Consider the following 121,896-nt stretch of genomic DNA (forward strand, 5'->3'; position numbering starts at 1 on the left):
TTGCATGTATTGTCTATATATTATATTTGATTTTGTGTTAGTGTATGTATTGTGTCTATATATTGTATATGATTTTGTATTATTGTGTCTATATTGTATATGATTTTGTCTTAGTGTATGTATTGTGTCTATATATTGTATATGTGCGTATAAGTACATTTTGAACTTTGTTGAAACCTGGATGCATAGTTATTGCTAACATCATAAATATAGAGATCGATATGGCCCAAAAATCAGGACACACTAGGTTATTTAAAAAAATTACACTGAAAATAACACATTTGAAATATTTTATATTTTAAAGTTAATATTTTATCTATTGTCATTATTAATATCAACCTTTCTTCTTTTTCCTTTCTTTCTTTCTTTGCAGGTGACATTTTATTACTACTCGAGGACGAGCGAGATCAATCAGATTTTTTTTTTAAGCTGGTTAAAGAAGGAAGCTGTAAACTTTACAAATAAAAAAACGGCCCCTAATTTTATTTCAAACGTCAATTCGTGCGTGCGTGAATGTGAATATGAATAAGTTTGAACATTTGTTAAATAAAAACAATTAAATAACCCCGATGTAATTTGTTAAAATAAATCTAGTAACCTTACGCACCGTGACTCTTTTATGCCCTAAAGACGTGGAATCCCATCGCTGTATAATATCCACGGCTCTTACTCTCGCATCTACACAACGATGTCAAACTTAATCTGTCGATTTTTTATGCTAACTTGAGTTGCAAATCGCTTTTGAATTCACGTAACCCTCGACCGCGTACGCACGAGTACACGAGGCACCCCCCCCCCCCATATATCCGTCTACTGTTCCTCTGACTTCATTTCGTCATTGGGGCTGCTGTTTAATCACTCCACAACATTATCTGCCGAGCGATGCAGGGAATTTGTTCCGCGGTTGTTTTTTCGGGCCGATTTCTATCGCATCCTCGCCGCACACATCACCTTCGTCTATCTACTTGCTTTGTGATAACTTTGGTGACCTCATTTGCATTCTTGCAAGTCCAGACTCTATGCCGGTCTCCTGCGGTTCTCAGCCGGTTGCACTAAATAAACGCTCAATGTGTTACCCCATCACGCGTGTGACTGTGTGTGCATATATACAGGGTGTCCCATACGTCTGGAATCATAGGAAATATAATACAAAGAAGGCAATAAAGACGCCTTTATTCACAAAACGTGTGAAATAAGTCCACCGATAGACAACTTTTCGAGGGTCCACTGCGTGGTTTTTCTCGCATGGGTCCCGTTTCCCGAAACTTTGCCACAAGTTTGCTAACACTGCAGCGCTGTGTTATTGTGTCACGGTCTGGATGCAGCCTGTTACATTTAACAGCGGCCTCCCTCTTGTCTCAGATTTCCTACGAGTGGAATGATCTGGACTCGTTCTTCCTTATCACTCAGATACATCTTGGGCCTGCAGAAACAAACAAATATGAATTCTTTATTTTTCCCTATGATTCCAGACCTATGGGCCCACCCTGTATAAACAATATGTAGTTGTAGTTTATAGCAGGGGGTCGGCAAAAAAAATAACAAGAATATGATTTTTTTTCGAAATCGATAACAACAACAACAACATCAAAAAACCCCTCGATATTTCAAGGATCGCAAATGCCCTCTGTGGTGAACACGAAACGGTGGTGGGGGGGGGGGGGTCCCTTGCTAAATAAACGTCGTCGCGAAGCAGCAGTTGTCAAAGAGCTCACACCGCATGCGGCTTCGGAGCCGCAGTTTTGCCGACGCCTGCTCTGTGCCGTCTAGAGTGGTGGTGGTGCTCAGTGCCGGATGAAGCGAAGTGCGGGGCCTGTAGCATATGGTATAAAGGGGCCCTAAATAATTTAAAAAACGTAAATATAAAAAAAATACTAGCGTAGTAAAGTAATTGTATTCTTTCATGTGCTATAAAGCCAGATAGTACGACAAATCGCTAACCCTAAACACTCAGTCGTTCATAAAAGTTGAAGGCAGTATAGTACTATAGTAATAGAGCAAGTGCAGAATTACTGGAACGGAATTGATAGCTGGAAAGCATTTAGCGGGGGGGGCCTTGAAAGTGCGGGGCCCGTAGCAGATGTAGCTACTTTTGCCACCAGGATAATCTGGCCCTGGTGGTGCTGGTGGTGGTGGTGAGCGCACTGCACTCCGAACCCGCAGACCCGAGTTCGATTTTCGTCTCAGCGCCACCATCAGTGACGTTATTGTCTTGAACCGGTTCCGGGCCTCCCCGACAGATCATCTCAGCCAGGACAATCACTTGCACCAACAGCCCCTATTGCTATATGCAGGGTGTCCATCCAGTCTCTTTCTATTTTATTGAACTAATGATATATACACAAAGAAACGTTATGGACACCCTGTATGTAATGGGGCCTTTATTATACGATTTCATTATACAATTAATCGGTAGCGGGCTTACCCCTGACTTTATATCGGCTTTAGCGTCACACTCCACCGGAGGCGAATTACTCGGTTCACTTACGATGTGTAAGGGCGGCGCTTCTACTCCATAGCACGTGCACAGATAGGCCAGAAGAGAGACGGAGTGGATACGAGTTGGAGACTGCACTCGATTCCACCACGGTTGCCTGTTGAGAAGAACAAACAAATGTGCGTGTTCTAATGACACGTTTAAAAATTCACACGTAAATAGTTCGCAAATATTTCGATTTAAAGCTTTCGTGACTGCAGGGATTCATCTTCTTGGTTCTTTCGATAAAGTCACGTAGAAGGGAAATAATAAAATAAAAAAAATACAACATAATAAAATGCTATTCTCACGACGTTTCGGCCACAACGCAAGCAGCCGTCCTCAGGTGAAGAACAGGTCTGTCGGAAAGACAGCGTCTGAATGTATTTTATTATGTTTTATTTTTATTATTGTATTATTTCCCTTCTACGTGACTTTACCGAAAGAACCAAGAAAATGAGTTCGCAAATAGTTGTCCTTTTTCTCAATCGTTGTTGACAAATGTTTGTTGTTGTTGTTGGACTGTGCTTGTGCACCACTGCCAACGCAGCAGCAGCTGGAACAACGCCAAGCTAATTTGTCTAATATAATAATCATAATTTCCAGCCCTTTGGCAATCCACTGCTGAATGAATGCGGTTCCGTTGGGGGCGCTTATAAGTAGAGTACAACAACGGATTTGGCTGCTTAATGTGGCATTGTGCTGGCGGTAGTGGTGGTGGTGGTAGGCCACTGATGTTAGCCGTGAGCGGGAAATCAAACTCCGAGCGTGCATGGTCAGAGGGTGTAGCGCGCTAACCACTGCGCCACCGCTCGGCATCGCAACTCACCTGCGTATTGCGTCGCGGAGCAATCGTGCTCGATTGTTGTCCCACGCTTTTGATATTCACACCGGCGCCGTGGAGCGAGTGCAAGCGACGAGAGTCCCGGACTCACGGCAAGTGCGATACGCTCCTGTTTCTGAAACGAAACGCTCCAGTGAAATGGGTGACAGACCTTGAGTCGCAACACACAGGGGGGTTTGCGGAGTTAGATCGCGTAAATATATAAATGTGTCGTTAAACCCGCCACCACCCGACACAGCCAATTAGTGAGGTTTTTGACGTAAACAGAACGTGGCCAATTCGTCACTAGTACATCACACCGGTTGTGTGTTGGAGAGCCAAGCCACAACATTTACAATCTGAGCACGACGTTTCGCCAGTAATTGCAACTAGCTTCATCAGGCGACAGCCAGATATGCGCAGAAGTCCACATGTTTCGTTCCTTACATTTTTAACAAATTGGCACGTTCTGTTTACGTGACAACCCTTACTAGTTCGCTGTGTCGAGTGGTGACGGGTTTTAACGACACATTTATATACTTACGCGATCTAACCCAAAAAGCTCTCTGGCGGATTATTATAGATATATAAGAAGCACTCCCGAGGTGGTTTGCGCGTCTTATAATGTGGAGAAGACGGCGTTACGCATGCGTGGCTGCGTTGGTAAGTTATTTTTTTATTTTTTTACAAACTTCTGGCCATATTGTTGAGCGTTCTCAAACGACGAGGCGACGGCGTGTGTCATAGGTCCTCGCGATCAGCACTTGTCCCAAAAGTACGTTAAGGCTATACGGGGGATCTTTGTCTTTGGTTTGTTCGCGTGTGGCTGTACGCGTCCTTATATGTGAATTGCAAGCGTCAGTGCAGTGGTTTGGAGCATTACGCTACGAACCCGGCGACCCGAGTTAGATTCATGCACACAGCCAAAATCAGTGAAGATTATCTGAACCGGTCGTGGGTATCCCCTAGGTCGACTCAGCCTCACATGAGCACCCGGTGCTGGATGTAAACATTGGCGCTGGTTACACAAAAAAGGCTGCCGGGTCTACTAGCTCTGGTCACCCATCCCGTCGTGAGCCGTGCCGGCCTTCATATTTGCTCGCTAGCCGCACTCGCCCCAACATTCTAGTGAGGCTCTACGGGGGGTCTTTGCCTTTGCATACACGTGTGTTTTTCGTGCAGTTCGTTTGTTATTCATAGAATCGCTTGTCTGTGCCCAGGTATACATTACATCACCGCCCGCATGTATGCAGAATACGAAGCACGTGCATTGTAGCGTAGGAGTTATGCCAAATCAGAGTCCCAGTACGTACAGTATTCTTATTATATATTTATAAATGATCTTCAGAAAAGAATTATTATAATAATCTGCGATCACAAGCACTTATCAAAGATATGTCGACAGTTGAACCTTGGTACAACGCTCTTCGAGTGTATTTAATTGTTTTCTATTAGATATATATTAGTTACATTTAAATTGAACATTCCTTTTACGCGTAGTATCTTATACGATCAGAATATTTATTTATACTGGAGGAATCCGATGAACTATAAAGCTCTTTATCACACCGGTGCAACAGCCCCCCCCCCTACTCCCGACATGCCCCGCCCCCACCCGCGGCGGGAACCAATGAGAAGAAGCGGTGGGCGGCGCGTGCGTGGGGCTTCAGCCAATGAGGACGCTGGGAGATCAAAACCGACACACCGCAGACGATTGAAATCAGAATATGTATTGATAGTGGAGAAATCCTATAAGCTGTAAAGCTCTTTTTTCACAGATGTCCAGTAGGGGGCGGCTCAGAACGTCACAACAACAACAACAAACAATGCAACAGCACCATGTTTCATTTGGTCTATCCCGACCCTTCATTGACTTTGCAAGATATAACGCGACACTAATGTTGGTCCACGGCCCAGCATTAGTGTCGCGTTATATCTACAGCGGATACTGGGCCTCTCCTAGGTCGACTCGGCCTTAAATGCGTACCTGGTGCAGTGTGTGTGTAAAACATCAGCACTGGGGAGACAAAGGCGGCCGGGTGCGGTGACGGTCAACCCACCCTCTCGTCCACCGTGCCGGTCTCCCCCGGTGTTCCCCAACAGCCCTTGGACCCAACAGTCTTTTAAAGCCAGTTTACAGGAGATGTTCTTAGGTTTTTTCGGTAAAGTCACGTAGGTAAAAAATTTAAATTAATAAACCCAAAAACGTTGATTATGAAAAATAAAATAATTTTTAATTTACTTTTATTAATTTTCCATTTCTACCTACGTGACTTTGCCGAAAAACCCTAAGAATATGAATCCTTGCAGTCACGAAAGCTTCAAATCTAGAATTTACGGGAGATCTTTGCCTTCGAGCCACGTGCAGGTGTGTGCCGTGAATGCGATACGCGGATACTTGTGCGATGTGCCGTTTGCTCTGCCTTGTCTGTCCGTCCGTATGCGTGTGCGTAGAGGGGAGCGGTGGCGGTTATCTGAACCGGTCCTGGGACTCCCTTTGGTCTACTCAGCCTTAAGTAAGTACCTGGTGCGGTGTGTCAACATCGCCGCTGGGGAGACAGAGGCAGTCGGGCGTGATGCTGGTCACCCACCCCCTCGTGTGCCGTGCCGGCCTTCGTAGGTGCTCGCTAACAGCACTTGCCCCAACAGTCTGTTAAGGCTACACGGGGAATCCTCGTATCTTGTGTCGGTCGCTTATGACCTCTCTAGTAAATTGGGGTACAACTTCACTGAACTGCGCGTGTCCGCAGAACGCGGGTAAGACAATCACGAAGGAGTGCTGGCGACTCGTCGTCGTCTGTGTCTGTGCGCCACCCACCCCCTCGCGTGCCACGTCCGCCTTCACAGGTGCTGCTATTAGCTCACAGCACTTGCCCCAGCAGTCTGTTGGGGCAAGTGTTGTACGGTGGTGGGGCGGGCGGGGCGGGAGTTGGGGGGGGGGGTGGATCTTTGTCTTTGCTCGCAAATTGAGTCAGAGCACCTGGTTTCAGGGAAGATTGCTGCTTTAGCGATGCCATCGTCTCGTCTTATCGCAGTGCTCCGGGCGAGGAAGGATGGTCTGGTTTGGTCTGAACTCAAATTGAAATGTGGGGGAGGGGTGGGATGGGGTGGTGGTGGGGGGGTTAAAATAAAATGCTAAACAGAGTCGAGCAAAGCTCGCCGCTAAGGTATAAATGACGACGTGTCGTGACTACCACCCTGTCCAGGATGGCTCGAAAAAAATAGTCTGCGTACCTCTTGGGTCTGCAGTTACCTGTGGGCAGCGCAATTAACGGGGTGGCCCAACACGTCGGGACGCGTGGGGTTTGTTCGAGCAATAGCCCGGTTCGCGTGAAAGGTGCGACGACGGATATCGAAACGACGCATTGTATCGAAGCGGTTTAACCAAGGGAAGTAGTTGGTTGGAGGAGGCGGGGGCTGAAAGGCGACGGATAACGAGGAAGGACGGACGATGGTGCTGTCAGCGACGTGAGTGTGCGAGTTGAGGCGACGCAAATGATGGTTGTGGTGTCTCTAAAGTGACGACGTATTTGCGAAACGACGTGTAAAGGGGAGAAGCGTGGATATTACTGTATATGCATTTTAAACAAATCAGATAATTGATGAATGGTCAAAGATGACACCTATAATCTTTTAAAACGTCCTATTGTTATACATTGAAAACAAAAGAGTCCATGCATGCGTGATGTTAATTGGAGTCATTTTGAACGTTTGTTAAAATAAATGAAATAACCATACGCACTGTGTGTAAATATATATAATTACCCGATGTGACTGATTGGGCAACTCTGTGTGTGTACACATATATATACAGTACATTGAAACCTACCCATCTTAAGAAAATAACTTTTTTTTTCGATTCCTTTCGAAAGGGGGGCGGGATAGTCTCGGAGTTCAGGTGGAGTTCTAGGGGGCAGGGAATTCCAGAAACGAGAACCCGGGAGGGAAAGACACCCTCGTGAGTCAGGTGTGATCTCGTGGATTCGTGACGATGCGTTTTGTGGCCTCTCATCTCGAAGGCAGGCCACCGATGATGTGCACACACCTTCATGAAGTGTACTCCCTTGAGGCTAAGTCGACCTCGGGGGGATGCCCTGGACCGGTTCAGATATTCGCCACTCTCAGTGGTCGTGAACGGGAATCTAACTCGGGTGGCAGGGTTCGTAGCGAAGTGCGCCAACTACCCCCGCCACCGCTCCCCACGCACAAAGACAAAGATCCCTCGTGTAGCCTTAACAGACTGTAGGGGCAAGTGCTGTTAGCGAGCGCCTGTGAAGGCCGGAACGGCACACGAGGTGAGTGGCCAGCACCACGCCCGGCCGCCTTTGTCTCCCTAGTGGCAATGTTTTTTTTTAACACATCGCACTCGGCACTAATTTTAAGCTGTTCCGACCTATGGGACGGCCAGGACCGATTCAGATAATCGTCATGGAGACACGCATGGATACACACTAAACACATACACGCAGACACATACATACAAAAAGACAAAGATCCCCCGTATAGCCTCAATAGACTGTTGGGGCAAGTGCTGTAAGCGAGCACCTATAAAGGCCAGAACGGTACACGAGGGGGTGGGTGGCCAGCACCACGCCCGACCGCCTTGCAAAGCGGCAACGAGACGCACACACTCACACACATTAATATTTTACGCAAAACACCCACGTCAATTGAAAATATACGCATCCATAACCTATCACATACGCACACGTGCACGCGTTTAGCACGCAAATACACAAACACACACACGCGAATAGAAAAAATAAAAACATCCACCTGTAATCACAACGGACTGTGAAGATTATTTGGAGCAAAGTGCTTGGTTTTAGTTCATCAGCACGGCGCACTTTTCGCCGAAAGCCCCATCAGGTGTCGACGCTTGCACACCACCGCAGCTGCTCATTTGGGTCCGAGTCGACCTAGGGGAGGGGGCCCGCGAGACGGGTTCAGACACCCAACAATCGGGCGGTCTGGGTGCGCGGCGCTGGTCGCTCACCACTGCGCCACCGCTCACCCCACGCCGTGCATCTGCGGACTTTCACGAGTCTTCGGAGAATGCCACGGCCGTATGAGCATGCGTTTGTCAATCCACTGCTGGATGAATGCTTCCCAATTCCGTGGCAGTCACGTGGGTTGTTTGACCATACTTCACCACGCCCGTCATTGCGGAGTTTCCCCGAATGAGGGCCGGTTCAGATTATTATAATCACTCGCCCCTGATGATGTTAGCCGCACGCGAGGAGCGGTGGCGCAGTGGTTAGCGCACTATGCTTTGAACCCGACGACCCAAGTGTGTGTGTGGGTGTCTGTCGTTGTGTGGTGTACAATGTAGCTGAGTTAACGTGTGCATGTTAACGTACAGTACTGTATATATAGGCCTATGTGTTTATGTAATGTATAGTGTTGTGCATGTGTGTGGTGTATGTAGCACGCGTGCGTTATACAGCGGGTGTGGTGCTGGTAAAACCTCGTGTGCCGTGCCGGCCTTCACAGGTGCTACTCGCTAACAGCACTTGCCCCAATAGTCTGTTACAGGCTATACGGGGGACCTTTGTCGTTTTTGTGTACACAACAAAGATGTGGTGTACATGGGGAGCGGTAGTGTCGTGGTTAGCGCGCTGCGCTACGAACCCGGTCTACCTGAGTTCGATTCCCGCTCACGGCCAACATCAGTGGTGACGATTATCTGAACTGGTCATAGGCATCTCCTGAGTCGACTCAGCCTCGAAATGAGTAGCTGGTGCGGTGTGTAAACATCGCCACTGGAGATACAAAGACGGCCGAGCGTAGAGTTGGCCACCCACCCGCTCGTGTGCCGTGTCAGTCTTCATAGTTGCCTGCTAACATCACTTGCCCCAACAGTCCGTTCAAGGCTATACGGATGATATTAGATTTGAAGCTTTCGTGACTGCAATGATTCATATTCTCAGGTTTTTTCGGTAAAGTCACGTAGGTAAAAACATTAAAATTAATGAAAGTAAAATAAAACAAAACAAAATAAAATTCACGACGTTTCGGAGGCAACACAAGTCTCCGTCATCAGGTGGGACCGTCACAGCCGAATTAGCTGCATCAAGTGAAGCAATGATTCAAGATGTAATCCCTTATAAGCAAGTTGAAGGGAGGTGGAGGGGGGGGGAGAGCTTATCAGGCTGTGGTAGCCAATGAATGGAAACGTATCGGGAGGGAGGAGGAGCGGTGATCAAAGACTGCACGCAGTGCTCAACACAATGAATGGAGACGTGTCGGGACGGAGGGCGTGCAGTCTTTGATCGCCGCTCGCCCTCCGTCCCGACACGTCTCCATTCATTGTGTTGAGCACTGCGTGCAGTCTTTGATCACCGCTCCTCCTCCCTCCCGATACGTTTCCATTCATTGGCTACCACAGCCTGATAAGCTCTCCCCCCCCCTCCACCTCCCTTCAACTTGCTTATAAGGGATTACATCTTGAATCATTGCTTCACTTGATGCAGCTAATTCGGCTGTGACGGTCCCACCTGATGACGGAGACTTGTGTTGCCTCCGAAACGTCGTGAATTTTATTTTGTTTTGTTTTATTTTACTTTCATTAATTTTAATGTTTTTACCTACGTGACTTTACCGAAAAAACCTGAGAATACGGATGATATTATTATTATTTTTTTACGTTTACATTTTAGTGCGTGTGACTTCAAGCCACACGTTTGCTGTGCACGTGTTAAGTGCGAGATGAGTCGTGCATACCTCTGTGTCAGATGTTACAGATTGTGCGTTGCACAAATACACCACGGACTCTCGGCTTCACACTTGAGGGGGGGGGTGGTGGTGACGGTGCCTTTGCAAATGCGGCACCTAAACTATGTAACTCTCTTTGCCCCGTGCAAGTCCCCCTGACTTGCCAGACGGTTACAAATCTCCGAATCTCAACTAAAAACGTCTCCGTTTAAAAAATGGCTTTTTTCTCGTTAGTTATTTTCTAACGTCTTTCTCGCTTCTTTACGAGATTGTTGTCGACTATTTTCCGCCTAGCCATGCATATCGCTCTGAGAACGAATTGTCTAAGTACTCTTAGGTTTTTCGGTAAAGTCACGTAGGTAAATTTATTTTTAAAATTTATAAAAGTAAAATTTAAAAAAAAGCTATTTACTTGATACAGCAATCGTGCTGTGACGGTTCCACCTGAAGACGGAAGCTTGTGTTGCCTCCGAAACGTCGTGATTTTTTATTTTACTTTTATTAATTTTATTAATTTTAATTACATTTTTCACCTACGTGACTTTACCGAAAAAACCTAAGAGTATGAATCCTTGCAGTCACGAAAGCTTCAAATCTAGAATTGTCTAAGGACGCTTTATAATTTAAACTTATTATTATTAGTGCGTACGTAGTATGCCAGTGTGGTCTACGCTATACCTGTGATGTGTATACGTATTGTGTTAATGTGCTCTATTCTATATACCTGTGATGTGTATACGTATTGTGTGAATGTGCTCTACGCTATACCTGTGATGTGTATACGTATTGTGTGAATGTGGACTACTATACACCTGTGATGTGGATACGTATTGTGTGAATGTGCTCTACTCTACACCTGTCATGTGTATACGTATTGTGTGAATGTGGTCTACTATACACCTGTGATGTACGTACGTATTGTGTGAATGTGCTCTACTCTACACCTGTGATGTGTATACGTATTGTGTGAATGTGCTCTACTATACACCTGTGATGTGTGTACGTATTGTGTGAATGTGCTCTACTCTACACCTGTGATGTGTATACGTATTGTGTGAATGTGCTCTACTCTACACCTGTGATGTGTATACGTATTGTGTGAATGTGCTCTACTATACACCTGTGATGTGTGTACGTATTGTGTGAATGTGCTCTACTCTACACCTGTGATGTGTATACGTATTGTGTGAATGTGAACAACTATAATTCTGTGATGTGTATACGTATTGTGTGAATGTGGACTACTATACACCTGTGATGTGTGTACGTATTGTGTGAATGTGGACTGCTATACACCTGTGATGTGTGTACGTATTGTGTCAGTGTGGACTACTATACACCTGTGATGTGTATACGTGTTGTGTGAATGTGGACTGCTCTACACCTGTGATGTGTGTACGTATTGTGTGAATGTGAACTACGATACACCTGTGATGTACGTACGTATTGTGTGAATGTGGTCTACTCTGTACCTGTGATGTGTATACGTATTGTGTGTGTGGTCTACTATACACCTGTGATGTGTATACGTATTGTGTGAATGTGGTCTACTCTATACCTGTGATGTGTATACGTATTGTGTGAATGTGCTCTACTCTACACCTGTGATGTGAATACGTGTTGTGTGAATGTGCTCTACTCTACACCTGTGATGTGTATACGTGTTGTGTGAATGTGGACTACTATACACCTGTGATGTGTATACGTATTGTGTGAATGTGGACTACTATACACCTGTGATGTGTATACGTATTGTGTGAATGTGGACTACTATACACCTGTGATGTGTATACGTGTTGTGTGAATGTGCTCTACTCTACACCTGTGATGTGTATACGTGTTGTCAATGTGCTCTACTCTGTACCTGTGATGTGTGTACGTGTTGTGTGTGTGGTCTACTCTATACACCTGTGATGTGTACACGTATTGTGTGAATGTGGTCTACTCTACACATGTGATGTGTATACGTATTTTGTGTGTGGTCTACTCTACACATGTGATGTGTATACGTGTTGTCAATGTGCTCTACTCTGTACCTGTGATGTGTACACGCCAGGCGATACACAGCGTGCACTGTTACTCCCCACGTATTTCGCTGCGGGCCAAAACCAATTTGAAACGAATCAGATTAAGCGAGAATTGCAATTACTGGGGGCCGAGTTCGGGTAACCTCGCCATCTGCGTGTTCGCTTTCTCGCAGCTCTGAGCGTTCCCGAGTGAGATGTGTTTATGGTCTCACGGCGCTTTTGCCGCAGCGTCGGCTAGCGTGACACCGTCAACTCCGGGATTAGGTCGCATTAATTTCTGTCGTGTTAAATGTTAACAACCCATAGCAGAGTGATGATGATGATGTATCTTTTTTTTCGGATATTTGCGTGTGCTGCATGCGCGTTTTCCGTTGGTCTATGCCATTTGAAACTGATTCGCAAACATATAATCACAACTACGTTCTTGCGTCTGTGCATGTAAATAAAGCAATATTTGGTATTATGCATAAATCATAATTAGCAAGCAGCATTCGTTTAAGCAGCCGAACTCTGGAGTGGTTACGACAAACAATCTTTATTCTATACAGGAGGAGGAATCCGATGAGCTATGAAGCGCCTTTTCACAGATGTCCAGTGGACTTTCTGGGTCTCTTCAGCTGGTAGAATGGGACTTGTTAAACAAATGCTGCTGAAATGCCACGTGTCATTGTCTCAGCTCGCTCCAGCGCACGATGAGTAGTACATGAATAATAATTATTATAAATGAGCATTCACCTGCTTATACGAACGATGTCGTGAATGCACTGCGGTGTCTATTACCCACGGACTCAATTGGTATATCAGTTCAGATGCTTAGGAGAAATGGCCCAAGTTATTTAAATACACACTGCTCTGTTCATATTCTACCGTAAGTTGCTGTTTTACTGGCGATGCTACTGCCGTGTTTGTGTCTGAAGCCCTATTCTCACCGTGGCTAGCACACCTGGAACCTTGCACTTAGCTTTGCTGTCATACGCGACAATAGAATTAAACAATGGTTATTTTATTTCTTCAACTTGTTGCATATCCATTGCGGTAACAAATCAACGATTACACACCAATTCGATGCACGTATTACTAGCGTGAGAAATAATGCTAATTCATTAATTCGTTGTACATCATTGCTTGCCTCCTGTGTTAACATCCCGCTTTGGCGAGATGTCAACCCCCTCGCCTGCTATACAGGAGGTCGTGGGTTCGATACAGTTTGCATGTCTCTCCCCGTGGTCGCGTGGATTGTTCTTCGGGTCCTCCGGTATTTTTCCACTCCACGTTTAGAATCGTGCGTGCCGAGGATTTGTACATTTCCACGTGAACAGCTACTTCGTTGAGCCATCATTTGTGATAGGTCAGATCGTTTCTGAGAAAAATAACTTCATAGCTCAGTGGGCCTTATCTGGTAAAAAATGTAAAATGTTTTTAGTTTTTTGTTTTGGCATTATACACACATTTAATTTCGTGATGCTGCTGCTGCGGCGACATTAGCGGTGGTGCACAAGCACACAACAACAACAACAAATCGCAACGCATTCGTCAATAACAACAACAGCAACACCGCATGACGGGCCCTTAAAATGGAAACAACTATAACAGGCGATGTTTCCGGGCAACCACCCTTCTGCATGGCGCGTAAATAGTGTGTAGGACTATTATTGTGATGGTTGGAGTATTCTTTCTCGAGCAGTCCCGTCACTCGATTGTAAGGAGGGTCCTGAAAAAGTGTTCTCAGTCGGGACGAGGGCGATGTTTGTTTACTATAATGGTGCACAATTGTGATTGTGTATTTTTGTGATTGGGTACAACTGGTATTGTGTATAATCGGGATGGTGCATAATTGTGATCGCGCATAATCGGGATCATGTATAATTGGTCTTGTGTATCATTGTGCTTTAGCATCATTTGGATTGTGTACAACTGAGATTGTGTATACTTGGGATTGGATACTATCGGGACTGTGTACAATAGTAATTATGTATTATTGCGATCATGCGTAATACCATTGAGTATTTCCGCGCGGGCTTAAAGCCGCCCGGACCGAGAGGCTCACGTGAACGAGACGTCACAAGCCCGCGGACAGCGCACGGATTAGGCCGTTGAAGTGGCTTCGGCTGAGTTCAAAATCCCCACATAATCGCTTGCGACCGAGGCTGCTAAGCGCTCGTAAATATTCCCCAGCGCGCACGCGCGAGAAGCTGCCACGTGGCTCGTTTGCAGAGGATCTGCGGTTCGAATCCCAGCGGTCGCCCCGGTTATTGTCAACTGCGGATGCGCTCGCCGGGGACGGTGCTACGCCGCTCCCGCTGCCTTCTTCGCAGTGGAAGTGAAAGATCCCGTGGCGAATCTCGCAAGAGTAGGCTAATGTGTGCCCGGCGTCACGAATTAATCGATTGGGAAGATACTTACAGCAATCATCTCCCCCCCCCCCACCCACCCAATGTATTGCTATAGAGACCACAGAACTTGGGCAAGTGTTGAAAACGCCGGCTCTGAATGCCTTCCTGAGTTGTGAGACTGACAATAACGACGCTACATAAAATATATATCATACTTCTGCGTTGGTCATTCTTTGGGTTCACCTTCGGTGCACTATCCTTCTGTAGGAATATATTTCGAGTGCCAGTATCTAATCTCTCGGTATTTTTTATAGGCTACAATAATGCAGGATTATTATGGTTATGCGAAGCTTATAGTCTAGTGGTAGTGCCTTACGCCGGTGATCCCTACTCCAAGAACATCGTTCGGAAAAATGTATCACCTGAGAAGATAAGCCCTACTTACCGTGGTCAACTCTTAGTAGCATTAAAAGTTTGGACTTAAAACTTTCGTGACTGCAGGAATTCATATTCTTGGTTCTTTCGGTATAGTCACGTAAAAATAAAATAAAAAATAAATTAAATTTAAAATTAATTAAAAATAAAAGCAAAAAACTCAGACGTTTCGATCGCAACACAAGCGGTCTTCATCAGCCGGCTAAAATAAAATAAATAAATGTATTTATTTTCGATCTCAACACAAGCGGTCTCATTTGCCTGATGAAACGTCTGAGTTTTTTTTTTCGTAATTATTTTTTTATTTTATTTTATTTTTATTTTCTATTTACGTGACTTTACCGAAAGAACCACGAGCATTAAAAGTATTATTCTGTACTCCAGCAAAGCGCCTATACAACACAGAGCTGGCCATTGTGAACTTGCCACATGTACAGCCAAAGGCAACGCTCAACACATTCGTTATTAACACTGTGGCCTTAAATGAAAAAAAATATATAATCGGCGACGTATCAGAGATCTAACCTTCGTCAGAGTAGATAAATAACAATTTCTATAGACACATTCCTAAATCACTATTGTTTTTTAACAGATCTCTGCACGCGGGGGTGGGAGTCAGATCGCGCGTATTACTCGCGCGCGCGTGTATCCTGTGTTGCCTTTTCATTTCGACGATTGTTTGATTTTGGATTCTAAATCCGAAGCGAGCGTTCTTGCTTGTGTGCTATTTGCCGATACTACGTGCGGGGTAGGGGGGTGGCGGGGAGGACGGGGGGATAGCATCGAAGCTTGTAATTCAAGACGGGCAAATGGAAAACACGGGTCCGTGATACGAACCCTTTTAATTTTATTTTATTTTTCCAGGTAAAGGCCCACTGGGCTCTGCAGCTCATTTGTTCAGACGTGACCTGTCCATCACGAATGATGAGTACCTTATCATCGTGTGTTAATGTGTAGCAGCCAAAAACTCCACTCCAGTACAGTATTTGCATTTTGCCAGGTATGGCCAGCTGAGATATATGGCACTTTTTTCAGAAGCGACCTGGTCACAAATGATATCTCAACCAAGTGGGCTCATTATCACGTGGAAGTGTATTACAGCAGCCAAAATACTCGATGTTGTTTCTGAATTTGGGGGGGGGGGACCGTAGGACCCGGGAGAACAATCCGCACGGTCACGGGTAAAGAGAGATATGGGAACCCCTAAATTACAGCAGCTGTCTGGGTCGGGATCGAACCCACAACCTCCTGTATACCAGGCGAGGTAATTAACATCTCACCACCGTGGTGGCGCCCCACGTCTCCGGTAACAATTCGCGAACAACATTTTCGACTTGAGCTAAGGCGTGCTGTCTATGTCATCGTCATCATCATCATCATCAAAGACAAAAACTCCACCGTATAGCCTTAACAAACTGTTATTGGGGCAAGTGCTGTTAGCGAGTAGCACTTACGAAGGCCGGCACGGCAAACAAGGGGGTGGGTGACCAGCACCACGCCTGGCCGCCTTTGTCTCCCTGGTGGCGATGTTTACACACCGCACCAAATACTCACTTAAGGCTGAGTCGACCTAGGGGAGGCCCAGGACCGATTCAGATAATCGTCATTGGTGATGATCGTGAGTGGGAATCGAACTCGGGCCGCCAGGTTCATAGCGCTGCGCGCTAACCACTACAATAGCGCTCCCCACATGATCACCATCATCATCGCCACCACCACCAACAACACCATCATCAACATCCGTATTCAATCGACCGTTCGATGAAGGGCCTCCCCATACTTAAAAAAAACCCCCACCAAATTCGTGGCATTTCTCCAAGCCAAAATTACACGGTTGGGATTACACAAATTTAATATTTGAATGGCAATCTAATTATGCCGTTGTACACGCGTGCGCTTAGCAGAACAACGCCTGGCTAGAAGCGCTAAGAACCCCGAGGGATCATCGTTGAATTTCCAGCCACTGCTCACCGTCGAACAAAGACGGTGATGCGCTTCTGCGGTCGTCTGGAACGCTCTTCCTTACGATATTAGGACGCAATTGAAGCCGTGCATTTTTAAATCAAGAACGAAAACTAATTTCTTCACTGCTGCTTTTTGTTTTTAGTTTGTCGACCTTCCCCGTGCGCCTCCGATTAGCAAGGTTGGCTACGTACGGTGCGAAAGAAGTTCACCATACATACAGTACCGAGTGATATCTGAACGGTGAACCGTAATAAAGCCACAGGGGAAATCTGTATCCACTGCCGGACGAAGGCGTCACCTTGCCACGCTTTACCAGGGCGGCCGGGGTTTTACTCGGGGGTTTATTGCGGGGTGAGATGGGACGGCGGGAGTGATTGTGCAAGACCTGTCCCGATATTCCAATTATAACTCTCCGCTGACGTTAGCCATGAGCCGGATTCGAACTCAGGCGACCCGGTTCATAGCTCACAAGAGGGTTACACTTTTTTTTCTTATGACCACTCTGTGTAATTAAAAAAACAACAAATACACGCAAACTAATGCTACGCCATTGCCTATCCTGGCGTCATGACGATCACAAGACCACCCCCGTACGTAGTGGTTATAGCAGCTCGTGCCGCTCTGTGTTCTACAAAGACAAAGGTCCCCCGTGTAGCCTATACAAGGTTGTCGGGGCAAGGGATGCCCATGAGCAACTCTTGTTGTTGGCACGGTGGTGCTGAGCCCGTGTGTCCCCGATGCTGATTTTACGGCGGAGTCAACCTTGGAGAGGCACACACGCGGTCCAGATTTCAGCCACTGATGTTAGTCGCGGCTGGGGATCGAACTCGGTGCGCCAGGTTCGTGGCTCGGTCCCCTAACCGCGAAGCCACCGCTCCAACGCACACAAAGACACAGATGGCTGACATAGCTGACTGACTACCCCTAAGCAGTTGCGGCAAGTGCTGTCAGCGTGCAGGGCACAGTCCAGATAGAGCCGCTGGTATCAAGGAGCACGAGTGAAGGTTGGCACAGCGCACGAGGGCGACGGGGGAGGGGGACCACGTGGCCAGAACCACGCCCGGCCGTCTTTGTTTCCCCCTCCCCGGTGGCGATGTGAACACAACCGCACGAGTCACTCGCTTCACCACCGGGCCGACATGCAGTGAGGCCCCAGGTTCACAAATAGTCGCCACCTATATCGATCGCGAGCGGGAAATCGATCTCGTGGCCGCCGGGTTTTATAGCGCAAGCGAAAGCCAACCACGACACGCGTCGCTTCGCCGGTGCTAAAGCAAAGCAGCAAAACAAAAAAACACCCCAACAACAAAGGACACGCACGCTCGAATGGAGTGCGTGTCTCTTCGCAGCCTATGGGCTATTTAACCCGATGGCATCTAATTACCGGCATTGTAAAGAGCGACGTTGGACCGAGCGGAGTAAATATGCCTCGACGCACGCACGCGCACGCACGCGCACGCACACGCGCACGCACGCGCGCGCACGCACACGCACGCACGCGCACGCACACACACGCGCACGCATGCGCGCGCACGCACGCACACGCACGCACGCGCGCTGTAGCTGATGGCTTGCGAGCGCGTGTGGCCTCTCGCACCGCGGACTCATCTCTCGCTCTGTCTCTCTCTGTCTCTCTGTCTGTACCTTGTTGCGCATCTCGTTCTGTAATTGCGAGCGAGCGAATACCGGCCCGCGCTGGCGTTCCTTCCCCTGGCAAGCATCGTTCGTTCATCTGCGTATTCCGATGTAAATACACCTGCCCGATGCATTCAAACTAAAGCGCAAGCATTACATCTGACACAGTGTCGTCGAAGCGCGCGCCCCCCCCCCAACAGCGCGGGGCCCGGGGCAATCGCCCCGATTCTCCGTGCACCCTAGGGACGGCTCTGCCTACCGTGCTAGCGGTGGCACTGACGATGCATGAATATTCACCATCATTATTATCATCATCGTCGTCGAACATGGATGATGATGATGATGAACGTATAATGATGAAGCATGTATAGTTATTATCATAATTATCAGCCACGCCCATTTCCACTCATCGATACAAGTCTCCCCTCCGACCCCCTCCAAGTGTCCACGACCTCTCACGATCCTGCGATCTAAAACAATAAAAATCTACCCAGCATCTTGCGCACGAACTTGATGCCATCTACATTCACGGATTAGACCTAAATTCTTATCGCCCTCAATGGATGATGCGCGCACGCACGCATGCGTCGTTGTTTTACGCGCGTATTCATCGGTTATTTACGAATCAATTTCTACCTTCTACGCCTGGAGGTGCATTCGTCGAGCAGTGGATAGATCATGGCTAGCGATTGTACGTCCTGTGCACACGACTGCCGCCGTGGATTCTCGTCTTTCCCTGCAGGCACCGGACGTCGCTGCATTCGCCACGGGATATGACGACGACAAAACCCATCGATAATTATCGATAGATATCGGGAAAGGGCGATCCGCGGACCTTGCATCGAATGTGACGTGGAGGCGGTGAATCGTTGCGACAAGTTGTCACAATGATCGCGAAGGTGTGGTCGTCATGAACAGCTCGTGAACATTGCGTACTCAAGCGTGGGGGTGTTGCGTGTGCTTCGGACTGAGTAGAGGAGACAGAGTGAGAGAGAGAGGAGGAGAAGGAGGCAGATCGAATGGATTCGAGGACATTAGTAAGTTAGAGAGAGAGAACATCGTCTTCGTTATCATCACATTGACTTTCGATTTAAAGCTTTCGTGACTGCAGGGATTCATCTTCTTGGTTCTGTCGGTAAAGTCACGTAGAAGGGAAGTAATTCAATAATAAAAATAAAACATAATAAAATAATTCTCACTTATTATGTTTTATTTGTATTATTTTATTACTTCCCTTCTACGTGACTTTACCGAAAGAACCAAGAAGATCACATTGACTGTTAATTTAAAAAAAAAAGTTCAGTCGGCTTGGGCATGGCAGGAGATTAGTAAGTTGGAGAAAAAGCATCATCGTCGTCATCGTCACATTGACTGTTAATTTTTAAAAAAGTGCAGTGAGCTCGCGCAAAGCGATGAGATGGGTTCGCGTGGAGCAGAGATCGCTTCCCTTGGCAAGCATCGTCCGTTCAGCTGCGGCTTCCAATGTAAATACACCTGCCCTGACGACAGGTAGGGTCGTCCATATGGGGGGGGGGTGTGGGGCCCCCGGCAACTCACACTGTGTGCCCCCCCCCCCCGTGAGAGATGGCGACGACTTGGGGGCGGTGGGGGGGCGGGAGCAGGGAGGTCTTTATCCAACAGTGGATAGTTCATGGCTGATCACGATGATCACGATGATGACGATGGTGATGATGGTGGTGGTCTATAGAATTGTTTACGGCTTGTGTGGTTGTGTACGCAGCTGCCACCGAGCTCGCCACTGACCGCTAGGCACGCAGCGCCGGGTTTGATTCGTGGTATTTACTTGTTGAGAAAATTATAGCATCGCACATAGAACGGACGTTAAACACCCCGAGACAACAATAGCCCAATTTTTTTTTTGTGGGTGATGGTGCAAGAGCACACGTAACAATTTAGAAAATTGACCACAAACCAAATTGCTAAATAAATAGCACACCCTCGTCTCTCGACATAACTACCAGGTGTGGTTTTGAATTCGGGTCTCTTTGTAATATAAGTTTCATAAATATCGCCTGGCTTCTCAATTGGTGAAATTTAGCAATGGAATAATAAACGATCATTACAGGGATTATTTGTCATGTGCGTGCTTTGAACGAGAGAGAGAGAGAGGGCAGAAAGATAACAAGATCAGGGAATACAAGGTCGTTAGTTTACAATAAAGTATTTCACCCTCCAGAATAGTATTTGGCCTACTCTTCCACGCTGACCAGACGTCTCGAAAAACGTCACAGTACCCACACTTTACCCCACCGTACGCGGCCCAAAGGTCAGGACGCAACGGGTTATTACAATTATTTGAACAAATTGTCAATGGCTATTTAGTTCATTTCAACAAAGTTTAAACTCACTTCCATGAACATCAATGCACGACGCATGAATTATCTTTTAAAATGAACTTGGGACTTTGTTTTAGTATTATTACAGGTGTCATCTTTAAACACATTCATCAACTTCGTTTTGTCTCAATTCAGTCAACTTTCTTTCCACCTCTTTTTTTAAACGTCACCTGAAAAGGATGACGTTATAGAACATCGACAATAGGTACAATATTAACCTGAAGAATCAATTATTAAAATGTTTTAATGCCAGTGTTAAAATAAGTTCAGTAACACGACGCGTTCTGACTTCTGTGCCACCACGGCGAACACGGCTCGCTCTACAGAGGCAGCGATAGGTGGTGGAGTTGGGAGTGCATGGACTTTAAGAACCCGCTGAGATCGAACCGGCGGACCTGTGGATTGCAAGTCAAGTCCAGCGGTGCTAACCATTACAACCATTACAACATCACTTATGCATGAGTGCGCAATTAAATATAATAGCGTGCTTTTACAGTAACAGAGCCCCAGAGGCTTCAAAGTACCATGATAGGCACCTCCACCCACCCACCCAGCCCCCAGTATTCCACAATCCACATCCCTGCTGTTTCGGCACCCTCTTTTGTATGAGCCCCCCAATCTCCCCCAAGGAAAACGACCTCTTTTGTCTCCCGCCAGCCCCGTAACACCGCCACCTCCCGTAACACCTCTAAGGAGACCCCCCCCCCACCACCGAACAGCGTGAAGAGCCGACGCATTTGGCACCGAACCACTCCTCGGCGCGTCTCATTCATTATTGACCGGCCTCGTTTAAGAATCTTACGTGACGACAATGTCCGCGTGAAGTGCTTCTGTTTGTCAAGCGCGTGCCCCTCTGCGCGCCGGCTGCAGGACCGCAGTCGGTGTGGCTTTCCAGAGCCTTTGAACGACGCGTGATCATGTGTAGAAAAAGGAGTGCTTTGCTATCCTCTCTCTCTCTGTGTGTACCTCGCCCAGCAAACCCCCCCCCCCCCCCAAGGGTACACACAACAAGCGATTGTTGTACGCAACAATAACCTTTTATTACCTTTGCTTAAACATTTAGTGGTCAGAGAATCGATATGCGTTGCTGTCCACGGAGCGTACTAATTAAGACGAAATGTGTTGTCTGTTTGGGGGCGAAATGTTTAACAAAAAAAATGTTTTTTTCTTTCCATGTGTGTGATCATTAGCAATTTCATTTTCACGCATCGGTAACAAAACAAAAGGCATCTCTTGTAAACTCCTGCTGCGTGGGTAGTGGTGCGAAGGCCAAATCAACAAACGTGTCGTCAACAATACTGGAACCTTACAAGGAAAACAATGTAACAGGTGACGTTTCTGGCAATGACCCGTCTTCTGTTGTGTCTTGCATTGTTTTTGTGGCTTTATTTTGTTGATTTTGAGGACGGTTTGGTCTGGCCACGTTTGTTTGTTGTAGTACAGAGTTGGCCTGATAACTTTAATCTACATTGTCTGAATGGTGTTATTGTTTGACTTGCATCCCACTGGGATTTTTGCACACAGCGTTGAAATGCGGTGCTTTTTCTGGAAGACTTTTCTGTTTTTTTCCAGGATATTTTCTGCTGCGCGTAGTCACTTTAAGATGTTTCTTGTTCATGTTTTTGTTTCGTTGCGGTTGCACCCGAGTCAAGAGCCGCATGGCTCACAGGGTTATTCCTAATAAATGAAACTAAAAACTGAAACTAAAGTCGGGCCATTGCCCAAAACGTCACCCGTTATATAATTATATTTTTACTTTAAGGCAGTGTTATTGACTAATGTGTTGGAGTTTAGTTTTTTTAACCTACACATATAAATGAACGACTGAGTGACTGATCTACATTCTAATGATGTTCTAGAACGTCTGGGACACTTTAATTCGCCACAACTAGTGGATGGACTATGTACACAGTAACGAGAAAAATAACAATAGTCTACAAAGTTTAGTTTAAATTATTTTGCCTTCCAAATAAACCCACAGCTCTCATTAATGGGTTTCTCCAAACATGCAAATATCGCAGGATGCTTCTTTAACAGTCTTGAGACCCAGTAAGGCTTTTTCCTGTTTAAAACATTGGTATTATCACGTTTGACTTTAAATATAAATTCGTTTACTTCGTAATATTTTTGCTTATTGAAGTGGTTTGTGTGGTATTCAATTTCTACTATTTGGCAACTATTCATATGCATACCTATTTAAAAATATATAAACTGATAATCAGGAGAAACCCTTTAATTCTCATCAGGCCCAATGGTGTTAACAAGTGCACTCTTCCAATCCTTATATTGTCCACTCTATTCCTCCGGCCTTAGTTTTAATTATCCCAAATTAAACATTGTAACTTCCTTACTGGTGTTTTTAACACATTGCCACCGTACTAACGCCACTCCAATTACATCCAAATGAGTAACGTTAACCTACAATAGAGGCTAGGAGAGCCCGACACCTCGCCCTCGCCCCTTGCCTGGACGTCCGCCCCAGAAATCTGACACGAGCCAGGCAGCGAATCTAGGCAAGGACCTGCATCTGTTGGCCTCTGTTGGCATTTTAAACACTGAAGGCGCCCTTCATTCCCTCGCCTCCATAGGCCGGCTCAACCACCTCAATGTAAAACTAATGGACGTTGTCCTAGGTCAGTGTTCTTCACTCGTTTTCCGAGTGAGGGCCGCCACACACATTTGAAACCATTGGGGTTTTGACAGCACTACGATTGTCTGTCGTGGGGCCCCACTAAAGGCCACCTGGGTCCGCCAGTGACCCGCGGGCCTGGCAATGAAGAACGCTGGGCCACGTCAACATTGAGCCGCACGAAAACTGGCCGGGTTTTCCATCATCGCCAGCATGGTCAGCTACAAAATCGTCCGCTACCTGTGCCACAGCAGTACTCTCTGCCCTACTGTTCACCCTCTGCTTTTCCTCCGTTGAACGAGACCTCGAAATGGGGTTTAATGTCATTGTCGAGGTCTGTTGGCCACGACGAGAGGGCTTCAGCAGAGAGTTCGTCTCGGGGTTTTTTGCAGTTTCTCCATTAAACGAGCACATGCTACAATGGTTTACTGGACGGTCCACAATGTTGGTTGCGTGGCCACAATCGTACTACTGTGGCTTGTCTTTAAATGCCCCTCCATGTGTCCCTGTGTGTCTACGGATGTACTGTAAGGTACATAGTATGGGCTGCATGGCCACAATCGTACTACTTTGGCTTGTCTTTTAATGTCATAATGTCCCTTCGTGTATTCATGTGTGTCTACGGGTTTACTATACGGTACATAGTTTGTGTGACCTGGCGATAAACTCGCTCCTGTTGCCTGTGTCTGTAATTGTGAACAGAATGACGCGGGCACGCTGAAACGGAACACATGAAGCCAATGTTGTAAGCATCATATCGCAAGAACGTTCCACTATTTAACAGCAGCATGAAGGGTTAAAGGCACTGCCCTGCAATCGCTCTGCCCACGCCACCGCTGGCGGAAGGGCCTCTAGTAGAATGGTGGAGATCAAGAGGACACCTCCCGAGATCATTGATGGGTCTACTCTTCCACGCTGGTCACACGCCACACATTCATATGCTAGCATGTAGAGAGGCGTGAGTTGTTGGCGAGCACCTATTAAATGGCGTGCACGCCCGCAGGTGCTTGGTTGCAAAAGAACCGAATGAACTGCAGCTGCTGCTTAATTGTATTTTTGTTTTAAATGCAATGTTGTGTTAACCTGATCGAACAATTGGTTGTCGAAAAAAAACGAGAGAAAAAAGGTCACGACCCCGACTGGACACTGACCATTACGCCTTTAATGGCGACAGGTATGTGGTGTGACCCTCCCAACCTCCAACCCAGACTCCTGACCACACCCTAAACGACACCACCACCACGGCACCACACCAACGCATACATCAAACACATAACCCCAACGGCGCCACGGTGGCTAGGAGATGTTAACTACCTCGCCTGGTGTGCAGGAGGTCGTGGGTTCGATCCCGACAACATGACGATGGCTGCTGTATATATGGAGTTTGCGTGTCTCTTTCTCATCATCATCATCACGGTGGCTAGGAGATGTTAACTACCTCGCCTGGTGTGCAGGAGGTCGTGGGTTCGATCCCGACAACATGACGATGGCTGCTGTATATTTGGAGTTTGCGTGTCTCTCTTGCTCATCATCATTACGGTGGCGAGATGTTGACAACCTCGCCTGGTGTGCAAGAGGTTGTCGGTTTGATCCCGACCCTTAACGCCTGCTGTATATTTGGAGTTTGCGTCTCTCTCTCTGCCCGTGGTCGCCGTGGCTTTTACTCCGGGTCCTCCAGTTTTTTTATCTCCACATTTCGAAACAAAACGCGTTTAGAGATATTTGGCTGCTATGAATTTCCACGCGACAAGCCACTTCGTTGAGCTATCATTTGTGGCCAGGACGCTTCTGAGAAAGAGCTGTGGAACGCATCAGACCTTACCTGGTAAAATAAAAATAAAAGCTTTATATACACTCCAATACCCACAACCCCAACACACCCCTTACATGCACCCTCAACCCACCTCCAACTCTTCATCTACAAAACAGATCCATAGCCTTTACCACCAACAAAAGACAAAGATCCCCCGTATCGCCTTAACAGACTGTTGGGGCAAGTGCTTTTAGCGAGCGCCTATGAAGGCCGGAACGGCACACGAGGGGGTGTGTGGCCAGCACCACGCCCGGTCGTCTGTCTAATTTGCGTCCGAGTCGACCTAGGGGAAGCCCACGGCCGGTTGAGATAATCATCCGTCACTGGCGTTTGCCGTGAGCGAGAATCGAACTCGGGTCACCGGGTTCGTAGCGCAACGCGCTCACCGCGACACGGCGACTCCCTACGACAAACGCAACCCAGATCACGACTCGTGCAACACGCGCAACTTTGCACCTTATCTTTTTCTGGCAGTTCACGAAAGCAACTCTTTCTGCAGTTCATGCACAAACACACGCGTGTGTACACATCGCCAGCTCACGCACTCACACACACGTGTACACCCACCAACGCACACACAGACACACGTGCACACGAAGCGAAATGAGGAACGCCTGTGTTGTAATCTCGGAGACTCTGAATGTGCCCGTCACTCAAGCACGCACTTACTAACCAACCCACTCACTCGTTAACCTCAACAACCCACTCACTAACCCAATCACTCATGGGCCCACTTACCCACTCACTAACCCACGCACTCACTAGCCCAATGACTCAACCACTCACGCGTATGCGCACGGACTCACTAACCCGATGCGCATGCACACACACGCACGTGCGCACATATGCATTCACTCACTGGGCGCTCCCATAACTGTGACACGCAAATGCACTCACTCACCCACTGACTCGCTCGCAAATGCACTCACTAACTCACTCAATCACGGACACACGCGCATATGCGCTCGCACACTCGCTCACCCAACCACCCACTTGCACACTCGCTCACCCACCTAATCGCACACTCGCTCACCAACCCACCCACCACTCGAAGACTCGCTCACTCACCCACTCGCACACTCGCTCACCCACCCACTCACTCGCTCACCCACCCACCACTCGAAGACTCGCTCACCCACCCACTCGCACCGTCGTTCACCCACTCACCCATACACTCGCTCACCCACCCACTCACACTCGCTCAAAAACCCACACAGTTGTACACTTGCTCACCCACGCACTCGCACGCTCGCTCACCCACCCACTCACTCTCACACTCGTTCACCCACCCACCCACTTGTTCACCCACCCACACACTCGCTCATCCACACACTCACACACTCGCTCGCTCACCCACCCACCCACTCGCACACTCGCTCACCCACCCACTCACTCGCTCACCCACCCACCACTCGAAGACTCGCTCACCCACCCACCCACTCGCACACTGGCTCACTCGCTCACCCACCCACCCACTCGCTCACCCACCCACCCACCCACTCGCTCACCCACCCACCCACCCACTCGCTCACCCACCCACCCACTCGCACACTCGCTCACCCACCCACTCACTCGCTCACCCACCCACCCACCCACTCACCCACCCACCCACCCACCCACTCACCCACCCACCCACCCACCCACTCACTCACCCACCCACCCACTCACCCACCCACCCACTCGCACACTCGCTCACCCACCCACTCACTCGCTCACCCACCCACCACTCAAAGACTCGCTCACCCACCCACCCACTCGCACACTCGCTCACCCACCCACCCACCCGCTCACCCACCCACCCACCCACTCACCCACCCACCCACTCGCACACTCGCTCACCCACCCACTCACTCGCTCACCCACCCACCACTCAAAGACTCGCTCACCCACCCACCCACTCGCACACTCACTCACCCACCCACTCGCTCACCCACCCACCCACTCGCACACTCGCTCACCCACCCACTCACTCGCTCACCCACCCACCACTCGAAGACTCGCTCACCCACCCACTCGCTCACTCGCTCATCCACCCACCCACTCGCTCACCCACCCACCCACTCGCTCACCCACCCACCCACTCGCTCACCCACCCACCCACCCACTCACCCACCCACCCACCCACTCGCACACTCGCTCGCCCACCCATTCACTCGCTCACCCACCCACCCACTCGCACACTCGCTCACCCACCCACTCACTCGCTCACCCACCCACTCACTCGCTCACCCACCCACCACTCGAAGACTCGCTCACCCACCCACCCACTCGCACACTCGCTCACCCACCCACCCACCCACCCACTCGCTCACCCACTCACTCACGCACACATTGGTTGTAACCCGGTCGGCCTCGTGGTAAATTGAGCGAATTCCGCCCCGGAGCGACTGGCGAAACACACACGCACACACGCGCACACACGCGCACGCACACACGCGCGCACACACACACACATATATACACACACACATATATATACACACACACACGCACACATATATGCATACACGAACACACATATGCACGCACACACACACGCACACACACACGCACACATATATGAACACATTTTCAGACACACACACGCACGCACACACATATGTGCACACATATACACGTGCCCACATATATGCACACATATACATACAAAGACGAACAGATATATACACATATATAAACACGTGTATACGCACACCCAATCATGCACAGACACATGCGACATATAAAAGCAAAAATCCCCCGTATAGTCTTAGCAAACTGTTCGGGACAAGTGCTGTTATCGAGCACCTATGAAGGCCGGCACGGTACACGAAGTGGTGGGTGGCCAGCACCACGCCCGACCGCCTTTGTCTCCCCAGCGGTGATGTTTACACACTACACCAGGTACTCATTTGAGGCTGAGTCGACCTAGGGAATGCCCAGGACCGGTTCAGATAATCGCCCCTGGTGTTGGTGGCCGTGAGCGGGAATCGAATTCGGCTCGCCAGGTCCGTAGCGCAGCGCACTGACCGCTCCACCACCGCTCCCCAAGGCACACAAAGATAAAGATCCCCCGTATAGCCTTGACAGACTGTAGGGGCAAGTGCTGTTAGCGAGCACCTATGAAGGCCGGCACGGCATACGAGGGGGTGGGTGGCCAACACCACGCCCGGCCGCCTTTGTCTCCCTAGCGGCGATGTTTACACATCGCACTAGGTACTCATTTTAGGCTGAGTCGACCTAGGGGAGGCCCGGGACCGGTTCAGATAATCGTCACTGGTGTTGGCCGTGAGCTGGAATCGAACTCGGGGCGCCGGGTTCATAGCGCAGCGCGCTAACCGCTATACCACCGCTCCCCAAGGCACACACACACACATAGACACACACACACACACGTGCGTTGCTCACGTACACACACACACACAACAACAACAAAAAAAGAAGACATCTCTGGCTTTGCTTCACACCGACCCGATCTCGCCTAGCCCCGGGCCACTCAAGGTCGGGTGTCTATTTCTCAAACAACAAAAAAAAACAGAGAGAGAGAAAATCTTTCCATTGCTCCGTCTGCACGGCGTGCCCATCACACGCGACACAAATCAGACAAAGGCGCTCATTTTAGATTTGTCAGTAACGCCGCGCACGCTGCATGCTGCTGCGGTCAAAGCAGCATGGCACAGTTAATTAAAAAGAGAAGCGGCAGTGAGTATGATGCACATCTGTGGTTCGTAAAGGTGCAGGCCTGGAAAACATCTACCTGATCACATTGGCGGAAGGCCAACCCCAGGATAGAATAATAATAATGTATAATAATTTAGGTATTCACCCACGAAGTCGAGCAACTTTTTTTTGCAGGAGTTATCCTGCGACATTGGCTTTTTTTAATTTCTAAGACGTTTTCGGCCAATTTACTACTGTAATGAGCCAAGAATGTATGTGTGTCCCGCGCGTGACGTCACTCCACGTCGGCCAGCCCCCCTCATTGATAATCATGAGCAGGTGACGTCACTCCACATCGAACAGCCCCCCACATTAATAATCATGAAGAGGTGACGTCTTCCAAATGGACACCCCCCAGCCATTAATATTAATTAGCGGGTGACGTCACTCCACATGGGGGGGGGGGCGAGGCGCCTCCCCCCCCCTCCTCAGCGTCAACTCACAACCCTCACTACAAAGGCAGAACCCTCACGTCACGCGATCTCCGTAACGCTGTTGAGACATCGAAGTAAAAAGGACGTCACGATGAACAAGGGATTATAACCTTTAAATGAAATAGGTCTGTGTCACCGCGGCCTTACAAATTGCACACGAATTGATGCAGTGAATATCACGTCGCGCTCAGCTTGTCGCTTGCAAGTTTCAGATTTACTGCAAAGCACCCGTCCTTGGACGGGCGAACGGCGAATTCATAATAATGAGCGTTTCATACTTTGAGTGGGATGATACGGGAGCACCTGGAGCAACCGCACGCGCGCGAGCGGGCAACACTCTATCCCCGTACAGATGGACACCGATGGAGATAAGTCTACTTGCTGTACACCTGCATTCTCCTGGCGAGCCAGAACAACGTCTGCGCGACGATCCACTAACCCCGAGCTGCTATCTCCACAGTGCTGTATTTGCAGGCCACGTGGGTGTTTGACTTCTACCACGATGGGCAGACGTCTTTGAAGAGGGCCCACATTTCACCCGACCGCATCCCGATCTGCCAATCGACTAACTGAGGTGCACCTGTGAATAGTCAATACTCTTGTGGGGAGCGTGATCTCTGAAAGCGGTCGTGGGCTCACAACACTTTACCAATCCGTAATGACCAGTGTGGTGAAGTATGGTCAAACACTCCCACTCCCCACCCCCCCCACCGTGTCGGCCTTCATAGGTGCTCGCTGACAGCACTTGTCCCTACAGTCCGTTCGGACTACACGTGGGAACTTTATCTTTGCTACCATTGGTGACCGGGCTGCAACAATTTAATGCTTTCGCAGTGGTGCACAAGGACAAACAACAACAACAACAAAAACACATTCGTAAATAACGCTGCGGCCTTAAAAGGTGAAACATACAACCGGCGACGTTTCGGGCAATGTCCCTTGTTCATAGTACCATTTGATAACTCGGATTACCTAATCACGAGAATTGATCATTTAAGCGGTTCCGACTCTGTATCTAACATAGCCATTTAGGGTGCCACGGTGTTGAAATGTTAACTACCTCGTCGGATATACAGGAGGTCGTGGGTTCGACCCCGACCCTGGATTTTTCTCCAGCTCCTCCGTGGTTTTCCCTCCAAATTTCCAATCACGCGTTGAGCATATTCGTCTGCTTTTAAATGTCCACGTAATGATAAGCCACTTCGTTGAGCTATCATTTGTGACCGCCAGGTCCGCTTCTGGAAAATAGCGATATATAAGCGCAGCGGGGTTTAGGGGCCGTCCATAAATGACGTCACGCAAATTTTGGACGATTTTTGACCCCCCCCCCCTCGTCACACGGCGTCACAAAAGTCAGACCCCCCCTCAAACAGACGATATTTTCATTTTGCAAATAAAACATGCCTCAAATCGCTTTAAACAATTGTCATTGTGGAGTGCGTATTTAATGTGGCGCTGCACTCTGATGTTGTAGGAGTGTTGTTATAACAATTAGTGTTGTTATAACAATTATAAATTTATTTAAAGTTGCGCATTTTGATGTGACGTCACATTTCTCAAACCCACCCCTTACCCCCTCATCACACATCGTCACAAATGTCTGACCCCCCCCCCTTAGGTGCGTGACGCCATTTATGGACGGCCCCTTACTTGGTAAAATAAAAAATTAAAATGTGTTTAGATTTATTATGAACACACTGCGCCAATCAGACATCCGCCGCGGTTAATTGAAAATGAGACTTAAATTCTCACCCTGGTTAAATAAAACTTCGCAATTTTTTTTCGATTTAAAGCTTTCGTGACTACAGGGATTCATCTTCTTGGTTCTTTCGGTAAAGTCACGTAGAAGGGAAATAATAAAATAATAACAAGTATAACCCGTAAAAACAAAGTTTTTCACTATAAATCCTTTATATGCGTTGCGGCTAGAGTCCTTTCGTCCTCTAGCGTGAGATGGCTGCCACCCATGGGTCAGATGATTGCATGGCAGCATTAAGCAATTGGTAATAAAATATATCCTAAAAAGTGTAAAATTTTGGAAAAAAATGTTCACGAACATTCATTGTCACGCACAACGAGTCTGTGTGGAAAATGTCAGCTCGATTGGATCACGGGAAGTGGGTTAAAAAACGATCGAAAGATTTGCACGGTCCTAAGCAAGCAAGCAAGTGAACTTAATAGTAAGGATTTAAAAATAAAACATAATAAAATAAGTGAGAATTACTTTATTACGTTTTATTTGTATTATTTTATTATTTCCCTTCTACGTGACTTTACCGAAAGAACCAAGAAGAAAAAAAACGTTACAAGTTGAGTGCAACGTGCGAGTGAGGTTCCTTGTGGCGACTCGCTCCACTGTTGCCACAACTCAGCATCGTAGGGAACATTTCCGTCCAGCAGTGGATAGATCATCGAGGATAATAACGATGAACTGTCACTGGCCACGTTTTAATACAGTGCGTATTACAGAACATACTTGCGTTAGAAGCCGCACATATTTTTTTATTTGGAAGTCTAATTTGTGGACATTTCATTATCCCCTGGATCAATTTCATATGAACCGATTGTTTGTCCGTAATGCTTCGCGTGTACTGCATCCGTGAACCCGGTAACCCGAATTGTATTCCAGGCTACAAATTATATTCATTCATTCATTCATAAGTCTAACACAATTTAGAACGCACACAATTTAGAACGCACACAAATTGAACTTAACGGGGACCTTCAGGCGCGCGAGAGAATACGGAGAGAGAGAGAGAGTCAGGTCTAAAGATTCAGACAGAAAAGCGACATCAATGGTGATGTGCGGGCCAGTGAGAGAGGAGGATGAGGAGGGAGTAGATTCTGCGTGAGTCTATGGGTCTATGTGTGAGTTTATGAGTTTTTCTCTGTGTGCGAGTCTATGGGTCTCTGTATGAGTCTGTGGGTCTCCGTGTGAGTCTTTGAGTTTTTCTCTGTGTGCGAGTCTATGGGTCTCTGTTTGAGTATTTGGGTCTCTATGTGAGTCTATGGGTCTCTGTGTGAGTCTTTGGTCTCTGTCTGAGTCTATGGGTTTTTCTCTGTGTGAGTCTATGGGTCTCTGGGTGAGTATTTGGGTCTCTGTCTGAGTCTATGAGTTTTTATCTGTGTGTGAGTCTATGTGTCTCTGTGCGAGTCTATGGGTCTCTGTGTGAGTCTTTGGTCTCTGTCTGAGTCACAGGGTCTGTGTGTGAGTCCATGGGTCTCTGCGTGAGTCAGTGAGTCTCTGTGTAAGTCACTGGGTTTCTCTGTGATTCACTGGGTCTCTATGTGATTCACTGGGTCTCTGTGCGATTCAGTGGCTCTATGTGTGAGTCTCTGGGTCAGTCTGTGAGTCTATGAGACTCTGTGTGAGTCTATGAGTTTCTCTCTGTGCGTGAGTTCGTGGGTCTCTGTGTGAGTCTATGGGTCTGTGTGGGTCACTGTGTCTCTGTGTGAGTCTATGGGTCTCTGTGTGAGTCTATGAGTTTCTCTCTGTGCGTGAGTTCGTGGGTCTCTCTGTGAGTCTATGGGTCTGTGTGGGTCACTGTGTCTCTGTGTGCGTCAATGGGTCTTTGTGTGAGTCTATGGGTAGCTGGTATGAGTCCATCGGGTTCTTTGTGTGTGTGAGTCTGTGGGTCCAGGTGTGAGTCTATGCGCGTTCACCTATGGAGGGAGTGAATTCCAGACGACGGGAACTGCGACAGAGTAGCGACGTTTGCCGGGTCTGGTCCGAATCAGGACGACATGCCGTGACAAGGAGGAGAAGTAGGCCAAGGCCACTTTGAGGTTGATGGGAGGTTGCGAGTTGGAACTCTTACACCAGAGGCGCGTGATGGCTCAGCCGCTCCAGGTGAAGTATGGTCAAACAACCCTCATCGAAAAAACAAGGACGACTTAAAAAAAACCCCCACACACACACACATACGCACACCTGTTTGAATTATGTATACAGTATTTTTTGAGTCATTACATTTATTTAACCAGGTGAGCGCCAATGTTCCATTCACGAGTCGGGCTGTAATTATCCTATGAACAAATAGCAATAATTAACTTTCTAATTAAGTTGAAACAAGATTGACAGCGTTGGTTCCACACCATGACGCATTGCACTCCGTGATGTATTCTCGTGCCATATTATGCAGATGACGACGGTGATGATGTCAGATGATCTTTAACGTCAATATCACAGCAGCCTCAGCGCTGTGCGCATATCCCATTCAGTCATAATACTATATCTCCTTTCTATGTGCTCTGAAGAAGTGCCATTGCCTAGAACGTCGGATTTGTATATATGTATATGTACATACCATACTTGAGGCAGATACAAATGTCCCCCGTATAGCCTTAACGGAGTGTTAGGTCAAGTGCTATTAGCGAGCACCTGAGGGGGTGCATGGTCAAGACCACGCCCGGCCGCCTTTGTCTCCCCAGTGCTGATCTTTACACACCGCAGCAGATACTCAGTTAAGACTAAATCGACCGAGGGGAGATCTATGACCGGTTCAGATAATCGTCGCTGGTGTTGACCGAGAACGGGAATCGAACCCGGTTTTCCGAGTTTGCCGGGTTCGTAACGCAGCGCGCGAAGCGATGTACTACTGCTCCCCATCTCACACACACACACGTGTGCACACATGAATGCAAAATAATTTGCAGATTCTTATTTATATCTTATATATAAGTAAATATATTTTGCTTTTCACGTATTTGTACTGTGCATATATCTAGTATATTGTATGTATACTGAACTTCTTTAGCCCCGTACGTAGCCAACCATGATAATCAAGTGCTAATGTTGTAATGTATAATACATCATATCATAATAATATAATGTATTGTAGAACATATCACACATGTGCTCAATTATAATTACAATTACATTATTACGTGCAATTAATCACAACTGCCGTATGACCGTAATTCATTACGAATGGCATCAATACAATTGTAATTGGCTCCAGTTCTGCAACGTATTATATCTTCACAGTAATACAGCATTAAAATCATGATGGTATATACTGACGATCAGCGATTCATTTCTCACTCGACATTATTCCCGAACGTAACTCGGCCGGCTTGGAGTAAGACAATTATCGAACGTAAGGTACTTATACCACAAGACCTTGTACAAGGTACGCCTAACCATAACACAGTGTTGGTGTACGGTGCTTTTCTGCGATATTTTGCTGTCTTTTCTTGGATTTTCTGTTTGCACATAGTCACTTTAAGATGTTTTCTTGTTCATGTTTTTGTTTTTTTGTTTGTTGCGGTTGCACCCGATTCAAGAGCCGAATGGCTCACAGGGCTATACCTAATAAATGAAACTTGAACTAATATTCTATTATCGTACCCTATATATTGTTATAATTGTACAACGAGATTTAAGGAGAAAATAAAGGCGACATGGATGTGGTTGGGTGGCCAAAGTAACGTCGCTTTAACAGAATCCACAACTTGTTGCGGTTTAAATTAATAACACGAAGCCTTCTGCAATTTTGGCAGAGATTCTAAAATTATATAGACAATAATATAATTTAGACAATATATACAATTATATGGGGTGAGTGACAATATTGTAATTGTGAGTTGTGTCTGTCCATCCCCGGGAAACTGTGTGTTCTACAGATTGTTAACTGGATGTATGTTTATAAATTCGTGTGCGAAATAGTTCACACACACACATTCATAGCACGCACACACACGGATACAAAGATAGCCTGTAACAGATTGTTGGGGCAAGTGCTGTTGGTGAGCACCTATTAGGGTCGCCACGGCACACGAGACGGTGTGTGGCCATCGCCATGTTCGGCCGCCTTTGTCTCCCTAGTGGCGATGTTTACACACCGCACCGGGTGCTCATTTGAGGCCGAGTCGACCTAGGGAAGGCCCTGGACCGGTTAAGATAATCGTCACTGATGTCAGTGGCCGTGAAAAGGAATCGAACTCGGGTCGCCGGGTTCGTAGCGCAGCACGGCGCTGACTTCTACACTACCGCTCCCCACACGTACACACAAATACAAAGATCCCGCGTATAGCCTTCATAAGACTGTTGGGGCAAGTGCTGTTAGCGAGCACCTAAGAAGGCCGGCACGGCACACGAGGGGGTGGGTGTCCAGCACCACGCCCGTCCGCATTTGTCTCCCTAGTGGCGATGTTTACACACCGCACCAGGTACTAATTTGAGGCTGAGTCGACCTCCACCCGTACACACACGCACACACACATACACACATACACACGTACACACACGCACACACACGTACACACACACACGCGTGGCCCGCGCCTGTAATTGGGTTAAACGCGTGTTTTGTCGCGGCTCGCTAAATCCCTTAATCAGCACCCCACAACCACAAAAAAAACCCACGTGGCGCAGCGGCTCTTTGGAGTGCGCGATAATTATAATAACACACAAGTCGGTGACCCTCCATTTTCAGATCATCATCAACCTACTTGCTGTGCTGATGCCCCCCCAACTTAGCCCCCCTCCCTCCAACTTCGCCCCCCCCCCTCCAACACCCTCCGCAATAGGCGACGTTTCAGGCAATGATCCTTCTTTATAGCACTAAATAGAGAGGCGAGAGAGTCAAGAGTGGACAGAAGTCGGAGTCTCCAACTCTGTTCATGTGGCCTCCAAGTCACGTGCTATGCCTAAGCAGACAGCCAGCCACGCGGCCCCTACGTCTGCAGCTACAAGACCACTGCAACTCCTTATTCCTTGTGGGGATTACGTCTACAATTTAATCTCCGCAAGTGAATACAGACTGCATTCATACGTCGTCCAAACCAGTGGTTCTTAACCATTTACTTCGGCCCTCCACCCCCTTTGCTTATATCGTTAAAGCATGCGTCGTGCTAATACACACAGAGGTTTGATGAAACAAAGTCATTGGACCTACGTGCCCATAACTTAATTTTTTTTTCGATTATTAACCTTCTAAGACAATCTGGGCACGTCTCGCACACACCAGAAAGGGCATCTCGCACCCCCGGGGAATGCAGCGTGCACCCCAGGTTAACCGCTGGTCTAAGCGACGCCCCATCTCAACAAGTTGATATTAATAATTCTCGTAGCAATCAATCAACGTGTTATTGGATACACGGAAAGTCCCGTTTAGCGAGTTGGGCAGCGAGTTTGCGAGGGAGATCCGTGATTCATCGGCACAGAACCGGAACAACAACAACAGCAACATCAAAGAGATAGATACATCAGGACTCACATATTTCCTCGCCCTTGCAATGCGATGAATACGATGTGGATTTGCTATAGCGTATGAATGGCACCGCGTCTAAAAAAAAACAAGTGGGTAGATGTTGTGTACGTGCAAAGACAGAGAAAAGGTGGTCAGTCGTTGGCAGAGGAGAATTGAAAGGCGCTCAAGCCCTGGTGTTGAACGGGGGGCACGGAGTTCACAGGGCTGATGAATGAGGTGGAGCGAGTTCCAGACTCCCGGTAAATGCGAGAAAAATGAACGACCTCGCAACTAAACGAAAGTCGATTTATATGAAGAAGAAAAAAACGGGGAAAACTCTAGACCGGTTTTGACTTCGTTGGGTTTCATCAGCAGGGAGTGGACGTTTTTAACTGAAACCCAATAGGTGCCCTGATGCAATGGCCAGTGGTATAATTGCGTAGTAACAATAATAAAGATAACCGTATTCTCTGGAATGCTTGCCACTTTGTTAAAGGAAGACACGTCGTAGACTTGTGTTCGATGTCAACAAAGATATGCAAATCAGATATTACAGAGTTTAAAACGTAGTAGGATTTCTCTACCAATATTATCCATAATAGGTATTTTTTATAGTTAGATCGCGAAAATATAAATGTGTCGTTAAACCCACCACCACCCTACACAGCCAATTAGTAAGGTGTGTCACGTAAACGAAACGTGCCAATTAGTGACGAGTTCAGAGAGTAAACCCACAAAGTTTCGCCAGTGATTACAACCAGCATCATCAGGCGACAGCCCGAGCTATGGCGAAATCCTCCTCCTAATTCAGTCTTAAATAGAGGGGGTAAATATGATGTCGTCACTTGTGAGCCGATCAATCGTAACGTCGTACTCGAATTGTAAATGTTGTGGGTTTACTCTCCTGACAACCCCTTACTAATTGGTTGTAGCGGGTTTAACGACAAAATTTATATTTACCCGTTCTCTAACCCAGGTCACACACACACAACTACTGGATCATCAAGACGCTTCGTGAAGTTTCGCTTAACATTTCAAGGGGGAAAGCGGTATGCGCCTTATACACCGGTGAATACAATACCCAGATTGACACGTAGCGTCTTGAATACCCCAGCATTTCAAAACTCGGACATTTTGCCGATAGAACCGACGAAGACTTGAACAGAGAGTTGGGGGCAAGTGCTGTGAGAGGACACCTAGAGAGGACGGCGTAGCACTCACGAGGGAGTGGGTGGCCAGCACCACGCCCGGCCGCCTTTGTCTCCCCAAATGCTGATGTTTGCACAGCAGAGAGGCACGGGACTGGTTCAGATAATTCATCGCTGTTATTGGTCGTGAGCAGCGAATGGAACTCGGGTCGCCGAGTTGGTTGTGCAGTGCGCTAACCCTACACACTACCGCTCCCCAGAGCCTACAAAGGCTAAGTCGACACACACACAGCACCACGCCCGACCGCCTTTGTCTCCCCAGTCGCACCAGGTCCTGATTTGAGGCTGAGTCCACCTAGGGGAGGCCCATCACCGGTTTAGATATTCGCCAGGTTCGTAGCGCAGCGCGCTAACCGCCACACTACCGCTCCCCTACCGTTGACCTACACACACGCACACCCACGTCTTGCATCAGCGTGGAGGCTATTGACATTTTAATAAGTTTGAGATAAGTTGCTAGGGCGGTTTTGAATGAGCAGCGGGAGGATAAATTACTCATTATACCCATCGGCCTGCGGGCGTCATACATTTGCGTCTACCTATAGCGGTCAGTGGGTGATATAGCCGCCGAACCGGTTAGCTGAGAAGAGTCGAAGGTTCGATTCACCCCACGGGCAAGAATGGACTATTTGGCTACTGGAGTTTGTCGAATTACAGCGCATCAATCAATCAATTTGGAGCACTGCAACTGACAGAGGCGTAGAGACACTGCCTGCAAATAAATACTTTACCGCAGTCGTCATAACAAACACTGCCTGTTATACAGGGGGTGGGGGTTTGGGTAATAACTCGTCGTGGCTTAGCAGAATGTGCATGTGCATTGTCAATCCATTGCTCGGTAAGGAACCCCCCCGCACCACGCCTGGTCAAGCGAAGTGTGTGGGTTTGGTGATGGCTGGGGACACAGACAGACGTGGGAGCGTAGAAGTACAGTCCAACTAATTAATATTAATTTTTTTGTTGGCTGAAACTGCCCCTCTGCTTGGGTTTAAGCAGTAAAAAAAAAGTCTGGTCCGGTTTCAAGCTCTCGGGGCCTCATCAGCGGAGTCCGGCTTGCTGAACAAATGCTGATGATTTCGCAAGGATGTTGTTACTGGAGAGAGAGCTCGTAGACCCGACCATCAACAAAGGGGAAGATTTAAAAAAACACACTCATTCTGGTCTCTCGTAGAATGCAGACGATTGCCCCCAGCGTTGACTAATCTTTGGTTTTAATCAATCAGTCAGTCGTTAGTTTGCGTGCCAACATCGCCCTCAATGATGGAGGCAATCGGTGAACACTGCAGCAGCACGGGGGAACGGTACAGAAGGCACGGAGCAACAGGAGCGAATACCCACCAGGACACCTCGTGGTGTCCTGGTTGATGTGTGGGGAGCGGGTGGGGGGGGATAAACTCCCGTCTCATTACTCTTTGGTTCTTTACAGGTGAAAATTTCCCCGGTGGACATTCATGTAAATCGATGTTGAGTAAAAAGGTTAAATATTTAATTACCGATAAGAGAATAGGTTTTACCATTTTTGGCAATACAACAGTTGTGTTAAGAAGTTAAAACACCAAACTGAAAATGTTTTTCATGTTTGCATTAACCATACATGTTTGTGGTGAACATGTAAACAAAACACATGCTCTGGTAGTATATGATGCATTGCCTTTGAAACTGAACAACTTAACATTTTAACATCTTAACACAACTGTTTTATTTGCCAGAAAGGGTAAACCCTATTACTGGTAGGAACCACCTGGTTCCACCAGCCCACAGCGGATTATTGTGTCCGTCCGTCCGTCGTACATCCAAAAATGGGGGGTGGGGCTGGGTGGAGAGGGGAGGGTGGGGAGGGGCTGGGTGGGGAGGGTGGGGAGGGGCTGGGTGGGAGGGGGGGGTAGGGATGGGCTGGGTGGGAGGGGTGGGGCTGGGTGGGGAGGGGCTGGTCACCCCGTGGTGCCCTTATAAAACTCAACGTTTAACCTACTCACGCCGGCTTGTGCCCGCCCTCGCAGTCGGCCATATTTGGGGAATACACCACGCCGCCGTTGACCCTGGCCATTGACTGAGCAACCCAACGTTCCTACCAGCTCCCTCCGCAGAAGGAATGTGTTCTTATATTTAGATACTGGCAAGGGAGGACCCACGATTCAATTCCCGGCAGCGCAGCAATCGTCTCTGGACGATCAGCCTCGAGACTGGCCATCGCGAAAAATACAAAATGAAGCTACGTCAACATTCCAACTTTAAACAGATGCAGGTTTCAATTTGGGCGATGAAATGTAAACAAAGCGAGGATATAAGGCGCGTCTAATGATCGTCGTTGTGTACAAATGAAATGCGGGGAAAAACCAATGAGTGGACAATCAGCATTGGCTCAACTCAAGCAATCGTCTGTGTCGAGGCAATGCTGATGAAATAATATGCACTTTCTGACGGCCGTCTTCCTTAGGGGATGTGTAAAAATGTGTTTTTGTACGTGGAGTGTGTGAGCAATTGCTTGCGTATATGTGTGTGGGTATCACGTGTGTACATGTGCAGTATGTGTGTATGTGTACGTGTGAAGTGAAGTTAGCCACTCGCTAACAGCGCTTGTGAGTTCCTCGCTAACAACACTTGCTCCAAGAGTCTGTTGAGGCCATAGGGGGATCTTTGTCTTTGTATTGCCTTCGATTAACACGGTTGGCTACGTACGGTGCGAAAGAAGTTCAACATATTGAACATGTAATGGGGAGCGGTGGTGCAGTGGTTAGCGCGCTGCCCTAAGAACCCAGGGGTCAGAGTTCGATCCGCGCTCACCGCTAACATCAGTGAAGATGATCTGAACCGGTCCTGGGCCTCCCCTAGGTCGACTGAACCTCAAATAAGTACCTGGCGCGGAGTGTAAACAACATCGGCACTGAGGAGACCAAGGCGGTCGGGCGTGGTGATGGCCATCCACCCCCTCGTGTGCCGTGCCGGCTTTCATAGGTGCTACTCGCTAACAGCACGTGACCCAAATATCTCGGTAAAGCTATACGGGTTTTTTTTGTCTTTGTATTTGTCATGTATGAAGACGGTATGGTATATGCATGTGGGGGAGCGGTGGTGCAGTGGCTAGCGCACTGCGAAACGAGTGACATCCAAACCGATTGGTAGGCTCTCTCTGAGGTCGACTCAGCCTTAAGTCTGCACCGGATGCTGCGTGCAAAACATCAGCACGAGGGAGACATCGGCGGCCGGACGAGGTTGTGTCCACAACATCTCCGACGATAATAGCTGCTCCCTAACAGCACTTGCACCAACAGTTCGTATGATCACACGGAGATGTGGATAACAATACTGGCCCCAACAGTCTAAACAGACCCAGCAGTCGAAATTATATATTATATATATTCCAATGTAACTGTGTTAATCTATGCGTTTGCACATGTACTTAATGTGTGTGTGTAGGTATGTTGCACGTGGCCTGTGTGTGTGTATGTGTGTGTACACAGTGTTGTGGGTGGTGGCGCAGTGGTTAGCGCACTGCGCTACGAACCCGGCGACCCGAATTCGATTCCCGCTCACGGCCAACACCAGGGATTATTATTTGAACGCGTCCTGGGCCTCCCCTAGGTCAACTCAGCCTTAACACGAGTACCTGGTGTGGTGGTGACCACCCACCCTGTCGTGTGCTGTGCCCTCGCTCCCAGCACTTGCCCCAAAAGTATGTTAAGCCTACACGGGGGATCTTTGTCTTTGCATTCAGAGTGGGGAGCCCAGCTGGTGCATCCATCAGTCATCTTAGGCAGTTAAACCATCACACCTGGATCGTTCCCGTGATCTCCTGTCAGCGAGCCTTCACGTGTCATCAAAGTGCAACCAAGCCAGCCACCAGCTGTGTGGCGATATCACAGCCACTTGATGTCGAATGGGCCACTCTTGTGTGGTGTGTGCGTTTGTAGTAGTGTATAATGTATCCAACGTCATTTATAGGTGAGCATAATATGTTCAGCCCACGGGCCACGCGTTGTTTGCCAAGTACGAAGGCTGTAAAATGTGATCGTTCTGAAAGTTACCGCTGCCTGCGCGATTATTTACACCCGGGGAGAAGGTGGCGGGGGGGGAGACGCATCGATAACGTACAGAGCAGATCTTTCGATTTGTGTGGGACACGTTGGGGGTGGACAACAAACAGCACACTTAAAACACGCCACGTGAAACACACGCTCAACAAAAATACATTAGCTTCTTGGTTCTTTCGGTAAAGTCACGTAGAAGGGAAATAATAAAATAATAAAAATAAAACATAATAAAATAATTCTCACGACGTTTCGGAGGCAACACAAACTTTACCGAAAGAACCAAGACGATGAATCCCTGCAGTCACGAAAGCTTTAAATCGAAAGATACATTAATTGATTGACTCAGTTTAAAACGTAGGAGGGCTTTCGCCACTCATAGTATCCATAATAGTGGGGGTGGGGGTGGTTGTGAGATCGCGTAAATATAAATGTGGCTGTCACCTGATGATGCTGGTTGTAATTACTGGCGAAACGTCGTACTCGAATTGTAAATGCTGTGGGTGTGCTGTACTGGTTACGATTTGGCGTGTTTTGTGTACGTGACAAACCTTATTGGTTGGCTGTGTCGGTCGGTGGTGGGTTTAACGACACATTTATAGTTACGCGATCGAACTCTACAATATTACGAATCGATGTACTGTTATAATGACTGCTACCGTTGTATGTACGTGTGTATGTTAAACTTCTGTACCAATCGGAGGTGCGGGGGAAGGATAACAAACTAAACACACACAAACAGTTCTACAGAAATGAGTTTGTAAATCTAGATGACGATTTAAAAGTGCATAGCTCCAGTGGCTTCCTAACATCTGAAGGTAGAGCGCTCCAGATCACGGCCCAGGGCGGTGGAGTCAAGGATGCATGTACTGTACGGTGAACTTCTTTCGCACCCTACGTAGACAACCGTGCTAATCGGAGGTGCAGTCGCATTGCAAATCTTCTTGGTTCTTTCGGTAAAGTCACGTAGAAGGGAAGTAATAAAATAATAAAAATAAAACATAATAAAATAATAAAATATTTCTCACGACGTGAGAATCATTCTTCACCTGAGGACGGCTGCTTGCGTTGTGGCCGAAACGTCGTGAGAATTATTTTCTTATTTTATTATGCTTTATTTTTATTATTTCATTACTTCCCTTCTACGTGACTTTACCGAAAGAACCAAGAAGATGAATCCTGCAGTCACGAAAGCTTTAAATCGAAGCATTGCAAAGGTTCGCGAGCTGCACTGTGAACCCGGCCACCTGACTTCGAGTCCGATTCACGGCAAGCGAGCCCGTACCTGGACCATGGGCACGAGGCCTTCATGAACCATGGGACCGAGGCCTTCATGAACCATGGGACCGAGGCCTTCATGAACCATGGGCACGAGGCCTTCATGAACCATGGGACCGAGGCCTTCATGAACCATGGGAACGAGGCCTTCATGAACCATGGGACCGAGGCCTTCATGAACCATGGGCACGAGGCCTTCATGAACCATGGGACCGAGGCCTTCATGAACCATGGGAACGAGGCCTTCATGAACCATGGGACCGAGGCCTTCATGAACCATGGGACCGAGGCCTTCATGAACCATGGGACCGAGGTCTTCATGAACCATGGGAACGAGGCCTTCATGAACCATGGGACCGAGGCCTTCATGAACCATGGGACCGAGGCCTTCATGAACCATGGGACCGAGGCCTTCATGAACCATGGGAACGAGGCCTTCATGAACCATGGGACCGAGGCCTTCATGAACCATGGGACCGAGGCCTTCATGAACCATGGGACCGAGGCCTTCATGAACCATGGGCACGAGGCCTTCATGAACCATGGGAACGAGGCCTTCATGAACCATGGGACCGAGGCCTTCATGAACCATGGGGACGAGGCCTTCATGAACCATGGGAACGAGGCCTTCATGAACCATGGGAACGAGGCCTTCATGAACCATGGGACCGAGGCCTTCATGAACCATGGGAACGAGGCCTTCATGAACCATGGGACCGAGGCCTTCATGAACCATGGGACCGAGGCCTTCATGAACCATGGGACCGAGGCCTTCATGAACCATGGGGACGAGGCCTTCATGAACCATGGGGACGAGGCCTTCATGAACCATGGGAACGAGGCCTTCATGAACCATGGGAACGAGGCCTTCATGAACCATGGGGACGAGGCCTTCATGAACCATGGGACCGAGGCCTTCATGAACCATGGGAACGAGGCCTTCATGAACCATGGGAACGAGGCCTTCATGAACCATGGGAACGAGGCCTTCATGAACCATGGGAACGAGGCCTTCATGAACCATGGGACCGAGGCCTTCATGAACCATGGGAACGAGGCCTTCATGAACCATGGGACCGAGGCCTTCATGAACCATGGGGACGAGGCCTTCATGAACCATGGGACCGAGGCCTTCATGAACCATGGGAACGAGGCCTTCATGAACCATGGGAACGAGGCCTTCATGAACCATGGGAACGAGGCCTTCATGAACCATGGGAACGAGGCCTTCATGAACCATGGGACCGAGGCCTTCATGAACCATGGGTACGAGGCCTTCATGAACCATGGGAACGAGGCCTTCATGAACCATGGGACCGAGGCCTTCATGAACCATGGGAACGAGGCCTTCATGAACCATGGGAACGAGGCCTTCATGAACCATGGGAACGAGGCCTTCATGAACCATGGGACCGAGGCCTTCATGAACCATGGGACCGAGGCCTTCATCATCCAGCAATGGATTGACCACGCCCGAAGACCATTAACATCCCACACCATCACTTATAATTCGTGAACGTATTATATTCGATGTAAACAACCAAAAGAGACATCCTACGATACGTTAGACAAACTCGATTTATTCCAGATTTGAAGCTTTCGTGACTGCAAGGATTCATATTCTTAGGTTATTTCGGTAAAGTCACGTAGGTAAAAAATAAAAATTAATAAAAGTAAAATAAAAAATAAAAATAAAATAAAAATCACGACGTTTCGGAGGCAACACAAGCTTCCGTCTTCAGGTGGAACCGTCGTGATTTTTATTTTTATTTTATTTTAATTTTTTATTTTACTTTTATTAATTTAAATTTTATTTTTTTACCTACGTGACTTTACCGAAAGAACCTAAGAATATGAAACTCGATTTAATTTCTCTCTCTTTTGTACTGCGCTCAGAAGCCATTTGTCGGGGGGGTGGGGTCTGCCACGCCTTATAAAAGCATAAATAAGAATATTAATAATGAACAGCGAAATCCCTGACAGTCCCGACTGTGTCGACGCTTGCCCCTCTACAGGAATTGCCCTTCGTCCGGGCTTGCCTCCCATAAACTTCCCCCCCCCCCCGCTGCCCCCCTCCCCTCCCACATAACCCATCGTCCAGCCCCAAACGACGCTCGACTAAGACCGCGCCTCCCATTCCTCGTTTCCTTGCCCCGAGGTGAGTGAGCCAATGATTGTGCCCTGGTGCCACCACCTGGCAATTGTTTATTGGACTGTAAAAAAAAACAACACGATTGATATGTGTGTCGTCGTCGTCCCCCCTCTGGCTGAACACACCTGCACGCTCCAACTGAGAGACAGAGAAAAAGTTTTGTGTGAGTCTCTTTGTCTGGCTCTTTCTCTATTTCTCTCTCACTCAGACCTCTCTCTCTCTCGCTACTCGAGCTGCGCACGCAGAGATGAACGAGCGGTGAGTCGGCGCCAATGATTTCCCAAGCTTTGCGGTCCTCTGTATATATGAAACACAAAGGCAACGCTAAAGTAGATGAGAGAAGGCTGGCGGTACCATGAATAGATTATATTCAACAAACATTAATCAAAGATTACTGATTGGAACTCAATATCGATTGATCCCGCATTCATACGTACAAAGATCCCCCGTATAGCCTTAACAGAACCGTTGGAGCAGGTGCTGTTAGCGAGCACGGCACACAAGCAGGTGTGTGATCGGCACCACGCCCGGCCGCCTTTGCCTTCCTAGTTGCAATGTTTACACACCACACCAAGTGTTCATTTGAGGTTGAGTCGACCTAGGGGAGGCCCAGGACCGGTTCAGACACTCGGCAGCGATGTTGGCCGTGAGCGGGAATCGAACTCGGGTGGCCGCTTATTGCTGCACTGCCGCTCCCACACACAGAGAGAGAGAGAGACACACGGACAGAGACAGAGAGAGACATACGCACACACAGCAACCGCGACACGACAACACGGACGCAGCACGAGCCACGACAGACACGTTAGAGACGCGACGACTACAGACAGAGCGAGAGCGAGCGACAAAGCACGGCAGTCACCCCACGTCAGCGCCCAGAGGGACCTTGGGGGCGCTTTCAAAGTGGGCTCGGTGCCGCTGTTGATTTGTTAACACTGAAGACGGGCCATTGTGGGCGACGATCTCGGCATGGTTATGAATTAAGGGCGGCGATATTAAACGAGTGGCCCCTGGGCAGCTCTGGTGGTTAGCTGTAACCGGGAGGAGTGGCCGGAGAGCGAGAGAGAGCGAGAGAGCGATCGGGGTAGACGCATGCAGTTATTTATATTGAGCGTTTTGCAAAGCGGATTGCACGCATCGACACGGCTTAGAGGTGGATATTCTCGTGACGTTATTCGACACACACAGAGAGAGGGGGGGGGCAGGGACGGCGTCATGATCCGCATTTAAAATAAAACAATAATGAGTTAGTTTAACACGTCGTCGTTGCAGTAGTAGTAAGTTTCCGCGACCAATGTTAACCGTAATAAATGTGTTTTTTTGGGGGGGTTAGATCGCGTGATTATAAATGTGTAAGCTTTGTCATGAACGCCCCAGCTGGTCTTCGTAACCGATAGGCTCACGGTGACGACGCCACCGTTACTCGATGTAAGGGCGAAACAGGAGGACTTCTTTACAATTCTGGAGATTCGCCCGATGAGGCAGGTTCGTTCATCGCCAGCGAAACGTCGTACTCAAATTTTGATTGTTGTGGGTTTGCTCTCCAACACGCCGGTGTGCTGAAGTAGTCACGAATTTGGCGTGTTTTGTTTACGCGACAAATCCTTACTAATTGGCTGTGTCGGGTGGTGGCGGGTTTAACGACACATTTGTATTTACGAGTTACTCGCGAATTACTGAAACTGGAAGATGAGGAAAACCAAATCGCAACATCGCGCCCGCCTGGCAAGTCTGGTCGGAGCGAGGGGAACGGTCCAATCAGCCCCACTGCCAGTCTTTAACCGATAAAACTGAGTACCACTTTGTGAGGAAGCCGTTGTCCAGTCGATGTACTCGCCCACGGCGAGAGGAGCGCGCGAAGTCCACCTCCGGCTGAGTCGGGGATGTACACGGAAGGTGATGGCCGCTTTATTTCAGCAGGATTTATTTTTGTACCGTGGCACGCATTAAACTCGACGCGTAGATTTCGATTTAAAGCTTTCGTGACTGCAGGGATTCATCTTCTTGGTTCTTTCGGTAAAGTCACGTAGAAGGGAAATAATAAAATAATACAAATAAAACATAATTAAATAATTCTCACGACGTTTCGGCCACAACGCAAGCAGCCGTCCTCAGGGGAAGAACAGGTCTGTCGGACGCTGTCTTTCCGACAGACCTGTTCTTCACCTGAGGACGGCTGCTTGCGTTGTGGCCGAAACGTCCTGAGAATTATTTTATTATGTTTTATTTTTATTATTTCCCTTCTACGTGACTTTACCGAAAGAACCAAGAAGATCGACGCGTAGATTTTCGTGGCCAGCATTACGACGCGTAATTCACATTTCGGTTAGGGCCACGTGCTGAGAATTGTCATTATTATTATTATTTAATCAATGTCCACGTGAAGCACTGGCTAGGTTGGTGGTAGACGGTTATTGCCACCAAACATTTGGCCGCATCGTGACGTGCGCTTAACCGCCCCAAACAATTATGCAGTATCATGAATGTGTATACCCACTTAGATTTTTTATATATATATTAAAAAACCAGTGGGCTTTTAAGTAAAAACAAAAAACATTCCGGATTGTTTATGCTATCCCAGGTTAGAATGCACCCTGCCTTTTACACAGCCAATTACCTGGTGCCTGGGCGGTAGGGCTCGTTCTGTCTCTGGGGTCAAGAGATTGTGACAGGAGTCAGGAGGTTATAGGTCCGACTGACGCCAGCGAGTGTTGTGAAAACAAAGACACGTCCTATTATTATTATTACTACGACTACTACTGACGCTGCCGCCGCTGCTGAGGCCAGTATTCTCTTCAGGAATTTTCTTCCATCCTCCACTCCCGGTATTAGTATTACAGACGACATCACATTAACGAGATGGGCGAGTGAACGCGCCCTCGGCAGAAACCGCACACGCACATATTCATGTACAAGAAGCAAAGATAAAAGATCGACCCGTATAGCCTTAACAGACTGTTGGGGCAAGTGCGAGCAGCACCTATTGAAGGCCGGCACGGCACACGAGGGAGGTGGATGGCCAACACCACGCCCGGCCGCCTTTGTCTTCCTCTAACTTAACTTGTACACACTGCAACAGGTACTCATTTAAGGCTGAGTCGATCTGGTAGACCCCATTTAAGCTCTTTGAGCGGTTCAGAATATTCGTCAAAAATGTTAGCGGGGATCGAACTCGGGTCGCCAGGTTCGTAAGCGCATTGCGCTAACTGCTGTGCCACCACTACTTACATATGCAGTATACACTGACATACACATATATGTAGACACATATACATATATATACACATATATATTGTTGGAAGTGTTGGGTACAAGACGTGTGTTTTCTCTCGGGGAAATAAAAATCAATTGAATAGATCAACGCTGTATATTGTCGGGCCAAATACCACTGGCTTTTATTGACAGGCTGAATGACATTATTTATCCGGGGTATATTCTCGAATCCGCGCGTTCATATTTGCTCACTTTTTTACATTTAACGTCATTTATCGAGCGAGGCAACAGTGCAGGCAGTATATATATACACAAGTAAAACACTCATTGGGCAGCAATTTTTTGACAGGTCCGACTGCTGATGAAACCCTGAATGTCAAACCCCAGCTCCACACAGTTTGCTGGACAATATTGGTGATGATTGATGATCAGGGGTGGCCTTCATCCAGCAGTGTATTGACCCTGGTCGCTGCTGCTGCTGCTGATGATGATGAATGTGTGGAGACACTGCGGCGTAGTACCTAGCCCCGGGTCTATCTGAGTGTAGAGGTTTCGGCTGAAGCTAAAGTCGGGGCTAATCCCGGGCTAGCAACGGTGTTAGGATTTGCTTTAAAGAAAGCGTTAATACCTTCAGGGCTAATGTTACACTTGGGGATCACGTTTAAGATTGTGCTCAGACCTCGGATAGACCAAATTCTTTGGTTAAGGCTCGGATTAGGGGGCTGATGTTACAGAGTCGTGCTTGCCCCGTGCTCTCGTCCAGAAGTCGGCAGCCTATTGGCTCCTGAGCCGCGTGCGGCTCTTTCAAGGACTGCAGTCCGGTTTTTGAAATTCGAAAACAATGGATCTTGTTGTTATTTTGGTTTCCGGCCCCTGACTATGGGAGTCCAGTTCTCCATGGAAGTCCAGTTTACCATGGAAGTCCAGTTCACTATGGCAGTCCAGTTTTCCATAGCAGTCCAATTGACCATGGAAGTTAAATTTACCATGGAAGTCCAGTTTACCATGGAAGTCCAGTTCACCATGGCAGTCCAGTTTACCATGGAAGTCCAGTTCACTATGGAAGTTCAATTTACCATGGCAGTCCAATTTACCATGGCAGTCCAGTTCACCATGGAAGTCCAGTTTACCATGGCAGTCCAGTTTACCATGGACAGGGGTCGGCAACCTGCTGCTCCAGAGCCGCCGCATGCGGCTCATCAAGGAACTGTTTCGTGACCGCTACTTATGAAGGACCCACCGTCTCGCATTCACCACACAGTGCATTGGGGGTTCCAGAAATATTTATGGGTTTTTTACCGATTTCTAAGAAGAATTTCTCTGCTTGTTGTTTTAGTTGCGACCTCTGCGAAGATCATAGAGCCAGACTCAGCCACTTTGACGATTCTTATATTTCGCCGTAAATGCATCATACTTTTGTAACGTCAGCCTAGGCACCTTTATAATTCCTGGGGCTCAGTGTTCATGCCCTAGGCTCAGAGAGAGCCAAATACCTCTATTTATCTATCTATCTGTCAGATTTGCTGATCACAGGCCACACAATACAAAGCGATCAGCAACAAACGGCACTCCCTGTATGCTTGTGGTCCAGTGGTAATGCTTGCAACGAGTCAGACAAAGAGACATACAGCATGTTTTAGGGTTCGTGGTTCATTCACCGAGGGTGACTAAACCAACTCGGACAGAGGGTGGTCATGGTCCAACGTAAATGGTTGAAGCTCAGAGATTTAGATTCTAGAGCAGTGGTCCATAACCTGGGGTGCGAGATGTCCTTTCTGGGGTGTGCGGGACATGGCCAGATTGTTTTGGAAGGTTAATAATCGAAAAGACAAATTCAGCACGGACACGTAAGTACAACTACTTTACTCTTTGGTTCTTTCGGTAAAGTCACGTAGGTAGAAATAAAATAAAACAAATCACGACGTTTCGATCGCAACACAAGCAATCGTCATCAGGTGGAACAACCACAGCAAGAAAAAAATGCTGAAGTCGGCTAACAACTACTTTGTTTCATCAAACCTCTATGTATGTATTAGCGCGATGCATGCTTTAACAATTGAGAAGCAAGGGGGTGCAGGGCTGCAGGAAAGGTTCCGGACCACAGTTTTAGACTCCAGGAACCTTTAGGATGCTCAGAATGAAGTTCATCTTCTTGGTTCTTTCGGTAAAAGTCACGTAGAATGGAAATAATAAAATGATAAAAATAAAACATAATAAAATAATTCTCACGACGTTTCGGCCACAACGCAAGCAGCCGTCATCAGTTGGAGAACAGGTCTGTCAGACACTGTCTTCTCGACAGACCTGTTCTCCACCTGAGGACGGCTGCTTGCGTTGTGGCCGAAACGTCGTGAGAATTATTTTATTATGTTTTATTATTTTATTATTTCCATTCTACGTGACTTTACCGAAAGAACCAAGAAGATGAATCCATGCAGTCACGAAAGCTTTAAATCGAAACAGAATGAAGTTGTTGATACTTGAGGCTTATAGGGCCAAGTAGCTCACGTCCTTGACACCGTCGGCAAATTGTAGCGGCACGGAGGAGCGGTGTCAACTCCCTCGCCTGGTGTGCAGGAGGTCATGGGTTCGACCATGACGCCTGCTGCTGTATATTTGGAGTTTGCGTGTCTCTTTCTCCCCGTGGTCGCGTGGTTTTTTCTCCGAGTGCTCCGGTTGTTGCCTCCACATTTTAGAATGAACATCACGCGTTTCGAGTAGTTGGCTGCGATACATTTCCACGTGATGAGCCACTTCGTTGAGCTATCAACTGTGGCCAGGTGGCTTCTGAAAAAGAGCTGGATAGCTCAGTGGGCCTTACCTAGTCAAATAAATAGCATAGCAAAGCTTTGCATTGATATTGACCAGCGAAAATACATTGAGTGTATTTATTGTTGTTGTTACTGTAGGGGAGCATTATTTAAAACTCATTAAAAGATCTCGCTCTCCCCTCCCCCGCCCATCAGGTTCCTCTGGGAAGTTTCTAGACTCGCCTCTGGTTCCCGAGGCTTTTAGAGGGGTCCACACGAACGCACACAGCTCCATTGCGTGTCTCCGTGTATCAATAGAATGATGGCGTGTTCTTTTCTTTGGTGTTCGTTTGTCAATCGGTCCCATTCATTGCTTCGGCTTTCCAGACAAAGCCGACGACATTTGGTTTCGGCAGGCAGCAAACTCTGGACCGGTTCATCTTCTTGGTTCTTTCGGTAGAGTCACGTAGAAGGGAAGTAATAAAATAATAAAAATAAAACATAATAAAATAATTCTCACGACGTTTCGGCCACAAACGCAAGCAGCCGTCCTCAGGTGAAAATCTGGACCGGTTCTCAGACCTCCCAGCGTCTCGTCAAGGCGGACGCAGGCGGGTGCTTGAACCGAATTGTGGTGAACGTCTCCAGATGTTTAGAGGCCGGGAAAGCCTCTCGCGCAAGTGAGGTACACGTGGGGAGAGGAGGGGTGGGGGGAGGAGGCTGCCCTTGGGTTCAACGCCAACACCGATGTGGCTCGTCACAATGAACAAACCGATCCGTTAAATTTCGATTCAAAGCTTTCGTGACTGCAGGGATTCATCTTCTTGATTCTTTCGGTAAAGTCACGTAGAAGGGAAGTAATAAAATAATAAAAATTAAACATAATAAAATAATTCTCACGATTGCCAGTACACTCACTCAGCTGTTTCACTCAGACGCTGTCTCCCCGACAGACCTGGTTTTCATCTGAGGACGGCTGCTTGCGTTGTGGCCGAAACGTCGTGAGAATTATTTTATTATGTTTTATTGTTATTATTTTATTACTTCCCTTCTACGTGACTTTACCGAAAGAACCAAGAAGATAAACCGATCCGTTGTCGCCTCCTCGTGGCCACGATTGCACGATGCAGCCTCTTGGGATGTACCAAGTGGCAGCTTACTGGTGGGGGGGGGGGGTGTCAATTTCAAGTGAAGGCAATGGATAAGAATTCAATTTTGTTATTCCATTTCTACCGGCGTCAATGTCACGAGATGAATTGCACATGCGGAGTTCCCGTGTTCGATAACAGTCCGCGGAAACGAGGACGATCACAGAACTACTTTCAATTACAGCACACAACTGGGTTACGTTCTGCCAACATAACGGCATCGTGAGGTGGGGGGAATGGGACGGTCTTGATTGAGCCTTGAGCAGGGACAGGGAGTTGACAGCACGGGTGTCTGGGGGGCTGGGGGGCTGGGGGGGCTATACGATCTTGGGGGGGGGCAGCAGAGGAGTGACATCTTCACTCTACAGGGTGGGCCAGATGTCTTGTGACACCCCATTTAATTCTCTAACTCTTCATATTTTTTTAGTTTCCCAATGGGTATTCTTTGGTTCTTTCGGTAAAGTCGCGTAGATAGAAAAATAATGAAAACAAAAAATGAAGTGAATAAAAAAAATATAAAAAAACTAATGTAGACTGTAGCCTGGTTATTAAGCTGAGTGAGTGTACTGGCAATCTATAATGGAGACTGTAGCCTGGTTATTAAGTATGGTGAGTGTACTGGCAGTCTATAATGTAGACTGTAGCCTGGTTATTAAGCTGAGTGAGTGTACTGGCAATCTATAATGTAGACTGTAGCCTGGTTATTAAGCTGAGTGAGTGTACTGACAGTCTGTAATGTAGACTGTAGCCTGGTTATTAAGCTGAGTGAGTGTACTGGCAATCTATAATGTAGACTGTAGCCTGGTTATTAAGCTGAGTGAGTGTACTGGCAATCTATAATGTAGACTGTAGCCTGGTTCTTAACCTCGGTGAGCGTGCTGGCAGTCTATAATGTAATTCTACATGTAATGTAGAATTGTAGAATGTAGAATTACATTACAGACTGCCAGTACGCTCACCGAGGTTAAGAACCAGGCTACAGTCTACATTATAGACTGTCAGTACACTCACTCCGATTAAGAACCAGGCTTCAGTCTACATTAGTGGCTTTTTTTATTTTATGTTTATTATTTTTATTCACTTGTTTTTTCTACGTAACTTTACCGAAAGAACCAAAGAATATGAATTCCTGCAGTCACGGAAGTTTTAAGTCAAAATTTATACCAATGGGTGTGTAATGTAATGTCAGCATCGCGCCAAAGGATAGATGTTAATTACTTCACCTGGTATGCAGGAGGTCGTGGGTTCGATCCCGACCCTGACGCCTGCTGTTGTATATTTGGAGTTTGCGGTGTCTCTCTCATCGTCATCACGGTGGCTAGGAGATGTTAACTACCTCACCAGCGAAACGTCGTACTACTCAAATCGTAAATGTTGTGGATTTACTCTCCAACACACCGGTGGGCTGAAGTAGTAACTAATTGGTGCGTTTTGTCTTAACGTGACAAACCTGACTGTCTGTGTCGGGTGGTGGAGGGTTACGACACATTTAAACTTACACTATCTAACACAAACACCTTTATTATGAAGAACAAGCAGCATCATCGTGGGTGACTTTCTTCATTCCTTTGGCTGTCTTGGATTATGTGCCAATTACGACATCCAGATGTAAACTTTAACAAGGATGTAGGTTTTAAAAAAGTGCAAATTGTTTGCTTAACATCGATAAAAAAAAATCATTTTGGGCTGTTTGGAAATTTGAAATCCGATGTCATGTTCGCATCTTGAACCTCTGAAAAACGTCCCGGTGAGAACTTTTGTAGCTCCAGACTAAAGAAAAAACTAAGTGCACATATTTCTAGGTATAAGTAAGCATATCATCAATTGTAGCGTAGTTTATAGTTATCCAGCCCTTTTAGAACATCGTTATCATTTTCACCAGGCATTCGTCACAGCCACCACATACCTGCACAGCTTCTGATAGATGGAGGCTTAACGAGCACGGTACGGGCTGGAGAAGACGTGGGCTGATGTGTGTGGGTGGGTGGGTGACACTGGCTAGAGAAGAAATGGCCTGATGTGTGGTACAGGAGGACATGGAGCTAAGTGTACTTACTGGGCAGTTGGAGGCAGTCGCCCTCCAAACAACAATGGAGGGCGAAGGAACGACGCTCACAACAACGAGCGTAGCACCAGGCGGATAAAAACCCAGCAAGTTGGCACAGTAGGAAGCACAGGTGGTGCGCATCGGCCAGTCACCTGACTCAATCGACCCTGGGCACCACCTGGGTCTGTCCTGTGATCTCTTGTCGCCGGCGAGTCTTCCACGCTTGACGTGACGGCACGACAGCGGAGAGTCACATCACCAAGTGTGTATTGCGCGGTGACGCGTGAGCGCATGCATTGCGACGACACGGACACGTGAATGTGTCCGCGCCACCATAAATGAGACGGATGCGAATGGAACTCCGAAGACACGCGTGTTTTATTAACGCGTTAAACCCAACCCCCCTTCCGTTGCATGTAATGAAAACCCACAAGATTAGCAAACACGCACACACAATGTACATCGGCATTTCGCGTTCAGTAGATCAGTTATTGTTTTGCGATTTACAAACAATTCAAGTATCCTAAATAAGTGAATATTTACACATTACTCATGTACAGCGGTTAGACCCAATTTGTGTTTCGTTTTTACTGAACACTCTATATCCCCTCCTTTCACAATTAAATAGTTTTACGTACACACGTGATCAAACAGCGACATGCCACCACAGCCCACCTTTTCAGGATTCTATGTATATTCACAGTACAACAACAACAAATCTAAATGATACGGGTTTAGTATTTGTTAAATTCCCTGGCACACGAACGGTAGAATTAAATAAGTGCAAACTCAATCGGAGGGTGCTGCTGCCACTCGCCGAGGATCTGAACGGCCATCGCCAATGATCCATCGATCGTAAAGGGGAGGCCGGGGGGGGAGATCCTCCTCCAACCCCGTCAGACGGTCCACACCCCCCCCCCCCCGTACACGTGGTGTGCGCTTTTGATATTTCCGTTTTAAGTGCATTGCTGTTAAACCCGGCCGAGCGCAAGGCCACTCGCCACTTTGAATGGGAGCTCGATTCGTTTCTCAAATGAGGAATTCGCGTTTTTTTTATTTTCAGATTTTTTTTTTCTCGTGCCACGTTTTGAGAAGATATGGTAAAGGTTACGAGAAAAGGAAACATGGGAAATATTCTTCGCCAGCGCAGGCATGGTTTCATCCAGAGCACGCCATATAAATAATAAGACGTTTAACAATCCACTCCTGCTTTGATGAATTGTCACAATTCAGAGTCACGATGTCTTGGAAAGGATGGCATTGTTTTACATTTACGTACACAAGACAGATGGTTTTTCCCGTCCTTTTTTTCCCCCCTCTCACAAATTGTATGCCAGTTGTGCAATCGGAGTCAAGTCACGAGATGAAGCTGAATTCATGACGCATCTCTCACAGACAAATGCATCACCCTATGCGTCCACGCACTAGGAGGGCAGTGGGGGAAGGAGGAGGGAGGGGGGAGGCTGACAAGACTTTGCCACCCGCCCTGCCACAGAGAGAAATGTCCATCAAACGGTGGTCAAACAAAAACAGTTGAAATTCTCAGCTGGAATTTCAGCAGCTTTGGTGGACGGGATGAGTCCACTAATTCGTGGCGCTTCAGAACCAACACTCCCTGCGAGGACGACTGCAAGTTGCAGGGTGGGTGGGTGTCCCGTTCACCGCTGAATCTCGGAACGCGCAAACGGCTCGGCGTAATTTAATTTAGAGACGCGTAGGGCCGTTGTTTTTAAATGCACTCTTACTCAACGCAGGTAACTGCATCGACACGACCACACTCTACGATAGCCGGTGGCCAAACTGTGCCACACGCCCTCCCACGTGGAGGGCGTGTGGCACAGTTGTGGGATCCTCGGAAGCGAGGAAGTTATTATATTTCTAGTTTTAGTTCAGGCGAACTGACGGCACGTATGGCGTACGTACGCCGCATATACGACACGTACGCGTACGGCATCGGAATGGGAACGGAGTTCAAGGGTCGCCGCCGAGATTCGAGCCCAGGAGGTCAGCGTCAGCAGCCCGGTGCCCCCTCTGACCTCCGGGAGCCACCCGGCGGTGGATCTGGCAGATGGAAACTGCAGCGGTCATTTGAGCCAATTAGGTACGGCGTGAATACGACACGGAAGGCGCCGATTTTCTTTACGCGAGCGATTCGCCGAGTGCGCTGCGAACGGAAGAACGGACGAGTTTGTGCACCGCGAGTTACGCCTCTTGCGAATAACCAGACGCGCCGGAGTTTCCAATTCGCGGCTTGCTCAACCTCAGCCGGAACAGTCCGGAATGTTGTTCCATCGAAAGCTGTTCGGGGGTTTAGAAGAATATAGCGTACAATAATACACGATTACGATGGATTGTCATCGTTATTGTGGATAGGCATAGCCTTTTGTACGCCGTGGCGGTAGTGCGTTAATGGTTACGATCGCTACGCCGAACTGGCCTCGCAACGTTCCACAAAATATTCTCGTGATAAATTAATCCCCGGCCAATCGGGTGTTGTTCCGAGTAAGTTCTGAGCTTCGAATACTTTTAATCTCTTGTTTAGTTTACTGTTACGGCATGAAAAAAAGTTAAACAAGACTTCGTTAAATAAATAAAAACCCGCATCACTGCTCTGCAACAGAGACCTCTGCACGACATTCATGTCTGTGGGCACAAATGTCCTTCTGATAAGAGTTGGATCATTCCCTAAATCATTAAAATATTAATAATTATTTTCTCACATCACTTTGTCAATCCACCGCTGGACGAAGCCCTTCCCCACCGCCACGCCGTGTCTTATCGCTGGTCGGCGTTGTGTTTGACCATACTTCACCACGTTGGTCAAGGAGGCGTGTTGGTGGACTGCTGTCCCAGCAGTGGTCCAGAAGACACTCGGCCACTGATGCCAGCCGTGGCCGGGAATCGAACTCGGGTTGATGGGTTTTGTTTGACGTTGAGCAAAATGTAAATCTTACAAATATAATAACTGTGCTTGTAAAGGCAACAATTATAATTCAAGTGTTCAGTGGTTTTTCTTTTCGATTTGTGCTGGCACGACACTGCCAATATAATCGCTTGTGCTCGTGTTGTTGAGCATTAATACTGTAGACGGGCTTTAGGGGAATTAAAAATGCTGGATGGAACGCGTGCTGCTACTGTTGCTGTTGGGCAGTGGCAAATAAACATTTAATTATCACCGCTGGCATTCACTGCGAGCGTAAGAACATTTTTTCTTCAAATCGACCAATCAACGCATCCGAGTACCCTTAATTTGACAAGTATTCCCAGTACCGTAAATACTGTCACAATAGTTCACCTGGAGAGATATTCGTTTTCTGAAAGGCAGTTTTTTTTGTAGTTTTTTTCTTTCTTTCTCTCGGGAATTCAGAAGAGTTATGCCCATTTCGCAGCGGTGCCATTCCCAAGGGGCCGCCCGTTTAAACCGCTCAACAACAACACACATCTAACCCCCACCCCCCCCCCAGAAATGCGCTCGGGATGGACGCAAGAATGTACACCCCCGTACCCATTCATCGACGCGGACCATGCCAGAAATCGCACTGCGCGAGGACTCCTACTTATCCGCGGCCACGTGATGTTGGGGGGGATGGGAATCGCAGATTCCAGTTATTCGCAGGGGTGCCCGCCTATCTTAATTCTCTCTCTCGTCCGCAGAGTAGAACACCGCGGGTAACCCTCGTGGAGGATAATTAGGTTGTTTTCGTGGACCCCCTACAGCTGCCATGGATGCTCTATCCACTGCTGGGTGAAGCCCCCACCCCAAAGACGAGCACCGACGGTAAAATGTTAGGCACGTGTACCACGGTCGTCACGGGTGCAAAAAAAAGAACATCGGTTATTATCGAGCTTTTGTAGATTTGTAAGCATACGAGTACCATCCCGGAGCGCTTGCTGCCGTTTCGTCCGCGACGCTCCGTGCCGCCGTCTATCGTGAACAATCACCGCCGCCACCACCGGCACCGCCGCCACCACCGGCACCGCCGCCGTCGTGCCGCGGCTGTCAGTGCCGTACGCGGCGCTGCGGTCGAACAAACCGCCACGTTTTCTCAGAGAGCTCCCAACTCGGCACGAGTTTTACAACCAGGGCGGACGAATACTTGCGGGCGGTCTACACGCGCCGGCGTAATCGACTGTAAAACAACAACAACAAAATCGCGTAAAGTTACCGGTGGAATTTCTGACGCACGCACACGGACGGCATAGGGAGTCGGCGAACTCGGAGATCGCTCTTCCCCCCCCCCCCCCACCTCAAAAAATAAAAAACCACGCGCTCCGCGAACTCTGACCCCAGCACCCCATGTGACGTCGTCACCAACTGGCGATTGTGACATCAGAGCATTAGTGTCGTGAGCCCAAACGTAGCACGAGCCATCCGTGTATAAGTACGCGTGTTGAACTACGTTCGCGCCGTGCGCAGCCGCACATGCTGAACGGAGGCGCAAAATCTCGTTTGCGGACTGCGTACAAGTGGACAGCAAATGCGAGCACCATGGCGCGTTGAAGGCTTTGCCCACCCGCCCGCCCGCGCGATGTTCTTGGTGCTAGCGTTACCGACTTGTGGCCGTTGGCGACACTAAGTATGTCGAGCGCAGTAAACAACGGCGACGCTGGATGAAGCATCGTAATGGCCAAGTGCCGCGCCTCCCTTAATCATCGGATAAAAAAACAACAACAACACGCAAAGGGCTCAGTTGTTAACCGCAAGGCCAAGTTGGTGCTATGTAAACACAATTCAAACAGAGTCTGTCCTCACGAACGCACTCACGGAGTATGTACTCGCGTACGTACGTACGTACATACGACAAACGTACACCGTCTTGAAGCATTCGCAAGGAAGCTAAAGAGAATAGCAGCAGTAGCAGCGTCGGTTTAAAAAAAAAAAATCGCTCGCTCAAATGGGAAGCGGAATTCGATAAAAAAAAAAACCAATCCGCGTGCCCTTGCAGTATTGACGTCAGGGTGCCGTTAGTTATTCACTTAAGAGCTCTCAGGTAAATTAGTAGAGGCCACGGACCACGTGCTGATTGGCTACTTTGGCAGCATTATTTGCTCCATCGTTTGTCTCAACAATGTTCATCTTCGCAGGTAAGGCCCCACTGAGCACTGTCGCTCTTTTTCGGAAGCGACCTGGCTATTACAAATGGTAGGCCAAACGAAGCGGCTCATCGCGTGGAAATTCATAGAAGCGGCCAAATACTCGATTTTAAATGTGGAGGGGAATAAACCGGAGGACCCGGAGAAAAACCCACGTAACCACGGGAAGAACGTGCAAACTCCAAATATACAGCAGCAGCAGCAGGCGTCAGGGTCGAGATCGAACTGACGACCTCCTGCACACCGGGCGAGGTAGTCAACATCTCGGTGCCACGGCTCCCCGACGGAGCTGCTCGAAAACCGCAGCAACTCCGTTTCTGCTCGTCGGTTCGGTTAGAGGCACTCGCATTGAGTTGTTGCGGCGGGGATCAGCACTCATCAGGAACCACCCTATCACCCTAAAAAAACAATAAAAAAACAATTACCACGACTGTAGGTTGAAGTCAGAAGAAATATTGACCATGCGAGCAGAGGCACTAAGTCATTAAATAAACGCGAGTTGGCAATTTTGCTTCTGGAAGCCGGGCGAGAGGATCGTGCAGACTGCCCAAAGGAGTCTCGCAAACCCACCGGGTGACAGGCGGCCAGGAGATGGCAGTATCTACATCAAATGGGTCTGCTCACCACCGGGCTGAATCATTGTGGCCGTCATTATCCCCCCCCGCCCCTCCATGAGCTCACGGTTGGGATTCTCTGGGAACTGCAGATTTGTCCCACATGCAAGCAAGCAACACAACAACGAAAAGCCCCACCCACACAGACGGAACCGATCCCATTCCCATCTCACATGATTTCTGACAAGTGGCTCAGGATCGCCGAGACAGAGGTTGATGCTGCCCCCCCCCCCGCCGACGCTTATTCGGGCAGAGTCTCGTGTTGCCTCTCACGATTATTAAATCCTCGCCGTCCTCGGCCGTGGTCAATCCACTGCCGGATGACGGCCGTGCCAAACCACCGCAACCCGCCCCCCTTCTCTCACGACCCTGCGATGCGAGAGTTCCGCCGATTATTTCCGACCGGCATTGCCAATGCCCTTGGGGAACCTCTCGCTCTGTCTCTCTCTCTTCGCGTCTTCGAGACAGCTTGGGGCTTCGGCGGTTAACGTCGGCATGAGAGAGAGAACAGAGCTGGAACTCTGCTCCCGTGCGGAACGTGCCGACAGCGTGGGGCGGGGAGGGGGACGCCAAGCTGCGATTACTCCCTATGGCCAGGTGCGCTTCAAATTAATGTCATGTGAACATGAATAAATACTCTATAAGGGACGTAAATAAATTACGGTTTAAGCACCACGACGAGAGAGGAACCCGCGGAAACAAGAGACTCGGCGAGTCTCTCTGCCGCGATTTGTTAGCTCATTGCCGGCAATTACATTGCTGCACGCTTGACTACAAACGAACATGCGAGGTTAGAGGCGCCAACCTAATCACCGTCTAGCGACTGCTTTGTCCACATCCGTGCGAGCAGTTGTGCAACAACGAGAAAAAATAGCAAATAACCGGCGCGTTCAGGATCGCGACGCGCGTCGCTTCCAATCTGCTGAGCGACGCTTCAAAGTTGAGTCGGTCGTCTCCTGCGTGCAACTGGTTGCACAACCGGCTGCGGAAACGCCGACATGAGAGATTCCAGTTGCACGCGACCCAAGTTGCGCGACTGCTCGCAACCGGTTGCAAAGAGTCGTCCAACACGCAAGTCGCCCGCTACCAAGTCGCACAGGTGTGAGCAGCCGGCTTAAGGCACTCGGGTCGAACACTTGGCGGTGGGGGATCAATACTGCCCTCTGGGTCTCCAACACGACCCTTCCGTTCCGTGGCAATGATCCCGACGAGTTGTCACGATCCAAGGATTCTGGAATCGAGAATCACGTTTGCCCCCTCCGGCCCCGTCGCGGTGAGCGGTGGCGTGTTCCGGTGGCGGCCGCAAGAAGCGACGCAGAGCTCCCGTCGTGACGAACGCAATCGTTGATTTTAAAAAAGAAACAAGCCAAGGGTCCACGTCGATTCTCGTAAACTCGATGCGGTATTTGCGTCGCGAAACTTGAGAGTCGATGCGTTAATCGACTATGATCATCGCGGCACAGCCATGGGAAGCCGTCGGTAAGACGGACCCGGTCCTGGGCCTCCCCTAGGTCAACTCGGCCTCAAATGAGCACCTAGTGCGATGTGTAAATATCGCCACTGGGGAGACAAAGGCGGCCAGGTGCGGTGCTGGCCTTCCAACCGCCTCCACGTGCCGTGCCGGACTTCATGAAGCGCTACTCGCTAACAGCACTTGACACAAAAGTCTGTTATGGCGATACGGTGGATCTGACCTGGCCCCTTACTTGGCCATCTGTAAAAAAAAGAGATTCATTGCTCGTAAGATTCCTCCTCCGGCATCGAGAAAGATTCCGATTCTCACCCTCTGCCTTCGTAGCCGTAACGTGGCACAAGCGCAGCTGTGACGTCACCGCCAGCGAGCGGCGGGTGGCAGCTGTTGGCGACTATTTTCCTGCGGCCCGTTTCGATTTCACCTTCACCGTCATTGTATTGTAGATTGTAGTTCATTATTGTTTTTTCAGCATACGAACACTGTGAGTGTAGTTATCGTCATTATCGGCTTGCGTTGTGTTTCGTCTGGAATTTGTTCATTCGTGGGAGTGCAGTTAGTCTTTTGTTGCGTGCGGCGGCGCCGTGATAATTTCGCTGTGAAAGGCGCCCTTATAAAATGTAAAGATCCTTACTGTGGTTACAAACACGTTGTGTCTGTGTGTATTATTTCCCATCATCAAGTTCATTTATGGCTTCACTTGACCCCCTTGCTGCGGCCGCTTACGTTCACCGCGATAAAAAAACAAATTCTAGAGATGTCTTTAATCAAAATCCCCCGAAACCCAGAAATCTGACAAAACATCAAATCGCTGTGTGGGGCGAGAGAAAATAATTTAGGGTCTCAGTGACAATCGCAATTAAATAACATAAAAAAGGTTCCATGCACACTGGCGTTGGAAGGATGATTACACCCCCTAACCCCCCGCCCCCCACCATAGCTAACGACGCTCATCGCTGTTAGTGCAAACCATCAATAGCCCACGCGGGAAGTAAACGTCACAATCATGGAAAAGGCAAATATTGTCGTTTTTTCCAAAACACCTTCCGGCCACCCCCCCCCCACCCCCAGCCCCCCCAAGCCCCCCCCCCCCCCCCCCCACCGGCATTCCTGATTTTACAGTATTTTGTTGGGAAGCTTTACGGAGCACGACGGAGGAGCGGTTTTTTTTAAACCTCCTCGCAGCTGGAGGCGGTGCGGCGGGTTTTCACAAAAAAAAATTGTTCCAGGGGAAAAATTGTTTCAAGTGGATGTTGTTGTGCTTTAGACTCCGTACACCTTACTAATAACCATTCGGGGGGGTGGGGGGGGTAGCCGCGGGAATGCTCATTTTTCTCAAACACTAAAAAAAAAAGCGAAAAAAAGAAGAGCGGGAAAAATAAAACGTAATAAAACATCGTATGTATATATATATAACAACAAAAACGTTGTAACCAGAGGAGACGCGGAATTCCCAGCATGCCGTGCGAGCGCGAGTGAGACCAGCGCCACAGCGGAGCCTGCAGGGCCTCGAAGGGCCATGGGCCTTGCCTCCTCGCGGGAACTCCCCACAGCGAGAGTCTTCCAACTTCGTACCCCCCCCCACCCACCTCGAGTTCTTCGGTGTTTGTCAGGACAAATAACGCACGGACGCGGTCGTTCACAACGGCGGCATCGGTAGAACAGTTTTGTTTTTTTCCTCCGACGTAGATTTTTTGTTTCGTTAGGCTCGTTGCGAGGCCAGGCCTCAACCGCTCCACTCCCCAACCCCTCACTCCAACTCGGCGTGGATCGCTCCTCACCCCTCTCGCCGCCGCCATCGTCACGCGGGCGAGCGAGGTGGCGACGGACGGAGGTTGGCGCCAGGAACGCCGCCGTCACCGTCATCAGACGTTGCTCTGTCTCTCCTCGGTCAGCTCCAGCGGAGCCTTCTCCACCCTGGAAAATAAAGCAGAGACGGGCGAGCGCTCGGGTCAGCCCCGCGACGCCACCAACAGCAACAACAACAACAACAAACACGGACGCCCGACTTTCAGGTGTCGTTTCGGATGCGTATCCACGTCGGACTGCTATCTCACCGATCGTAGCCAACCGTGCTAATTGGAGATGCGGGGGGAAGGACAACAAACTGACACGCTAAAATCAGTTCTAAAGAAATGAATGCCCAATATAGATTAAAAAGTGCGTAGCTCCAGTAGGCTTCCAAACGTCGGAAGGAAGAGCGTTCCAGACGGCCGCAGAAGAGCATCTGAAAGCGACGCGATGCGGTGACCACCGTCTTATAACGCGAGAGACCGAGGATAGGCTCTCGAATTAAACGAATGGCACGAGCGGCCTGGGCGAACGAAACGACAAAAGCAACAACAACAAAAAGACAAGTGACGGGAAAGCAGAAGCGCGATGCACTGAGGAATCGGAGCAAACCCGCTTGGACACTCTCATCGAACCCCCCCTGGGTTCCGTTACCAACGAAACCGATGGAGACTAAATTTCGATTTAAAGCTTTCGTGACTGCAGGGATTCATCTTCTTGGTTCTTTCGGTAAAGTCACGTAGAATGGAAATAATAAAATAATAAAAATAAACAATAAAATAATTCTCACGACGTTTCGGCCACAACGCAAGCAGCCGTCCTCAGGTGACGAACAGGTCTGTCGGAAAAGGTGAAGAACAGGTCTGTCGGAAAGACGGCGTCATTCAGACGCTGTCTTTCCGACAGACCTGTTCTTCACCTGAAGATGGCTGCTTGCGTTGTGGCCGAAACGTCGTGAGAATTATTTTATTATGTTTTATTATTATTATTTTATCATTTCCATTCTACGTGACTTTACCGAAAGAACCAAGAAGACGATGGAGACTACTCGGTGTCTCCGCCGCTGCGAGCGGCAGCCTCTAATCGGGCGCTGCAGAGACAGCCGGCCAGGGCTGGCTCGCCACGAGAAGGCGGTCGGGCAGCGAAGCAGACCGATCGCCATCGTCTCCAACTGCACTGGGATAGAGCGTTGCCCCCTTGCTCGCGAGTTTTCTCCGGGTGCTCCGGGTTTCCACCCCCACCCCCACCCCGCACGTGTATAACAATGATAAACAACAATTCGTCATCATTCATTGGCTGGACACATCTTCGGAATGAAACACCCAACGTGGCAGAGCGGTGGTAGGACACTCAGCGTAGCCTCTCCTGGATAAAACGAGGAAATCCCAATGAATTGTGGTTATCACCAACCATGGCGTTGCTCGCTCGGCCAGAACGCAGACTGGGAGGTGACAAAACTATTTTACTTTACCGAGTGTTAACATCCCCGGCGTTTAACAGTACTCTCCTTTTTTGTATTTGATTGTCAGCCAACACTGGGTAAAACAACATGGGCATTTTCGCTCTCTTCTAGCATGTGCACCAACAGGTGCATGTACACCTTTTGTTCTCTCTTAGCCCCCCCCCTCCCAATACGTTCCATTCATTGGCTACCACATTCAGATAAGCCCCCCCCCCTCCTCCCCCTTAACTTGTATTTAAGAACTTGTATCTTGGAATCTCTGCCTCACTTGAGGCAGTAAATCTGGCTGTGACGGTCCCACCTGATGACGGAGACTTGTGTTGCCTCCGAAACGTCGTGATTTTTATTATTTTATTTTTATTATTACATTTATTCATTTTATTTTTTTACCTACGTGACTTTACCGAAAAAACCTAAACAAAATCAAATAATGATTTATTATAAAATAATGATTTATTATTTTATTTTGTTTCTATTATTAATTTTATTTTTTACCTACGTGACTTTACCCGAAAAAAACCTGAGAGCAGGTGACAAAACGCCAGCGAGACGAGTGATGACGACAGACAGACCGACCGACCGACGGCCGAAAGGGAGACGCAAAAAACGGTTCGGGCCTACCTCTGCTTCAACAGCTCCTCGCTGTTGCGCTTGCGTCGCGCCTCGTCGATGGGGTACGTCCGGAAGATGAGGAGGCCGAGGACGATGAGGAGGATGGGGATGGGCACCACGAGCAGCTTCAGCGTCAGCGACACGGTCGGCGGTTGCTCGCACGCGTTCGTCACATAGCCCGCGAACCTGAGCCGGCGGGCGGGCGGACGGACAGACGGCGCCGCGGTTAGCACCGTCGTGAGAAAGCTCGCGACTTGGGTTCCGTCCCCGGCCGCAAACTGAATCCGGGGTTGCCGGGTTCTGAGCACAGACTCCGGTGTCTGCCAATTGTCTCCAAAGTCTGCTAAGAATCATAAATACCGGCTCTGCGTCTTCCCCCCGCTAACACAATTGACGCTCTACAAAGGGCCGCAAATTCCCGTCACCACTGCCGCCAGATTTGCCTTCGTGTAAACCCTCGCTCGCGTAGACAGTCGAAACGTCCTCACGGGACCAGTCACCGGCACCACCGTCCGGCTTTTGGTCTTCTCTTCCGCCCTCGGTCGCCGACCCCTCTGGGTGCCACTGCTACGCCCGTCTCGGTGAGCTCACCACCTCCTCCTCCCCTCCTGCACCGAGTCCCACCCATCACAAGCTGCCCCTTTCGATTACGTCCGTGAACCGCAACGCTATTCCGTGCCCTCAGAGTTGCTCGGTCACGCGAAATGTGCAATCGTTTCCTTGCACCGCATCGGCAATCTCCGCACGTGCCCGCGGTGGCAGAAGCATCCTGCCCACGAGCGCCACCTCTTGCGCAACCTCGCCTTCCCGATTACACAAAGCGGTACTCGTTTTAGCCGGCGGGCAGGCGGGCGAGTGAGGGCGGGCGGGTGACTCACTCGAGGCTGAGCGTGGACACCCCAAGCGACACGCCGGAGGCGAACTTGATGAAGAAGACGTAGAATGAGTAGAAGATGGCCTCGATGCCCTTCATGTCCGGGTATTTCAGGCGGAAATCGTCGACCACGTCCGGCAGCATGGACCTGACAACAACAACAAAACACACGGTTAGAAGGGTAAACCGGGCCGGCGTTGTGCCGTTTCTCGCCGGGGCGGCCACGCGGTGGATACGCCGCCACCGCCGCCACCGCCGCATGCGGCTGCTGTGATCCGGAGCCCGTCGAGGCAGCGAACGAGGGTTGGCGGATCATCGCCACGCAACAGGTGTTAGTTACACCCTTCCCGACGGGCCTCTGGGAGCCATAATGCACGCCATTCACGGCGTCACCTGCGGTCCAGCCTGCGTTCGTGGTCACGTGGTGCAGGTTTGTTGGATTGTTAAATCAGGTTTGTGGGTTCGTAGTCCAGGTCGACGGGTTTATGGCCGAGGCTTGTGAGCTCGTTAAGTCCGAGTATCCGGATTCTCAGCAAGCAGGATATTCATGGTGCAGCGTGTGGGGTGTTCATGGTGCAGCGTGTGGGGTGTTCATGGTGCAGCGTGCCGGTTGACGATGTGTTCAAGTGGAGTGCACCGTGACCACCGTCCCATTCGAGCGAAGGCGTTGGCAGCATTTAAAATCAGGCTAAACATGTAATGAACGCGCAGGCGGTTAGCGTTGCTTTTATTGAGAGAGGCAGTAGCGCTGACACTCGAACGTACTCGCCGCAGAGATCCGTGGCGACCACGACCGCACCCTAACGACTGTGCCACTACCCCCTGCCGTGCGGCCTTTCACTCTCCGGTTCCGTTCGCGAATCGATCCCGTTCCGATGATGCGAACGTACGCGATCGGAACGGAACGGTGAAGCTGGTTCAGGTCACCGCTTACCAGGGCAGGAGGTACGCGGCGGCCACGCTGATCCCCGACGCGGCGGCCACAATGTAGGCCACCACCAGGTTATCGGAGATGAAGTAGAGGATGCAGAGGAACGGGAAGATCCACTGTGGACGGCAAGACGGTGGGGGGGGGGAAGGGAGGAGGAGGCAAGGGAGGGGGGAGACACGGGTGAGAAGATGCCTCCACGGGTCGACGTAGCCTCTAATCCTACAGGGTGACAGTTTCTCAAAAAAACGAATAATCATCATCATCATCACCAGCCGTAATTCCCCCGCTCTCCCCCACCAAACACACTCTGCGGTGCACATTCAGGTGTTAGCGAGCAACCAATGGGTGTGTTATTCATGTAGGAGGGAGTCCACATTGTTGCTGCGCTGCCAGGGGGTGTACGGCTCCTCCTGAACACCAAACAGTGGAGCCTTCACAACATTTGCGCGTATGCACGCTGAACTTCTTTCGCACCGCATGCACACAACCGCGCTGGCCGGGGGGGGGGGGGGGGAGCGGTGATCCGCCACTCGCTGCCAGGTGCAGCGTAGCCACCGTCTTAGGAAGTCAAGCACCCGGGGAAAAGCAAGCGCCCTTTTCAATTCGTACGCGACGGCGTTCGTCACGAGTTCAAGTCACCTCCGCAGCCGCTTAGCGGTGCTATCGTTCACCCACAATGTAAAAGAAATTAATGACTCCATGAGTCTGAATCGAATCTCTGTACTGCATTGGACAGGCTTAACAGGCTGTCGGGGCAAGTGCCGTTAGCGAGTAGCACCTATGAAGGCCAGGAACCGCACGCGAGGGGGTGGATGGCCGGCAGCACGCTCGACCGCCTTTGCCTCCCCAGTGGCGATGCGTATGCACCGCACCTTGTACTCATTTGAGGCCGAGTCGACCTAGGGAGAACCGGTTCAGATAATCGTTGCCGGTGTTGGCCGTTAGCAGGAATCGAACTCGGTCTGCCGGATTCGTAGCGCAGCGCTAACCGCTACACGACCGTTCCCGACATCGGACATCCTAGTACCACAACACAACCAGCGGGGGGCAGTATAACATTAATTTTCGTTTAAGTTTCGGTTTTAAATATACAAGTCAACCGTTCTAATCCAAAATCTTTGGTATTCATTGTCTGTCGATGCTACGTGATTCGTATTTTAATATTTTCATGCAAAGCAAGAACACGATAGCCTACGCGCTGAACTGAAAATGAAACAATAAAATAATAATTCACAGCTTGTGTGTAAATCTACTGCTGGATGAAGGCCGCTCCCACGCCGTGCGGGTCATGGAGATTTTTTGACCACTCTGCTCAATGCGGGAGGGCACATATAAGTATAGTACAACAGTGGATTTTGCTGGGGGGGGCGGCGGGTGGAGGTGGCAGGAGTGATGTTATGTTATTAACATTTAGAGGATGCTATTTTTTTTTTAAGATGGGTAGGCATTAAAGCATTGTTCCTTATCGAAGAAAATCCTCACGGAGTCTCGTTGTCAGGAGAGAAACTCGTCACATCGGGACGTTTTGGCCGATTTCCACGAACAATGACTTTGGCTTCGTGTGGGAGGAAAGCCACCACGTGAAACTCCGCACAGATAGATTGAGCAATCCATCGCGTGCACAGACAGCCAGGCTCCCTTGCCCTCAGTCACGAATCCTACAGCGCCTGTTTTTTTTTAATATTCCCAGGCAGTTTCTCCCAGCCAAGTACAAACCAGGCTCAAAATTCCCTGCTTAGCTTCAGAGGTCTGACGACAGAGGGGGGCTTCATCCCCACGTGGGTCATTGTGACATCACGATTTGCAAAATAAATCCCCCCCCCCCCGCCCCCAACCTTCAACCCGCACTCACCAGCACGGTCAAGTATGGTGAAATAATCATCATGGGTTGCACTACCAACCCGTCGACCCCAGTTCGATTCCCGCTCACGACCGCCGATCAAAGCCAGCGGCGGTATTATCCCAACCGTTTCCTGGACCTCCCCGCCTAGGTCGCCTCGGCCTCAAACGGGTGCCCGTGGGGAGACAAAGGTGGGCTGAGCGTGGCGGCTGTTGTGCCGTGCCGGTCCTTCGCAGGCGCTCGCTAACGGCACTTGCCCAACCAATCTATTGTGGCTCTCAACCGCGGGTACCCGGTAAACCCCCCACCCTCTCCCGGGGATGCCGTGAGACGAATTAGAAATGTTGTGAAATGCTCTGACGCGTGAGGAGCCGTTGGTGAATTATCACTGTCAAGATAAAATAACTGCGGTAACAATTTGACTCCGTACGGCGACCCAGGAAGGATATAAAGGAGCTTTCTAGATGCATCGGTCGTAAACAATGTGGGTTTCCAAGAGTAACCACGGAGTGCGGAGAAATATCGTCACGCGTGCGAGAGCGTCCGTTAATTATTTTTGTTGTTCTGACATTCGCTTTTGCAGTTACTAGCGGAGTTCGGGATACCTCACAAAATGGGACAAATTGGTGAAAATAGTGATGTTCATTTAATCGTAGATTTATTTCTCAGAACCATGTTGGGTTGGCTTGCTCGGTCGAAACAAACGCAGTAGCCCAGACAATTGTTGAGAACCACTGCAATTGAGGCGTGAGAAAGTCTGGGAGGATAATCTTTGTTCTCATAGCTGCTCACCGCGAACTATGAACGCTCTGACGCGCGTGGCATTGTCTTTGTGCTGTCCGCCTCATGGCGTTGTCCTCTGGTCTGACACTGGCGGTGAAACTCGGCCACGAAGAAGGCCGCTGTGTCTCTGGTGTAGGGCAATCAGTCTCACAAACAATGCATCATTTATGATCAGAGCAAGTTCGTTTTGCATGTTCACCACAAGGACTGCGTGTGGTTAACGCAGACTTGATTACTTGCAACATGTGTCTGTTTGGCGATTGACAATCTTAACACAACTCCTGTTTCATCGCCAGAAAGGGTAAAACAAACCTACACCTCCGCTTATTTTTTAAATCCTTTATATTAAGTTCACTTGCGTGCGTGCTTGCTTGCTTGTTTACAACCGTGCAAATCTTTCGGTCGTTTTTTAACCCACTTCCCGTGATCCAATCGAGCTGACATTTTCCACACAGACTCGTTGTGCGTGACAATTAATGTTCGTGAAAATTTTTTTCCAAAATTTTACACTTTTTAGGACAAAAATATTATATTTAATTACCAATTGCTTAATGTTGCCATGCAATCGTCTGACCCATAGGTGGCAGTCATCTCAAGCGAGAGGACGAGAAGACTCTAGCCGCCACGCATATAAAGGATTTATAGTGAAAAACTTAGTTTTTACGGGTTAATTTTTTCAACCTTCGTTTCTCGTCGTCTGCGCAAGGAAAACGCTGGCCACTCCCAGCCTGCAGGTGTCACTGTGCCGCCATGAGGAGAGACGCTGGGCTGGGCTGCGTAGGGCTGTCTCCCTGACGTGGACGGCCTTCAACATCCGCGGGGAGACACCCAGCAAGCCAAAAAACGGATTTCGCAAAACTTCCACCCAAAAAAAAACCTACCAAGAGGCACCTCCTGAAAAAAATTGTCGCGAGACTCGGCGAGGCTTTCCCGACCGTCGTCATCGTTGTCAGCCTGTCACTTCCCACAGCCATCCGCCCACCCCATTCACTCCCAATCCATCTTCTCTCTGCTCCTCGGCCGCTCTTGTCCGGTCGCGCCCTCCAAAACTCTGCCATCTCTCTCCGATTCCCTTCATTCTCCCGGTCGCCACCGCCACGCGAGTTTCGTCTCTCACCGCCCGTTAGCCGTTCTCGTGACGCGTCACTGCGCATTTGCGCCGGGTGTATTTTGCGGCCGAGTAAATAGCCTTGCTTTATTTACGTATGCACGTTGGACTTCGTTCCCACCGTACGTGGCCAATCGCTTTTAATCGGGAGGTGCACCCGGGCGTGTGTGCCCTCGGCTGTACAACAAACATCTGACACAGAAAGAAGAAAACATCTTCGTGGTGTTCGCAAGTGTCCGAGTAGTTCTTCCAATGACAAAAGGTTACCCTGGCCCGGACGTACGGCGAGGAATAACCCCGTCGGCGATGTTGTTGTGGTCGCGGACAAATATTGGGAAACGCTTCGCAAGTGGCCTCTGCCACGTGGAGACCCGGCGCAGATCGGTCCCTGAACATTGACCTGCGTCTGTGTGCGCGCGCGCGTGGCGTGGAAGTCCCCGCAAACAGCTGGAATTATCTGCAACGTATCGCCAGCGAACTTTCACCCGCACGCTGGCAATGTCATCAACGCGCAACCCCCCCACCCCACCCCATAGCCTACTTAGATAAAGCACGCAGAGATAGACGGCGAGGCGTGTGTTATCGTGCGCTCCAAAAACAAAGATGTAAAAAGGCAATGGTCGCCCGTGTCTCCAAATACAGGCTATGGGGGGGGGGGCAAGAGCTTGTCAGAGAGCACCTATTAAGGCTAGCAAGGGACATAAGTGGGTGGGGTGATGTGGCCAGGAACACAGACACACAGACACGTCGTTATCCGTAGCCAGGTATCGAATCAATGGGGTTCACGTCACAGTGCACGAATCAACGCAACTGCACGTGACAGCAACGACAGCCGCCGTTCGCCACCAAGTGGCGTTGACGTCGCCACACCGTGTAAACGCGTTGCGTGAAACGTTGAACTTCCTTCGCACCGCACGTGGCCAACCGCGCGAATCGGAGGTGCGAAATAAGTCCAACATACGGACGTTTAAAAATCACCGCTGGGGAGACAAAGGCGGCCGGGCGTGTTGCTGGCCACCCACCCCCTTCGTGTGCCGTGCCCGGCCTTCGTTAGGTGCTCGCTAACAGCACTCGCACCAACAGTCTGTTACAGGCTACACGGGGAGGCATTCTCCAGGCCACTGCCACCTCCCTCTGCGGTATAATAATGATACTCTACCAAGCACCTGCGCAAGAACTGATTTTATTGCTCCATCTCCCCAGTTGTCGTCCCTGTCGGGGGGGAGGGGAGGGGGACATTCCATTCCTTGCCTGCCAGTCCAGACCTTTGGCCAACATCCACTTCTTGAGAAGTGTCCTGCACGTGTCCTCTGATGCCCACGTTTTTTTCTCTATGAGGCCAAAACACAAGAGCACAGAGGCTGTTCTCCTGTGACGCGCTAGCTGCGTTTTGTAGAAATTGGGTCGTAATAAATCATGTATGATATAGTGTAACGGACAAATACTCAAACAGGATCATGAAAAACCCAAAAATAGCCCACATATTCCAAGAGTAACCTCGATTTAAAAAGTTATCATTGCTTAGGGTGGACTTTCCTTTTCCAAAGATTATTTATCATTCTTCGTGGATAAACGACGGGTCATTATGACTCAACACTTCTTTTTCCACGGAGCTGGCCAAACATCAGAATACAGGACCACAGAACTTTGCCAATCATCAGAATATAGGGCCACAGAGCTTGGGCAACAGCTGGGGCCGGTTCTGGCGCGTTACGAACTCTACAGCAATTTGAGATGCCGTTTGCACAAACTACACCAAAATACGACAAAATAATTTCAACTATTAGAACCATTTTAGGATGCATCGACTGTAGAATGAACGATTATGCTCACCATGCGCGCACGGAATTGCACGCCCAGCGTTTGACTATGTCCGACGGACGAAAATCGTATGCACATTTTACAATTATGCAAACGGCCAAGCAAAATTTTACTAACGACTTCGTTCGAGAGGAAAAAAAAACTAGTATACAAATGAGACGGTGAAAACAGAATACAAAGTTATAGCCCACTCCGGAAAGGAATCGTATCAAAGTGTGGAATCTCTGGACGGCCAGGGGACGGGTAACATCGTTCCACTCCTAATAAAAGGTTGGACACAGGCTCTGCTGAAGAGACCCTGAAAGACGAAAACCGGTGGAGGGGTTTTCCTACTTAAACAAATGGGAATCATCGATCCAAAATTCCCACAGGCTGCCCCGATATCACGTATCACGTTTAGCTAATGAAACGTGAGTCCGTCTGGGTAAATTAATTATTGTGTGTCTGTGTGTGGGGAGCGGTACTGTAGCCATTAGCGCTACGCTGCGCTATGAACCCGTCGACCCGAGTTCGATTACGGCTCACGGCCAACACCAGTGACGATTATCTGAATCCGGCCATGGGCCTCCCCTAGGTCGACTCAGCATCAAATGAGTACATGGTGTAGTGTGTAAACATCGCCACTGGGGAGACAAAGGCGGCCGGGCCTGGTGCTGGCCAACCACTGCCTTCGTGTGCCGTGCAGGCCTTCATAGGTGCTCTCTAACAGCACTTGCGCCTACGGTCTGTTAAGGCTACACGGAGAATCTTTGTCTTTGTCTGCGTGTGTGTCTATGTGTGTGTCTATGTGTGTGTGTGTGCGTGCCGTTAGCGCGCCGTGTAATTTCAACATCGCGTCGTTTCAGCAACGCGTGTGCGCCACTTTAACGGCCACAGCAGTGCGCTGGCGAGGGCTGCTTCTTGTGTTTTAGTTTGTGGTCCTTCTCCGCACCTCCGATTAGCACAGTTGGCAGCGTGCGGTGCGAAAGAAGTTCACCGTGCATACCATCACCACCTTATCATCACTACCTCATCACCATCGCCACCTCATCATCACCAACACCACCTCATCATCAAGCCACTGGAGCTACGCACTTTCAAATCTAGATTGGAAACTCATTTCTTTAGAACCACTTTTTTGTGTTTTAGTTTGTTGTTCTTCCCCCGCACCTCCGATTAGCACGGTGGGCTACATACGGTGCGAAAGTGGTTCATAACGCATATACACACACGTGCGTGCATGCATGTGGAGTGTCAACAATCGTTGTGGGTGTGAGAAAAGGCGGGAGATTTATCAGCCGGTGGCAAAACGAGACCACTTCCTGTATAAAATAGATTACACACGAGTCGATTTCAGTTTTTTTAGGCCAGCTGCCCAGGTTTTGGGCAAAACTTAGCCCGCTTGGTCACGCAGGCAATATGATAGCAGCACAGACTAATTGTGTGCATGTAGGGTTGATCTTCTTTCGCACCGTACGTAGACAAACGTGCCAATCGGAGGTGCGGAGGGGAAGGCCAACTTAAACTAAACACAAAAAAGTGTTTCTCACCTAACAAATCACATGTTATACCCGAGCCCCACAATTCACCAACGCGGACTGACCGGCGTGGTGAAGTATGGTCGATCAACCCGCGAGACCCAAGCGGGATGGGGAGGCCTTCATCCAGCAGTGCATTGAGATGGAGCTGTAAATTAATGTTGTCAACGCATGAAAATTATAATAACAGAGCGGTGGGCTAAGCAAGAGAACACGTCCGGGCGGACCACCACGGGGGAGATGGAGCAATAAAATCGGTTCATGTGCAGGTGCTGGGTGGATTATGACGTTGCACGACCACGGGAGTTGGTGGTTGCCTGCGCAGGCCTTAATCCAGCAGTGGATCAATCATGACCGACGATGACGGCTTGGTTAGAGAATGCATTTTAGTAAGCCGAGCCGACACGGACGTCGCACGCCGTTTCTCACTTACCAGCATGCCAACGTACACGGCCGTCTTCTTGCCGAACTTTCCCATGAACCACTGCCACAGCGGGATGGACAGCGCCGCGGTGCCCTGCCAACGACAACACACACACGACGGCGCGTCAAGCGACGATCGGAGCGCGAGGGCCATTCGAGATTCATCTGCGGCAGAAACCCGGCGCACGCCGAGGAGTCCTGGAGGCTTTGAAGTTGACACCGGTCCAGAGTTTTTCCTGCTCACGACAAAAGCTGCATGGGCAAAAAAAAAGGTTTGTATATACATCGGAACGCTCACACAGCAGAGGTCGCAAACGGGTTTTGATTCCTTACCCGTACCCGGCCGCACCAGGGTCGCAAACGGGTACCCGTACCCAGCCGGGTACGGGTAGCTGGGTATCGGGTAGGGTATGGGTATCGGGTACCTGGTTGCGACCTCTGACGCTCACACAGCAGAACGCCCGCGTTAGAGAACGGTCCGCGGAAGCACACGTCGCAACAACGACTTCTTGAGGTGCCCTTGAAGCGAGTGAACCACTAGGCGACACTAGTGGGCAGCACGTTCCCCTTCCACGCTGCCACAGAGCGACGTTCAATTGAACAGTCGTCGACGTTCAAGGGCCTCGATGCTGCGGGCAGGAAGAGGGCACGGATTCAGAGTGGGGGGGTTGGTCACCCACAAGCCACGTGATTTGGGGGAGGACTCAGCTGATTTAAACGGAGAAATCTACGGATCACAGGGGAATGATGAAGAGTGGGGGGTGGATATACACAAGCCACGTGATTTGGTTGGGAGAGGCTTCAGCTGATTTAAATAGATGAGATGGTCCAAAGATGTGAGGGGCAGGGGGGGGAGAATTAATTATTGAATCGAATCGTGACCATGTACAGAAGTAACGTGTTGATTTATTGGAGGGGTGGATTACCGCATGAGTAATCGGGTTTTAACGATGTGCCAAATCGCGCGTGTGAAAGCGCCATCGTATTACTGATTTGCGACAGTCACCATATGCAAATATTACGCTCGGCCAACTGGGGCGAACACACAGCTGTGCAAAATAGACGGGCATCATCATCATTATTATTTTTGTCTTCATTCAACACAAGTGAAGCGGTAAAAAAACACGAGACACAACAACAACAACAACAAAAATAATCGACTATTTTAACCGAATCTTGGCCAAATCATGACGATATTCGTGACATTGCCAATTACTTCAACGTGAATGAAGTGTCATCATCGGCCAAAGTGCATGCACATTCGCAAACGTGTTATTTTCTCTCCAAATTCTCACGCGCTTTACGCCACTACGTATGGGACTGGTACGCTGAACTTCTTTTCGCCACCGTGCGTAAGGCAGCCGCCGCGCTCGACGCGAGTTGCGGTTTGCTGGGCAAGTCTCGATGTTTCAAAATAGGCAGATCGGGGAGCATCTCTGCCCTAAATCAAGGGACGCTGAAAACACACGCGGTTTCATTCGTCACGGCAGACACAAAGCGTCGCTTTGCAACACACAACCAGCTTGTGCTGTACTGGTAACGCATTGGCGCGTTCCATTTACGTGACGAGCCTGACTAATTGGCTGTGTCGGGTGGTGGACGGCGGGTTGAACGACGCATTTACATTTACGTGATCTAACTAAAAAAAAAACTGTATGATGGATAATAATAATAATAGTTCAATTTGTAACGCGTGCAAATTTGCAGACGTAGTGGCCGCAACTCAGAGGTGCGGAGCCAAGCTCAGAGTCGCTCAAAAGCATGATTGTAGAGGTGAGTTTTTAAGTCTCTCTTGAAGGAGGCGATTGAGGTGATGCTGCGAATTTGCAGAGGGATATTGTTCCAGACTGTTGGGGCTGCCACCGAGAAGCGGCGCATAGACATGACCATCCTGGATCTTGGTATCAAGAGGAGGTCGTGAGTCGCACTGCGCAGGCATCTGCCGTGTGCTGAGCTGCAAGTTGTCAATAATGAAGAAAGGTATGGCGGGCAGGCGGATATGAAGGCATTGTGGCAGAGGATGATGTTGGGCCGCGTGCCGTGCCGGCCTTCGTAGGTGCTACTCGCTAACAGCAGCAGAACTTGGGCGAGTGGGTGAGATGGGGTGGGGAAATCGGCGTCTGATTTTTGTTGCAATTTTTTTGTGTAGGTGGCCTTGCGTGGCGTGGCGTGCCGTGCGTGCCGAGAATACGCGAGGAGGAGTGTCCTCGTCGCGTTGACTCGGAGTAACCCCCTCGTGGAGCGAACGGGGAGGGGTGGTGCGAGCGAGCGAGCGAGGCGCACGGGGCGAGAAGGGATTGGGTGGCTCCTTCCATCACGCCACCTCGAGTGGGAGGGCGAACACCATGTGGGGAGAGAGGGAGGGAGGAGAGAAGGGGAGGAAGGAACACCGCAGGCAGTGTGTGTGTGAACGACCCGTCGATGTTGGGTCCTAGGAATGCGATAAAGGTTCTCTCGTTAGTGACTCACGGCGAAAAGTTCGAGCTGCGTTTAGTCGTCACTGCGTGTGAGGGCAACGCCCACGTGGCGTGTGAGGGCAACACCCTCACACGCCACGTGGGCCCTCACAAATTGACAGCTCGACGAAAATTCGTAGTGTCACGTTGTGGACATGTACAGCAGCAGCAGCAGCCTCTTCGCCAAATAACGTTGATTACACTATTTAACACGAGTTTTGTTCCTGGGTAGTGTTATTTTCTAAAATAATAAAACATTATAAAATACAATTCTCACGACGTTTCGGCCACAACGCAAGCAGCCGTCCTCAGGTGAAGAACAGGTATGTCTTTCCGACAGACCTGTTCTTCACCCGAGGACGGCTGCTTGCATTGTGGCCGAAACGTCGTGAGAATTGCATTTTATTATGTTTTATTTTTATGATGATGAATCCCTGCAGTCATGAAAGCTTAAAATCGAAATTTGTTATTTTCTAATTGCTTAGTATATAAAATGGCTATTATTTCCCACAAACGTTGCTTTTGTGAGCGGGACTTTACGTGAAGGGAATGACACACATGCACACCGCGTTTTCTCATTGAAAATAGGCACATTTCAAAATATCACTGTGCTGGTCACAAACGCAAAGTTTCTGGGGAACAACAGCCATGTTCTGTACTTTCGAGGCGTAAGCAATTGGAAAACAACACTTAGTACGCAGGAACACAAAACAACAATGTTTGTTACACAGTGTTCTTGAACGGAGAGGGCAAGAAAGAATCGGAGGACCCAGAGGGAAAGAAATCCACGCGACCACGGACGGAGAGAGACGTGGCAACTCCAAATATACAGCAGCAGTGGCAGCAGGGTCGGGGATCGAACCTACGACACAAGGCCCAACGCACATCGTCACACGGCGTCACAAAAAGTCAGACCCCCCCCCCCTAAAATATGACGTCACAAAGCTCTGCCCGCCCCCCCAAAAAAAAACATGCTTCAAATCGCTTTAAACTATTGCCATTGTAGTGCGTATTTAATGTGGTGCTGCACTCTGATGTTGGATAAGAAAACATTTATTAAAAAGTAAGTAGAAAGTGTTGTCTATATTTATTTAAAGTTGCGCATTTTGATGTGACGTCACATTTCTCAAACCCCCCCCTCCTCGTGACACATCGTTACAAATGTCTGACCCCCCCCCCTAGGTGCGTGACGTCATTTATGGACGGCCCCCAACGTTCACAATGCGACGGTGGCGGTGGTGATGCTGACGATGCTTTTGGCGGGGATATTACAACAGTTCGCGACAGCGGCACAAAAATAATATATGTATTTTTTAAACTTTTTTAAAAACACGCTTTTAACATGAATGTACTGGAGTAATGGAGGAACTCCACGACTCCAGGAAGTGGCCCCGAAGCTTGCCATAACGTAAGGGGACCGTGGGCAATTACAGCCAACGTCAGTTGACCGTGGACAATTAGACCCAAGCCGAAACATAACATATAAATAATAATGTTTAAAAATATGTATTTTTTTTATGATAGAATATAGTATTGTCATCAGTATGACATAAGTATACCAAGTTTGCAGTCGATACCACATTGGGAAGTGGGTTAAAATTGAGTTACAAGATTTGAGGATACAACAACAACGACAACAGACAGAGTGAGTTAAATAAAAGCGTGTAGTAATAATTAAACAAAGAATCTCGACACAAGTCGTCAAGAAAAACACCGCGTGGCCTTAGAATAAAGCCACAGACGACCGAAGTTGTGGTTTGATTTGTTTGACAGGAACAGCGAGAGAACAGAACCCCATCAGGATGTGCAAACACCTCTGTAGGCTTTGCCTGGTAGGATGGGGATAGTTTCGTAGTAGTTTGGATGTTTTTGGGTGCTTTGTTTACCCACCTTGTATTTTGCACTACTATCACGTGTCTGTATTGCTTGTTGTAACGCTATTTACCTGCCCCTTTGCAGGACATCTGTGAAACATATCTTTATTGCTTCATTTGAAGCTTTCGTGACTGCAGGAATCCATACTCTTTGGTTCTTTCGGTAAAGTCACGTGGGTAGAAAATAAAATAAATCACGACGTTTCGATCGCAACACAAGCGGTCGTCCTCAGGCGGAAGAAATATAATCCAGCAATTCCACTGCTGGATTATATTTTTGTACTACATGGAAATTGAGTTTTCAGGTCCATACGACGAAAAAACACACATTTCAATACGGAAAAAACATTTGTAATGCCTTTTGTGTGGGTTTCTCCCTTGTGATGGGACTTTGTTGAATGAACGTTGAGATTTATAAGAGGCACGAGTTGACCAATCAGGTCCGAATTGGTCTGCAATAAGCGAGGCTCTGACAAGGGGTGGCCATCGATTCTCAGCACCACGATTGGACTGCCCCCGTGTGTTCGCGTGCTCAAGATCCGGAACTTGATCGATTCATCCGTCGTTCTAACCCCCTCCTTTATGTTTGGAAAACGTTGCCACTGCGTTATTCATCTCTCAGCTGCTGCTGCAGCTGCTGCTGCTGCTTCATCATCATCGGCAGCCACAATCTATCTCCTGCTGGATGAAGGCCTGCCCCCAAGGCGTCGCCATCTCTCGCGCGTATTCGCGACGTGACGGTCTGTCCCGCTACAGCTCCCGACAAGATACGGCCGCTGTATTTCTTTATTCTGTATATGTGTGTGTTATCATTTATCCGAGTTCTATCTCAATTGCGCTATGGCCGTTGCGTCGTCAGGAGCCGAAGAATCCGTTGGGAAATCTCGCAGAGCAGTGCGATGAGACTACGTATTCGAAGACGGCCACGTGGAAGCGGATACCCCAGAACTACCTCCGAGCTGTGCGCTCCAAGTGGCTTGTGGTCCCACACACGCCGAGTGGCGGTGGCTGCGCTTTGCACCCTCCCGTCGCGGAGAGAGTAACGTTCATCGCATGACAAACTGATTTTTGTTCAATCCTCAGAGCTGGAGTGTATCCAAATTTAGGGCAAAACATAACTTCACAGTCGTGATTGACCTAAGCGGGGTTAGTCATTGGTGATCGGGCTGATACTATCAACTCGTCGCACTCGAGAACCCGGTTTAGTCACAAGCGGTTGAAACCTGGCATTGAAACCAGGCCCCGAGCGGTGCAGGCTCAGAGCTCTGACTGCTAAGCCACCTGGTTCCCCCACAGAAGCTGCGTGTTCGCGCAAATTCAATGACCGAATACTCTTAGGTTTTTTCGGTAAAGTCACGTAGGTAAATTTTTTTTTTAATAATAGTAATAAAAAATTTATAATGATTTTTTTTTTAGCTACGTGACTTTACCGAAAAAACCTAACAGTATGAATCCTTGCAGTCACGAACGCTTCAAATCTAGAATTCAATGACCGAAAATTACTCCAGCTGGGTTTTTCTTTTCCTCTTCTCGCGAGAAAGGGGGACATGTGAATGCCACTTCCTTCCAGGTCAAAGGCGAATAGCTTCCTTAATATTTTAATTGATACTTTTTTTTCTATCCTGCAACAAAATTGGTACACGTGGCGTATACTGACCATAAAACATCGTGCACCCTGTGCTCTCTCTCGCTAGAATATTCACCTGTACTGAGTCTCGTGAATTCACTCAGGGATCCACTCTTTGGCAAAGTTTCATCTGTGCTGAGGCTGGTGAATTCATTCAGGGATCCACTCTCTGGCGAGTAGTCCCATCTGTACCGGGTCTCGTGAATTAGCATGGCGAACGCGTCGGCTCGACAGCTCGTTCAGAAGCGGCGGTGCGGTGAGTGAGTGCGTGCTCATCGTCGTCAAACAAACGACTTCACCCCCACGCTCGTTCTCCTAGAACGAATTCAAAGGGGGGCAAACTGTCCACAACCGCGGTCTCCTCGCTTCAATTAACCCGTTTAACGAGCCGCCTCCTCCTCCGCCTCCTCCTCCTTCCCGAGCGACGCAGCCTCCGCCTCTACGAGCCCCGCCCACCCACACCGACCCACATTGACCAGAATGGTGAAGTATGGTCAGACAAACTCACCCGTGACCAACACGGTATGCGGGAGTCCATCATCCAGCAGTGTGGACTGACGGCGTGGTGTACATAATGACCGGTCGTCATCGTCGTGAGCCATCATCAACCCACGGCTGGATGAAGGCCTCCCCCAAGCCTACGCCATCTCTCAATGTCTTGCAACTTTAGTCATCTACCCAGCACAACTGCGCGCGAGCCAAATTCACGGCTCCCATCTCTCCGATGGATTTACAATCTCCTGCCACGGAGCGAACGCTTCGCACACCGGACGCGCAATCCAAGATGTGGCCCCCTTCGACTCAATCTCCCGGCGCGGCAGCTAAAAAACAATGGGGGGGCGAGTTTCGTGAAATCGCAGCCGCATCCTCCGTCCACCCCAGCGGGTCGTTCGTTTGGTCACGTTGCGGTGGGGTAAAGTGCGGGTACTTCCACCTGTTCCAAGACGTCTCGCCAGAGTGGAAGAGTAGGCCAAATACCACCTTCTGGCGGGCGGGGGGGGGTTCCTCTTACGTGGAGGTCCTTCTGCCAGCGGTGTTGCCAGAGAGCTATTGCAGGGCTGCGCTTTAACCTCCTTTATCTCCTCTGTAGCTCTGCTCGAATGACTGCACCGATTTTAGTTTCACCCGTCGTGTTGGGAACAAGCGAACGGATTGTGCCGCCCGCCAAGTCGGTGCCGGCCAAGCGGCGACCTTCCGTGGCAGTCGGCCGTGCCGGGGAGGCGGTGAGGGGGGGCGGTGAGGGGGGGCAGTGGGGGGAGGGGGGGGGCAGTGGGGGGCGGGGGGGGCGGTCGCCGCCACCCAAGATTAAACCCACGAGGGTGTCGTTGAAGGGGACGGCACGGTGCTCGCGATGGCGCGCCCGCCTCCTCGTCCCGCTGGCGCGGGTGCAGGGCTCGCGAGCGCACGGAGTCTGGTCCAACAGCTCGTACAATAAATTCGATCGTGTGCTCCCTCACCGACACGTCAACGCAGCCACCCGCCCGCCAGCAGGCGGTGCCCGGATCCCTCCGAATATGGCGCGAGCGGTACGATTCACGGTTGTGCACCGATGCCCGCCGTCGGCCCGGCTATCTAAAGACCGTGGCGGCGCGGCGCGGGTCGGTTGCGCACTTTCGATTGCGAGCCCGCCCCCCAAAGGATTTTGTCTGCCCCCCTTCTTGTACCGGCACTCATCGACGCCTCTTGCCCACGTTGAGCACTGCGGCTCCTGACCTAACGGCACCCGACAGAATGCAACGTCCAGCGATCAAGCCGATTGACGGTCCCAGCGCTCACCGATTCACTCCGATTGCTCGCTCGTCGGCGGTCAGTCGCCCCGTCATAACTCCCCTTCGCCGCCGCTATCATCGTCGTGGTTCAGCTCTTCTCATCAATTTCACCCGCTCCTTTTTCCACCCGTGTTTCGTCTCATCCATCACACTGATGGTCACAACAACAGACTCAACCAATCACCCACTCACCCACACATTCATCACACTGCAGGTCAGATCTCCCCTCCGCCTCTTTAACGCACACTGCTCAACTTTGGAAATTCCCTCCCATCGTCAAGTTTGCATAGTAACCTTGCTCTATTAAAATAAAAACTATGATTTACTATTATCTATTAACAACTTTGATAGTGCTGTTTGTTACTACCTGCCTGACATGATGTAAGGGCCTATGCGCAGCAACTGTGATGCCATCGTACGGAGTCGAGCAAGGGTTAATCCTGGCCCCGGCGGAAGCGGGGACCGACGGTATTATCATCGATATTGAGCGGTGTGTGTGTGACCGAGGTCAAAAAATAAAAATAAACCCCAGGAGTGAATGATTCACCAAGGCCACTCTGCCGTGTAAATTTCACTTCCCATTCCTCAAATGCTTTTTGTCAGACTTGGAAACGGTTTTGGTAAAAAAAAAACATTGAACATTTGATGCGGTCGCAAACAGTGACATTTCAAACCGTGACATTTCCTAATTTTATATATATATACACATTTAGATCCACACGTGTTGTACACGTACGTACAATCGTACGTCGCAGTGGGGAAAAGTCACCCGTGCAGGGTCGAATGGGAAATAACCGATGATGGAACAGGTGAGATTTGTTTGAAGAGGGGAACGGCGGTGGGCCATCCTCCGTGCGATTGCAGGGTTCAACACTGCAATGGGCGCTACGGTGGCGAGACGTTAACTACCTCGCCTGGTATACAAGAGGACGCGGGTACAATCCTGACCCTGACGCCCGTTTGCATGCCGTTCTCCCCGTGGTCGCGTGGAGTTTTCTCCGGGTCCTCCGGTTTTCCCTCCACATTCATTTCCACGCGACGATGAGCCACTGCGTTGGGCGATTATTTGTGGCCAGGTTGGTTCTGAAAAAGAGCTATACAAGCCCAGTGGGCCTTACCTGGTAAAATAAAAATAGGTGTAGTTTACTCACCAGGATCGTCAGCACGATGTGCTGGAGGTTATTCTCGAACCCGGCCGTGTAAACGCAGAAAAGAGCAAAATTTCCCTCCACCAGCTGCAACAACAACAAAACAACAACAACAACAACGTTTAGACCACCGTCACTCACAATCATAGGCAGCTGTCATCACCGGTGTGCAGTTTGGTGGGGCAGTGGCAACTGACGCTCGTGCCCCACAGCAAGAAGGGGTCTGGGTTTGATTCCTGACCCTGGCGCTCTTCTCTTCCTGCGTGGCATTTGTCTGTTTCTCTCTTCCCTCCCTCTTCCGCGTGGGTTCCCTTCGGGTTTTCCGGTTTAAAAAAAAAAACTGTATTGTAGATGATATCGGTCACGAAAGCCCTACGTGTTAAACTGAAATAAGCCGCCACGTGGTTTGACCGGTATAGGGCCAAAACTTCCCACAGACCGGCAGGTTTCCTGCAAGTTGCCCAAATGGGATTGCCCAAGGCAGCAGCAACATCACCCACCTGCCCCCGATTATGAAAAACGTGGCAGGCAAAGATAATTATCGATGCTCGGCAAGCCTACGCTGGGTAAAACAAGCAGAATAGTTACAATCACTGCTCAAATTGCCCTTTTATATGCCGCTAAACGCGATGGGGCACAAGCCGGCAACGCTGGCCTGGGAACGCCTGGGATTTCCCCACGAAGAGCTCGAGTCTGTCGCCAAGGAGAGGGAGGTCTGGACCGCCACTACTCAACATGCTGCCGCCACAACCCTCACCAGGACAAGCGGACTGAGAAACGAACGAACAGCAAACAATAACAAAAATATAGATTTTACCACTGAGCTGTACAACTCTTTTTCAGAAGCAACATAGCCACGAATGGGAGCCCAATGAGGAGGCTTATCGTGCAGAAACTTAAAGCAGCCAAAATACTCTCAACGCACGTTGATTCTCAATGTGGAGGGAAAAACCGGTGGACCCGGAGAAAAATCCACGCGACCACAGTGAGATAGAATATGCAAGCTCCAAATATACAGAAGGCGTCAGGGTTAGGATCGAACCGACGACCTCCTGTATACCAGGCGAGGTCGTTAACAAAGTGTCCTAGCGTGTGGCTTGCAAGCAGATGTCTCATAATCACCGCGTCTTGTTTTGGGATAAAACAGACGCCAAGGCGAGAAAGAGAGAGAGAGAGAGAGGAGGACGAGGTTTGGCATTACACCGGCACGACATCTTTCAAATAAATCGCGTTCGATCGACGGATGCATCCTCGAACGTTGCGTACGTCGGCGGAGCGAGCACACTCACCAGGAATCCCAGCGAGGTGAAGAGGAAGGCGAAGATGAGCTTCATGTAGGGGCCGTGCTGCAGCACCAGGCGGACGCCCGTGGCGAACGGCACGAGCTTCTCGGTCTGCGAGCAATTCCCGTCTGCGAACGGTACGGCGCGCACGGGACACCCTTGTTGTCATCGTTGTGATACGTCAGCATCGTCGCCGTCATCGTCGTCATTATCAGCAGTGTCGTCACATCGCCACCCTGCGTCATCATCATCACCATTGCAATTAAAAAGCCGCTTAACGTAAACCGGGATATTGCTGTCCGACTATTTTATCATCCCGTGCAACATCGTGGCTTGTACCCCGCCCTGCCCAGCTCTCTTCCCACCCACCCCCCCACACAAATGTGGATTAATCTGAGGAAGGAGCTCACGTGGGATTTTGACTTGAAATTGAAACCAGCAGCGCGTGGGACTGGAGGGAGTTATTACCTAAAAACATTTTTTTTTTTTACCAGGTAAGGCCCACGAAGCTATGTAGCTCTTTTTTCAGACGCGACCTGGCCACAAGCGATAGCTCGGCGAAGTGGCTCGTCATCACCACGTGGAAATGCACCGCAGCCAAATTACTCTAAAACGCGCGACTTCGACTCCAAACGTGGAGGGGGGAAAAGCCAGAGGGGACCCGGAGAAAACCCCACGCGGCCACGGGGAGAGCGACACGCAAACACCAAATACACAGCAGCAGGCGTCACGGGGGTCGGAGTCGAACCTACGACCTCCTGCGTGGCACCGCGAGGACCCAACACGCAAAGCCGAAACTTCTCCGAGTTCTAAGACGATCCCTTGGTCCCCGTTCTTTCTTCCCCCCCCCGCCCCCCCTGATTCAGGGGGGTGGGGGAGATTTCCGCTGGCACGGGAGACAGCTTGTGGCTTGTGCTTTGACGGCGACGAAGAGACCTTCTCCCTCCCTCCGCCCCTCGCGGCGATTAGACGCCGCGCCGGTGAGGGGGATGTTTGTTGGCCACCGTCTCCGTCCCCCCCTTCGCTGGGCCTGCTCAAAGGGCCATTGTTGTGCGGAGCGCCACAGCAGGGGCCCCCCTCCCCCCCCCCCCCCGACTCTCTGTGTGCGTTTTAGCTAATGAGACACTACGAGCACTCACGACAAAGGCCCCCCCCCCCCACCGCCCCCCCCCCTGTGTGTAGCCTACGCAGAACGGTCGGAGGCCACGATGGCGACAACCGAGCGCCGGCGTGGTTGGCCCACTCATTTAAAGGGTTGACGTTGGCCAAGACTGGGAACGGAACTCGGGTCGTGGGGTTTGTGGCGCTGTGCCGGTCACCATTGCACCTTAACGGACTGTTGGCGAGCACCTGTGAAGGTCGGCGCGGCTCACAAGGGGGTGTGGGTGGCCAACACAACGCCTGGCCGCATTTGTCTCCCTACCGCTGACACTCATTTGAAGCCCAGTCGACCTAGGGGAGGCTCAGGACCGGTTCAGATATTCATCACCGACAAGCCCGTGAGCGGGAATCGAACTCGGGTCGCCGGGTTTGTAGCGCAGCGCGCGAGCCACTACACTACCGCTTCCCACCGTCACCCATCTCCCCATCAAAGACAAAGATCCCCCATATAGGCTTAACACACTGCTGGGGCAAGTGCTGTTAGCAAGCACATATGAAGGCTGGGAGGGCACACAAGGGGGTGGGGTGGCCAGCATCACGCTCTGCCGCCTTTGTCTCCCCGCTACTCGTTTGAGGCTGACTCGACCTAGGGGAAGCCCAGAACTGGTTCAGATAATCGCCAGCGGTGTTGGCCGTGAGCGGGAATCGAACTCGGGTCGCCGGGTTCGTAGCGCAGCGCGCTGACCGCTGCACTCCCCATTTTCCCATCGAAGACAAAGACACACACGCACACGCACGCATGTCTATTTTACAACGTAGAAACATCCATGCTCGTTGCCAGTCATGATGAAGTCCAGGGGATGAGAGGATTTCATGCTCTGTTAGGCGCTTCTGGTCTGTGCTTTTCATTGTGCTTTTCACAGTGTCTCTACCGATTTCCATCACGGGGTATTTAATTACGTTCAATCAGAGTGCGGCGTTGTGATGATTGTTCGTGAAATAAATCTCGCCGGTGATTAAAGAACGGCGCTGCGCAGAGAGGGGGGGGGTGGTGGGGAGGGGGCGCCCACTCCACTGCTGGATTCAAGCCACGTCCGGTCGGGCATCGGATTTCGAAGGAAGAAACTGAACTGTGTGAATTTGTTTTTGTATTTCGCTTGCCAAGGAACCCGTGGAGCTTACGTCGCTTTTTTTTCTTTCAGAAGCGAACCGGGCTATCGCAAATGAGAGCTCAACGGAAGTGGCCCATCATCATCATCACCATCACCATCTCGTGTGGAAATTCGCAGCGGGCAGATACGCTCGACGCGTGACGTCGATTCACTAAACGTGGAGGGCAAAAGAAACGGAGGTCCCCGCGAACCACCACGGGGAGAGAGAGGCACGCAAACTCCAAATAAACAGCAGGCATCGGGGGTCGGGATCGAACCCACGAGACCTCCTGTATACCAGGCGAGGTAGTTAACATCCCGCCACCGTGGGGGCGACCTGAGCGGCGAAAGGTGGCAGGCGATCGCTCGCTCAGCGCCACTGCTGCCGGAAAGGGCCTCTGTGACAGAGGGACATTTCTGGCCCAAGGCAGACATCTCGGAAGAGGTGGGGGAAGAGGTGGGGGGGGGGAGTACCCACACTTTACCCCACCACCACCAGGCGCTGCGTGGCGTCGACGACATATACCGCAGGAGCCGGGAGGGCGTTTCGGGAGCTTGCCCCGTTGGGTTGAACTGCCGCGTCCGGGAGATCCGACAGCCCTAACCCACTTCACCCACCGCATTGGGGCGGGGTGCCACGTTTAATGAATTAATAAATAAACCGGTGAATGTCGGTCGGTCACACCCGTGACAAGTCGTCAACATTGCAGAGCACGTGCGTGTGTGTGTACGTATGTATGCATGTACGTCAAACTTCTTCTTGTGTACGCCGTGGGACCGCGCATTCTTTTGGCGGCAGCTGCTGGCCAGCACGCTCGCACACAGACGCACGGACACGCCACGCTCGCACACAGACGCACGGACACGCCACGCACGCGCAGACGCACGGACACACCACACGCGCACAGACGCACGGACACGCCACGCACGCGCAGACGCACGGACACACCACGTGCGCACACAGACGCACGGACACGGCACACACACACAGACGCACGGACACACCACGCGAGCACAGACGCACGGGCACACCACACGCGCACAGACGCACGGACACACCACACGCACACACAGACGCACGGACACACCACGTGCACACACAGACGCACGGACACACCACACGCGCACAGACGCATGGACACACCACACGCACACACAAACGCTCCCCCCACGCTATGTAAACACGCGTGCACGTGCGCAGGTTTACTTAGATAACCACACGGGACACGGGCTTTCGGGAGGTGCGTTGAGCACGGGGGCACGCGGGTGCATGCCCCGCGCGCTCGGTCGGATGCCACAGCCGGGCATATAAACTCGGCGAACCCCTGCGACCGATTGTAAACGTCCCAAGTATCCAAGTATTTGCGATCGCATCTATTCATAGTTGTGGGGGAGGGGGTGCGGGGGGGGGTCTCGTCTGGAAAGCTACGGCTACGATGGAATTCCGCGCACAGCACTGTGCTGCTGTCGTCTGCGAGCGGTGCGGCGGAGAGGTGACGGATCGGCTCTGCAGGATGCCACGGACGGATAGAGTTACAAGCGGACGGCTGGGGGGCGGGGCGGAGACAGTGAGGGGGGGGGGGAAAGCCCGAGGAGGAAGAACGCATACGAAAGGAGACGGAGCGGCCGTGAGATCCGTTCGCGTGGAGGAGCTACGCCCGATTGTTGCGTCGTGGCGTGGCGAGGGACGGATTTCGCATCGCTTGAGGACAACTCTCATCCAGCAGCGGATAGACGACTGCTGCTGACGATGGCTGCAGGTTGACGGCTGATCCTAGGGGGGAGAGGGGGGGCCTAACGATCCAATTCGTCAATTGACTTCGATTCTTAAACGCAAAAAAAAGGTCACGTACGAGTAGATTTTCTGTTTTGCGACTGATTTACTGGAACTAAAATATATAGATCAAATGTGTACGTGTATAAATACGTACGTTCGAGATTTAAAGCGACTCATGATTATCATGATTATCATGTGCGGCAGTAAAATGAAAGCGGCATCTATCCAATGTTTGAAATCAGTTTTGTGTGTATTTAGATGGAAGATGAAGTAAAAACTCAACTATTTTTATTTTACCAGCTAAGGCCCACTGAGCTATGTAGCTCTTTTAGAGAAGCGATCTGGCCACAAATGATAGAGCGACGAAGTGGCTTATCACGTAGAAATGTTTTTGCAAATACTCTCAAACGCATTATTCTACACGGGGAGGGAAAAACTGGAGGACCCGGATAAAAATCCACGTGACCACGGGGAGAGATGCATGCAAACTACAAATATACAGCAGGCGTGAAACCCACGACCTCCTGTTTACCAGGCGAGGTAGTTAACATCTCGCCACGGCGCCGCCCCAAATACATCGCAACAGGTTGTTTGGCGGTGGCTTGGGGAGGCTTTCATCCAGCAGTGGATCGAACGTAGCTGACGACGGTGTCAGCACTCGGTTAAGCGGTCGTAGTCCTGGCATAATGGTAACGTTGGTGACCTGTTAGCGTCAAACCCGGGCGAGCGTGAAGCTTGTGGGGGGAGCTTCGCTAAGAAACGGCGTCGGAAAAAGGGACAAATCCTCGGGCCCGACCGTTTTGCTTCAATAAACATTACCCAGCCGCACGCGACAAAGACCACAGCCACCCTCAGGAACGCATTACCGAGGCTTCCGGCAACGAAGAGGAAATCTGCGCTGTAGCCAATCGCTGGCGGCATTCAACGTCTCCACCCTCAAACCGCGGTTGCAACGACGGCCCTCCGCATCCAGGAGTCAAAAAATTTCCACATTCCTCTCGAGGGAACCAGTCTGTCCGTAAGCCAACGGCGGCCTAAAGTGTCACTGCCGAGGTCCTGGATTCGAACGTGGGAACTCGGCGTTGCTGGCCCAGCGCTGCGGCACCCGAGCGGAGGAATCGCCTCCTAAATGAGGAACGCGAGCCTTGATCTTAGCCGAGCATCTCGGCGCTGCCGCTTCGGCGCTGACAGGCGAGCTTGTGCCCACCTCCCCCACCGCCTCCCCCACCATCTCCCACCCGCTCCCCCCCCAGTGATTGTTTCTGAGCAAGGGACGCGCGGAGGACGATGAGGGCCGGCCGCCGCTACAGTGCGGAGGTGACCCTCCCTGCCCGGCGGTGAAGGTCGCCGGCTGGGGGCGGGACGAATCTTGCCCGAGAGTCGTCGGGAGCGAGGATCGGGCGGGGTGGGGGGCGGGGGAGGTCGGCCTGCGCCGTGACCTCCTCCGTGTCGCGAGCGGCGAGGACTTCGGCAACATGAGCGGAAGTTGAAAAAACCCAGCGCTGGCTATCCCTCCCCCACGCCCTTCGTCCCTCCCCCACGCCCTTCGTCCCCTTTTACATTAAATTATCTTCCCTCTTACCCTTCTGTTTGCCCCCCCCTCCCCAGCAAATAAACTTTCACTTCTCTTCTCGAAAATCCCCGGTGAGCCCAATCCACCACCCCCCCCCACTTCACCAAGTCCTGGTGACATCGATCTCCGGGCTTTCGCTTGTGGAATTTTCGTCTCTCCCCCCCCCTTTCCTGTTTCGTGATCGGTGCTCTGTACTGGGCTCGTGTTGAAATAAATAGCGCCCTGAGAACGATTGTTTGAGGGCACTTTATACATTGAAATTATTATTATTATCGTTAAAAACTTACAAAAACCCAGAGCTGCACAAGCATCGCTGGCCGACGGGCGCCTTTAAGTGCTGGTTGCCTGCGTTGCGATTATCTCACGGCACGACGTGAAATTCCACGATGATTCACAACTGTTTTTTTGCGGGGGGGGGGGCAACGCCGCGTCGCACAGCAGCCCTCCTCCTCCACCCGACACGGGCAGACGCACAAAGCTTGTCACGCGAAGAGAGCGAAATGGCGCCGATTCATGCAACTGCAGCAGCACCGGTGCGGCGTGCGTCGGAGAGCGATGCACACGCGTTTAACAACCGCTTTTCAGCGGTTCTCCTCGCAGTCGCGACCAGCATCGTCGGTCGATCCCCAGGAGCGCGTCATCATCGTCGGGCAATCCCAACGGCGAGAACGACGTCAAACCGACTCGCCGTGTGGATCGCTGTGCCCCCGCTTTTGTTCACGTGACAACTGTACTTTTCTGGCCGTGTCAGGCGGAGGAGGGCCGTACGACACGCCGTAGGGATTTTACCCGCCCGCGCGCGCGGCGAATCCAACCCGGCAAACCGTTGACGGACGGCGACGCTCAGTCGCCAAAACCCCCCCCCACATTCAATTCCTCGATACGGGAAGAACGTTGGGGTCATCCGTCCACCCCCCCCCCCCGATACCAATGCGGCCGCATGTCACGTCGAATATCGTCCCGGGGTATCGTCGTTAAGAATCGTCGATGAACGCGTTCATAAAGAAATGTGAAAAAAAAATATCGACGATTGTCGGGTTTGCTGCACGCGAGAAACCAATCGAACGGCAACAGAAGGCTACACGGTTGGGCTCGGGATGAATACGAGCGAAACGAAACGAAACACACGTTCGCGTGCACGACCCCGTCCGCAATCTCGAGTACGCGGCGAGTAACTCGCCCGAGCAGCGCGGACTCACCGTCGCGTTCCTTCACCCCGAAGAACACGGTGACGGCGCAGAGGAGGTAGAGGCCAGAGATGACGGCGGCGCCCACCATGTAGCCCATTCGCTGCACGGAGAAACAACAAGAGTGTGAACACCTCAGTGTGTGTATCTCAGTGTGTGTATCTCAGTGTGTGTATCTCAGTGTGTGTATCTCAGTGTGTGTATCTCAGTGTGTGTATCTCAGTGTGTGTACCTCAGTGTGTGTATCTCAGTGTGTGTATCTCAGTGTGTGTATCTCAGTGTGTGTATCTCAGTGTGTGTACACCTCAGTGTGTGTACACCTCCGTGTGTACCTCAGTGCTCGCCACTTTCGCCGATAAGCCATCATCAGCGTGAGGGCCGCCACAAACATTTCAAACCGTCGGGGGGTTGGACAACACGACGTAGATGGAGGGGGAGCGGGTAGGAGGGGACGTGTTTTCACTATTTGTGTCATTGTCGCGAGGGGCGGGGTGCAAGTCAGGGGCCGCACTCAAGGCCACCCAGGGGCCGCCGGTGTCCCGCGGGGGCCTTGCTCGTAAGCAGCACCGGCCTGGGCAGTTGCAGCTGCGCTGGGGCACAATGGCCGCCCGCGAGGCCCCGGGGGGGCCGAGGGAGCGAGGGCTTCATAGCTCGTCGGATTCCTACCTGCAGTCTAAATCAAGATGAAGTGAATTTGAAGGTTGAGATTCGCAGTCCAGTGCGCTACCGCTCCCCACACTGCGCACACATCAACTTAAAGATTCCGTCTTGATTTGAAGCGTTGGGTTAGGGAGGGAGGGTTCTGATACGGGCCACGTGCACGCCTGCAACAACACGTGACGCAGAGCGAGTGATTACGCACGCCCGCTGGTGACGGCTGTGAATACTTAAAGCTGTCTATTTCGGCCAGTAGTTTTCCAGGATGTCGGTCATTCACCTGGCACAACCTTCTTTTTGTTTTGTGACGAGAAGGAGGGCGGGGTGGGGGAGGTGGTGGCCTATGTTTGACTCGATTCGCTCTTTCTCTCTGTCTGTCTTCCCCTGGTCTCCACCCTATCCACACCCACCCAACCCAGCCTCAAATTCCTCAGACGACAACACATTCTCGCTCGAACCATGGACCCGGCTTGTCCGGCCACGCTAGCTGAGACCAGAATGCTCAAACACGAACGTGTTTCAAAAAATGAAAAAAAATCTACTTTTTTTTTTACTTATACACGCACGCAACATACCCTGTAGCACGCCAATGGAAAAGGGGGAGAAAGAGTCAAGGGTATAAACGAAACTTACGTCCGTGGCAGACAGCGTCACAGCTCATCGCATTCACCCACGCTAAGGAATTCATTCCGATTCTGACGAAGGAACACGGAAAAGGATGGGATGTCGGGAACGCCGGGCATCACGTGTCTGCACCGACGGCCCTCATCCAGCGTGCAAAATCCCTCATTACTCTGGAAGGGTTAGGGTTAAGTCTTTCCCGTGAGACAGTGACGGCTGAGAGAGGGAACGCTGAGATCCTGCGTTCGAACCCGAAGGTCTCGGTCTCACCGGGCCAGCGCTCCGAAACGAGCCACCCAACCAGCTCCCAGATTTGGAATCTTAACGGAGGTTCGAACCAAGCCCCTCGGCATTGCCGAGGCGGACTTGCTCAGCGAAGGAGGGGGATGTGGAATCACATAATGGTTGCATCGTTGCGTCTCTGCTTCGAGCACGTGGGGTGAACTTGGATTGATAACGTCACGGCGCGACTTTCGCAAAACGTTGTTGTTGTTGTTCGGTTGAACACGTGACGGGCCGAAAATATCCAGGATCGTTATTTATTCTTTGAAATGCTTGGGGTCAAGATCGTGCGGCGAGCACTCGCGTGAACCGGCCTACGTAAAAAAAAACAACGACTAATCTTAAAAGTTTCCGTATTTAAACTCTGTAAGCTCTATGATCATTATTATCTGAAAAGCTTTACAGCTGTACTGTAGCAATTTGTGACTTGAATCTTTACGGGGGCTCCCACAGCTGCCTGTTGAGGCTTCAGCTCGGACGGTGCCCCAGAAGAGGTTAATAACTTTTTGCCCCATAAATGTTTACGGGCGATGTTAAAATTAACAAACGTAGAAAATGATTGTCGTTTACAACGGGCCAGATGAAAGGCGCCACGAGCACCTTATAAAGTAACCACGAGTGAAAGCCCAACGAGTCAAAGCCATCTCCTGCCCCAGCGGTGAAAATGACACTTTTCTATTACATTACAGGGGGTGGAGAGCGAGAATAACTATAGGAAAAACGCTGTCGGCTTCGCCACGAAGTGGTGCTGATTTTAGCGACCCCAAAGGGATGATGGGCTGAGTCAACCCCCCCGCCCACCCCACTCCCATCCCACCCAGGATATGAACTCACGAGAATTACGACTTGCGTGCGCCGCTCGCTCTGCCATGGAGCCATCCGACTGAATTAAACTTCCAAACGGTTAAAGCGTCATTGATGGTGGCAACGACTGAATGTGCGCTCTGAAATATTGAACAGATTACTCGGTGGCGGTGGTTGTGGTGGTGGTGCTGCGTTGGCAGCGGCGCACAATCACAATTAACAACAAACAAAACTCTACACATTCGTCCGATAACACTGGCCCTTCTTCATAGCGCAGGTGACCTGTGAAGAAGCACAATTGGCCGAAACTTCACCCGTCATATTTTTTGTTTCTCATTTTTTTTCATTGGCGAGTGCGTTGATGATTTATTTTTATGCTCGTTCGTTCGTTAAACACCGCACACTTACAGCTTTCCACGCGACCGCCTTTCATGTAAACCCGCTCCCCTGGCCCCCTTCCTATAGGAGGCGCGTTACCGTGACACTTTGACCCTGAAGAGCGTTCAAAGGGGCCCTTGCTGGGAGGACAGACTAGCAGAGTCGAAATCGATACCGCGGATAGCAAACGGCTTTATCTGGGAATGTGCAAATATTATTGTTAGCTCTTGGTTGTTTTTAGTGTGTGCTTGAATGCTCTACTTGTAAACTGATTCTGATAACAAAAAACGTTTCCGATAATCAGATAGGAGAGAAGACGAGATCGATTGTATGCCAACGGACAAACCGGAGATCACGTTTCTGCGTTCAAATGACGTCACCGCAGACTGGCTGTGACAAAGTTGCATCTTAACGGAGCCAATGAGATGGTTCAAAATCATTGCAGGCTAAACCCTCAGCATTAACATGAACGATCCAGTTCGGCAGATCTCCGAATAACTGGCGAACTTCTTAGCCGCACGCCAATTGACACGATGCTCATCTTCAAACGACTGTCAATTAAAAATCGCGCGATTCAGTGTCAAGAGTGTGAGCGGAGGTGCAGCGGTTAGCGCAACGCGCTACGGACCCAGTGACCTAACGTCAGCAACGAGTGATATCCATTTCTTGCGCAGTTGATGCAACTGCCGCGCCAGGAGATGTAATCAAACAGTCGACCTCTGGGTTGCAAGTCCAGTGGACTGACCCTTCCCTCCTCGGATTCAGATTTAAACGAGATTGGCTGCTGTACATTTCCACGTGCCGATAAGCCACTTCGTTTAGCTACCAATTGTGGCCAGGGCCTTTACTTGGTAAAATAAAAATAATAAGTGTTTAGTTTTAGTACATTGCCTAGGTAACACATCCAATCATCAGTGATTAAGTCACTGGCTAAATAACACCCATAATTGAACATAATGGACTTTTGGATCCGGACCAGAAAAATCACAATGCAGAAAATGACAGCAATTACCATGGGATATATAGCCAAAGGCAGCTGAGTAACAAACTGTAAAAAAAAACTATATTTATATAAACAACTCCCCCCGTCCCTCCTACCCCCCCCCCAAGCCCCTCACCCCCACGCCCTCCGCAACGCAACGACACCAAAACCAGGCTCGAGAATTTACCAGCATCTCGAGGTGCTCGTCGTTGGAGCTGGCCGCGACCCCGGGGGTGACCCACAGGTCGGTGGCGTTGGGGGCGATCGTGGCGTTGGGGGAGTAGAGGGATGACGAGTTGGCGAGGTCCTCGCACTTGACGCGACTCTTGCCGCTCGCGAAGGCCTGCGCGATCTGCCCCTGGATGGCGGCGCCCAACACCGTGCCCAGCACCTCCACCGTCATGCCTGCGCTCCACCAACAAACGACAACAACAAACGACAACAACGGCCGCCGTTCGCCACTACGTGGTGGTGACGTCACCTCGGCGCCTGTGCCGGGCCAGGTGCGCTCTGAAGCCACGTAAAGTGTTGGAGGCTCGCTGATAGGAGGTCACGCGATAGACCCAGGTGCCATGGGCTGACCGACTGAGATGCACCAGCTAACCGCTACATTAACGCTCTCCCCACACGTACGCACAAATACAAATATCCCCCGTATAGCCTTAACACCATTGGGCAAAGTGCTGTTTGCGAGCACCTGTGAAGGCCGGCACGGCACGCGAGGGGGTGGGTGGCCAGCACCACGCCCGACTGCCTTTGTCTCCCCAGTGGCGACGTTTACACACCACACCAGGTACTCATTTGAGGTTGAGTAGACCTAGGGGAGGCACAGGACCGGTTCAGATGATCGTCACCGGTGTTGGCCGTGGGCGGGAATTCAACTCGGGTCGCCGGGTTCGTAGCGCTAACCGCTACCCCACCGCTCCTAGCACACGTACATACACGCACGTATACGTACGTGTTTGGGTACATGCACACTCAAAGTGGAAAACGATTACCCTTTTAAAGCGTACACAGTAATAGTTGATGTACACGTGTGAGTCCACGTGTTTAACAGAGGCAGAAGTGCATGGCGAATGGTCAACCAACGCTGTGGGCAGGTGAGTCAATGGGACGACAGGACATCTGTGAAAATGAGCTTTGTATCTCATCGGATTCCTCCAGTGTAAATACATATCCTGAATCTGAAATAGTCTATTCTGACGATCCCTCCAGGGCATCCAGCCTTCGTGCATGTGTGCATGTTGAAACTTCTTTCGCGCCGTACGTAGCCAACCGCGCTAATCGGAGGTGCGGGGGAAGGACAACAAACTGACCACAAAAATAAGTTCTTAAGAATTGAGTTTTCAAACGAGTGTTGAAAGTGCATATCTCCAGTGGCTTCCAAAATATCGTAAGGCAGGAGAGACGCGTTCCAGACGGCCGCAAACGTGCATCTGGAATGGCGCGACACGCCGACCATCTTTAATCGAGGGCCGGGCCAAAAGCCGATGCCGCTGCTGCCAGGATGACCGGAGTTTGCGCGTTGATGTTTATTTTTGCTCCTTGACCAGATCATCGGCGAGGGATCGTTGTGGTTGTTCACTTGTGGTGAGCGCTTAATCTGTGTCTTCGTGCAGCTGTCGGGGTGGACTCACGGTAGCCGGTCACAGAGTCCCTCTCCTTCTGGCTGTCGCTCAGGAACATGGTGAGCGCCGAGTACGGCACGTGAAAGCACTGTGGACGAGATGTGACAATGGGAGGACAGAGAGAGTGAGTGGGTGGGTGGGTGGCTTGGCGAGAGAGAGAGAGAAAGTCTCCGTAAAGTGAATAAATGGGTGAGTGAGTGGGTCAATGGGTGGATGGTGTGGGTGTGTGAGTGAGTGAGGAGTGGGTGGGTAGGTGAGTGAGTGAGTGGGTCTCTGAATGGTAAGTGAGGATGTGTGGGTAGGTGATTAATCGAGTGGATGGGTGGGTAAGTGAGCGAATGAGTAAACAAGTGGGTGTGCGAGTGGGTGAATGAATGGGTAGGGCGTTAGTGGGTGTATGTTTGGGTGCATGAGTAGGTAAGTGGGTGAATGGGTGGGTGGGTCACTAAGAATGAACGAGTGTGTAACCGGCTAGGAGGGTTCCTGCATGAGAGAGCGTGATTGAAGTGAAGGAGTGGAGCCGGTGAGTGGGTGAGCCAGTGAGTGAATAAGTGAGTGAGCTTGCGAGTGAGCCAGTGAGTGAATAAGTGAGTGAGCTTGCGAGTGAGCCAGTGAGTGAACGAGTGAGTGAACGAGTGAACAAGTGAGTGAACGAGTGAGCCAGTGAGTAAATAAGTGAGTGAACGAGTAAGTGAACGAGTAAGTGAGCTTGCGAGTGAGCCAGTGAATGAATAAGTAAGTGAACAAGTGAGTGAACGAGTGAACAAGTGAGTGAACGAGTGAGCCAGTGAGTGAATAAGTGAGCCAGTGAGTGAATAAGTGAGTGAACGAGTGAGTGAGCTTGCGAGTGAGCCAGTGAATGAATAAGTGAGTGAACGAGTGAACAAGTGAGTGAACGAGTGAGCCAGTGAGTGAATAAGTGAGTGAGCTTGCGAGTGAGCCAGTGAATGAACAAGTTAGTGAACGAGTGAGCCAGTGAGTGAATAAGTGAGCCAGTGAGTGGATGAGTGAACGAGTGAGTGAGCCAGTGGGCGAGCATGCCCATCGCACCGTGAGCAGCGTCTGGAAGAGGCAGTACCACAGCAGGTACCACAGGACCTTCAGCTCCATCTGAATGTCACCAGGCGGCACCACCCACAACAGGAAGTAGGTGATCACCCCCAGCGGTGTCGACACAGCGATCCTGCGCAGCGACAGAGCGGGGCGGATGGGGGGGTGCCGACACTCAGCGAGGCGTCCCAAAGCAACCGCATCTCAAGACGTGGAAGGGAGAGCGAGTGGGGGGGGGGGACGCTGTAGTTCTGGGGGAGATGCACGCGCCATATCCTTAAGCTCTCCACCAAGGGTAGGCGGTCCGCGAGGGGCTCTAAGTACCGCCAGCACCGCGAGACCTCCACCCCATGATCCCATGCGACTCTGTACACCACGTGGTGCTTAAAAACAACGACCGAGAAGGGCGGTCAAAGTGGCTTTCCCTTGCAGCGCTTATTGTCAATGACATGAGACATTGCACCACAGTCAGCTTACAGGCGGAGGAGGAGACGAAGACCTTGAGCCTGGGCTTCAACAGAGGGCAGGGAACCAGCAGCACGGACCGGTGGGGGGAGGGAGTTTGAAGCCAAGGGGGGCAGCAGCAAGGAAGGAGTGACCTCCATCGCAGGCCCACTGCTGCACTCCTAAATCCACGGCTCAGCTCGCGGAGACGCGCACAGTGTGCGAGTGTGGAGTGTGCAGTGTGCGAGTGTGGAGTGTGCAGTGTGTGCGAGTGCGCCGCGTGTAAGCGCTCGTAGCTAGAGACCAATAAACACGAAGACGTATGCTCCGGTTATTACTCGATTGGCGCCAGAAGATGAGGTCGCAAAAGTACGAGTGAAGTTACTTTACCTACACTCGGGCCACTTCCTGCAAATAATGTCCGTCGCATAGCAATAACACGCATTCTCGCAAGACTCGGTGCTCATAACGGAGACGTAGGAAGCAAGAAACCCAACATTTCTTGCGCTGGCGTTTAGATTTTTTGAGCGCATCTCCGACAGTCACAATTTAACCCGCCGAGACATCCGTGCAATCTGAAAATGGGCGACTTTAAACATCTCGCACCACTCTGAGAAAAAAGTATTTCTGAGCGCGACAAGGCGGCCACCGTGTCCCCGCAAGAGCTTTGCAAGGAGGCGTGGTGGAAATTGCCACGCCAGGGGTCACCGTCATCAGATATTTTACCGGACCAGAAATAATCTCCTCGGGCGTGTGCCAGGCCGTCGTTCTGGGCGGCGTGAACTCGTCCCGGGCTCCTAGGAGCGCGTGCGGCGATCGACGAGCAAAAAATAGAGAAATTTATATCGTGAACCGAGGTCACAGTGGACCTAAAACTTGGCTATGCAAGGTGGTTCAGGACGTTTTGACTTTTCACCGTTTCTTTTTCGAGCGCATTTTCACGGGGCATTTGAAAAACTTGCTCCGTGACCGAAATGTTAACGTAGGCGTGTGTCCTTCCCCCGCGCTAATCGGAGGTGCGGGGAAAGGACAACAAACTAAACACAACAAAATCAGTACTGAAGAAATGGGTTCCCAATCTAGATGATTTAAAAGTGCACGGCTCCAGCGGCTTCCTAATAATCGCAGGGACGAGCGCGTTCCGGACGGCCGCAGAAGCGCATCCGAACGCGCGCGTCAGTTAAAAGCGTCGCGTTGCTTTCGCGCGCATCGCAAACGCGTCGACGCATTGCAGGCGGCAGCGACGTGCATCGCGGTGAATCTCATTTCGCTTTGGCAACGCGTGGCCTCGTCTGCGGCCAAGGATGAAAGAACACCGGCACGATAAGACGCAGCAAACGCTTCCCGCTTTAAATAAACTTCCACGATTCAGCACCTCCGGCAGCAAGATCGTCGGCCGTGACCATTTTAGCCCGTCGCAGATGCGCCCCCCCCACCCCATGATTTTTAAATGAGACGAGGAGAGAGATGGGAGAGGAGGGAGGGGAGGGGAAGATTGCATTTGCAGGAGGACATCAGTAAAAATAAAGATGTCTTTATTTATCCGGCGAAGCCTTTGACGAGTGTAGAGACTTAGTTTGCAAGGGGGACCTGCATTGGGATGTTTTTTGTTGTTGTTGTTGTTGTTGACATTTCCCAAGGGAACCCTCTCGAATGCAGGTGGACAACTAATTTCCACGCAGATGGGTTCACGAACCCACTGTGTGCACCCGCAAGGTCCAGTCGACCTCGCAGGCCAGTGAAACTCAAATTATCCGCGCGGCCAACGCCACGCCCGGCCGCCTTCGTCTCCCCAGCGCTAATGTTTAAACGCACCGGAAAAAGGTACCGATTTGAGGCTGAGTCGACCTCGGGGAGGTCCAGGAGCGGTTTGGAACATTCGCCACGGTTCGTGGGTGCGCTTAGCGGGAGTCGAGCTCGGAACGTCGGGTCCGGGGCGCAGCGCGCCGGACCAGTTCGCGCACGCACAACCACTGAGCGAGCACACACGCACCGCCGTTAGCCGCATCGGTGCACTGTGCACGAAGGTGGTGGTAGAGGGGCGGAGATGTTGCGGCGCGCTTCGTGCTCCGTCGTCACGGTGCAGATGCGCAAAGTTAAAAAGTACTGTCAAATTACCGAATTGGGTAAAGCCACGATGCATCCATGACCCCCCCTGCCCCCCGCCGCCCGCCCCCCCCCTCCTCCCGCAGAGACGACCCGTCAGCAGAAACACCGGCGCCCATATTTGTACCACGCTGCGCAAGGCTGCGGCCACGACGGCGAACGGAGCGGTAGGAGAAGAAATAATCGCGCTCGGCAAACGCCGCATCGGCAGAATTTCCCACCAGCCCAGCCAGCCTGGAAGGGTGAAAGGGAACCCCTTGGTGGGGTGGGGAAGGGGGGGGGGCTGGGGGGGGGCTGGGGGGGGCAGCATCTGGCTGGCGACCACTGCCAACGGACGGTGAACAGCGCCAAGCTTGCGTGGCTCGGGCCGGATCTCACCGAACGCTGCATTGCCGGTGCGAGCCAGCCTACGCGTCGGGCCAAATCTGCGTCGGAAGGCCCTCCACCACACGACGCAGGCAAGCTTAATGGAATCTCCACAGCGGCGTGTGCGAGCGGGAAGATTCTGGAAGCAGATGTAACGCGCGCCGCCTCTCTCCGACCGGCGAGAGTGTACTTAGCCTCGCGAAGGCCAACAATTTGCCGACGAAGGAAATTGCCAAGTTCTGGTTAGGCGACCGAAACAACACAAACGTCCGCAAAATGCAATATCCCGTTGTAATGAAACACGAGAGAGCAACAGGCGTTTGTTTTTGCAAGTGGTTCTCTAAAGCAGATCTCGCTCAAATTAAAATCACTTGTTCAACATGAATGGGTGGAGCGGTTGGGAGGCCCAGTGCTCCGTCCCACCGCGCCAAGGAGACGGTGGCACCCGAGTTCGATACCCGACCATGGCTAACGTCAGCATAAAAAAAAGTGATATCTTACGCGAGGGGAGGTCTTCGTTTCGAACTGGATTGATTCGTGGCTATAAATTATTGTTCTATTGTTACTCTCATTATACTGGTAGGAACCTCCTGGTTACACCAGCCCACAGGGGTTATTGTGTCCGTCGTGCAGGGAGGGGCTGGGTGGGGAGAAAGGGGCTGGGTGGGGAGGCGAGGGTGGGGGAGGGGCTGGGTGAGGAGGGTGGGGAGGGGCTGGGTGGGGAGGGTGGGACTGGGTGGGGGGTGGGAGGAGTGGGGCTGGGTGTGGAGGGGCTGGTCACCCCGTGGTGCCCTTATAAAACTCAACGTTTAACCTACTCACGCCGGCTTGTGCCCGCCCTCACAGTCGGGCATATTTGCGGAATACACCACGCCGCCGTTGACCCTGGCCATTGACCGAGCAACCCAACGTTCCTACCAGCTCCCTCCGCAGGGATGTGTTTTCTGCAATACTTTCCGCAGTCTACGCGAGAGAAGGGTGTTTCACGGCCACAGCTCGCGTCGGGCGTCCGAGAAAACAAACACACGGCGGGGGCCTGATTATACGCTTCATGAAAATGAAACGAAACCAATATCTGGGCTGGTTCAAATGAGAGGGCACGGCTTCCCACCTCTGCCACTAAATGTCTCCTTCGCTCCCCACCGCCGCTTCGGGAAGCAAAGCTGCCGTGAGGGTTTCACACGTCTCGCACCGTCGGCTCTCGCACGACAAGACGCGCCGATGCGTACGTCTCGAGCATCGGGAGTGGCGGCGCGGCGATGAACCCGTTGCCCTTCCAATCCCATCAACGCCAGTTCGATCGCGGGCCATGGCGAATAGTCATAATGCACATTCATGATGCACATGCATAATGTACATCGACTCATCAATTCCCCCCCCCCTCTCCACTTTGCGCAAAAGCGCAGAAATGTGGTCACCACATCCTCGCCTCTATATAAGGAACAAAACAGTTAGACTTCACAAATCTGGATGCCGCCTGATAAAGCTGGTTGTAATTACTGGCGAAACATGGTACTCGGATTGTAAATGTTGTGGCTTGGCTCTCCAACACACCGGTGTGCTGTACTAGTAACGAATTGGCACGTTCTGTTTACGTGACAAACCTTACTAGTTGGCTGTGTCGCGTGGTGGCGGGTTTTAACGAGACATTTATATATTTACGCGATCTAACCCAAAACATCTCTATTATGGATGATAGTCAGCAGCGAGTAATATCCGGAACCAGTCTTCGGCGCAGCTGATCTTTCTCCACGATTGTACGTCTAACATCGAGTGGCAAGGTCGATGCCCTTATGTTACCCCCAGAGCAGGAAGGTCAATGCCCTTATGTCACCCGTGCCAGCCAGCACAGCCTTCAGCGCAAACCAGCAATCACCTGTCAAGTTTTAAAGCACACTGGGACCTTCTACTCAAGCAAATATATAACCTGCTCTGGGGTGATCATGTCACGCCATTTCCTCCTTCTCCTCCCCCTCCCCCCCCCCACATCCACGCATGTCGAACTTATTTTTCACCGTACACAGCAAACCGTGCTAATCGGTTGGCGCGGGGAAAGGAAGGACGACACACACCGGCCAAAGGAGACGGAGCGATGAAATCAGCAGGATCGTGAAAGATGTCAGCGCCTTCACGTAGCAGTGGATGCATCATGGCCAATGATGGATGAGTGCATCCCGGGGAGGCATATTCTGCACGTTTGGTTTGTAAGGCACCGAGGGAATTCCCACGACGCCTTGGCAGGCTCGTTGTATGTTTTAACCAACTTTGAACACGGGCCGTAAGAAATGTTTTCTTGTTCAAACAAAGTGCTTTGCTATTAAAACAACCTTAACATCTTTCCTGGCACCCGCCAGGCGAGACCAAGGAGGCCAGGATTCACATAAAAACAGACGGGGGAGTGGTGGCACAGCGGTGAGGGCACCGCTCTACGATTCCCCCCCGGTGACCCGAGTTTGATTCCCAGCCGTGGCAAACGCGAGTTTGCGCGTGAAAACCGGGCCCTCAGCCTCAACGGCCAGGACTCGCCAAAGTGGTGAAATATGGTGAAACGGCAGCCAGGACCACCTCGCTGTGACCTGTGTCCAGTCCAGTCGTGGATTGGCCCTGGCGAGGTACACGTGCAGCGGTGTGGCCTGCAGGATATCCAGGCAGCAGTGGCAAGCAACGCGATACATTATTGAATCTATCCGTGTGGATATTGAGAGCTATCCTCCCCCCCCCCTTCTATGCGTGGGCATCACAGCCGTCGCTAGACATTTTGGCGCCCCTGACAAGGCCAAGGTGTCATCTTCGTCCTCCCACACCCCCACTGAGGAGCCCTCACCACCCCACAAACATGCCGAGCCACCAGCCGCCACTGCTGGCTTTCCCGTCGCCAACTATTTCGCGACACCAGGGAGGGTTGGTCCGGCAACCGAGCTAACGAGAATTCGGTAGTAGTAAAAATAAAAAGAATGAAACTCCAATATTTCACGGAGCCGCAATGAAAGGCGAGCACGAGACGGCGGTCCTCAATAAACAGCGGCACGAAGCGGCCATCAAGCAGCCGCGTGCGGCTACGGGGCCGCGGGTCGCACGACCCCCCCCCCCCATTCCCTGGGGCTGCACATGTTGAGTGTAGTGCCACCAACTCCTAGGGCCCCCCACCCCACCCCCCCCACCCCCGGCCTTGGCAGTGCTTTACTAAATGAAATCTGCTCTCCTTCCCCAGAGCCATCCCCCCTAGGGTTACGGGGCCAATCGGGGGGCGAATCGGGGGGCGAATCGGGGGGCAAATCGGGGGGCGAATCGGGGGGCAAATCGGGGGGCGACTGCCGTGGGCACCCCCCCCCCCCCCACCACGTGCTTTTTGAGGGCCCCCCCCGGCCCGCCACGCTTTGACGAGGACAAATACCGGGAGCTTTCAGTTCCTCCTTCTCCTTGTGCTCGATCCACACTTTTGCTCCCTCTCTCTTCTCGCCCACCCCTTCACTGGAACAAACTTTCCCCTCCACATTAAGCGGTCATCTCCGCTCACTCAATTTCTGGTGCACACTCACAACTCACTTCTTGTTCCCCCGCTCACCCCACGACCCCCTTAATCTCCCGCTCATAACCACGTCCATCACCGTTCCCTCTTCACATTATCACTATACGGCTATCACTCATTATTAACCCCAATTCATTCAATCCATTCACCATCATCATCGACTGTCATCAATTTCGCTTGCAGCAAATTCCCGCATCATCACAGATCTGCCCCCACTGCTTCCTCTCATCTATTTAATTCACCACATCTTTGCCATTACATTCACACACGTTGTTGTTGTGCCGTTGTTGCTGTTGTAGTAGTACCGTTGTTGTAGTGCCGTTGTTGCTGTTGTAGTACCGTTGTTGCTGTTGTAGTACCGTTGTTAATTCTTTGTAAAGCGCTTCGGTTAAGTCGCTTTATAAAATCCGTTAAGATAAAAGTGACACACTCTTTGGTTCTTTCGGTAAAGTCACGAAGCTAGAAATAAAATAGAACAAATCACGACGTTTCTAATCGCAACACAAGCGATCGTCATCAGGCGATCGAAACGTCGTGATTTGTTTTCTTTTATTTTATTCCTAACTACGTGACTTTACCGAAAGCACATTAGAGCATGGATTCCTGCAATCATGAAAGCTTCAAATCAAGATATAAGTGACACTCGCAGGCGTATTCCCTGCCGATTGAAAATAAGCGCTCAGGATTTACGGTCTTGCGCTCAACAGACGTTGGGACATGTGCGCGTTGTCAGGCACCTGAGACCCGGCACTCCAAGAGGCGAGGGTCAGTGGATGACGACGCAGAGATTTGTGAAACTCCCCGACCCATTTGCGAAGCGAGCTCGATGTGTGGGTACAGCGATTTAATTGTTGAATCCATCTGTGCGGTGCTTTTAGTGGTATCCCCTCAATTTGTATGGGCTTTCTCCACGTACTCTGGTTTCATCTCACGTGCCACTCATTCATGGATATTGGGCAAACAATACCCAATGTAGCAGGGACCATTCCGACAAAAGCGAGGCTTTCCTGGGCAAGTAAATATGATATTGGAATTATTTACATTCATCCACACAATATTAATTTAACAATCTACTCGAGAAAGGCTCATGACGATGATAATGAAGGTTTTTGCTCGTTTTCCACAGGTTCATCTGCGTCACGACAAATCTCCGACCAATCGTGTAACGTGTCACGATGGGCAATTGTCAACCGAGCGTCTTTGCCCCATAATGATTCCCCTTCCGCGTAGAATCGTTCTCTTAGCCAGGTAACAGCTGTGGTACTCTTCACGGAATAAAATAATTGGCATAGCCCTTGCTTTTTTTATTGGCCTACCGAAAGGCTTTTTCTGAAATGTTCGCGAAGGCTTTGGCATTTGATGTTTCGATTGACGTGTCGATAATTAGGAGGCTCTGCGGGTGGATAATAGCTCACATTACCGTGGGGCTCTGCACATTCAATGTTGTCCCTTTTTTAACTCCATTTGGAACATTTCAAATGCGCCCGTTTTCAGCACCGATTGCCATCTCTGCGTTCGATTAATTTGCGTTTGTTCATTGCATTAATCGTAAATGTAATGTTGTTATAATTCGATAATTTATCATTCTATTCAAGGAACCTTTTGATAAAATCACCTTCGTATCGAAACACGCATATTTTTCCAGGCTCAGCTCTGCAAAACCCACAACAAAAGACAAAGATCCCCCGTATAGCCTTAATAGAGCACCTATGAAGGCCGACATGGCACACGAGCGGATGGTTGGCCAGCACCACACCCAGCCGCCTTTGTCTCCCCAGTAACGATGCTTACACACCGCACCAGCTACTCATTTGAGGCCGAGTCGACCTAGGGAAGGCCCAAGACCGGTTCAGATAATCATCACCGGTGTTGGCCATGAGCGGGAATCGAACTCGGGTCGCCGGGTTCGCAGCACAGCATGGTAACCGCTACACACACACACAGAATTGACAGACTACGTATATATGTCTGCGCTGGAAAATGGGAATTGACATTTGCTATTCGCTTCCTGACAGACCGAGTGATCGGTATTTCGTGTTTATATTTTAGGTTACGGAGATGATTATTTTTTATCGCCCCGTGTACATCCTCAGTGTCGACTGTGAGTCATGATTTGTCTTCGCAATGGCGAGCCCATCGCATGCATCCGTGCATCATCATCGTCGTGGCTCGCCGGTGCACGCACGCACTCACGAACGCCCCCGCGGCATCACACGGCATCACACCACCCCAGCTGGATCCAATCACAGCTGCCAAGCCACACCTCTCGACCAGCAGCCAGACTCGCCACACAACCAGACCAGAGGTGCTCCCTTCATCTCAGTTGCAAACGATTCCCCCCCCCCACCTCCCGGGCCCCATGCCCTCCACAAAACACAAATGGCACCGAAATTGTTGCGAGCGTCCCTCTCGCATAGATCGCCTCAATGCGGCAATTGTGCATTCACGTTTTAAAAAAAAAAAAATCTTTTTTTTAGTTTTCCCCAATCGCATGCTAATGTTGTGTTACGGACGTCATCATGTCAGGGGATCACCAAATCTAGCTGAGCGAGTCCATCGCCCCACGTTCGAGACTGGCCTGTGGAAGGAGATCTCACAGAATCTCACAGAACTCTTTGCCACACCAGACAAGGTTGGCCTCTGTTTGATGACGCAATAAGGAGAGCTGATTTTTTTTTCTCAGACAGACCTGACTTGACACGCAAGTAGGGCAAAACGCAAACGAAATTCCGGTTCTGAAACGTGATTTGAAACACACATTATTTATATAAATTTTTTAATTACCATTACGCTTTAACAAGTTTAAAATGGCTCAGGAACGCGATTCACCGGGGCGGAGTATTGCTGCATCGTTCAGCACGCCTTGCTTTGAAGCCGGTAACCAGAGTTCAATTTGTCGTCACGATCACCGTCAGCGGCGAGCTAAATCCGAACCAGTCCTGGGGGTCCCGCTCGCTTAACCAACTCGCACCGAGTGGCGTGGGTAAAGCATCATCGTCACCGTCTCCTCCTTACCTTTGTACAGATCGAAATAGGGCCGTATTATTAACCTACACACTAAATCCGTACGAGACAAGATATTCAACGGCGCTCTTTAGCAATAATACAATTGTGCATCAGACGATAGCGGCAGAGATAAAGAGCGGGGCATGTTAGAACACGTGACGACTTCACACCAGTACAAATGAAAATTGTTGGTCAACGTATATCTTTTTTTTTAAATACACGAATTATGTTCAAATTGTTAAACCATTCATCAATCCAGTGGCGGTTGAAAGCCTTCCCATGCTACACTGATCGTGAGGATTACTTGACCACTCTTCACCACGCTGGTCAGTGTGGGTGAGTGAAGGGGACTCGCCCAGGTCACTCGAAACAGACGGCGGCTGGCAATTGAACTCGAGCTGCTTGGTTCATAGCGTGGCGTGCTAATCGCTGCACCCTATACACTATGTATTGTACAGAAATACGTATTTTTTAATGCAAACCGATTGCTGATGCGGTAATTGAACGTTTAATTAATGCGGGTGCTCACCCAGTAGCATGTTACGTATTGAATTGCAACACACAGGGCAACACAATCGCTCCTCCGGCTTAGAGAAGCAGAGAGAAAAAAACCTGAACGCAGCGATCCTAGTGCCCGCGTAATTCAGTAAACTCAGCCTCGTTTGTCTCTCCCGGTGACATTTTTGCAATTCGAACGAGGGGCTTAGTGACAGAGGTGTCGGCGAAGTTACCGTAATCGCCCTGGCGTTAATCACACAGTGCGCTAACCGCTGAGCTGCAATTTCACCCAGACACACGCACACGCGCGTATATATATTTTATACGATCTACTTTTTAAACAACAATAACATCGAGGGAAGTCAACAGAACCAGAAGGGCACAATTATCAACGCAACCGGGATGAACTTTCATTTGAACTCGCGTTAAATCTTCCCAGGCACCTCCGATTGGCACCGTCGGCTATGTACGGTGTGAAAGAAGTTCAACATGCGTACATACATGGGATGTTGGGCAGTGGGCATTAATGGGCGTGGTGATGGGAATCTGTGACCTGGGACTCTAAGAGGCAAGGGTTAGTGAAACTCCCTGACCCATTTGTGTGGCAAAGTACGGTAGATCAAAATCACAATATTTATTCATACTAGAGGAATCCGATAAGCTATGAAGCTCTTTTTCGAGGTGTCCATTACAACAACAGACAATACAAAACACGATAGGAGTGCAAAGTATAGGAAAGGTAAACAAATATACAATAAATTTTTTTTTAAATATTCTTTGGTTCTTTCGGTAAAATCACGTAGATATATTAATATGAATTCCTGCAGTCACGAAAGTTAAGTCAAAATATTTGTTTTATCTTAGCAGGTAAAGCCCACGGAGCTATTAGCTTATTATTAATCAGAATAATCCTGACCGCAAATGATAGTTCAACAAAGTGGCTTATCACGTTGACATATATAGCAGCAACATTATCTAAATGCACGTTTGCTAAATGTCGAGAGAAAAACCAGAGGATCCGGAGAAAAAAAATCCACGCAACCACGGGGAGAACATGCAAACTCCAAATATCCAGGCATCAGGGTCAGTGTAGAACCACCGATCTCCTGCATACCAGGTGAGGTAGTTAACATCACACCATGCTATGCCATAGATGCCCTCTGCTGTGAGCTCTGGAAAACTAGAGGCAACGGAAAGGCAAGTGTCGGAAGAGAGAGAGAGAAGGAAAAGAAAGGAGAGGGTGGCCTGGAGGTTGATGGATACCGCTGTGATGAGATGCACGCAAGGAGAGAGAGACAGAGAGAGTTGTTTTTGGGCTCACCATGGCAGAAGCGTTCCGTAGCGCGTCCTCCGGCTCCTGCTCACAAAGTAGCCCACGGCGGGGTCCGTGAGCGCGTCCCACGCTCTCCCCGCGAACAGAATCACGGACGCGTAGAACGGCTTCAGCTGGAGAGACGCACGCACACGCGTGTACACACACGCACGGCGACGTTTAGACAAGTGCTAGACGTGTGACGGCACCGTGTCACGTGATGTCTGGAGTGTGCGTCTACGTGCGTACATGTGCGTGCGTGCGAGTCTACAAGAATGGGACGTGGACACATGAGCTATGCGTGTGTGCGCGTATCAGTATGTATGTATGTATATGGAGAGTGGTAGTTTAGCGGCTGGCACAATTCGATCCGGCGGTGGCGCCATTCGTTGTTGTGGGGCTTCGTGGTTCAAATCCAGAGGCCGCCCTGGTCAATACTGCAGCGGTGCGGCGTATTGACCGTAGTGGTAATTATAATAATACTACTCGCCGTCCGCTTCACTCACAGCGAACCTTAAGGATTCCCCTAAAGTCGAGAGCAAGGGTCGGCCATTGCGTGCCGGCGGCATCAGGGTTAGAATTTGCCAGAAAATTGGAAACTTCTATCGCACTTTACTCAATTGGGATCACACAGCAGCAGCAGATGCAGCCACCGCCCCCCTACTGGCAAACTGATGCCCCCAAGTCACGCTTGCAACGAGACTCATCCTGCTCACTTTAGTTCTCACCTGGTTTAACAAATAACTAAAAAACTTAATTATTTTTTTACCAGGTAAGGCCCACTGAGCTGTATAGCCACAAATGAAAGCCACAAATGAAAGCTCAACGAAGTGGCTTATCACGTGTGGAAATGTATAGCAGCCAAATATTCTAAACGCACGTCTCTAAATGTGGAGGAAAAAACAAGAGGACCCGGAGAAAAATCCACATGACCACAGGGAGAACATGCAAACTCCAAATATACAGCTGGCATCATAGTCGGGAGCGAACCCATGACCTCCTGCATACCAGGCGAGGTAGTTAACATCTCGCCACCGTGGCGCCAAGAAACGAAGTCTCCTTCGTAATCTTAGTATCTTATGGTTCCCCCACCTTGGTTTGTGCGTCTTGTGCATTCTAATTAGCCTCAGGGTGCGTTACTCATTGTCAAAATTTACATGAGATTTGTATTTGCATCGGCTGCGCGTAATATATTCGACGCTGTGTAACTTTAGCCTAAGAAACTGAAATTGACCAGAAATATATACAAATTGTTTAAATAAGTGTATTTGGAACATCAAATGTGGAAATGTAACCACATATTTTTAGGTTTTTTCGGTAAAGTCACGTGACTTTACCGAAAAAACCTAAGAATATGAATCCTTGCAGTCACGAAAGCTTCAAATCTAGAATGTAACCACAATTGCATTTCTGCTGAGATGAACTTTAAAAGTGGCAAAAATCTTCAGAGGTACTGTATAAATCTTTGGGTTGGCAGGTGGTGGGGTGGCGGCTGGATATTTGTGATTTTTTTTTTTACGTACATCAAGCGTCACTGATAAACCTCCGGGGCATGGAGCGGTGGCGCAGTGAACCAAAACCTTGAGTTCAACCACTTCAAGGGAGACCTTAACGTGTATCTAATGAACGCATTGTGACCGGACAGCATTTATTTTGCGTTTCTTAAACGACTATTTTCGTCACATTATTCACCCAGCGACCTGAGCTTCATCCGCAGCCTGTAACAACAAAGGCCGCGGTGACGTCGCCACGTCGCTTGTGCCAGGCTACGTGCACCTCAAGGCCACGTGAAGTGTCGGACAACAGTGGTGCGAGTGACATTTGAACCCAGCCCCGGATCTCCCACAACGCCAACCCTGCCCCCCCCCCCCCACTACTGCCCACCGCTTTCCCCAACCCCACACGCCCACCGGCATGGTGAAGTATGGTCAAAAAAAACCCATGACCGAGGACTTCACCCAGCAGTGAATTGGCAAAAGGTTGTAAATACATAATTATTAATATCAAGCTCGCCCCCCCCCAAAAAAATACCACGTGTCATAATTACAACTGCCTTGGCTGATAGAGAGTCAGAATCTTGATTTACACTGGAGGAATCCGTTGAGCTATAAAGCTCTTTTTTCACGGATGTCCACCAGGCGCGGGTCAGAAAGCTAACAACGACAAATCGTAGAAAAAACACGATAGGAGTGCCAAGCAGAGGGGGCATGAGCAAGACTTCGTGAATATTGCTCGTGAACTTTCAGATTCAGAATCTGAATGTTTGTTCAGGTGGCAACGTCGCCTGGGCACGATGCCTTGCGGGCTTGGCTTCACATCAGCCAGTGCAGATGTAAACTCAGCGGAGGAATCAGGCCACGCTGCCCTGGTGCCGCTGCTGTTGATGTGTTTCAGCGTGCCGCTGGTTGTAGCTGGCTTTACGGAGGAAAAGTACGCAGCGTCACTAACATTCTCCGTCGCCCTCATGCCTCACCCTCTCTACGTTCTGAGTGTCTCTCTCTGTCTGTCCACCCCCCCGTCCCTTTTCTGGCCTCTATCTCCAAGTCTTCCTTCTTGTCCGTGTGTCTCCGAGACAGACACAATACTGTACTGCATTCTCTCTGTAAATGTCTCTAAATGTATCCTTCTCCGCGTCTGTGTCTCTCTGTGTTGTTCTCTGTGTCTATTTAAGTGTGTCTGAGACAGACACAGAATTGCATTGCGTCTCTCTGAATGCCCCTGCATCTCTTCATGTCTCTATCCGTGTCTTTACCCGCGTCTGTTTCTCTCGGTGTTGTTCTCTGTGTCTGTTGCAGTGTCTAAGACAGGTAAGAGCGTGTAAACCTGAATCTTTCTCCTTCCCTGTCCACGTTTCTCTCAATTCAACACGATACAATGTGGATGTGTGTGTGTGTGTATATACAGCATCTACACCCACTGGATCTTAATGGCGAAAACAAGTGGCCATTATTATTTTGTAGAACGAGCCAGTCCAGTCACGGTTGAAAGAAATTAAAAAAGGTATTGGAGCGTGGACTTCACAACAGGGGCAAGGCAGTTGCCTGCACGGATGGCTGTAGAGGCAGTTAGAGACTAGGAGAGGAGAGGTGGGGGTGTGAATCAGAAAAGAATGAGTGACCTCCCACAGTGCAAATATTGAACAGGGGGGGGGGGGGGGGTGTGCTTCGACAACAGGACGTCTTGGTTGCTGGAATGGAGGGTTCACGAATGGTCGGCAGAGTGAGACGAGAGGAGAGAGGTTGGAGAGTGTGTGGAGGGAAGTAGATCTTGTAGGATCTTGAAGAGGGCAAGTGCGATCTTGAAATTGATCCAGGATTGATTTGAGAGCCAGCGGGGGGAAAACTGGGGTATCGAGGCAATATATTCTTGGGTCTTTCCGGTAAAATCACGTAGAAGGGAAATAATAAAATAATCTTTCCCTTCTACGTGACTTTACCGAAAGAACCAAGAATATGAATCCCTGCAGTCACGAAAGCTTTAAATCGGGGCGATGCTGTCTTGTTTGCGGGTGTCGCAATCTGAATATGTATTTTTGTATCGGTATCGGAGGAATCCGATGAGCGATAAAGCTCTTTTTCAAAGGTGTCCAGCAGAGGTGGGACAAAGTCATTGTTATGCAAGTCCAAGTCGAGTCGCAAGTCATCAAATTCATGACTCGAGTCTGACTCGAGTCCAAGTCACATGACTCGAGTCCACATCTCATAGGTGGGACAAAGTCATTGTTATGCAAGTCCAAGTCGAGTCGCAAGTCATCAAATTCATGACTCGAGTCTGACTCGAGTCCAAGTCACATGACTCGAGTCCACACCTCTGGACTGTCCAGTAGTAGGGTGTTAATGAGTGCATCAGAATGCTCCCATGACTTTCTCCGCTTCTCTTTGTGTTTCACTCTTCACCTCTGCCTATCTCTCTACAGGCCTATCCATCTCTGCCTTTATCTGTGTGTGTGTGCATGGGGGGAGCGGTCGTGTAGCAGTTATCGCGCTACGCTACGAACCCAGCGACCCGAGTTCGATTCCCGCTCAAGGCCCACACCGGTGACGATTATCAGAACCGGTCCTGGGCCTCCCCTAGGTAGACTCAGCCTTAAAATGTTTTACTTGGTGCGGTGTGTAAACATCGCCACTAGGGAGACAAAGGCCGCCGGGCGTGGTGCTGGCCACCCTCCCTCTCGTGTGCAGTGCCGGCCTTCATAGGTGCTCGCTAACAGCACTTGCCCCAACAGTCTGTTAAGGCTATACGGGGGATCTTTGTCTTTGTATTAGTCTCGCTCTCCTCCTCTCTCCATTTCCATCGTCCCCCTGAGTGTGGAGACAGCTCTACCCGTAGATACGGATAAGCCCACACCTACGCAAATCCCTGCATCATTCCTGAGTCACATCCTTTTCAGCATTGTCCTGAATGTCGATCCGGAAGGACGCTTCTGGATACAGCTCTGCGATTTTCCGGCAAGGTTAAGACCAAGAATGGAGGATTGATATCAATAATAATCAAGATGTCCAATGTCTGACAGTAAGACACGAAGTTTTGAAGATGTTCACACACCAAATACAGACATGGTATGGGCCAATCAGCTTCAAGGACAACGAGTACATTACCAAAGCACGTTAGTTTGCATGCTTTACCACAGGCATGTGTGATTCATGCAGACTCGATCCCTTGTTGTGATAGGTGTCCATTTGGCATTGGAACATCTCAACACTGCCAGAAGGGAGGTAAAGCCACTTCTTATTTTTTTACATCAATAACACAATGTGATATTTGTGTACTTGCTCGCTCATGCAAATCGCAGATCGGAACCCGCACAATTTGTGACGCCGACATATTGTCGCAATGGGGCGCGGGAAACCGCACACGAAGAGGGAAGGCGGCCAGAACCGCGACGCCAACAATCGCCCAAGCTCTGCGATCCTACATCGGGATGTTTGACCAACTCCATTAATGAGCATGTAACGACGCGCCTGTTGTGCGTTATTGGTAGCTCTACCGTGCGTGTCTGCGCATGCGCGCGCGCGCGAGATGGTGTTCGCTAACAGCACTTGCCCCAAACAGCCTGTTGTGGCTACACAGGGGATCTTTGCATTCGTCAGTGCGTGCACGTGCGTGCACGTGCGTGTAAGTGTGTGCACGTGTGTGCACATGTGTGTAAGTGTGTGCACGTGTGTGTAAGTGTGTGCACGTGTGTGCACGTGTGTGCACAAGGGCGTAAGTGTGTGCAAGTGTGTGCGTCCGAACCGCAACGTGCGTGCTCCGTTACCTGCGCCACGTCAAGAAGGAATATTTGAAAGAAAAATCCGATGGCGCTGCCGGTCATCTGGTAAGGGGCGCCACCAATCCCGAAGCAAATCTTGCTCATCACAGACAGCTTGGTGCTCTTGGGCTCCTGCGACATTGGCATTAGCGAGCACGCGCACACACAAAGACACAGACGGACACACACAAACACACGCGGATTACTGCTTGTGAGAGTCATTAACATCATTGACAGGGTGGCACGCACGATGACAGACGTACACATCCGACAAACGTCATATCAACCAGTTGTTAAACGTTGGGCATTGCGTGGTTGGCATGCGGCTGTGGTGCAAGAAATTAAATGAGTCACCCCCCCCCTTCACATCTTGTCGCCCAGTACCGGCTCTTGGGCATGTCTAGTCAGCGGGCAGCCTAGCCAATGGGAAGCCTAGCCAATGGGAAGCCTAGCCAATGGGAAGCCTAGCCAATGGGCAGCCTAGCCAATGGGAAGCCTAGCCAGTGGGCAGCCTAGCCAGTGGACAGTCCAGCCAATGGGAAGCCTAGCCAATGGGCAGCCCTAGCCAATGGGAAGCCTAGCCAATGGGAAGCCTAGCCAATGGGAAGCCTAGCCAATGGGAAGCCTAGCCAATGGGAAGCCTAGCCAATGGGCAGCCTAGCCAATGGGAAGCCTAGCCAGTGGGCAGCCTAGCCAGTGGACAGTCCAGCCAATGGGAAGCCTAGCCAATGGGAAGCCTAGCCAATGGGAAGCCTAGCCAATGGGCAGCCCTAGCCAATGGGAAGCCTAGCCAATGGGAAGCCTAGCCAGTGGGCAGCCTAGCCAGTGGGCAGCCTAGCCAATGGGAAGCCTAGCCAATGGGAAGCCTAGCCAATGGGCAGCCCTAGCCAATGGGAAGCCTAGCCAATGGGAAGCCTAGCCAGTGGGCAGCCTAGCCAGTGGACAGTCCAGCCAATGGGAAGCCTAGCCAGTGGGCAGCCTAGCCAGTGGGCAGCCCAGCCAATGGGAAGCCTAGCCAGTGGGAAGCCTAGCCAATGGGAAGCCTAGCCAATGGGAAGCCTAGCCAGTGGGAAGCCTAGCCAATGGGCAGCCTAGCCAATGGGAAGCCTAGCCAGTGGGAAGCCTAGCCAATGGGAAGCCTAGCCAATGGGAAGCCTAGCCAGTGGGAAGCCTAGCCAATGGGAAGCCTAGCCAATGGGAAGCCTAGCCAGTGGGAAGCCTAGCCAATGGGAAGCCTAGCCAATGGGAAGCCTAGCCAGTGGGCAGCCTAGCCAATGGGAAGCCTAGCCAATGGGCAGCCTAGCCAGTGGGCAGCCTAGCCAGCGGGCAGCCTAGCCAATGGGAAGCCTAGCCAGCGGGCAGCCTAGCCAGCGGGCAGCCTAGCCAATGGGAAGCCTAGCCAGTGGGGCCAAGTGCAATCCCAGCGCCTGCTCCACGCTCAACAGCTGCCGCTGATGTGAAGCTCACTTATGGAATTGCTACTTTGTGAAAACATAAAAGATCACGTGCATTCAAGTTGGGCCTTTTTTGTGTATATGCTTTGGAATGTATCTAAATATGGTCTGAGTGTGCTTGATCCTGAAAATGTGTGTTTCACACGCCAAGTTGGGATTCGGCATGTAACATGAAAATCACGTGGGTGAATAATTGAATTATTATTTCTTCTTGGTGAATTCATATACATCATATCAAATTTTTTTTACATGTGGTCAGTGAAGCAACAATAGGTTTTTTTTTCCATTTAGACCGGAGGAATCCGATGAGCTATGAAGTTATTTTGCACAGATGTCCAGCACGGGCGAGTCGATGTTCAGTGTCAGCAGGCTCGACCGTGTTTAGATAAGCAATCAGAGTCCCCGCCCCCACAGCACCTTATATACCATGATCTCTGTACAGCCTGTTCCACACCCACGTGCTAACCGAGCCCAAAGTCACGGTGGGTGCTCAGTCCAAGATGGGGACGTGGGTGCGTGTGACGGCCCGTGAATGTGTTTTGGTGAAGTTTTTCCAAAAAAAGAATGAATACGTGGCTTTTAAATAAACACATTTGTTATTAATGTAGGGAGCCCTATTTAAAAAGTTGAAAATGTTGTGACCCCCCCCTCCCCCCCCAATCCGCCTCCGCTCGGCCGAGCGGAGATGTTAAGTCACTTGCCTGATATACAGGATGGTCGTGGGTTTGATCCCAGCGCTCGTTGTATATTTAGAGTTTGCGTGTTCTCGCCGTGGTCGCGTTGATTATTTTTTGCGGGTCCTCCAATTTTTGCCCTCCATATTTAGAATCAACGCGTGTATTTGGCTGCTCGAAATTTCCACTCGACAAAGCCACTCCCCGTTGAGCCATCATTTCTGATAGCCAGGTCGCTTCTGAAATACAGCTACATAGGTAAAATAAATATATAAAGTTTAGTAGTTTAGTTTACTCTGATCAGCTGTTTGACATTGAGTTTATGCAGCGCTTGCCCCTCGTCTCTAGGTAGCCCCCCCCCGCTCACCCCAACGTGTTTCCAGCGTCGTTGGCGCGGGCACTTTCCTACGTCGCGTCCTGTACGTCAGCCAGTGCTTCGCACCCGAGCTCCATGTTTCCATGACACGAATGGAATGTCTCGTGGCTCAAAGCGAAGGGCCCGGGCCGGCGTGACGATGTTAAAGACCGCCGCCAACGGGGGCTCAACATTGCTGCGTGCCCGCGGCCACGTCGCCAATGTATATGCAGAATGTGGAGGGCTTTATATAAGAGGGCCAAAGTGGAACCCCTGCAAATGTTTTGCTCGAGCCACTGTTTGCCAGAAAGGCCTGCTCAGCTTGACGGACTTTTAGACAATCCCTCCACATTTACGCCTGCTCTCCCAGGCTTGCAAAGATATCTGAAAATTAGGAGATTCTATTAAATTGGGTAAATGTTTATAATCCATAGACGTGTGTTTTAGAGGATCGGTCAGCCGTCACACTAAATGTTGTTGCGTTAATATTCAAAGGTTATATGATATGTAGGGTATGGGTATGTATGCGAAGACGCTGAGCTAAAACGCCGCATTATTTGTTCAGCAATTAGTTCTATAGCCTATAGTTAAATAAAAGATTTGAAATATAAAGTGTAAACTGTACACGTAGGTATTACCAAAATAGTACCCCACATGTGAAGTACACAAACTGGAGTATTTGAAGGTAGCTACACTTTAAACATTCCACCGAACAGGATATCATATATGGCTTGATCGCGAGTGACTCAAGTAAATCCTAATTTGATTTGAAAAATAATATTTGAGATCCGATACAGCTGGGAGCGCACGAGCGAGCGAGCGAGCGACTGATGCCAATTCAAACAACCTTCCAAAAAGGACTACACAGCTGAGATTTGGCACACATATTTGCGGGTCTATATCACTGGAAATATTCCAAACTCAACGTTTTCCATTTTGGACCACCACAAAAATCAGGGGGAGGCAACTTTAACTTTGTTCTCTACTTTCAAACCGTGAGACAGTCATTTTTTTATTTTCCCTGGTACTTTATTGAAGAAGCGCGATGCCATGGATAGGAGCCACAGGACAGGATAACAATCGTAACATCAATCCCAAGTGGTATGTACTTCAGCATAGCTCTCCCGCCACTCTGGATTCACATGTGACACGTACGCATCAGCCTCTCCTTGTGCTCCAAAAACGCCAGTGGCTGTCTAGGCTCATTTGATAAAGCGATGTTGCCGATACACGTAACCACGGGACCTGCTGCCCCACCGCACTGCAAGGCTGTGACAAGGCAACGTATGATGATGGAGCAACGCTCTGTTCCATTACTGTACGAATTATTTGGCGATGCTGCTACTGCTCCTGCTGCTCTGTTGGCGGTGATACACAAGCCCAAACAAGGAAAATCGCATTCATCAATTATACCACTGATGCTGCCTTGAAAGAATATATCTAACAGGCGACGTTTCGGGAAATGGCTCTTCTTCATTACACATTGGTCGATTTTTGTATGCAGATAATGAGTTCCATGTGTAAGCTATAATGTACATACGTGTGTTCAGTTAATTAATTCGATGCTGCTGATATGTCTATGTTCGACTTTGTGTGTCTGTGTGTATACTGTGTATCACTTGTCCTAGCAATATTAGTTAGATTGTCCCTTCAAATGGAGCATGTTCATTTGCGAGGTGTCTTACGTACGTTTGATGTGTCCGTGTATGTATTGATGCAGCTTTAGTGTGTTCTGTTGTGTGTATGCTCTGTTTTGGTTCATTCACATACAACTAAGACGCATAACGATTAATGTTAATATTATTTTTCTCGCTGATATCTTGCATGTTACTACACACCACGAGCGTGATTACACAACTCCCAGTAGGTATTACAAAGTGTTTTATGAATGGGTAGCACGCCACGTGTTACGCAAGTCAGATGGATGCACGCTGAGCCAAACCAAACTGCATTCTTAAACTTCAGCTGTTGAGCTGTGTTTTTTTTTACTTACAAAGGCAAAAGAATATAGCGAGGAAGGAGAAAGTGGAGCGTTAAGCTCCGTGTCTAGGCAGGCTAAGGAAACCCCATTCATTCACACAACACACACACAGTTCATACATACATACACAGACGACACACGCACTTACACACATATTAAGGACAGAGATACACAGACACATACTAACATTCATAAAGAGATCACACACACACAGATCACAAAGACACAGATCACGCATCCATACATACACACATATCACACATGCATGCATACAGACACACAGTCTACACATGCACACACACACAATTTACACATGTATACACACAAATCATCGACACAGACAGATCACACGTGCATACAGACACAAACACACATCACATGCATACATAGACACGCACAGACAAAAGTCACGCACGCATACATACAGACACGCACAGACGAAAGTCACACACATGCACGCAGACACAAAACAAACATACACACCCGTCACATGTACGTACACACACACAAATTCACACATACATACGTACGACACACGTCGCAGATAGACACGTACACACACACACACGTGTCACACAGACACAAGACAAAGATCCCCAGTATAGCCTCGAACAGACTTTTGGGGCAAGTGCTGTTAGCGAGCAGCACCGAATGAATGCCGGCACGAGCCTATTGGTGGCCAGCAACCACGCCCGGCCGCCTTTGTCTCCCCAGTGGCGATGTTCACACACCGCACCGGGAACTCATTTGAGGCCGAGTCGACCTAGGGGGGAGGCCCAGGACCGTGAGCGGGAATCGAACTGCGGGTTGCCCGGTTTGTCACACGGACACCCACAACACACGCATGGACACATGAAGTGTACACCCGCACACACACACATAGCTTCACGCAAGCTCAGTCACTGCCACGTAACACTTATTTCTAAGCGTAATGAATGAACGGATGTCACGGTGAATGAACAAAGGAACGGAGTCTACAGACAGCGAACGAATCAGACGCGGAGCGATTCGCAAACGGGCCAAGTGAGTGTCGATCGAATGAATGAACCGACGCTTGAATGAATGAACCACGCGAATTACACAAACTGTGTTCGGAACGCACACGAAGCAGTGATGAGCACAGGGGTAGAGAGAGAGAGGGGTGGGGGTGAGGCACCAGTGCACGCCGAGGGATGGATGTGGAATGAAACGAGTGCAATCCGTGGACGTCGCTAACCTTGCAAGATTCTTGGTTGAGCAGGTTGGACTCAGACAGGGATGATTCGCTTCCGCTGTTACTGCTGTCGGCACCTTTACCCTCGCCTTTCGCCATCGTTACAACAACTGTTAAAGCGATACACAATATATCGATTCTCCCCTACGGGTTTGTTGTGTGTCTCTCTCGTTATGTGTGTCTCTCTTTGTGTGTGTCTCTCTTTGTGTGTCTGTGTGTGTGTTCTCTGTGTGTCTCTCTGTGTCTCTCTCTCTGTGCCTCTCTCTCTGTGTCTCTGTGTGTCTCTCTCTCTCTACCAGTGCTGTGCGTCTATTCCCAGCCGTAGCAATGCCAACGCAGCCTTTGCGAATGGCAATAGAATAAGCTGCTGCTGCTGTTGCTGCTGCTGCTATGGATGGACACCAAGGAAGTCAACGCCGTGCTTGCTGTTGGGATGATCTTCTTCCTCTAAAAACAAAAACCCGGGACAACCTCCCCGAGCTTCGTTACGCGACTCAAACCAAGCCTCGAGCTCCTCCCAAATTGCATCCGCTCCACACCGCTCGCAAAAAACCAGACTAAGGCAATCCACCCCCACCACCGCGACCCACCCCGTAACATTCAAACGTGGGGAGGCAGGGCGAGCATGTGGGTTGGGTTCGGAGGGTGTGCCGATCTCCGCTCCTCTGGTTGGTTGGCTCGAGATGTGAAGGGAGCATGGAAGGGGGTGGCGGTGGTGGTGGCGAGGAAGATCGAGGGGAGCGCGTGCGTTGAATATGAATAGCACTGTGCACCCACGACGCCTCCCCAAGCGTGACGGGTGGTGGTGGTGGTGGGGAGCGATAGGGGTGGTGGTGGAGTGGGGGTGGTGGGAGTACCCACATTGTACCCCACCACTCGCAGACGAAGTTGCTTTAGTGAAAGAGGAAGCGCAGTTTTATATACAAAAGGATCGATTGTCGTATGTGCGGCGGGGGTGTACAGAGTGTTTACTTTCGCTGCGTGTTATAGATGGACAGGAGTTGGTAGTGGTATTATATGTATAAGCCATTCGTCATTCCACTGCTGGATGAAGGCGTTGGTGGTGGACGTTGTGCTATACTTCACCACGCTGGTTAGTGCCGGGTTTAGCTGGCATAAGGGTCTCCCAGCTTCGCGGAGCGAGACGTTTTTTGGCCTACTCTTCCACGCTGGGCAAAACGGATGATCATAGTTGCACAAGTAGCTACTACATATGTAGTACATATGTAGTGCATATGTAGTAGTTACGGGCCCTGCACTTTCAAGGGCCCCACGCTAAATGGTTTCAAGCTATCAATTCCGGTTTAGTGATTCTGCACTTGCTCTATTACTATAGTACTATACTGCCTTTAACTATTATGAACGACTGGGTGTTTAAGGTTAGCGATTTGTCGTATTATCTGGCTGTATAGCAAATGAAAAAATACAATTACTTTACTATGCAAGTAAAAAATGTGTTTTAATATGTGTGTCTTTTTAAAAATTTAGGGCCCCTTTATAACACTAGCTTAATCCGGCACTGCGTATACCCACATTGTACCCCACCCAAACGACTGGCTCTGTGCTTGGGGGCCGTCCATAAATGACGTCACGCACCTAGGGGGGGGGTCAGACATTTGTGACGATGTGTGACGAGGGGGCGGTGAGAAATGTGACTTCAC

At 50.1% G+C, this 121,896-nt stretch overlaps 1 protein-coding gene across 1 annotated transcript; it reads right to left on the reverse strand.

Annotated features, from left to right (window-relative positions):
* Positions 1 to 62,643: 62,643 nt before the first annotated feature.
* LOC144938525 (sodium-dependent lysophosphatidylcholine symporter 1-like) lies at positions 62,644 to 120,795 on the reverse strand. Its single transcript, XM_078866415.1, has 14 exons — positions 120,239 to 120,795; positions 114,565 to 114,690; positions 109,317 to 109,441; positions 98,047 to 98,179; positions 97,006 to 97,084; positions 95,556 to 95,773; positions 91,657 to 91,747; positions 84,862 to 84,983; positions 83,576 to 83,659; positions 74,709 to 74,792; positions 67,210 to 67,322; positions 66,280 to 66,423; positions 65,411 to 65,587; positions 62,644 to 63,453 (listed from the first exon to the last, which is right to left on the reverse strand). Exons 1-14 carry the CDS (start codon positions 120,332 to 120,334, stop codon positions 63,402 to 63,404), a joined length of 1,644 nt encoding a protein of 547 aa, XP_078722541.1. The 5' UTR covers positions 120,335 to 120,795; the 3' UTR covers positions 62,644 to 63,401.
* Positions 120,796 to 121,896: the final 1,101 nt, after the last annotated feature.

The sequence above is a fragment of the Lampetra fluviatilis genome, chromosome 22 (genome assembly GCF_964198595.1).
Source record: "Lampetra fluviatilis chromosome 22, kcLamFluv1.1, whole genome shotgun sequence".
NCBI lineage: Eukaryota > Metazoa > Chordata > Hyperoartia > Petromyzontiformes > Petromyzontidae > Lampetra > Lampetra fluviatilis.

Coding starts and splice junctions, on each gene's coding strand:
- LOC144938525 (XM_078866415.1), bottom strand. CDS start 120,334: ATGGCGAAAGGCGAGGGTAAAGGTGCCGACAGCAGTAACAGCGGAAGC. Junction 66,424..67,209: donor GCCGCGTACCTCCTGCCCTG/GTAAGCGGTGAC, acceptor TGTTGTTGTCAG/GTCCATGCTGCCGGACGTGG. Junction 65,588..66,279: donor GTGTCCACGCTCAGCCTCGA/GTGAGTCACCCG, acceptor CCGCCGGCTCAG/GTTCGCGGGCTATGTGACGA.